The sequence below is a fragment of the Microtus pennsylvanicus genome, chromosome 13 (genome assembly GCF_037038515.1).
Source record: "Microtus pennsylvanicus isolate mMicPen1 chromosome 13, mMicPen1.hap1, whole genome shotgun sequence".
In the NCBI taxonomy this organism is placed as follows: Eukaryota; Metazoa; Chordata; class Mammalia; order Rodentia; family Cricetidae; genus Microtus; species Microtus pennsylvanicus.
Window position 1 is genome coordinate 49,113,709 of NC_134591.1, and position 140,963 is coordinate 49,254,671.

Here is a 140,963-nt window from a genome sequence, read left to right on the forward strand (position 1 = left end):
GGCTAAAGCTAGTCCTGATCTGCCTGCCTCCACCTCCTAAGTGCTGGGATTACAGGCATGCACCAGTATCCCTGGCTTCTTCTCTCCTTTTAGTGTTAGGAATTAAACCTTCACACATGCTAAGCAGTGAGTTATAGCCCCAGCTGTAGCAAATGAGCAGCTGCCCACAGAGCACCTACTGCTGGGTTCGGTGCTGCACATAGGAGGCTGAGGCGGATACGACCCCTGCTCTCGGGCTGTGTATCCGCCACCTGTATCTTGCCTCTGATTCTGAGCCTTATCTAGAACCTGCTTTGCTTTCTTCTCAGAATAGTCATACTTCTCTTCCAACTCATTTAGAAGGTAGAGCTATTCTACACAAGAGTGACCTTTTGTTCAGTCTGGGAGAAGAGGCACAGATGCCAACTCCCCCAGGCACTTGATAAAGCAGTTACACTTACCAAGCACCTCTCACTTAAAGTGAGAATACAGCAGTGGACAGGACAAATAGCACCTCTGCTCTCAGTAGCTTATATTCCCATAACAAAGACAAGTAAACTAGCAAAATTATCTCAACTCTGATGTTGGTTGTTTACTTTTTGGCTCTTTACTTTTTTTGTGGGGCCCTCCACCCAGCTCCCAAAACACACACACAGTCTTATTCTTACTGATGAATACCTGGCCTTAGGTTGGCTTGTTTTTAACCAGCTTTTCTTAACTTAAATCATCCTGTCTACATTTTGCCTCTGGGCTTTTACCTTTCTCTATTTCTTTTCTTTTTCCGTTTCTGTCTGTGTAGCTGGGTGGCTGACCCTTTCTTTCTGTTTTTTGATCCTTTCTTCCCAGATTTTCCCTATTTATTCTCTCTGCCTGTCAGCCCTACCTATCCTTTCTTCTGCCTTGCTATTGACCTTTCAGCTCTTTATTTGACAAATCAGGTATTTTAGACAGGCAGAGTAACACAGTTTCACAGAGTTAAACAAATGCAACATAAAAGAATGCAACACATCTTTGCATCATTAAACAAATGTTCCACAGCATAAACAAATGTAACATATCTTAAAATAATATTCTACAACACGACTCAAATACCAGCAACTATAAAACAAAGTGTAATGTAACTGTTGAGTGAAGGCAATGACTTACTAGCCAGGAGAGCCATCTTTGCAGAGGTCACTGTGGGGTATGTAAGTGGGAGAGACAGTACCAGGTAAAGTGAAGCAGGGAGAGAGATCCACTGCCCACTCTCCTTGTACTCTCCTACCCTCCCCCACCCCCAGCTCAGAAGAGAGCAACCTCCAATCACCTCACACCCCAGCCACAGCTGTAAGCTCAGGTCTCCAGAAGGCAGGGGTAGTAGTAGGGCCAGTCCAAAGAAACTTGTCTGCCAACTCTCCTGGGGATGAAAGAACAATGTGAGCGTTTTGAAGGACACCCTGATCTAACCACAGAGAACCCTTCTGGTGCACTGCTTTATGCTCATGGAGCATTTGGTCCTCTCCATTCTGCTCGTATAACAGGATGGGGGCATTTTTATTCCTGTCTGCTAACAGAGAGACTTCAGGCAAAGGGGAGAGGTGACTTAAGGCACCTGCCTGCATCAGGAGCCATGCCAAGAAAAGAAGTGATTGTCCATGTTCTAGACATATGGCTTCCCTTTGTCACATCCATTCACACAGGGTCACTTCAGGCTGTTTGGGCCCACCTATCCTTGAGTCAAAAAGAAAAAGAAAGAGAGAACCAGGATATCTATAAGAAAGAAGGTTTCCAAACAAACAAGCCTCCTAGGATTCAATGAGCATTAAGGACAAAGTTCCTTTCTTTGGATCATCTCACAGGGACTTTGAGATCTGGTGCCTTCTGACTCTTCATCTCTTGCTGGGCTCCTTAGCTACAGCCATTTTATTGACAGTGCTCCAACTTCCTACCTCTGTTCCGGTGTTTTTGACTATGTTTGTCTGATTGAAATGCCTATACCCATTTCGTGAAGTTATTTCCTATCTTTCAAACTTCCATTAATGCCTCTCAGCCTTCTTTTCCCAAGTCCTGCTGTCCTCACATTACCCCTGCATGGGTTATATGCTCTACTTTCTCAACATTCCATGCTCAGCCTTTACAACGATGACGCCCTTTAGCGACAGAATTCTATTCCTGTGTTCTAGCATGAAATCTTACCGAAAGATAGGAGGTCCTGAGGAGTCTGAATAAATTCCCCAGTGGCCACTAAACTCAAACCCGCAGGAGTCTATAAGCATCCCCGAGATCCAGCCCTGACAAACATGGTGTTTGTGTCCAGTTTCAGTCAATGGCTATTTTGCTTACTCTAGAAGCTACATGTAGAAAACAAAGGCAAGGCGCTGACATGAGAAGCAGCCAAGTCAGCTGGGCAGTGGTGGTGCATGCCTTTAATCCCAGCACTTGGGAAACAGGCAGGCAGATCTAGCCTGGTCTACAAGAACTAGTTCCAGGATAGGCTCCAAAGCTACAGAGAAACCCTGTCTCGGAAAACATACAAACAAAAAGCATGTTGAGAATTTTGGGAGTCTTGACTGGACTCCGAAACCGGAGGCTAGGAAGAAAGAAAAGAAAGCAGGTTAAACTCAGGCCAGATCACGCAGATTGGGGTAATGATTTAGCACTCACTAGTCACAGCCTGCTGAACCCAGTGCCCACACATAGGCAAAGACAGCAAGAGGGTAGGAAGTAAGATGCAGGAAGGCCTACAGCCAGCAAGCTAACATCTGGATCAGGAGCTAGTCAACACCTGGAACTTGGGGCCAAAGTATATAAGCTTGTATCATTATTTATACATGGCTTATCTGAGAATTATTTTTGTTTGCAAAAAAAATATTTATTTTATGTGTAGGTATGTGCACCCCGCCCCTCAAAAGTTATAGCTTTTAGAGTAACCTGTTTGTGTGTCAAGTTGATGGTTGCTTTTTTGTTTTGTTTTGTTTTCTGAGACAGGGTCTCTCACCACGTACCCCAGGCTGGCCTTGTGCTCACAGAGATCCTCCTGCCTTTGCCTTAGTGCTGGGATTAAAGGCGTGTGCCACCACACCTAGCTTTTTGATGGTTGCTTTTAATGTCACCTTGCTACAAATTAGAATCAGCTGAGAAGCTTCACCAGAAGAATTGTCCTAACTGCCTCCATTAATAGGGGAAGACCCCATCAGCTGTATAAACTGCCTTCCGATAGCAGGCCAGATTTTGAAAGGGGGACATGGGCAGAAGGAAGAGGCTCTTGCGTGCTTGGCCTGCCCTCTCACTGTCAAATTGATTAGCTCTTTTGCTGCTGCTGCTGCTGCTGCTGCTGCTGCTGCTGCTGCTGCTGCTTCCTTTCCTGAAATCTTCAAGAATCACCATTCCCAGGCTCATCATTAACTAAGATCCACTGGCTTTCCAGGACCCTCCAGGTTCTCTGTGCTAGACTGTGGCTGCTGAGGCACCCAGCCCCATGAGACTGAGCAATGCTGGGTTGTTGAAAAGCCACTATGGGACCCAACCACTAGGTCCAAGCAACAGCCAGGTTCTCAGCCTCTATGATGGGGCACTATTAGGAGTTATTTGGGCAGCACAAACTGGATTTGATGGGTTAAGAAAGAGAGGACACAATGCGGAGTGAGTAGGAAAGGAGAGGTGGATCTGGGAGGAGTTGAGGGAGAGCTTGAATATGATCAAAATATGCAGTACACATTTTTCAAAGAACTGATGAAAAGGAAATAAAAGATTTGCCAGTCGTTGTCCTTGAGGAACATTTTCCAGAGAGTGAAACACTATTGCCAGGATGTCTTAAGTGAGGACCTCAGTGTAGAGGCCTTTACAAACCCACGGGGCCCAGATATTTTCCTTGTTTGACTTTGAGAGCCGAGGCTCCCCCTGGCTCATGATCCCTGGAGCCAAACACTGGATTAGCTGTAGCTCCTGCTGATTTGGCCCTGACCCCCGTGGCTGTGTGAATTCAGTGCTGCCTGTACAGGCTGCAGCTCTCCATCTGTCCAGCATGCATTTGTTCTGGCCCATGATGAGCAAGCAGAGGGGGATGAGTTATGTGGAGCCAGGCAGGCAGCTATGGAAGAAGTCAGGGGATTGATGGGAACTCAGCTTCAGAGCTCATTGGGAAAACTCACACCCCATTGGAGCTGGGATGGATTGCCTGAAATCTCTCATTTTCGGTTTGACTCAGAGCAGCCGCCTGCTGTGTTCTCTGGAAGCTCCTGCGGAGAGAAAATTGCTCACAAGGTCAGAAAAGATCTAAATTTCTTTGTGGGTCACTTCAGGCCTTCTTTCCAGAAGTAAACAGTCTGTGTCTAGAAAGCGAGTGGCCCTCGGGTGGCCTTCTATAGCCTACTCCATTTTTCTTCTTTCTCTGTATGGCCTCCTTCCTACCTCTCTCTTCTTTTCTCAGCTAAATGGCTTTCTCCTCCGTTTGTGCATTGTGTGGAATATGGTTGGTCCCAGAAGATTTTATGCTGTCAAAAGAATAGGGAATCTCCGTGGGGTCAAGGTTCCTGAGGATGGCTAAGATAATTCATTCTGTTCATTGCTTTAACAAGCACCTAGGCACACATGCCTGTGCTATCTCCTTCCCCAGGAAAACATTTCTGGAGTGCCTCGCCCCCGTTCCAGCCTCCTGGTGTGTCACATGAGATGGCTCTCTAAGCAATGCATTTGCTAAGTGCTTGGGCGGGAAGGAGCCCAAGTGCAGGCCCTGGGACTGGGCCTAAGCTTGAGTCCCAGCCATGCCATTTGGGGCTGCGCTTCTTGGCCAAGTCATTTCCTCTTTTGAAGTCAGTACTCTCTTCTCTAGGTTGTAGACAGATTCAGAAGTAACTGGAGTCTTGAAAGCGCTCCCTAAGACAGAAAGTTCCTTACAACTCTTCATGTTGCTACAGGGTCCCATGAGAAGTAAAATAAATAAGACTCCATTTTAGGGGTTTACAGAACAAACGGGAAGACAACGGAAGCATGTCTGCAAGGCAGCAAGAACTCTGCAGCAACGGCTCCAACAGAAGAGGCCCTTTCTGGGTAGTTGAAACTATTCAGGAAAACTCTTGGAAGAGAACATACACACTTGGACTGTAGTGGTACTTCAATTGTATTTTAATAAATGAAGACTGCCTGAAGAACTGAGAGTAAAATAGCCCCATTGGTCAGCCTTATAGACAGTTCATGGTAACACACACCTTTAATCCCAGTAGCCACAATGACACACACCTTTAATCACAGGAGCCACAATTACATGCACCTTTAATCCCAGTAGCCACACTAATTGCCATAGAAATCTGGCGGTGCTTGACTTTAATCCCAGCCCTAGAGCGGAATATAAAACGGGGCAAGACAGCTCTCAGAGACAGTCTCATTCTAAGATTCTGAGAGGCGGGGTCACCATTTCAGACTAAGGTCAAGGTAAGAGCCAATGACTGTCTGTTTTGCTTTTCAGATCTTCAGATTGAACCCCAATTTCTGACCCTGAGTTTTTATTAATCGTGCTTCATTGGACCACCCCCAGACTGTTTCTCAGTAGAGTCTCACATGCCGCCCCATGACAAGCCAGATAACAACTGCAGGAAGTCACAGGCTATACTTGGCATGAAACCCAGACTTCATGGGGTACAGTTGGGTCTCCACCAAGAAGTGAACCCTCCCACTGTCTGAATTGCTGCCAGTCAGCTGCAACTAACACAGTCTGTCCATCTCCTAGAAGGGAGGGGGCACAGAGGGAACTGCAGAACAGAATTTGGGATCTTATCCATGCGTCCAGGCCCTGCTAGTTGAACCGTATCTTTCTCACTCCCTCCCTCCCTCCCTCTGACGTGAAGACATCTTTAAAGCTCTAAAGACAAACTCCCCAGGTTGCTGAAAGGAAGAAATGAAAAAATGTATCTCAGTCTATAGAAGTTTTACTGAAGGAATTTTTTATGATTCAGCATTGGAACAGTCCGTATTTCCCTGTGCCTCAGTTTTCTCAAGTACTTCAAGGATATGGGACTAAAGTGATATCCAGAGATCATCTGTGAGAGCCACCCACTTCCCAGACAGCATTCACTAATGTTCCACTCCAATGTCGGTCTTTTGAACTAGGCGCTGGGATGAGTAGACCATTTAGAAGTTCCTTAGAAGACGTGAGCCCCACCAGGTAAGGACAAGGTCTGCTTCTAGTCCATTACAATTATAACCCTTACTAGGTCATTGGTAAATTCTTGTTGAATGAATAAATGAATGGGTGACAGGTGAAAAGTGGCTATGCGGTTTGCATCCCATCATATTCTGTTATAACTGTACTAATTTCCTAGCATAACTAAAAGATACTACTCAAGCCCCAAAAGGACCCCCACCATGTCCGTATTGGTGGTTCTAAGGCAGGTATTATTGAACACACTTGGAGAAAGGAAGCTGTGGAAGAAAAAAGAGAGTGGGTGAGGACTGGGGAAGCATAATGAGGCTTCCTATAGAAGGATTTGGACTCAGTGCTTTAGAAAGGTGGCCCTAGGAGTTGAAATTGAAGGAGGGGATAGGACTGGACTTCTAGATGTAGCTTTCATGGTAGGTACCATGGAAAGCTTAACCTGGGACACTGGTGAAAGCTCTTTCCCAACTGTCACCTCCAATCGTAGGGTGCCCCTGGCTGTGAACTAGCCCAAGAGATTGGAAGAGAAAATGTCTACCAGAGCCATGCTGAGGTCCGTGTCCAGGCTGTTGTGGGATATTTGTACACTATGTGAAGACATATTGCTGTGACTGGTGCCAATACTAGGCAGGAGGTATAGGCAAGGAGGTTCTAGGGAGAGAAAGGAAGAAGAGGAGGAATCTAGGTGTGCAGGGGAAACCAGGAGACACATAGAGGAAACAGGAAGTACAAGATGGAAGAGAGGTGATGTCACATGGCAGGACATAGATGAATATAAATGGGTTGATTTAAGTTATAAGAATTAGTTAGAAACAATCCTAAGCTATAGACCAAGCTTTCATAATTAATTAAGAAGTCTCTGTGCCATTATTTAGGAGCTGGCCAGCAGAGACTCATTACATATGGTGCCCAATGTGGCTCCAAGAATGCTTAAAAAAAAGCTTCCAAACATGCAAACACAGAGCCAGACATTGCTTCCTAGCCCTGTAGTCTCTCAAGCGGGCCTTGGCATACAGAGATATGGCTCCTAGCAGCTACCAGCAGGCCTGAGCCAGCCAGCACCATGTGCAGAGCTGCCATGTGCAAAGCCCACAGAGGGTGAGTTTAAGACTTGGCTCACACGGTCAGAGAAGGCTGCAGGTGCACAGTAAAGCAGTCCAAACTGAGAAAACCTGTAGGCAGATACAATACCAAATGGGTATAGATAGTCATAAAAAAATAGTTTAAAAATAATAAAGTCTTTAAAGACAGAGTAAAGTAATATTTTTTAAAAAAAAGGCATGTAGGATGGGAAATACACAGAACATCTGATCCTGGATGGTGCTTTGTTGCCTTTGAATTTTTTTAATTCTGATGAGTGAATGGCATTTGCTGAGAGGATTATGGAAGGGACTGCTGGATTAAACCAGCCTGTATGCTTCAAAATGGAAATCAGACAATGTGTTGCATTGCAGGAGGGGTTGTGTTTTTGTTTCCGCATTTAGATTCCTTCAAAGTTAATCAAGATCAGATTTGACCAGGGAAGACCTCCTGAGGATCTTAACTACAGACATGAGAGGAAAAGGCAGGAAACACTACAGGACAGATGACGTATATGCTGATCCCTGTACATGGGAACAGCTCTGAGACTGGATGAGACTGGAAAATTTTTGTTGACTACAGAGTCCTCATGACTTATTATTACATGCCAACCTTTCATATAACATGGATGGAAATCTGTATTACAGTTTGGTTTACAGTCCAAATGGACTTATAAAGTTGACAAATGCTTTTTATCTGCTCAAAAATAAAACAGAAAATCATCTTTAGCTGACTTGTGCACAATGCACTTTCCATACTTATGTTAATACAGATATGTGTGTTATCTTTAAAAGTTTGTATGTTTTCAGAACTAAAGGACTAGATACCAATAAAGACAAGACAAATAGCCCAGGTAATCCAGCCTCACAGACTACTCCAGCCAGACTTTAGATAAGCCCTACATTTTCCCATCACACCAAGACTAGATAACAGCTAACTCTCCCAGAACTTGACCATTATCCCAATTTTCTCAGGGTCCCCTTAAGACGCCATAACACCAAGACAACGGGAAGCAGTCTAGAAAACATGTTGCCCATATTCCCAAGAGGCAGGGTAGGTGGTTTCTGATCGCTCAGTGGATTATGGATGTTTGACATTTGGGGGGAAGGTGGTTACAAATTATTATTGGTCATAGTCAGGAAGAAAGCTGAACAAAGGAGATTAGATTCAGGAATCTCTTTCTAAAGGGAAAAGGGGGGATATAGTATAGAAATGATGGGATAAAAGGGTCAATTGTTGAGTCTACTTTTGAACAATCACTATTCTCAAATATTTTACATTGGTATGAATTTTTGTATATTGATAGAGTTTTAAGGTTATCTTTGCTATTGTGTATATAAGTTCTACTCTTGTTTAAGGTATTGTACCTATGTGGCTCATTTTAAAATGTTATATAAAGTTGTAGTCCTTGAAAGTTATTATTACAAACTATTTAGGATAACTTAAAAATTCAGGTTAGTAGTTAGTCATCTATAACAATCAAACTTGTAGTCATGGTAGGTATGTTTTCGAGGTTAAACAGATATAGTTTAGATAAGTGGTCTTCAGACACTTCAGAGACCTACAGAATATGGCATTCAAGATGCTTTAATAAAGAAGGCTTTCCATGACCATGAAACACATCTGCTCCTGACAGTGCCAATCTACTTCAAAAAGGGATATTGGGCATCAACCAACCTCCATATGGAGTTTGTTTTCTTATGGCAAAGCTAGCCACTTTATAAGAAATGGCCCTTGCCTTGACTGCTGACAGTATGTGTGGACAAGCAGGACACAAAAGAAGGCAACTGCAGAACTTTGCCAAGACAAGGTAGGACAGTCCTTCAAAATTCCTCCTTCACAGAAAAGTCTGTCAGATATTCTAGGTCTATAGACCAAAGATAGTTTCCCCAATGCTGCAGAGGAACTTTGGGTGACTGTCCAGGCAGACAGCTATTTCTGTCATTTCTATAGTTTTGAAAATTGTCTGTTTTGCACTTCCTGTTTATTCAGGTAATATATTTTCAGGTATTTGTTATGTTGAAGACTAGATAGTTATAGGTACAATATTCCTTGTTACCAAATTCAAAAACAAAACTCACAAAAGAGGTATAAGGTGTATAAGATTAAGAGACATATAAGCTTAAGTTGTTTTTCTAAAAAACTGTTTTGAGATCTAAAAAGATACTTTTGGGTTGGTAATACAAGTTAGAGTAGAAAGCAAATTAGGTATAAAACTTCAGATTTATCAAGATAGGATAGATAATAGAGTATTTTTGCCAAAATTGCCAAATACAAATGGACTGGACATTATAAATGTAGTTCATACCTGATTATTGTTCTCATTGTATATGCTCTTATTTACTATGTTAGAGTTAAAACTGTCCCTTTTTATTTAGACAAAGAGGGGGAAATGTTATGGGGTATTTGTACACTGTGAAAATTTGTATTGTTGTTATTGGTGTAGTAAAAAGCTCACTGACAAACAGATAGGCAGCAGATATAGGTGGGATTTCCAGGGAGAGAAAGAAAAAGGAGAAGAATTTAGGTACACAGGGAAAGCCAGAAGGCATGGAGAGGGAACAGGAGATGCAAGATGGAAGAGAGGTAATGCCACATGGCAGGATGTAGATTAATAGAAATTGGTTGATTTAAGTTATAAGAACTAGAAATAGGTCTAAGCTATAGGCCGAGCTTTCATAACTATAAGAAGTCCCCATGCCATTATTTGGGGGTTGGCTGGCAGAACAGAGTCTTGTTATACCAGGGAACTATGAATTTACCTCATTTATGCAAACTGGATTCCTATTTTTTAAAAAAAAAAAAACTACAGACATCTTCCCAAGACAGAAGACCCCTAAACCTGGAGATGTGACTGTCTCCAGCTCAAGAGGTGAGTGAGAAGTTGGGAGGGAGGAAGACTTTGGACCAAAGGACATGGCAGTCTGAAGTTCTCAGAGAAGCAAGACCCTGAATATGACATCACAAGGAGCCGGTTCACTTCTGCTTGCACATCTCCTTCCCAAAGATGAGTACAACCATGGAGATTCAAGAGTGGCCAGCTCTAATGTGCCAGTGTCTTCTCATATTGTCCCGAGCCTTTGCTTTGGTGGTTACTGTCCCCCGGGGCTCCAGAACAAGCTCAGGTCTTCTACACAAACACTTTGAAGGCAGCACCCCTCCAACATACCGGCCATTGTCTTCTGCTGTTTGCAAGAGCTGTCACGTTTAATCCTGACAGCTCTTCAGAGGAGCAGATGGTGTTTCTATTTTAGAGAAGGGGAAATAGGCTCAGGAAGAATGTGTGCCTTGTTCAAGGTCACACTACATCTTAATGTATATTCTTGTCAATCCTGTCTTCTCTGGTCATATTCCACTGACCTTTCTCCTCTTCGAGCTCAAGGAAACCTCACCTCAATTCCTTTGGTTGCCAGATTTCCACTAACAGGCTGGGATGTGCACTCCTGCCTCCTGGGAAGGGCAGAGGCTGACTGAGGAACCTCAGTGAATGAGGAGAGGGTGGGCCCGTAAAAGGCTCTCTTAGATGCCAGATGCTTGGTAAACTGAAGTGGGTGTGTGGCAGCTCATTTCAGGAAGGAGATGGGGGGTCTCTCCTGGCCTGGGAAGGACAGGGATTCCCCAGGAAGAGGCCACTCTCTACCTGGGTACATGCCGAGAGGGATACAGCAGAGAGCTAGTTCTGATAAGGCACTTGGAGAACACTTGGTGTGGCTACAAGATGCTTTGGTGGTACAAGTGGGTCCCAAAAAGGGGCTAAGGGCTTTCTCAGAACACCAGAGGGTGTGGTTAGGGGATTAAAGAGTCCAGGTCGCCTGAACACCAGAGGGTGTGGTTAAGGGAGTATGGAGTCCAGATCTCCTCAACACACACTTGTACCTGCCATCATGGAAGTAGGTGTCAGGGCTGTGCAATGGAAGAGGGCAATACTCTCCTAGATCCTCACAGACTCCCATCAGCCTGAAGAGATGGGCCCTGTTTGAGCCCTCTGGAGCCAGGTATCACATTTAAGACACAGGAGGAGGGAACAGTGACTTACCTGTAGGGGTGTACCGTGAGTGCTGGATGGTTGTTGTATACCACCAGAGAGGGTGAAAATAACCCAAGGTCACACAGTAAATGCACAGTGAAGCAGAAACTTGTCAGCACGGTCTGGGTCTTCTCAGCCCCATAAGGGTCTCCTGGAAGAATGCAGTCCTTCCAGCCCAGACTGAGAACAGCAGAAAGGGGTACAAGCTTTAAGAAATCTGGACCATTCCTGTGCTACCTCCACCCCAACTTTTCCTACCTTCTGCCCTGAAGACATCCAAGACTACAGATGAACCCGGAACTTCTAAAATTCCTCCATTTCCCACAGAGCAAGAGCCTGTGCTTTTCATCCTTCACTAAACCATGCCTTTCCTATAAACCTAGCTCAGAGGCACAGAAAATGACCATGTGCAAAGCCACAGAGGAAGTCGTATCAAAATTCCAAAGACTCGCATAGACCAAGTTCTCTGACCACAAGGCAATGTAATGAGAGGTGAAAAGAAAAACACAAACCTTCCTAGGCTGAGAAACTAAAAACCCACTCCTAACTCACCCGAGAGTTCGAGAGAGGAAATTGTAAGTGGCATCTGTAAAATATTGAGAGTGGAATGATAAGCACAAGCAGTCCCTAAGTCATTTCCTCTGTGAAGTCATCCCTGGCCCAACACTGTTCCTCCAGATAACTTTCTACCCTCCCAGCTCTGTGTCCCGGGGGCTGACCTCTGGGCTGTGGCAACAGGTTCCCCTATCCTTGGCTTTTCTGGGACTCGGCTATGGGGAACTTGGCCAAAGATAAGAGGAAAACAGAGGGAAATGAGAGCTTATTTGGCCAGTAGATTTCCCTTGATTGCGGTGAGCTGGGTACAGCCTCTGTTTAGGCCACAGAGCTTCTCACAGCTTCCATTCCCACTGCACCTCAGCCTAGGGTTGCTGACGGCTGTCTGCGGTCCTTGCTACCTCATCGGTAATATAGTCTCTACATGGCTCCCCTACAACTAACTACACCCATAGACAGCGCTACTATTAAATGCTCCTGAAAACACTCAGGGTGCTCTGTGTGTTTCCTGTGGATTCCCCCACTCTTGCCAGTGTTTGACCATCAATGCATTATGCTACCCCATGTCCACTTCTGACCCCGTTACCTGTGTATGTCGTGTCCCAACTGTTGGCCTATCAGCACCGGAGATCAGAGACTGATTCATCATCTGGATCTCGGTGTGCTGTCATGCTCAACAAAATGCACTGGTTGTTATATCAAATTACGAGGAGCAAATGTGAAACCCATAAATATGTGTTTATATGAAATTTGGGACAGATTAAGACTTGGGCACAAAGCAGTAGAGAATTTTATGCTGGAACAGAAATAAGCTCTTGGTCAAAGAATGGGTCCTCAGTTCTGACCAAAATTCTCAAGGATCTGTGTGTTGTCATGCAATTGAGAAAGCAGGCCCAGGCTCAGACCCAGGGAATCCCAATAAGGCATCTGTGCCATGGTATAAAATCACCTGTAGCTCTAGCAGGTCCCCTGTCATACCTGCTTACCGTTCACTTCCTCCAGGGTGACTTCAGCAGCCCAGCTTCCTACCTTGACCTTCTGTATTGTTTTTCACGCTGTGACTAAATGCTCAGGAAAAGTGTTTTGTGTCAGCTCACTCTTTGGGAGTGCAGACCACCACGGTGGGGAAAGGATGGCAGGAAGAGGCAGGAAGAGCATGAGGCGGCTGGTCACACTCCCAGAGATGTGTCTCCTTGGCAGTTCTGAAGCCAGTGATGCTGACAATGAAGAGTAACCATAATGCCTAGTCTAGAAAGTCTTCAATTTCCTCACCCCGAACAGAGCCTGTAGTCTGGTTTCTGGGAGCAAGCCATGGTATGTGTTGAGCCCTGTTGTGGGATATCGGCCTGTTCTCTGGGGAGAAATCTAGGTAGAAGAGTGGGCAATGCAGATCAAATATGTAAAGGTTTGAAACCGGGTGGAAAGGGCTGTGGGAGGAGCCACTCTGCAGAACAACAGAGACAAAGGTTTGGAGATAGGAAACGGTGACTTTGGTTGGTGTGAGAATCTGCCCAGCCAGACAAGGTCTCCAGATGACGAATTCTTTGAACCTTCTTTGGTGGGAAGGAGGGTGGAGGAATCACTCCAGTGACCTAGTCCACGGCTCCCACTGCCAATTCATTCACTCATTCGTGTGTGTGTGTGTGTGTGTGTGTGTGTGTGTGTGTGTGTGTGTGTGTGTGTGTGTGTTTTGAGAGGGTCTCGCCAGGCAGCCCTGGCCAGCCTGCAGTTCACAGAGATCTGCCTGCCTCTGCCTCCCTCCATCACCTGCAGCCTCTAGTCGTGGATCTTTGAGTGCTGTGTGTGACAAGGGGTTGAAGCTGAACAGAGGCTGCTAGGAACCCTATTGAGTTCAGAGACAAGTGAAGCGCAGATGACAGTAGGAGGGCTAGGAAACCATTCAAACCACTGTCTTTTTCTTTCTGCTTCAGGGAGGAGCTGGGCTTGTTCCCATTCTACAGCCTAGGAATCTGAGGCTGCGTCCTTAAGGAAGATCCAGACGCCCCTTGGGGCCCGCTGCTCAGCAAGTCCTTGGCCCTCGGGGAGGCTGCGAGCCCCATCGGACTTCCCATTTCCCGGAAAGGCTGGAGAAACGGGTGTGTGTCCTGGGACGGGGGAGTCCCTTTCCCCGCCCCTCCCCGCCCCGTGGCCACGGCGTGGCTGAGCCCGGGGCGGAGCTGGCGTCTCCTCGCGGACGGGCGGCGGGACGGCGGCCGCAGCCCGGGGCAGACAGGCGGACAGGCACGGAGCCCGGCCCGGCGGGATCCCCCGCAGTAGGACGACCCAGCGCGCTGCGGTGCGGCGGCGCCGACTGAGACCGGAGCTGTCCACCTTGGCGGAGCGCGTGAGTGAGCGCCGCGTCTCCGCACCCCTCGCGGCCCAGTCTTGCTTCCACTTTCAGTTCTTCTTGGTCCTCGCCTGGCACCTTTTAAAAGCGACCCCAGCCCGAAAGCAGGCTGGCCACAGCCCTCAGCCCCGGGTCCAAGGCTCAGCGCCCTAAGTCCGGGGTGGGGGTGGCGGTGGCAGTGGCTGGTGAGGGGGCGTGTCTTCAAGGGCGGAAACGTCAGGCTGGCTCCTCTGGGTCCTAGGACCTGTTTGGCCCTAACAGCTGAAGATAAGGGGATGCTCTTAGGGGCTCAAAGGAAGCGGGAGCGGGTCTGGCTGAACAAGTGCTGTGTCTTATGCTCCTACTTTTATATTAGATCTTGTGCTGCAGGGCATACCAGGCTAGATTCTGAGTTCAAGCTGGGGCTGTTTCTGAGCCAGACCCAGGGAGGGGCAGGTGTGTCCCTGGCAGGAGGCTAAATATTAGAAACAGGCTGGGTCAATCAATCTGTGCTCTTCATCCGGGAAGATTAGTGAGCAAACCTCTGGGCACCCACCCAGTAATTAAAGTGGAGGGACCACGGGGGAAGGGAAACAGAAGCTGTGTGAGAAACAATCTCAGCGATGGCATGGGGAGAGAGCAGCAGTAACAGGCATGGGAGGGCACCTGCTCTTACCTTACCTCCTTACTCAGCCTCCACGTTTACTCTTTCTAGAAAAAGTTCTGGGCCTTAAAGTTCTACAGCAAGAAGATGGGGCCTCTCTATTCCCTTCCTCTCCCCTTATCTACACTAGGCCAGTGACCAGACAGAGCAGGAAAAGGGTCCTTTGTACCTTGTCATAGGCTAAGTCCTTCTTTATCCCAATCCTCTACTTCTTACAACTTGCTATGCAAAGCCAGGCTCCTCAGATCCTCTCCCTGGACTTCAGTTTCCCCATCTGTTCATGTAGGTTGAGCCTCTTGATTTCTCAGAGCTATTTAACTTGAAGAATTGTATTCCTCTATGTGTATGCGTGTCTGGTATTGTGGGCAAGTGCAAGTGGCCATGCAGGTATGGAGGCCCAAAGTTGGCAACAGTTTCTAACTCTCTCCAATTCATTTACTGAGGCAAGGTCTATTTAAAAAATAATAATAATTACATTTGCTTCTGTGTATGCATATACATACATATACACACACTCGTACCACAGTGTACATGTGGAAGTTAGAGACAGTTTGTGGGGGTTCTCTCCTTTTTCCATGTGGGTTCCATGAAATCAAACTCCAGCAAGCAAGTTTTCCCACTGAGACATCTCACCAGCCCAAGGCAGGGTCTTTCTGAACCTGGGGCTTCCAGGGATCCCCTGCCTCTTCCTCCTAAGTATTAGGGTTACAAGAAGCCACCAGGCCTTGTCAGGTTTTTCATGGGTTGTGGGGATCAAAACTGCTCCTCAAGCTTGCTGCAGTCTCTTTACCCAGCGAACCATCTCCCCAGCCAACTCTAAGACTCTTGAGTCTAAACTTTCCCTAAAACCAGGCCACCAGCGTTATGCCACTCCTGACTTAGTCTAGAGAGGGCTAGTGACAGAAATGGTCAAAGAGCAGTCAACCACACAAGGTTGAGATCTGGAGGAGGCTGATGAAGGAGGTAGCATTCGGCCTGATGGAATGTGAAATCCGGAATCAGCCAGCCAAAGACACAAGGGCAGGAGAGAAGGGGCATGCTCAGGAGTTAAGGAGAAGCCCAGGGTGACTGCTGGTGGGGAGGTGGGGTGGAGAAGTTAGGGCGTGGAGTTGAAAGGCTGAGTGAGTCTGTAACAGTCAGTAACGGGGTGACCATATCAAGGTGGAGGTTCCTGAAACCGCACTGACTGCATGAGTGATTTTGGAAGCCCTGGCCCAGGTAGAACTTACAAGGAAGGTAGCAACTGGAGTGTACAGAGCTCTTCATTCAGGAAGTTTAGGCCCCGGCCTGGCATTTCTTTGGGAAGAAGCTGTGTGGGGGGGTGGGGTGGGGGGGGGTGTCAGAATAAATGAGAGAACCTTCCTTGTCTTCAAGCTTCTCTCAAGAGGTCAGGAACTCTCTCTGCCCTCCACACTGCTCTCATTTTTCCTGTTTGTTTCATTCTGCCTGCCTGCTGTGATGAGAAGGAATAACTGTCCAACATTTCTGTAAGTTGGATTTGTGGCCAGAAGTAACATCTCTCTATGCTCCATGCCTTTGTTACACTAACCACCTTATTCCCACCCTCTCTTCCCCCATCCTGCCACAGCAGTTAGCAAAGATCTGAGAAAGGAACCTGCTTCAAAGTCAGGCCAGTCTGAGGTGAAGGATAAGCTTTGTCCGCCACTATCTTGAGCCTCATTCAGTGTGGAGCTAGGCTCAGAGCTCAGACTAACCAAGGTTGAGGATGGGTTAGTCAGCATGGAGCCCAAGCTCAGTGCCCAAGCCTAGTGATTAGGGTCTGTCAGGGTCTGCACTCAGCTGTGGTTGTCCCAGTCTCAACGATTGCCTGGATCTGCATTGGTGGGACCGATGAAATGCCTAAGATGCTCTGAAACCTGACTGCGTCAGGGTCTTCAAGGATTTACATGGACTAAATCTGTGGTGATGTTAGCAAGGCAGTTTTGAAGTGGGTTTGGGTCCCAGGACTTTGAGAGCTCTGATTGATGCCCCCTGGAGTCTGCTCTGAGTCTGGGATCCTTCCATTCTAAGAGGCAAAGCAGACATCCAAAAGGACCAGCAGGATGGGTCTGGCTGCTCTCCCTCCAACCCCCAGTGCTGGTACATAGTAGGTGCGCTGGTAATCTATGGAGTGTCGGGTGCAAGGGGAAGGCCAGTGGCTGATTCAGGTTTGGGAAGGAGGTCGGCTTGGAGGAAAGGAGCCAGTTGTAGCATTCGTCAGAGGAAGTAGCGCTCTTCGAGACCTGCCACCGGCCCCTTCCTGCAGCGTCTGCAGCCACACTTAAGGCCACCCAGCTGGCCGTGTGAGGGCCCTTTCCTCTTTCAGTGTAAAGAAAAAGGAAAGGACATTTTTGGTAGAAAAGTCCCTTTTGCTCCCTGGGAATCCCCGGTGGCCGGATGGTCTTCGGGATATCCCAGAGGAAATCAAAGCCCATGGCCTACCCCATCAGCCCCTCCCACTCTCCACCCTGGTCCCCTCTAGCACAATGCAGCTAGGTTCTCTCACACTACACAGCTAGCCTATGGGGCTTCCAGAGAACACCTTATCTGAGTCCCCTGTTTCCTGGTTAGCCTGCAAAAGCCTCTTGTCACTTCTGTAATGGTCAACAGTTAAGTCCTGTAAGTACTTGTCTGGAGCCTAGGCTACACTGCAAGATCCAAAGAAAGCAGGGAGGAAGCTAAACAAAATGAAAGGCATGTGGGGCTGCTGGAGGGTGGAGTGGGGGGCTAAAGTACTCCCCGAAAGATTAGCCATTGGTAGGGGATAAGCGTTTCAATGAGGTAAAGAACTGCCCCAAGGCTGACAGTCAGTAGGAAAATGCTGTATTGGGAAGTCAAAGTCCATTTTCTAAGGCCCTGACCACCTACTTCTCCTGCCCTTGTCCCTGGCAGGGCATCTCCAGCTCCCTGGGTCTGGACATCCAGCTCTACTAGGCCTGGCCATGGCATTGTGCCTGAAGCAGGTATTTGCCAAGGACAAGACTTTCCGGCCCCGGAAGCGCTTTGAACCCGGCACACAACGCTTCGAGCTCTATAAGAAGGCACAAGCCTCACTCAAGTCTGGCCTGGACCTTCGCAGTGTGGTGAGGCTGCCACCTGGTGAAAGCATCGATGACTGGATCGCTGTGCACGTGGTGGACTTCTTCAACCGCATCAACCTCATCTATGGCACCATGGCTGAGCACTGCAGTGAGACCAGCTGCCCAGTCATGGCGGGCGGGCCTCGCTATGAGTACCGCTGGCAGGATGAGCGCCAGTACCGAAGGCCTGCCAAGCTCTCGGCACCCCGTTATATGGCATTGCTCATGGACTGGATCGAGGGTCTCATCAATGATGAGGATGTCTTTCCGACACGTGTTGGTGAGCACTGTCAGGCTGGAGAGTTGGCCTAGCCAGGGAGGGTCGTTCCTCTATTATAGATCCCATATTGTAGAAAAGGAAGCCAGTTGAGGTAGGATCTTGGTTACAATCAAACATTTGCCAAGGACAACCTGACTCCAGTTTGGGGATCCTCGTGTCCTCCTCATGGAGCCAGAACTCAACCCTCTTTGCCCAACAGCACCTCTCAGAGATAAACCATACAGATCCTGCCCAGCCAGGAAAGGCCACGAGAACCATGGGAAAGGCAGTGTGTGCACAGACCCCACTAGGGACTCTCCCAACAAGACCACAAACGCTGCTTCTCCCCTTTCCAGACCAAGTAACACCCTGTCATGCTTGGGCTGATCTGGCTTCCAGCCTCCTGAGAGTCCCCTTTGAATTCTGGCCCCAGAAAGGGAAGGATTGGAAGCTGGATCAGCCCAAAAGGTACCTTTTCCTCAGTACTCCATAGTCAGGTCCAGACCGTGGGGCCTTTCCTTACCTCAGATGGACCTGGGCTGGGAGGAGGGGAGGGAAAGGAGATGAATGATTCACCCTGGCCCAGGCTCCCCACCCAGGAGACACTGTGTTTATCACAGCAGCCTTGCCTGCAACCCAGGTCCCAGCACCCATCTGAGCTACGGGGATTCGAATGGGTGGGGCAGATGGTCAAGCCCAGAGGGAAAAACTCTGAATGCTGAGGAAAGCGGGGCATTGAGTCACAATTCAAGTCTGCGGCTCCTCCCCAGCTGCCGCCGCCATTTCCCATACTACTGTGTACTACAGGATCCTTCCATTTTACACGGAAGCACACTGAACAGAAAAGGGACCAGAACTGGAGCCAGGTGTGGTGGGGCCCAGGTGCCATAGTCTAGAGGGGTGGGATAGGAGTTGCAGGGACGAGGCTGGACTCTCCGAGAAGCAGAGCACAAGCCCCGAGGAGCAGTGAGAAGGAAGTGGGTCTGCGGAGGTAAATGGACTAGGGCTCAGTCTGCTCCTGGCTTTTATTCTCCTCTAGCCTACATCCCTGGGCTGGTGAGCCCCGGGTAAACTTTTAACTGGATAACTGGAAGATTTTGTCATAGCAGACGAGAGGGTGTAAGCCACCAGGATCTCTGTCCTGGATTGGGGTCTGTGCACACACTGCCTTTCCCATGGTTCTCGTGGTCTTTTCTGGCCGGGCAGGATCTGTATGGTTTATCTCTGAGAGGTACTGCTGGGCAAAGAGGGTTTGAATCCTGCCTGCAGTCTGAACTCGTGAATAATTATGTGTCCTCCAGCAAGTGGCCTCCCTTTCACACATCACCTGCATTTTATCATATCTAGAGTGACTATCAGACCCATCAGCACAATCGAAAGAGCAGAGAACAGAGGTACAAAGGGCCCAGCTCAGGGCTGGACCCACAGAGGGAATTTCCTTTATGTTATTGGCTATCTGAAGGAACGAGTGATATCGGAAGTAGTTCTTGAAGTATTAGCGTGAAGGGGAGGGTGTGAGCCAGCTGTGAGACTCGGAAGCAGAGGAACTGGGGTGTGGCTGGATAGCAATCAGGGTTGGCACATTAAAGGCTTTCCTCCATGCCCTACCAGGATATTAAGACTTAACCCTGAAGGCCCGTGTTCTTAAAAACTGGCCCACAACCTCCACAGTGGACTGTCTAGGAGAGGGTGATGTGCATATCTCTGTGGGTGCACAGGTTTCTGGAGACAGGTTAGGCCATAATTTTCACTGAGGCAGACTGGCCGGTGACAAGCTTGAAAAGCCCTGCTTCAGGCAGTGGGAAATGGGGACAGTGATCTGTGTAACAGCACAGGGACAGAAGGCACTTTTTGATCTGTGCTTCATTTAAAAAGGAAAGATGGGGACTACTGGGGTTAGAGCTCAGTGATGTGAATGAATTCCTGAGTTCAATTCCAACAAAGAGGAAAAGTATAGGAGAAAAACCAAGCCCTTGCTCTGCCTTCCTCTATGGGTCCTGCGCTGAGGAGAGGTGAAGAGTGCCTGTGGGAAGGGATTGAGTTTGCCCTTAGGATTTTGACCCCCTCTTCCATCCCTCTCCACCCCCAGGAGTTCCCTTCCCCAAGAACTTCCAGCAGGTCTGCACCAAGATCCTGACCCGACTCTTCCGAGTCTTTGTCCACGTCTACATCCACCACTTCGACAGCATCCTCAGCATGGGGGCAGAGGCACATGTCAACACCTGCTATAAGCACTTTTACTACTTCATCCAGGAGTTCAGCCTGGTGGACCAGAGGGAGCTAGAGCCACTGGTAAGGCCAACTCTCCCTGACCCTTCACTGCGAAGGCTTGTCCTGAAAGTTCAGTTCCAAAGGATCTGTATGAAACTTCCATATCCGGGTAGATAAGTGAGGGAGACAACTCATTTACCAGTGGATTCAGTTCGCTCATAGAGAAGTCTTGGAGATGTCAATTTACAAACCCAGATCTGCTGCCATGGTTTGCAGCTATAGTGGGGGAAGAATGAGGTCCCCCAAACCCCTGATTTGGCAAGGAATTGCCCAGCAGGCTGAGCTCAGACTAACCCTTCTTTACTTTGTGTCTCTACAGAGGGAGATGACAGAACGGATCTGCCACTGAGTCCAGATCTAGATGTTGTTGCCTATCAACTGGACCGTCGGACACAGTGTAGCTGGGAGAGGGGACCCTTAGGAGCCTGTCGGTAGAGCAATCTGAAGACCTGTAGGACCCCTCTACATACCCAACACCTCTGGACTTCTCAGAAGTCTGCCTGGAGAAGGGAGGGCTTCAAGTGGGCAACTGAAGCAAAGGAGTTTAGCCCCTCACATTCAGTCCAAGAGTAGAGTAGGCTTCCAGGTTCCTGCTCTGATATTTCACCCTTTCACCCTCCCATGGTGGGTCCCAAATCTATTTGGGGAATATGGATGTTGCTGAACTGGTGGCAAGAAAATTATGAGAGTGAGTGCCTATATCTGAGCAAGCGGGTAGGTGTGTGTGCGCAAGAGGGGTGGGGGTTTGATTGTGGGATTTGTCTGAGAGATTCAGGTCCTTTCTGGCACATAGTGGGCCCTCATGTTGGATGGATGGGTGGGTGGGTAGATGGATGGATGGATGGATGGATGGATGGATGGATGGGTGGGTGGGTGGGTGGGTGGGTGGGTGGGTGGGTGGGTGGGTGGATGGATGGATGGATGGGTGGGTGGGTGGGTGGGTGGATGGATGGGTGGGTGGGTGGGTGGGTGGGTGGATGGATGGATGGATGGATGGATGGATGGGTGGGTGGATGGATGGGTGGATGGGTGAACAGACAGACAGGATGATCTAAGTCCATGACCCTTTTAGGAGTAATGACAGCTTTGTTCCCCAGCTCAACTCTGACCATATGTACAAGGGTACAGAATGTGCATGTAGATGGAGTAGTACCTCTGGATCTTCCAGAACACCGTTTTCTATCTACATGAGTCCCATGCAGTTGAATGGAGGCTAGAAAGTTCAGCTTTGCCCTGAATTCCTTAAACCCCTGACCTACCACCATGTGGGCTGATTTGCTCAGCCAAGGATGTCCACAAATTGTTATGTCACTCATCTTTCTGCTTCCAGGAGGGTCTGATAACAGTAGGCCTCTAAGCTACTGTGGTGGCACATACCTTTAATTCCAGCATTCATGAGGCAGAGGCATGAGGATCTCTGAGTTCTAGGCCAGCCTGGTCTACATAGTGAGTTACAGGACAACTAGGGCTACACAGAAAAACCCTGTCTCAAAAGACAAAACACAAAACAGCAAAGCAAAACAGTAAGCCTCTTGAGGATTGAGATTGATCCCTCATGTCCACAAAGGCCCCTGGATCTTCAATTGGGACTTGAGATACTTCAGGCTCATACCCAGAACCTACTGACCTGACTGAAGACCAGCACAACATAGCCCTCTAAAACAGAGCCACTGGAACCTGAATTGGGGCATCTGGAGTCTTTTCTACTGTCTCAGGACACGGAGGATCATGTAGCTGGTGGAGACCTTCCCATCCTGAAAACACCTGTCTCCACCCAACCATCCCAAGACATCCCAGCTACTTGGATCTCCAAGGACGGCTATCCAGAGGGGCGGGGATGCTCTTTCAATAGCCATTACTTAGTACCTCCATGCTGAGCCCTGCGCACAGGTAGGGAAACCGTGATCCTTCCAGAGCCTTAATCCTGAGAGGCCAGGATGGAGAACAAGAAGTAACACAAGAATCCTGTCTGTCTCTCAGTGTACAAAGGAGGAAACTGAAACCCGGAAGCTTTTTTAAAGCTGGTATAAAAGCTAAGGCTCTTGATTTCTACTCTAGGGTCTGCTGATGTGACACCGAGATGCTTGTGGAAATCGGGTTTGTCAAATACTCTCTAGGACACAACTGTTCCTGTTTTGAACAAGGATTTCTAGCCTGATGCCAGAGAGCCCCACCTCCCCTGGGTTGGCTCAAGTTGGCTACTGAGACAATCCTCCAAAACTAGGCCTATCGTTATGGTCTAGGAACTGCCTGCCCTCTGAAGAAACAGCAGGGCTCTCCAGATCAGCAGGACCTGGAACTTTCTTTCTCTGCCAGCTCTAGAAAAGTCCCAAAGAAAGCATGCTGTCCTACAGCTTTGGCAGTGGTTTGGAAGTAAGGAAAGTGGGTAATTCCCCATTGTGGGCTACAGGACATATTCTGAAATCTCGGCTGTGAACAGGGATGATGGGGGTGGGGAGGGAAATATATTTTTGTGAAAAAGGGAAGATTTTGCTATTTTTGGTAAAAATAAAAGACAAACTAAATCAACCACTGATGAGAAGCTGTGGTCTGGGTACCATCTGGGTCTTGGCGGATTGTTGGAAAGACCTCCAGAATGGGATTAAAGACATTCTATGCTCAGCTCCTGACTATATGGGCATAGTCATGACTTACCCAGTCTCCAATGTGAGGACACCCAGGTTCTCTCGGGGCTCTACATTCTAGACAAGCTAACTTGGGAGCCTTGAGGAGGGTAAGAGAGGAACTTAAGGAACTCTGACGGGAAGATTTTGTTTAGGCACTTGGCACTAGCTATCCCCATTCATATCTGGGAGGTGTGGAGGAACCAATGGCTAAAAGTGCAGTGGGAAATTCAGCCACAACCCCATTCACAAGAGAGGAAGCCTCTCTCAGGACTCAAGATAGGAGAGGTACGGCAGGTTTCACTCCAGATCTTATTCCCCAGAAGACAGCATTCCCTGCCTCTACACCACAAGGCACTCAGACAGGAGTTAAAGCAGGTTGGTTGTAAACAATCAACAAAGGCCAACCTAGAGCTCCTTCTACACCTGTAAAGGAGCCAGTAGGAACCTGGGAGGTGGATGCCTGTGCTCTAGCCCCAGCCAGCCCCGAAGGTCTCATGGCAAGTACCTTCCCTCTCTAAACCACTTCTTATCTACTTTATGGTCAGAAGTGGTGAGCTAGCAAGATGGCTCAGTGGATGAAGGCATCTCCTGCCCAATAATGCAAGCTTCATGGCCTGAGTTCAGTTCTCAGGACCCACGTAAAGGTGAAAGGAGAGACACCACTCTGGCGTGCATAGCCACACACATGCATCACACACACAGTAGTAACTTGATTTTTATTGTTTTGAGACAGGTCTCATCATGTAGTGCTGGTTAGCCTGAACTCACTCTGTAGACTAGGCTGGCCTTAAACTCCTAGGGATCCACCTTTCTCTGTCTCCTGGGTGTTGTGATTAAAGTGTGCACCACCACACCTGGTATAAATGAACTTTAAAAAAAAAAGTGGGAGTGAAAGTAAATGATCCCTAAGCTCCCTCATTCTCAGACCGTGAACATAGATGATAGTAACTTAGCTAATACTGACTATGTCTGGTACAGCCTCAGGTGCTTGACACATAATCAAGGCTCTCTTTAACCAGCTGTCTGATCTTCCTCCCAGCCCCCAGAATCTCTCCCCTCTTTTTACTACTGTAGAATCTAGAAGGTTCTCCATTTTGATGCTCCTTCTAGTGCCCAAAGCCCAGCTTTCTAAAAAAGTGGTGTTTTCAAACCTATTGGGCAGTCCAACTGTTAGCAAGTTCATGTACATTATGGAAGTAAGAGTTAGATTTATCTCAAAATCAAGATGCCTGGAAATATATTAGGAAGTGTGTGTGTGTGTGTGTGTGTGTGTGTGTGTGTGTGTGTAGACTTGTTTTGAGAGAGTGAGAGGGATGGTTAGTGGAGAAAGAGAGGAAGAGCTTTGACTTCTTTAACAACAGAAAAGAGTCTCTCTCACCCAAGCAGGCAGAACCTAGCAGAAGCAGCTTACCTAGGAGACCAGGTTGGGCTTCGATGTCCATTGCTCAGGATCTACATCAACCTTTGTGGCAGGGAGCAGGGAAGAAGCTTCTCTCTCCACCCTGCGGCAGAACATCCCCCACTGAGTAAACACTACTGCATAACCTGGGCTTTCATGAACACTGCTTCTATGTTCCCTGCTGCCCCTGTGGAGCTGTGGAATGGAGTAGCATGGGCCCAAAGAAGGTCTGGGTTCTGCATTGTTTGCCCTCCTTCCGGGCAGCCCCTCAGAGCTTTTATCCAATGTAAATTAACCATGGTTGTCATGTATGTGGGAGAGTAGTGACTTTGAGAATCTGGATCACAATCTATGCCTGAGCAACTCAGGACTAGTTGGCTATTGAGAATTGGGGAATAGGCTAGAAAGGCCTGTGAAGACATGAAGCTTGGCGGGCCTGGAAGGTTGGAAGAGGTTGGGATATACAGCCTTTGGGTAGGACTCAAATTCTGGGAGGGACAAAATTCAAAAGCTTGGGGGAAAGACTCTCCTTCCCAATCTTCATCTAGATTGGAAATCTAGCAAAGTCTTGAAAACTCCCAGTTCCTTCCATCATAGTGGAACACAGAAGGGAGCCCATGTTTTCAAGGTGACTGATGGGAAAGCCGAGCAGCTCTTTAAGCACCTTGCTCACCAGACGCTCACAACAATACTGAATGGGATAGGGATGTTTACTTCCGCCACACAAAGACTGCTTTAGAACCTGAACTGAAGCCAAACAGCGCTCTTCCTCTCTCAGGCACCTGCAGCCTGTGGAAGTGAGACAGGGAAGCTGGCTGAGGGATTAATCTAGTGTACACACACACACACACACACACACACACACACACACACGCACGCACGCGCACACACCCGCACAGCTGGTTGAGGTGTTAATCTAATTACCATATACACACAGCTGGTTGAGGTATTAATCTAATTAGTATATGCACACATACACACAGCTGGTTGAGGTATTAATCTAATTAGTGTATGCGCGCGCACACACAGCTGGTTGAGGTATTAATCTAATTAGTGTATGCACACACACACAGCTGGTCGAGGTATTAATCTAATTTTAGCACATACACAGTAAAATAAGAGTTTGTTTTAGCTGGTGTAGTTGTGCACGCCTTCAATCTCAGCACTCCGAGAGGCAGAGGCAGAAGCAAGTGGATGTCTGAGTTCGAGGCCAGCGAGGTCTAGGACAGCCAGGGCTACATAGTGAAACCGTCTCGAAAACAAACGTTTTTAATTATTGGAAGTAATGTTTTGGTCATACTCTCATGAAATTCTGTATACACAGACCTTTACAGAAACTTTATAGTCGAGCCCGGTGGTGTGCGAGTCTGTAATCACACAACTCTGGAGACGATGAGTCAAGAGAAAAAACGAGTTTGAAGCCAGCCTGGGGTATACAGCCTTGGCTTTGTCTCAAAATGAAACTTTAAAACGAAGAAATTTTAACAGAGCTGCCCTCAGGTTAAGAAACGCTTTCGTCCTGGCTAGCAGAAATAACTATTTGCACCTGCGGGATCCTCCTCTCTGTTTGAAAAAGAGTAACGCACGTCAACAACCCGCCACCGCTCGGATTCGCCGCGCCTGCGCGGTGTAATCAACTCGCCTCTGTGACCCTCAGGGCGCATGCGTGACTCCGCCCCTCCCGCCCCTTTCTGCCTGGGCCCTCCCCCCCGAGTCTAACTCCGCCTCTTCCGCGTTCCCGACAGAGACCTGCAGGAGGGGGTGCGCGCCGCCGCTCCCGTGGTGGTCAGCTAAGGTAAAAGCGAGACAGCCAAGAGTCCCTCCGGGCGGGTCGGGGCCGGGGTCTGGAGTGCGGCGGTGCGCCCGGGAGCGGCAGTCAGGGCCTTCTGAGCAGTTCGAGGTCACGACCCGATTTCTCTGCGGAGGGACAGCCGAAGGGGACACCCTTTTAGGACTGTCCTCTGAGCTGCTTCCCTGCCGAGACTGCAGTGTGTAAAATCCCGCTGGCCTTCAGCCTGTGCCTGGGGTTGGGCTTGGATTGTGACAGGTTCGGGACCCGGTTGGGTACCCACGGTCGGAGCTCAGCCTGTAAGGGGTTTGAGCCTCAGACCAAAGATCTGCTCAAGGCTGTGGAAGGGCTCAAGGCTCATACAATCCACTGGCATGAGTACGTTATAAAATGTGTGTACTTCGTTGTGGTAAATTAACTATTTCCAGTTATTTTTGCCATACGGTGTTTAAAGGCTCCTGCCACATTTGTCCAGTATAGAGATGTAGGACCGTGGGTAGGATGCAGGCTCTCTTCTGTAGCTGTAGTACTGTGGAATGAGCGTGGGAGTTTGTGACTTTGGGGTCAGGCGTGCTTTCCCATCTCCTAGCTGCATATCCTAGGACAACTCGTTTTCTCTCTCAGAACCTTTTCTCTATTAAAATGGATATAATAATGTCATTGCGAGGGTTACGTATGATTATATGCAAATTGCCTACATAACTGTTGTGATTTCTAGGAAAGAGTATTTTGGTCTGGCATATTCCAGGGAGGCCCTGGGGGAAAAGCTGATGTAATCTGAGCCTTGGAGCCTCTGTGGGTTTACATGCCGGAATTGACCTTGCAGTGTGAGGAGGGAGCTAAAACTTGTTGACCACAGACAGGCCTTGTGCCAAGCACTAGCTGAGTAGTTGACATACAGTGTCTCCCTGGATCCCCAGCCATCAAACCAAAGAGCTTCAGCCCACTGTCCTTAGCTTCAAGCCTTCTAAAGGGCCCGGGCTTGGAGTGATATGAAGAATAGACACAGGGTCTGGATTCTGGATAGATGTGAGCTAGTTGGGACCTTTGGAGCCCCTTCCCCAATCTGCCCCCACCTCCAAGTGTCTTTTTATAATTGATGACGGTTAGTAGCCGGGCTTTGGCTTGTGTAGGAATGTCGTTGCTCTCCTGCTTCAGCAGATTTGGCAGTCAGAGGGCCTGGCAACAGCCAACCAAACCATGGGAGAGAAGTTCTGAGAACAAGCTGGCAAATTGCAGCACCTGCCTAGCCAGGAAGATCAGGGTCTCCTGTTATGTGACCCATAGTAATTCAGTAATATGGCGCCTTTTGTAGCTTCTCATGGTTGCTCACACCACATCTTACGACATCCTCGGTGAAGCTTCTCACCCCCCTTGTTGGAGTAGACACTCCCATTCCAGCCTCCTGTAGCAGAGACTGAACCTTCCAATCGAATTCTCAGCAAAGAACTCTTGGGATACATTACTCATATGTACCCTGACTACAGTTGGTGGCAAGGAGCCATGACTGTGACTTACCTCCTCTTCATGGCACGGGACTGGCGCATAGTAGGTCTCTGTAGTGCTTGTGGTTAAATGAGTCAGTGACTTTTTAAAAATTTACTTGCTTTGGTCCTTGTTTTACAAGCTGTCAGGTTTAGAAGGAGACCTTGTGTTTTCCTTAATGGCTAAGGAGGGCCCTGGTTTAGATGGATGATGCCCTACTTACAGGCATCAGCGGCACAAAGGGGCAGGAATTCTTCATGAGCCAAGATTCTTCATCGCTGTTATTGATTTCAGGCCCTGGTCTTGCTGTTGTTGAGTTTAGTTACGAAAGAAGTTGTGCTGTGTCCAGGGACCTGTATAGTCTGTGATATAGTTCATGTAGGGAAAGCTCACAGGTGGCGGAGTAATCAATTGTTCTGCCCTTGGCCTTGGTAAACAGTAGTCCCTGCCGTGTGGGACCAGCAGCTACAAATTCACATTTTTCCTTGCCAACAGCCCCAGCATATGGAACAGAAGGTTCTTAGTTGCTCGTGTGTGTGTGTTCTTGAAGGCAGAAGGAACATAGCAATAAACCATCTGACTCTACTACCTTCATCTTATGGATTGGGAAAAACTGGATCAAGACTACACTAGGATTCAGTCAAGGATAGAGGGTTCTGGAAGTGAAATGTCCAGACACTTGTTTGTTGTTGTTTTTTTAATTCTACTCTAGTAGATTAATTAACTAATTCAGGACAGCATCTCGCCATGTATCTCTAACTGGCCTGGAACTCAGTATGTACACAAGCTGGCATGACACTCAGAGAGATCCACCTACCTCTGCCTCCCACATGCTGAAATTAAAACCACTCTCACCACCTCTGACCTTATTTGTATTTTTTAATTATGTACATCTGCACATGAGTGCAGGTGCCCAGGAAGACCAGAAGAGAGTGTTGGATTTCCAGCTGACATTACCGATCATTTTGATCATTTCGATCATTCACTCAGTGTGAATGCTGGGAACTCAGCTCAGGTCCCTTTGCAAGAGCAGCACTTGCCCTTAGCTACTGAGCCATCTTTCTGGTGCTCTAATAAATAAAAGAAAAAAACTTAATTAATTTTAATTCTTTGAGATGGACTCTGTGATGCCTAGGCTGGCCTCTGATTACTAAGCACAAGTGATTACCCTGCCTATGAGACCTCCCAAGTAGCTCTCCATAGTTGATAAAGCTAACACTTATCACGTACTTATTATGGACTGGACTATAGTTTTAAGGATCTTAAACTATTTTATAGACTCAGAAACCAAGGCAGATAGGAATCATTCCCACTGTTTTCTAATCCTATATAGTTCTGGGGTTTGGGTATGGTTGTAGTGGCAGTCACCCAATGGAGTGAGCAGTTCTCTGGAGAGCTTGCTCCTGGAGCCCCCTTACTCTGGGAGTGAAAGCCACCCTCCCAGCAGTGTCTCCCTGAACACTGAAGAGATGTCCTGAGAGGAATCCATGGTGTGCCAGAAGGATGGACAAAGGAATGAAGCAAGTCCGCATGAGTATTAGCAGATCTTAGTTTGAGACTATGAATTACTTTAAAAATTGCCTGTCGGACTGATACTGTAGCTCAGTGATAGATCCATGGCCTAGCGTTCACCAGGCTCCAACTTGGATCCCCAGAAACACAAAAATTGTCTGTTTATTGTCAGACAGTAAAATGCATAGTTTTAGGGAAAATTCAGTCCTGGATCTTTCAATAAGATTCCCAATGTGACACAGAAAGATTCAATTCAGCAGCACATACAGAGCTGTTGCTGTGAATGAGCCTCTAGTATTAAGGAATACATGCCCAAGGATAACAACATTTTTTTTTTGCTCTCCTATAAGTAATTGTCTCCTCGAAGCCTTCTCCTTGTGCATAGTTAGGAAGATGGATCAGTACATAAATAACTGAAATCAGACTGACTTGGGTAAATGAAGTCAGGGATGTAAACCAAGAGGGAGTTTGGGAGGAGGAGAAATCAATCCCTACATGACCAGATTCCTGATGGTGAAAAGTTAAGCTGGAACACGGAGGAAGTTCACTCCAGGAGAAAGGGCAGCTGGAGTTGTGTCTGGAGGCAGAAAGGCGTGGAAGGAGACACACACATGAGGCACAGGCATGCTGAGGAAGATAAGGGGTTCTGCTGATGTGGGGGGAGAAGAAGCTAACGTTCATCCAGTACTAGCCTGCTTGTGGCCTGCAATAAGCCACATAGCCACTCTGTAATTTGCCTAATCCGCACAACCTCTGTAATAGAGGGACACTTATCCCCAGTGTAAAGACGAGAAAGCAGACCTCAGAAAGATTAAAGTAGCTTCACTAAGGGTGGACAAAGCCAGTAACTGGCTGCAAGGTTCAGACGACCTAGGAGGGTTGGGTTCGAAGGCTCCTGTTCATTCCATTATGCTGTAGGGATCTGGATGCCATGATGAGGCCTCTGTTGAGTGTGGCTGTGGGACTGAGGCTAATTGGAACAAAGAAACTTCCAGAATAGGGACATGAGTGAGGAGGCTTCAGCTGTAAAATACCTGAGAGGCCTGGTCTAAGTCTGCTGTGCCGGCTATGCGAGCCTATGGCTGCTCTCACGATGCTCTCAGTCAGTGTATCTTAGAATGAGTTTACAGAGGCTGTGGTGCCCTTGGATTTCAGGTGCAAATCCTGAGGTAAAACTGACGTTATCATAATGCTTCATTTTCTCACCTTTGTGAAATTCAACAGGAATCTGTAATGGAAAGAGCTGGAGCCAGGAGTCTGGCCTTTGGTCCAGGTAGTACTCATCCCTCATTGTGTTTCTCAGCCTCCATCCCTGGGATAAAGGGTCTGGGCTTTTGACAGGTCTCTCCTGCTGATGCCATGTGTTGCTTTGCTCTCCCTGAGACTGTGTAAAGATAAAGCAGAGGGGATGAGCCTGGACTCAGAAAGAAGGGTTTAAACTCCATCCTCTGCTCTCTGGGGGGAAGCAGTAGGTCGGGTACAGGCTTTAAATCGGACTGCCTGGGTTTGAGTCCTGCCTCTGTCACTGGATAGCTATGTGACTTGGACAAGTGATTTAACTCTGCCTAGTTTCAGATTTCTTCTTCTGGAAAATGGGGTACAGATGTTCCCAACCTCATGGGACTGCTTTAAGAACTAAAATGACATTAAGCAGGTCAATGACCAGCAGGTAGTAGTATCAGTAACTAATATTAATAATAATAGTAATTAATAGTTAATATTAATAATAGTAGTTTTAGTAACTGTATTAGTAATTGCCTTAATACCCAGTTTTGTATTAATTTCATAGGAAGTGTGTTTATTAGGGTCATTCTCCCCACTATCTTACTCTGACATTGCTGTTTTCTCTTTTCATTGCCCCATCAAGAAACTTAGAAAGGCAGGTGATTCTATCTCAGGGTTCCAAAGCATGACATCACTTAAAATGCTTGGTGGGACACTGTCAGTTAAAAAGCCAGTGTCTCGATAGACTATCTCACCTGACTCATGTACTCCACACCTCTCTCCATAGTAAACAGAACCAGAGCAGGTGTTCGTTTCCTTTTGCACAGCCTTCAGCAAAGCACCAAGCAAGGCCCCTTCACTTGCCAAAAAGAACAGCAGTATGGTGTCTCTGGATAGTGGTGTCTAACTTAGCTCCTCCCAGCTGAAACCCCTCGAGCCTTAGCTTAAGTGAGTTCTTATTGTTCTGTTTTCCATGAATATGGAAAAGTTCCTTCTGATTATAAAGGGGGGGGGGGATGAGATCAAGATTTTCTCATGAAAACCTTTCTATACTTAAAGCCAGAATCCAGTTAGGCCTCATCTTCGCTTCGCCGGGCTACACCGCTTGGCTGCTTTCACCTCATCCGCAAAACCTATTTTCCATCGCTTGGATCACATTGGTTATGCTTCTTTTCTTTCTCTGAGGTTTTTCCTCTTCCTGGTGGTGATCCAAACTGTGCTCAGTCTGCTAATAAGTCCAACTAGAACACTTTGAGGGGGGAATGCTGCAGAAGTCAGCCACAGCCTTGTGCCAGGTAGAAGGACCCAGAGCTGACCCAGGTTAGTCCACTGTCCCTGGCTCAGCCTGCGGGAGACTGTGATAAGATGTACACTCATGGGAAGTTGGCAGTGACTTGGCCCTGTGGCTGGACTGCAGGTAAAGACTCCTAGAAAAGAGCGGAAGCATGGTGTAGGAAACTGATCTGGGCAGTGCCAGGGAGGCCGAGTCACCCAGCAGAGGCCGTGGCACCTATCAGACATCCAGCAAAGACATGGCAAGCTCAGGTCTGGCTTTGGGGAGTAAGAATGTAAATGCCACAAACCTTAGCCTTTTCTGTATCCTCCAGATGCTCTGTCTTGAAAGCCAAGTGATGGATCCCTTGCTGAAGAAGGAATGTGGCCCAAAGGAATAGGAGGGGTGACTAAACAACCAGGCTCCCTGGGCCCTTAGATCCCCTGTGTGTATCTAAAAGTTCCTCTCTGCTTTTGACCTTTGCTGACACCATCTTCTCTCTTGCTGTCCAGATGTGGCTTCCAGAGCTATGATTGACATAGGGAGGCTGTCTCACAAGGTGGAATCGTGGGAGTTATGGAATGCCTCGTAAATGCCACAAGTTGGATCTGTACACTCTGCTTAATTCTCACAGTGTATGTTATTGCCCCTGTTTTGTAGCTGATGGCAGTGAAGAAGGGTAAGGAGTATGTCCAATGCTGCCTTGCTAGTAGATGTCAGGACCAGGAGCTGAATCTAGAATCGAATGTTTGAAAGCCCATGTGCTTTCTACTTCCTCAGCCCTAGAGTGACTCCTAATGGCTGGGTAAGTCTGTAACAGAATTCTGGATCTTGTTTTTTTGTTTCTTTGTGTTTTTTGATGGTTTATTTTTGTTTTTGTTTTTGTTTTTTTTTTACAATAGACTAGTTGCTGGCAAACCTGGTGTGCCACCTGTTTTTGTAAAGACTGCAGGCTAAGATGCTTTCTTGCAGCTTTAAGTGTTTGGAGATGGAGAATCAAGAGGGGGTAAACGTTTTGTGAGACATGAAATATATGTGAAATTCAAACTGTGGTTTCCATAATTAAAGTTTGGTTGATATATGTCATAATCATTCATTTACATACAATCTGTGGCTGCGCTCTTCTTTACAAAGGCTGAACTGAACAGCTGAGGCAGCAACCGTGTGGCTCACAAAGTGTGAACTATTTACTCTCTGGCCCCTTACAGAAAAATACTTGCTAGCGTCAAGTTAAAGCTCATAGATATTCGAGGCTGACCCTGGAAGGGCAGTGGTGGGAACAGGAAAGCATATCAGCCAAGCTTCCTTGGATTCTGGAAATAGTTTCATTGAGCCTGGGAGATCCCTTTGGGAACCAAAGCACAATAGATAAGACTGTCCAATGTGCTGAAGTCTCTAATCAGCAATGATCAGGATACTTTGTGGATGAAGTAGTTCATTCAGATTCACTGGAGCCCTTTTGTGCCAGATGCTGTATTAAATGCTAGAAATATCTAACTGAAAATATCTACATCTTGCCTTTGAGGAGCTTGTAGCTTTGTGGGAGAGTCATGGTTCATATTTTGTGTTGTAATGGAATGCTGTGAGCTAGATGAGATGCTGGAGAGAATAGAAAAGGAAGTCCAGACTGCTTCTAAAGTTGATAGGATCCACTCGGTAATTTGCTATGAGCTTTGAAAGATAATTGGGAACTCCTTTGCAAAGAACTATAGACAAGGGTGAGGGGAAGACCTGGACCATGAGCCTGTGGAACTTAGATAGGTGGGGGAGAAGTGAGTTAGTGGTTCTGTGACTAGATGACTGGCAGGATGCTGTAACCGGATAGAGCAGAAGAGAAATCGGAAAGAAGGAAGCCATGGGAGGGGCTCGGACACGTCCAACTTGGAAAATGTGATTTGAGGCAGCGTTGAAATGCATCCAGCTTCCAGTTAGAAACCTTAGAAATTTTGGCACGGAAGCCCAGAATTGAGACTTAAGCACATTTTCAGTGCTTTTCCCCAGGGAAAAGGGGAAGTGCACGCGTGTTTCACTGAGAAAAAGTTGAGCAACTTTGACACATGATAACTAAAGCCAGGGGGTTAAAAATAGCACTGGGCCTACAGAAAATGCAGTCGTCACATTGAGAATCAGCAGTGATGGTTTTGGGCACAAAACGATCTCCGTTCTCGCCACCTACTGCTCTCAGGGTCTGCTGTATCTGGCACTGTTAGAGACTTGGGCATGGCTGTTAGGAGCCAGAGCGAGCGCATGAGCCTCTCATAGCAAACAACTGCGAAGTGCCAACTCAAACCCTCTATGTGAGAGTAGGAACCAAGAGAGGGGTCCAGCTCTGTCACCCTGGTGAGTCATGGCTTTTAGTGCCTGGAATCCACACAGGAGCAAATCTGGAATTTCTTTATTCAAACTCCCGACAAACCTTCTAGTGCTTAGCGTAAGTAAGTATTTTCAGTTAGCCATGGGTTTTAAAGCCCGGGGACATCTGTGACTCCTGTGTACACATCCGTTTCCTAGTGGAGCTTCCTAGCAGGAACACTTGGGTGGATCAGTGTCTCCTCTGGTCCTCTTGACGAAGCCCCAGTCTCACACCTCTCTCCTTTGGCTCCTTGAAGATTTCCATGCTGGATGCAATGAAGCAGAGGCAGGTGGCAGACTGAAGGACATTGACTGGGCAGAGGCCAGTGGATAGCTCCCTGTGTCTGGAAGACAGCCACCTTGGGATTCCTCCAGGACTTCAGGAGCCTCACTGCTGAGTCGAAGAACTTTGTGGGTAAGATTGGGTGAGCTGTTCACTTCCTCCCTTTTTCCTAAAGCCACATCATATCGCTTTTTTTGTGTTCATTGGGGATGGGCCATGCCGTTGTGTGTGGAGGTCAGTTCTGCCGTGTGAGTCCTCAGGCGTGGAGACGGGTCCCTTTGTTCACTGAGCCATCCTGCCAGCCCCACTTCCCCTTTCACATTACTTTGAATTGAGCTTCTCGTCTCTGTCCAGAGAAAGGAGTGAGTTCTAGATCATCTAAGCAGTTGATGGTTTTCAATATTTGCTTGGGCAACTTGGCTTAGCTGTCGCAGGTCCCAGTAACTTCCTGTGACAGTTACCTAGTGAACAGGATCACATTTCTTCTGGAGCAAAATGGCAGAGGGACAGAAGGAAAATAGAACAGTAAATGAAACATATTTATTTCCTTTTAGCTATAAAAGGAAATCTACTGCATCGTAACAAGATGAACCAAGTACAGCAGGCATATAAAAAGCGAAATTCTTGTGCCCATGGAGTCTTGTTCTTCCTGAGGAACTGTTGAAAATTCTGCTTGTTTTATATCTCACACATGGCACAGATACTGAGGCTGTGACATGTTCCATGTTTTGCTCAAGTCGGAGGCCTCATCATGAGTGGCAGGTTATCAGTCAAACCTCAGTGACTGATTTGGGGCACATGAGGGTTGAGTAAGATTGTTTTAGCCTGGCCTGTGCTTTTTCATAGTACTCAAGTGCTATGTATCACCTGTCTTCAGCTGAAGCTTCCTGGTGGCTCCGCCATCTTACCCTGCTCCCCACTTCCATAACTGCCCCCCAAGTTCTCCGCTTCTCTGATGACATTGTTGTTCTTATGGTTGTTTTCCATTGAAAAACATATTTTTGTACACCTGCATTGAGGCCCTGCTCTGTGACTGGTTCCATGCTAAGCCATGGGGTTAGGGAAGAATCAAACATTCCCCTCCATTTCAAGGATGGTCATAACTGTTAAGGACGCTGACTCTTCCACTGTCTCCAGTCGTCTGCCTCTGTGGCTGCCTCCCTTGCTCTATAACAAGCTCTCCCTTCCTGCCTGCTGCTCTTGCCCCTAGTGTAGGCTTCCCCACCTCTGTCTGGCCTGGTGCAGCACTGTCCGTCTCTCCTGTCTCTAGGCAGCTGCTGGTTACTGTCTGTCACAGCCAGCTTGAAGGCCACAGTGCTCCTGACTCTCATTGCCCACAACAGAGGCTCACAAGTGTGCCACACAGAAACCCTTTCACGGGACCTGCAAGATCAACAGTTTTCACAGTAGTAGTGACTGGGTATTATGTATTGTTGGACAGCGGCAGTGAGGAAGCCGCTGATGGCCATAGTAGAAGTCAAGGTGGTGACACGGAGCTGTGCTCATAGCCACGTTGTTCCTCCGGCCATCTACTTATCAGCCGTTTTCACTTAAGAACATCCTTGCTGAAGCAGCAGAGGATGCTAATTTTACTGAGCCTCACCTGAGGACCACCTCTAATATTCCGTATGGCGTGTGGAAGATGCACTTACAAAGCACTTCTTTCGTGCAGCAAAGCACAATGGTAACATACCGAGGAGTGGTACTCGTGAGCATTGTTTGAATTGTAAGCTGAGCAAAAAGCAACTGTCGTCATTTTTCTGTGGAAGAATGGTTGATAGTTAGTAAGGGTAGAAAGAAGCCAGGGACCAATGCTAAAGGGCCTTGTGAACTGTGTTAATGAGCTTAGGTGGCTAGCTTAGCTTGCTTTTCTCAGCCTTTGTATTGTGCTTCCTACCCAAGCCCTGCCCTTTGCTCCTGCTTTGTTTCGTCTGTAAACACATACTTCCTGTTCCTGCTTCCATGTCCTTCTGATGTCATTCCTTCCACCAGGAATTGCGATGTGGCTATGAAGGCTCCCTGTGATCCCAGGATCCCAGCGGAGGAAGATGGGTCTGGGTGTTTGCCTCTGGGCATCTGAGTATCACAGTCTGCAGAGTATCTCCTTGATGCCATTTTCACTGCAACTGTGTTGAACCACATGGCCTGGCCTTTCTACACATGGAGATTGACTTAATTAAGATTTCTATTGCTGTGAAGAGACACTATGAACATAGAAACTCTTTTTTTAATGTTTATTTATTTATTACATATGCAGTGTTCTGCCTTCATGCCAGAAGAGGACTCCAGATCTCATTATGGATGGTTGGTTGTGAGCCACCATGTGGTTGCTGGGAATTGAACTCAAGACCTCTGGAAGGGCAGCTAGTGCTCTTAACCTCTGAGCCATCTCTCCAACCCCCAACACTTATAAAGGAAAGCATTTAATTGGGGTAGCTTAGTTTCAGAGGTTCAGTCCATTATCATCCTGGCAGGACATGGCAGTGTTCAGGCAGACATGGTGCTGGAGGAGGTGAGAGTTCTTTCTACATCTTGATCCGAAGGCAGCAGAAGTGAATGCTACACTGGGCCTAGCTAGAGCCCACTCCCACCCGTGACACACTTCCTCCATCAAGGCCACACCTCCTAACAGTGCCACTCCATTTGGGGGCCACTTCCTTCAAGCCACCACACAGGTCTTGAAATAAAAACCCTCCAGTTCTCAAGCTCCAATAATGTCCTGCACACCCCTTAATGTGTTGGCAGGGTTTATAATAGAGCTCTTTAACTGATTCATTGAGTTTTTAATTTCTTGTACTTCATTTCTCCCTAGCATTTCTGTCTCTTTATTCATTTTCACTTTCCTATCTATCTATCTATCTATCTATCTATCTATCTATCTATCTATATCATCCCTTATTTCAGTGAACTGCTTTTTTATTTTGGAGAATCACCTAGGAGTTTGTTTGTTTCCTCTTTGTGTTCTTTAAATATAATTATAATTACTCCTTTGAATTCTTTGTTTGGGATTTTATCTATTTTTGTTCTCATCAGAGTCTGTTACTGCGGAATTAATAATTTTTGGAGTAAAAAAAAAACCAAAAAAACAAAACCCTCCAGTTCTGTGGACTCTCACAGACTGTCTGTCCTCCAATGGAGCTACTTTCATACATGACTCCTGACATTTATATTGTCTGTTAAATTTGACCAACTTCTGCTCACATGTGCCTTTTCCTTTGCCCTTATACCTAGTGATTGTTCAGGTGGAAGCTTCACTCCAGCCCCCAAAGAATCTGGAATGTTCAGGTGGAAACTACACCCCCAGCCCACTTCCCTGGAGTTGCCTCAGTCCAGACTCTGCCCCCGACAAAGCCCCATCAGAGGCTCCACTCCCAGAGGGCATTAAAAGCCCCCACCTCATGGGTTCCAATTGTAGTCTCCTCAACTTCTCCTGGGTCTGCCTTTGCTTTGCTCAGAATAAGCCTGGATTTATTAATTAGATTTGATTGGCTTATTACAGCTCTGGTGGCGGATTCCCAATAACCAGGGATTCATCTTAACTGTGATGTCATCAGAAACCACATCCAACTCAGTCAGACAGAAGAAGGTTGCCACCTTGCTTCATTCTGAACTGCCATAAACAAAGTGCTTAGACACTGGTTTGTAGCTCATCTTCTGTAAGATGACAAAACACAAAAACTAAGGTGTCTCAGGGCAAGAAGAGACTTCTGGAGATTAAAGTTAACTAACACAGTAGTGAGGATGTGAATATTAGGGCTTTGTGCTTAGGTAAGCTGGATGAGAGCTGCCCAATCTTTTTGACATCAGAGCACATGCAAGAAACGTGTATAAACAGTGAGCACTTGTCCTAGAGTTTCTGTTGCTGTGATGAAATACAGTGAGCAGAAGCAGTTTGTGGAGGAAAGACTTTGTTTCAGCTCACACTTCCAGGTCACAGTCCATCACTGAAGGAAGTCAGGGCAGGAGCTGATGCAGAGGCCATGGAGGGTGCTGCTTACTTTTTTGCTCTCCATGGTTTGCTCAGTCAGCTTTTTTATAGAACCCGGGACCACCGGCGCAGGGGTAGCTCCACCTACAATGGATTGCACCCTTCCTCCATTAAACACTAATTAAGAAAATGCCCTACAGCCAGACCTTATGGAGGCATTTTCTGAGTTGAGATTGCCTCCTTTCAGATGACTATACTTTGTATCAAGTTGGCATAAAATTAGCCAGCATAGTACATCAGTAAAGAGGCACTTACCAGGATTTATAAACAATAGCATTGGTGCCTGGTTGTCACCAGCTGCCTCCTTTGCCTTCCAGCATTAATGACTGAGAACAGCCTCGTCACAGGTTAGAATTCTTGAGCCAGAGTCCAGGCTTAAGTTCTAGCACAGCCACTTACTCATGAGATGATCATGACATACCACTTTTACCCATTTGTACCAGCTTCTTCATTTGTAAAATGTGGGCAGTAATTATGCTTGCTTCGGAGTTGTGAAGCTTGCATCAGTGGGTCTGTAGAGTATGTAACTGTAAAGGGCTTCAGACATTGCCTGGCACATGAGGACCACATGAGAGTGTGCACTGTAAATATTATGGTAGTGTACACCATAACTTTTGTCTACAGGGACACAGATGACCCCAGTCTCCTGTGTTCCCTCTTCCCTGGTCTCACATGGCTTATTCAACCCCTTCCTAAAGTGTGCGTCAAACTTCCTTCAGTTCCTCCATTTCCTTTTTTGTCTATGGTTTTGTTTTGGTTGCTAATGAGGCTGGGACCCGGGGTCCTGAGTGCGGTAGACAAGCACTCTTACCAAGCTACTCCCAGCCCCTGGGTTTCCTCCCATTGTCCATTCTCCTCAGCTGACCCTGAGGACACAGCTGGGTTTGCCTCTGCTATGCCCTTCAACCTGCTCGCCGCTATTCTCCCTTTCCTAGAAAGCCTTCAAAAAAGGAAGTACTCAGGCAGACTGGGGTCCTTAAAGAGCTCCAGAGTTGCAGCAGGGAGGGAGTAAGAATTGTTTTCAGAGCCGAGTGAACCAGGTGACCCTCTGGTGTCACACATGGATATGGCAGCTGGCGATCTATGTATAGACTCTGTCGAAGAATGGAGTGCTGTCTGGTAACCTGAGGGAAGTGACAGTTACTTTGGAAAGGTTGTCTGCTGGGGAGAACACCGGCTAGTACCTGTTGTTGCTATAGGTTGTGTCCCCCAGGACTCCTTAGCCTCTTTCAAGTGTTCCGTGAGTAAAGGTGCCAGACTGAGTCTTAGATCTGTATCCTTAAAACCTCTACTGCTGTACTTCTAGTGAAATCTATTCATGTGGATGTATATATGTATCTAAGTAAGTGCAGATACACATTTGTGCACAGAGGTGTGGAGGCAGGAGGTTGGCACTGAATGCCTTCTTCAGTTACTCTCCACCATTGTGTAGTCAGGGACTCATTGTGCCACCCGCCTCGACTCGTGATTTGTAGACCAGGCTGACCTTGAACTCACTGCGATCTGCTTCCCTCTGCTTCCTGAGTGCCTTTGCCTCCACACCCAGCTAAACATTGGGTTTTAATACAGAGAAATCTAGACACCATTTGAAAAACTGCAATCAGCTTCTAAGTTACAAAGTGTTTTCAATAAAAGGTTTTTTTTCTTCTTCCCCAATGTTGAAAATAAAAATTAAGGCCTTGAACATCTAAGTAAAAGCTCTGCTACTGAGTTTCCTTGCAGCCCCAACTCTGAGCTCTGTGCACCACCCCCAGCCTACTTATTTTGTTTGAAGTACAATTTGATTCAGACAATGATGGGATAAAATAATAAATTTCAATCATGTATAGTTTGGAAAATCCTGAAAAGAATGAAGAAGAAAATAAAAACAACCCCATCACATAGAGTATGTCTATAAATTAAAAATGGTATGGACATTTTTTAAAAAAGCATATAAACACCGGGCAATGGTAGCACACGTCTTTAATCACAGCATTTGGGAGGCAGAGGCAGGCAGATCTCTGTGAGTTCGAGGCCAGCCTGGTCTACAAGAGCTAGTTCCAGTACAGGTTCCAAAGCTACAGAGAAACCCTGTTTTTTTGGGGGGGGCCGGGGAGGCATATAAACTATTCAGCATGACTGGACAGTTTCACACTTTAAATTGTCATCTTAACAGGTTCCTGCATTTCTGCCTAGACTTCGCATTCTGTCTGTGTTCATATGCATGCATGCATAGCTATACACGTACAATACATTTTTAGAGCACATTTGTATAAACTGTGTCATTGAGATCTTATAACAATCTAGCAGGCAGCTGGAGGAGGTGTGTTTTTAGACCTATTCTCAGGATGAAGGAACTAAGGTTTTTAAGAGGCAGAGTTGCTTGACTTGAGGTTGTCTGGTAATACCAGCACCAGATGTTTCCTTTGTTCTCCTGACCTAGGCCCATGTGCCTTCCCTATCTGCAGTATGCCTCCCCTCATTCCACGTGTGCCTCCACCAGAATACACAGATGGGGTCCCCAAGTACTGCTGATGTGAGCGTGAGGGCTGGAGACCATCAAAGTGCTGGGAGCCTCCAGACTACTGCAGTCTGTCTGGAAACGGAAAACCGCTTGCTCACGTCCTCCTCAAATTACCTAGTCTAAAAGAGGACCAGGCTTCTAGAACTTTGGTATCTGAGACCTTTTTGGAGAGGGGGGTGTGATAGAGTTGATGGAGTTCAGAGCCCAGAGCTCCCTTTCCCTGCATCATCTGCAAGGCACTTGCATACCCACATTTCTTTCAAGAGTGTCACTCGGCACCTAAGGGGCCTTTGTGCCACGCGCTGTATGTGCCATATACTCTTTCCGTTTCAATGCAGTTTGTGATTGACGGTACTCAGCTGAAGCTGTTCTGTGACTTACAGAAGAGACAGCGGTGCTTAGAGGACAACAGGAACCCAGGGAATGATCAAGGCCAGAGAAAATCAGTGTCCTAGTGAAGCTTCTCTTGGAGACAGAGGCAGACATACCAGCCACTAGTTCTACACAGTGCTACCTCATTTGTCTCATGCCTGACTTCCAGAGTGATTGATTGCACACACTGTAAGTCATCTGGAGTTACTGGGGAGCTGCAAGGGGGAAGGACATTTGAGCCGGCTTTGATGGCCAGGAAGAATTCCTACCACCAGGGGAATGGGGAGGTCAAGGTACAGCGTGATTGTGGGGCTTCCCCGAGGATGCATTTGTCCAGTGGCGGGGACATACTCCATGCTAAAACTGGAGTATGCCCGCCTCATTCCTAGCAATCTCTCCCGCCCCGTACCTCTTGCTATGAAAGCAGGGTAAGTTATACACGCTTCTTTTCATTTCACTGTTTTCCTGCATGTTTCCTTCCTAGTTTCAAAAAACAACTCTCCCTCAACAAGTTCTGTTTGCAAGAAAAACCTTAGCCATTTGTCCCTCCTGGAGTACCGTCTTCCACTGAGATCCATGCAGAATAGACCAGGTATTCTGTCTATGTGTGTGAAGCCATAAAATCTAATATTGAATGTGTGGCTCTGCCCAGGGGTACGCTACTTCCGCTGGAGGCTCCACAGTCCTGCTGTGGTAAAGAGCACGTATAAATTGCTGCTAACAGGGTTTTCTATCTAGAGCTGTAAGTATGCCTGAGAGTCCCCTGTGAGTCACAATGCTGCCAGCTCTCCTGCTGTTCTCCACACTGCCTGCCTGTTGGCCGTTTGGTTTGTCCACAGGCCACTAATCGGAATGTGGCCAGGGGAGGGTGAAGGAGCTGAAACCGCAATCTGTTCACTGCACTCTGGGTTTGCAGCACTGGTGAAAATAGTTGGGACGAGCATTGACCCTAAATCGCATACCAGAGGGACATAGTCCAGTCGTGTCCCGTCCTGTCCCATCCTGCCCCGCTCCTCCAGACCTTCAAAGATGAATGACCTTGTGCTTTGTTTCTCACAACCTCCTGTAAATGCATCTGGATGGCATTTTTCCTTGTAATTTACCTTATGCGTGTGGCTACTTCAGTAGCAGTATTTAATCCTTTGAGAGCCATAGGGCGTTGTTGTCCCCAGGTAGAACCTGTGTTTGAAGCTGTCGGCAGGAGTAATATTTTTAGATACTCTGTGGATTCTTTTTATCTCTCTCTCTCTCTCTTTCTCTGTATGTGTGTGTGTGTGTATTTTCTTCCCTATTCTGGAGTGTAATTGAAAACCTGCTGTTATCTCCCTAAAATGGAAGGAGGGATGCCTCTAAGTAGAGCCGTCAGACTCTCCGTTGCTTGGCTGTGCTTTCTGGATTGTGGCACCAAAGTGGCGCTCTGCATGCTTCCTGCTAACAGTGCCTGCCTCTCTGAGCAGCATGCATTTGGGCAGTGGCACTACGCAATCTTCCATCGGATCCTTGGAGGAGGGAGTGGGCCTTGCCCTCAGTGAGCAAAGAGCCAGATTCCATTTTGAATTCCTCAAGAAAAGCCAACCCTCAGAGCCTATGTTTATTGAAGTCTGGTGTGAAAGTCTCACATCCTCTGCCCATCAGCTCTCAGTGCCTCTATTTTAGAGGGATGTAGAGGTTTAATCACCCTGGTGGGGATTTAGACCCAGAGACTTCAGAGAAATCTTATTATTTCTAACTGCAGGCAAAGAGTATTAAGGCTCCACTCTGGATCAGGGCCGCGACATGTTCTATAAGTAATTTATCTTTAGCAGGGGAAGGCCCCTACTAGAGTGGCCCAGAAACAAAACTGCGATTGGCTCTCATTGTTCCTCTTTTTCTCTTTCCCCTCTCAGTCTCCTACTGCTTCATTCTGTCCTGACTCTTCCTGCCCAGTATGTCCCATGTCTGTGTCTGCCAGCATGGGAGCCAGGTGCCTGCCAGGGCGAGATAATGATGTTTTTACAATAAGTGACCTCATCCAGCAGCCTGTCTTAGACTTGTCAGCTGCGGGCCTCTCTGCACTCTTTCAAGGAAGGACCGGGGAAAGAGAGGATGATGTGGCATTCAATCTGTGCTCCTGGGGTGAAAGAATTGGGGGCTAGGCTCAGCCCAGCCCCCACCCCTCTTGTTGTCTTTGAGGATAAAGCGGACTCTGTAGAAGGCCTTTCACAGCCCCCAGTGCATATCCATGGAAATAGCGCTCAGCTTCTGATTTTACCATCGGGTTCTATTCCTCGTCCCTTCCTTAACTAGCTCCTAGCCCCAAGGACCCTCCCTTTCTGATGATCACAGTGGGCTTTGCTTGTAGATTGCTTGTTCTGTTTGGGAACTCTGGTTTAGCTGGTGGCAGATCTTTATCCATGTGATAATGAGCTTGGCAAATGCAGGCTTGTGGTGGCCTCTCCTAATCTAGCTGCCTGTCTGAGTCCCTTCCCACAGTTAATGATCTCCTTTAATGGCTTTGCCTTTAGTTTTGCCTCCTGGGTCAAAACAAATCAATATCCCTCACAGATATTTAAAACCGTCAGTATAAAGCTCCTGGGTCTCTTTCTTTTCTCCTTATGGGTAAACTCACTGCTTGATCAGTACAGTGCAATTTCCTTCATGTTCCTTCTTGTCTCCCAGACATGGGCAGCAGTGAGCCCCTTCCCATCGTGGATAGTGACAAGAGGAGGAAGAAAAAGCGCAAGACCCGGGCCACTGACTCTCTGCCAGGAAAGTTTGAAGGTTGGTCTGGGCCTGAGTCTGGGTTGCAGGAGGGGAGGGGCATCTGTGACATCCTCAGGACCAGATTCCAGGACACCTCACCTCAGAGCCAGGTCATCCTTGTGATTAGTAAGACAGGTGAGTGAGAAGCGATCAAGAGGGAGAAAAGATGGGCAAATCTCTCAGGCGAGGTACTGGCCTCCTCTGAATGGCGTGAGCATCGCCTCAGTGGCAGAAAAGCCAATCTGAGAGCTAAGAGCCTCACATGTGCCAGCCCTCTTTAGATGCGAGCTGCCTTCTGGTGGTTCCTGCAAGGTTGGGGGTAGAAGAACCAGAAAAGAGGAAGCAAGAACACTGAGGCTACAGCCACAGTGACAGCGCAGTCTTCTCTAAGTGGGGAACTAGCCTCCCAGAGGCTGCAGCAACTTGTGGGGCATGTGCTTGGCTCCTTTTGTCATTGCATCTAGGGTACACGACATCACGTCATCAGACATTTTGGATGACCAGGCTTAAGGCACTAAGCTGGGGGCCACCAGGGTTATCTCTGGGCATTCAATGAGAAGATGTGAATCACTGGGTGTTTCTACTAAGTGATGAAGGGTCAGTAGCCTCTTTTAAGAATAGCATATCTCCTTTATGTGGGTTTCACTGTGAGACTTGAAATAACTTCCCCTCATGGACCCTCTTCCTAAACTTGCACACACGTAGGAAATTGATAGTTTTGTAGAATGTTTTGATAGAAAACACTGTATGAATCAGGAATACTTTACTCCTATCACCTAACATCCTGGTGTAAAGGGCGGTACTGAAGGATGCTGTGGGAGAGAAGCATGCCTTTTAAATCACCTGCAGGTAGTAGTCAACAGTGTCAACATGGGCCATCCATTCTTATAGACAACTGCAAGGATAGACTGTAATGGAACCAAGAGAGCACTTACTGTAGAGGTTTATTGTTTTTCTTTTCTTTTCTTTTTTTTTCCCTGAGATAGAGTCTCTCTATGTAGCCCTGGTTGTCCTGGAACTCACTGTGTAGACCAGGCTGGCCTTGAACTCATAGAGATTTATCTGCCTTTGCCTCCCAAATACTTGGATTAAAGGAATGTACCACCACATCTGGCGCACACGTGTGTGTGTGTGTGTGTGTGTGTGTGTGTGTGTGTGTGTGTGTGTGTACGTGTGTGTGTGTACGTGTGTACACACGCACGCGTGTGCTGGGCAGTAGGGGAGAGAAGGAGTCCCTGGGGCTTTAGAAGGCGTCACAGATCAGCAGGTCTTTTGTTTGTTTGTTGAGCACAGAAAGGTTTCCTGTCACACATGCAAGCACAGACAGCAGACATCTCATGACTAAGAGTGATAAAATCTCCTGATGTTGATCAAGTCTTCTGCTCAGGCTGTAGGTTTAAAAACTAGGTCACCTCAAGAGAACGGCTGAGGAAAGAGCAAGGGAGGATGAGGTCAGTTCCAGCAGGGTTGTGGTAGAGTCACAGCTTCCTTTGGAAGAGGCTCAGAGAATTGTGTTTGTGGCCTTGGGCAAGTGTTCTGAACACTCCTCCCACCAGGGTCCGTCACTGCTCTGCCATGACCACTCTGACCTGGAACCTCAAGGCATTCTTTACATCCTGCTCTGTGTCTTCATTTCCTGTGGGTGACTTTCAGAAACCTCTGTGGCTCTTCTGGTGACCACTACGTTGTGTGTATAAAATAGTTGTCCCCATGCCTGGCTCAGAGCTGGGCACATAGTAGGTGTTCAGCAAATAAGTAAATGAATGAGTGAATGCTGTTCATTCGAATGATACCCTTCTTCGAGGATCCCTGGGTTGCCCGGTGGGTTTCCCCATTCACTTCCCCTTCTTGCTCCTCCTCCACTCCTTACTCTTGCTGTGCTCCCCCTGCATGGTACTCACCAGGGCCTGGACTGGTCTGGGCTGCTGTGTATGTTTGTCTTCCCTACTGGACCCAACCCTTAGAGGGGAGGGACTGGATTCTGTTCCTCACTCTGACCCTATTATGTTACCTGACACAGCAGATGCCCAGAAAGCAGGTGCCGAATTGAAATCCCACCTCTGACCTCATCTCTAAAATGAGGAATAGGTGTCTGCTGATTCTTGTTGAGAGTCGGGAGCTGTCTGGGAGAGCTAGGAGGTTCTTGTCACTGAGGCTGCAGGCACCATGGCCTCTCCTGCCTGGATGAGCAGACCAGAGAAGCCAAGTGACAGTCGCTCTTCCCGCCATGGCTTGCAGTGGGGTGATTCACCTGGCTATTTCCTCACCTGTTTCCCTCTAGATGTGTACAAGCTGACCTCTGAGTTGCTGGGAGAGGGAGCCTATGCCAAAGTCCAGGGTGCCGTGAGCCTGCAGACTGGCAAAGAATACGCCGTCAAAGTGAGTATCCCACACAGTCCCTACCTCTACTTTGCAAATTGTGTTTCCTAGCTTGTCCCACGCCAAATAAATTGTGTACTATGCAGCATGGTAGCTCAGAAAGAACAGGACAGAGGGTGACCACACCTGCATTCACCGCACTCAAATCTGGGCCAGTCAACTTAATTGCTTTGTGACCTTCTGTCCTTCAGTTTCCTCTTCTGTAAATGGGTGTAAATTATAGCACTTGCATAGGATTATGGGGATTAAATAAGTTCAGATATGTAATGTACTTACATCCTTCTCTGTCACATAGTAGACTGTTTCTGATTACTGCGATAAGCGACATCAGCTTTGGAAGTAGACGCTCTACCTGAATCTGCTTTTTTTGTTTTTTTTGGGGGGGGGGGAGGGAGGGTTTGTTTTGTTTCGTTTGTTTTTTTGAGATAGGGTTTCTCTGTAGCTTTGGGTCCTGTCCTGGAGTTAGCTCTATAGACCAGGCTGGCCTCAACCTCAGAGATCCACCTTTCTCTGCCTCCCAGGTGCTGGGATTAAAGGTATGTGCCACCACCACCTGGCAACCTGAGTCATATTTAACAAACTTACTTGACTTCGGGCAACTTACTGAACTTGTGAAGCCCTGGTTTCTCTATGTAAATGAGAGTGACAGTTCCTGTCCTCAAAATCTGGTGAAGAGATTATGATAAACCACAAAGTACAAGCAAGGACCAATATCAGGACAGTGAGGACTAAGACCTGAAGTGACTGACCACTTGGCTTTGGGGCAGATGTGGACTTCGCCTCAGTGTTGCCTTTAATTAGCTGCATGATGCTGGCATGTCTCACTTTCAAACCCTTTGGCTACTGAAGGGATAGAGACAGAGCTGAGGTTCTCAAAGTAGGGCCCCTGGGACAGCAGCAACAGTGTCCCCTGGAGTGTGAGAAATACTCATGATCTTGCCCGAATGCGTTAGAAATTAGGCCTGGCCCAGCACTGTGTATGTATGTCACCATCCAGGTGTGATCCTCAGGATGGTTGGAAAACCCTGATGGAGGGCAGATGTCAACTGCAGTGGGCAGCCATCAACCAGTGAGCCTGCAGCACAAAGAGACAGGTTTCTTGGTGTAGGAGAGAGCCTGGAGCTATATCTTTGCAAAAGTGTCCCCATGATTCTGAGGCACACTGAGGACCACTGAGTTTTCCATGGAAAGGCTTACAGAAGCTGGGGAGGCATATCAGTTAGGTTTATTTTAGAACAGCCAGCTGAGCTATCCAGTCTAAGCATTGCCTCCTTTGGGGCAATCCTGCTGAATTGGATCCAAAGAAACATCTCTTCCAACCAGCTCTCCTCAATCCCAGCTGTGGATTATGATTATGAGGAATGTCTCTGCTTAGCCATCTGGCTGGGGTTTTGCTCCACATATAACAAAAGAGCTACTTCCTTTCCTCTTTGTAAACAAATTGCTATAAATTAAAAAGAATTTTTAATATGCTTAAAGATGATTAAAGCATAGGCACACATATGTAAATATTAAGTTGAATGGAGCCCAGTGTTATAGCGTGTAGACAGAAGTTTCTGTCCTGCCCAGTCCTGCAGCCTTTCAGTCCCAAAGAAACACACAGAGGCTTATATGAATTATAAACTTTTGGCCTATTAGCTCAGGCTTATTATTAACTAGCTCTTACAACTTAAATTAACCCATAATTCTTGTCTATGTTTAGCCACATGACTTGGTACCTTTTCTCAGTGTGGCATTCTCATTTTGCTTCCTCTGGGTCTGGCTGGTGACTGACTCTCTACTTTTCCTTTTCCCAGAATTCTCCTAGTATAGTTACCCCACCTATACTTCCTGCCTGGCTACTGGCCAATCATTGTTTTATTAAATCAATATGAGTGACAAATCTTTACAGTGTACAAAAGCATTAACCCACAGCAGTGGTACATACCTTTAATCTCAGTGCTTGGGAGGCCAAGGCAAGCAAAACATCCTGAGTTCCATCCTGATTTACATAGTAAATGCCAGGTCATCCAGAGCTATATAGAGAGATTCTGTCTAAAAAAACAGATGAATGGATGAGTGGGTGGGTAGGTGGTTGGACAGATGGATGAGTGGGTGGGTGGATGGATGAGTGGGTGGGGGGATGAATAGATTGATGGGTGGATGGATGGATGGATGGATGGATGGATGGATGGATGGATGGATGGGCAGATGGATGAATGGACAGATGGATGGACAACAGGTCTGTTTCTTCCAGAGTGAGTCACAGGAGGAAAACATGGTCCTCTGATCCGTGTTTCTCTGGAAAATTTAGGTAATTTAAAACAAGCCAGATCTCGCAGCATGACTCCCAAGACATGGCTTACTACTGTTTTTCCTTTAAGCATCCACACAGTGACTGCAGAACTGGGATGAAATGTCCCAACAATCTGATCCACACTGCCTCTAATTCAAAGTAGTTATTCATGTTCTGCTCCCTGGCTAGTGGTGAGTCCATTCATTGGTTACCTCTTCAGAGAGAAGTCAGCTGTTGCTGGAAAGCCTGCCTGCTGGAGAGTTGTCTCTAATTTTGACCATCCCTTGTAGTGGCGTTTCATTTGTATTTTAATAAATAAAACTTGCCTGAAGATCAGAGAGTAAAACAGCCCCACTGGTCAGCCTTACAGACCAGGCAGTGGTAACACACACCTTTAATCCCAGTAGCCACACTAGTTTGCCATAAAAACCGGACGGTGCATGCCTTTAATTCCAGTGGTGCCTTTAATACCAGCCCTGAAGAGGATTATAAAATAGGAGGAGACAGCTCTCAGACACTGTCTCATTCTGAGATTCCTGGAGGCAGGATCACGATTTTGTACTAAGCTTGAGGTAAGAGCCAATGGCTGGCTGTTTTGCTTTTCAGATCTTCAGGTTGAACTCCAATTTCTCTTAGTTTTTAGTAATCGTGCTTCAATTCCTGATTGATGAATGTAGTTGAATAGCTCAGAGTAACTTGGTTTCTGTTCCCCAGCACTGCACTTTGCTGATAGTTCAAAAGATGGGTCCAGAATGATTTCCTAACAGGTGTGACTAACCCAAGTTACAGTTTGATACACATTATTGTGCTACATCAAAGTAGAATCTTTTGAAGTGTTGAGCCAGGCAGCTAGAAGGAAGGGTCAGGATGTTCCCTTCTGAGCTGTGAAGTGGGACTAGCTCTGCCTGCAGGCTCTGTTTACAATGCTTCAGGGCTCCGCATAGTTCCAGAGGGCTTTTCAGAGTCAGCTAGACCCCACACAAACCTCTACTGAGTGGGTTCATGTGTTCCTCAAGTCAACACTTGCCAAGACGCTCCAAGTGGAGATGCAGCCAGGCAGCAGGAGCTGCCCACACTATGGGAGGAGATGCAAAGCCCTTGGTGCTGAAGATTCTGTCTAGGCTGGGTGCAAGTGGGCTAGAGAGAGGACTGGTAGTGGACAGAAGATAGACACCTTCCTTATCTTTTTAGCATGGTTGTCAGGGTTGACCAACAGAGAATGTCTCAATTACTTACGCAGAGCCTGCCAGAGAGGAAAGTTAGCAGAAGAGGAAGTATTTTCTTCTATCTGTAGGAGTTGCAGTGTGGCATCTGAATAGAGTCTTTGCTTCCTCTCCACCCTGTCCTCCCTCATCCTTGCCCTTTCTCCATCTCAACACAGTCATACCTGCTCTTTGACATTAAGAGTCAGTAGAAAGTGCTGTCTCACTGATCGCTCCAGCCCTCGTGTGCAGCCAGGAGCTAGCAGATTCATATTTTACTGATTTTTATTTGTCTGTATGAGGGCATCAGATGCCCTGGAACTGGAGTTACAGACAGTTGTGAACTGTCATGTCGGAGCTGAGAATTGAACCTGGGTTCTCTAGGAGAGTAGCCAGTGCTCTTAACCACTGAACCATCTCTCCAGCCCCAGAGCAGCAGCTCTGTAAGCTGCCACAGTGGTGTACATGGCCAGAGAGAACTACATGGAAGCCCCTGGGCTGCTGTCCTGCTTCCCCAGTCACTGAAGACTGTTCCAGCTCCTGCTGCAGAGTAGATTTGGACTGTGTCTGACCTTGCCTCCTCCCAGGGGCTCTGGCTGGGGATCTTGAGGTCAGGCAGTGTACTTGACACATTTCATTCTTCCCACAGATCATTGAAAAGCAAGCAGGGCACAGCCGGAGCCGAGTGTTCCGTGAAGTGGAGACGTTGTACCAGTGTCAAGGAAACAAGTGAGTGTGTTATGTAGGTGGCCGATTCTCTGGAGAATGCTTGGCCACAGGAGGGATCCCTTGTCACCACCCCCAGCTCTTCCCACATCGCTGTCACTGCGTCTCCACTAGCTCATGGAACTTCTATCTATCCAGGGCAGAGAAGGGATAGTAGTTCATGGGTAGGAAGATGAGCACCCCCAGTCGGTGTCTATTTGAGGAAGAAATGGGGTTTCATTTTCTTCCAGTGCCTTGGAAGATGGCCCAGCAGAGTAGTGCCTGGTAGCAATCTTTAGGGCTGCTTTAACCAGACACAGTGTTGAAGACTGTTCCCTGCTGTTTCCTCTTCTCAGTGGCTGCCTTACAGTGCTGAAGTCGGACCAGCACTCTGCTTGATAACCAGGCCACAGTAACCTTTAGCCCCGTGTTACACAGCTACAAATGAGTGGTCCTCCCTCTGAGGCTTTAAATCAGGGTCACCTCCAAGATTTGCCCCCCCCTTCCTTGGCAGGGTCAGCAGGGAGCCAGTGGCCTGGTATTGATGGCTTTGTTATTAAGCTCGGACGACGGAGGCCGCTGTTGATTTAACTCCAGGCACTGCCTCTACAATCTTCTTTCAAATTAGGCCATTTGGCCATCTTATTTGGACGCCTTCACACTAGTAAAAGCCTGGTATCTCCCCAAGTGGTCAGCATTTTTTTACGAGGGACAGATTTTTATTTTCAGCCCTGCAGCTTCTTAGTTCAGCATTAGAGACTCGACTAGGTTTATTTCGTTCTTCTAAAGAAAAAAGCCCCCAACACCTCCAATATCCAGGCTGGTGACTTCCCCGCTGAGCTACAAGACGACCTTGTTGGCAGAGCAGTGCAGTACTCGGGTAGACAGAGAGTGCTCACCGGGGAAGGCCACAAGTGCTACGGTGGCCAGGAGCGCGGCGGTTTCATTAAGCAGCGCTTAGCAGTTAGGGTCTAGCGGTGCCCACGTTAGGCCCCAAGTCTATTTGACAGATGTTTCCATTTTCTCCAGGCAATGTAAATACTGCCCCATGATTTATGGGCAAGAGGGAGGGCAAGTAATTATTTGCTGCTTGCCTCCAGGACACACACCTACTATTCAGTGTTATTAGCCGCAATTGCTTCCAGTCGGCTGCAGATTTTATTCAGTTTAATGTGACCAGGACTTTTTATAACTCTACCTAGTGGGTTTTAGGGTTGGGGTTTGACAGCACAGACTTGGCGAAAGCACCAGAGACTAAACATTATGGAAAGATAAGGTGACCTGAATCTGCTCCTCAAACATGAGTCCTTAATAAGCATTCTGATTCGAGTTGATTTCTGCCCACTACAGCCACTGTACTGGATGTTTATTAGTGGACATTAGCATATAATGCTCCCCCCCTTTTCTCTGTTTAAGGAACATTTTGGAGCTGATTGAATTCTTTGAAGATGACACACGGTTTTACTTGGTCTTTGAGAAATTGCAAGGAGGTATATCTCATTGAGTATGTGTTTGGACTTTGGATTAAGACCCAGGGTGGTAATCATCCATCATGAATCCCAGAGACTTCTAAAAATGAGTCAAGCTAATAAAAAGGATGAAGGACTTAAAAGCTGCCCTTGGTTTGGGAGAAGGGAGGCCGCAGGGAAGGGTGATAATTAGCATTTTGCAGAGCTTAGAATGTCACCTGTGCGGGCAGTCTATAAATGCCTTTTCATTATAATAGGAGTCATATATAGATACTGTTAGTGATCAATTTATCAATCCGCTGTTTTGACACATTCACTATTTAACTAAATTAATTATGAGGTGGAAGCTTTGGCTTCTATTGTAAAGTCTAGAAGGCTAAACGGAGAAGAGGGCCCGATTGTGTGGAACAGACTCAGGATGCAAGGAGGACAAGAACACGCCACCCTTGAGGCAGAAGGAAGATAGCTTTCTGCCACCACACTGCTGTCACTGGAATGTACATTTAAGTGGCTCTTCTGACACAGTGAAAGCAACAATGACACATCCCCTCCCCTTTGCTCACATTCACAAGGTGAAGTTACAGGAATGTGCGGAGCTCAGTCGAACGCCTCATGGAGGGGCTTTTAGAAACTATCAAAGCTAAACCTAAGTCACCCTTCTCAGCCACCATGACTTGGAAACACCAGCCTTTTCCAAAGGGCATTCTCATCTGTACAAGCTTTTGTTAGCACCTACCTCATAGCGCTGCTGAAAACTGAATGAGACAGTACTTGGGAAACACTGAGCCCTGTGCTGAGAGGCACAGAGGGGTCCATAAGTGCTGGCTGTTGGTGTTAGTAAGACAACTGACTGTGCTTAGGGACACCTGGGAAGTATGCAGAGTGGTATTCTCTGCCTTGCTGTTTAAATCAATTTAGAAACCAGAGACTTATTCATCAGGGCAAAAGCCATAATGAATAAGCATAGACCATTTTTAGGACCACCTTCAGCCCAGAAATACTGGCATCCAGTAGTGCGTATGGATTACATGTTAAGAATACTGGGCACAGCTAGGTCTTCTTTAGCCATATCACTTAAGGTGTGGCTCTGCTGAAGCCAGACTGTAGGGTTGAAAGGGTTGTGAATGGGCTCAAGACTGCTTACCTCCCCGCAGTGGTTGGACCACCAATGACAGGAAGTGTACACAAACTCTGAGGCTGAATTTACTGGGCAAAAGTCATAGCTCCATCACTTGCTAGTGTGTGAGCTTAGGCAAATTGCTTGACCATTTTTGATATGAAATTGCCCATTCATAAAATGGGAATAGCTGTTCTGTCCATTTTATGCATTCGTGTTGAGATAATGTGTTTAAGGAAGACTGAACAGTTCTTGGCACATAGTAAATACTTAATAAATGTTAATCATTGCCAACAAAATTAACAATGACATGTAAAGGAGAATTTTAGGAGGAAAAGCAGTCCTGTCTTCTCATATCCCCTCTCCCACCCCAGGGTTTTACTTACACAATGAGCATAGGAATTTCCCCTGGAAGGCCTGTGTTCTCATCTGGATCTGAGTTCAGAGGAAGAGGAGGAAATGTCTCTAAGCCCCCGCACCCCTATGTGTGTTCACTTTTAGTTCCTTTTGGTTTCAGAAGCCAGATCAACCCCAGTAGCTTTAGTATTGTTTTCCCTTGTATATAATTCTTTTCTGCATCAGAACTCCTCATAGGGGTGATCCGGTTCAGCAGAATTATGCAGGTCCCACCGTGCCAGCACCACAGCTGGTGCTAGACATTCAGCAATGAATAAGCCCCATGTCCCCACCCCAACCTTGTGCTGTAAGAAGTGATGCTTACCACAGCCTACAAAGCCATTTTTCTTGTCCCTCTGCTCCCCGCCAGGCTCCATCCTGGCGCACATCCAGAAGCGGAAGCACTTCAATGAGCTAGAAGCCAGCAGAGTGGTGCGGGACGTTGCCACTGCCCTTGACTTCCTGCATAGTAAAGGTGACGGAAACCTTTGCCTTGGGTGGGCAGGTTGGGCTGGCAGCCTCTAGGTACCAAGGTAGAGGTCACAGTCCTGGCAGGGGACCTGTCTACAGGTAGCACAGTTGGTTCTTCAAGATTCAAACTTGTGCACTTAGTAAGGGGAAGTGACATGTCTCTAGGGTTTGCTGTGGAAGATGGGAGATGGTAACGTGGCAAGACAGAGGTACAGGAAAAGAAGGGAGAAGACAGATTCCACACCCCCATAGCATGTGTGGGGTGGTGCGCCGTTGTTCTATGTAAGTGATGTTTCTTTTCTTTTTTAAAATTATTTTTTTTAGTTATGCATGTGTGTCTGTGTGGTGGTATATGCAAGTGAGGGTTGGTACACTAGGAGGCCAAAGGCATCAGACCTCCCTGGAGCTGGGCTTACAGGTGGTTACAAGATGCCTGCTGTGGGTGCTGGGATCCACATTTGGGTCCTCTGGAAGAATGATTAACACACTTAACCATGGAGCCATCTCTCCAGCCCCTCCTTTTCCTTGCAAATAATGTAAAACTCATAAACGAATGGCCCATTGCCATGTGAACATTTTAGCATCGTTCCTTTTCTTCTTTTAAAGCATATCACCTGTATCTCTCTTTCAAGTTGACCTGGTAGGGTATAGGTAGTCTTGTGCATATGATAATTTAAGACCTTCTGTAGTGAATTAAATATTTCCACATGTCCATAAGTCCATTAGACCATTAAATACATTTTTAATGCCATAGAAAACTGAGTTACCCTCTGGTAACACTCTTGTGTTCCTTCAGTGGTCACACCCACCTGTGGTGTTATGGTAAGGACTAGGAGAGATGACAGTGTCCTCCATGGTGGTTGACACATTACACTTGTTATGTATTAGATGAATTCATTTATGTATTTGTGTGTATCTTCTTTGTGTCTTGTGGGCATATGTGTGCACACAGATTAGGAACTATACCCGTGTATAGCAATGGGATCATTGTGCACAGTTCTTGTCATGTACGTGCATATATACACAGCACATACAGAAGAATGCACACAGCTATATACACAAATTCATATATAATAAAGGCTCATAGCAGTGTCGTGTACGTGGCCTCTGGCACAGAGTAGTCCTTTGTTGGATGTTACTTCTCCTCCTCTACCCTCTCTCACTGGACATAAAGAGTTTTTATTTCTAAAATTACTTTCCTTGAAGTAAAGCTTTGTGCCTGGTTTGGGCAGGGGAATGGAGGTGGAGCAAATTGTGAGTTAGCACTACTCCCTGCACAGCTGTGCTGTGAGGACTCAGGCCCAGCTGTGGCATGCCATCCATGCCTTCTACTCTGCGTCTGACATAGAGCGCATCCAGGTGTGGCAGGGGAGCAGACGTTCAGGTTCATTGGCTCCTCCTGGTTCCTCGGTGGCTGAAAGTGATCTGCAAACTGCTGGTGCCCATGCTGGAGCCTGGCTTTGTACCTGAGCTGAAAATTCCTAGAAAGGGATGTCTGTACTTTGTGCGGCGTGATGAATGGAAGGGGCTCTGTTTCTGAAAGCTGGGATGCATGCAGGTAACACCTGCCTGACAAAGATTTACAACTGCTCCCCAAGCTGCCTCTGCAGATTGCAAAACTGGGTCACACTTTTCACAGGAGCATACCTTGGGGGAGGGGCAAAGGCAGTTTTATTTTTTATTTATTTATTTACAAAAATGCACTAACGGGAACAGAGGCCAGTGGTGTCTTAGGAGTTCCGAAGTGCCTGTTACCGTCTAGTTGGCACGCTGCCCATGGACTAGAGGTTGGAGGGGATGAAAAACGATTTCCAGCTGAACTTGGCTGTTTTCTAAATAACTTCATGCCGGAAAGATGAATTGGGCAAGAATGGGTCAGCCACGAAACAAGTTCCCTACTTTTAAATACTGGGCATACTGCAGCTTAACCTCTGGGAAATGAACCGGAGCAGCTGGATGGCTGGCGCGTTCACTCAGGCAGGTCCATTATTACAGCCCGGCTCCCTGAGTTCTCGGGCTGGGGCACAGATGGACCACGGGCACCTATTTGGAGAGGAAGGCTCCGTGTGCGGCTTGTGATCTTCTGTGGGAGCACTTGCCATAATAGAAAATATACTTCACTTTTAGTGCAGTGAGCAGTAGCCTGACTCAATTTGTGCAGGCCGGCCTGAGTTGCTCTGGGTTCTCATTCAATTAGGTGACTGATGAAGTTACTTAGCTTGCTGGAGCTCAGCTGTTTCCTCTCTATGAAGTGACTTCTGAAGCCTGGGCCTGGCCTGTTATAGGGAATTGGGAGGTTGCTGGAGAAGCTGATCATCCAGGGAGTTTGAGTATGGCGGTTCACTTTCCCCTCGCTCTCTCTTTAGCTGCTTCCCAGGCCTCAGAAGCTGTCTGACTCTTGTTCAGTCTTCCCGGTCTTGTGTCTCAGTGCTGTGTGTGCTGTGGAGGGAGGGAGGGGAGAATTCTGTTTTCTCTGCCAGAAACATGGCTTCATGTTGACTCTGTTCCTTTCTGTGGCTAGAAGATGGTTTTCCCCAGGTGCCTTCTTATCCATTTCAGCAAAAATTTAACCCCATCATGGGTCAGCCACTGTCTGCAGGCCTCTGCAGGAGGTCTGGCCCAAGCATTGGGGTGTCTGTCTCTGGAGAGCAGCATGCTCTGTCAAAGCTTTGCTGCAGACAGGACAGCCACAGACATGCCATGCCATGCAGGTAAGAAGGAACCATGAGAAGCCTTGGGAGAATTGCAGGCTAACGCTTGGTCCTCTGAGCATCCCAGGAGTCACATTGGAGGAATCTTTTTCTAAAATCAGTTGCACAAGAAGAAATGAGGTAGAGCCGTCCAGGCCCCCAAGATACTCTGAAACAAGGCACTAATTATTTCTGCATCACTGTCCCAAGCCTTGCCATCTGCAGGGCTGTCTGCTGTGCTCCGTGTCCGGTGGCACAGTAAGAACTCGTGGTCGTCTCTGCAGTGGGAAAGTAGGCTGGCTGGGATTCATTTAGCGCTTCTTATCCCTGCCAGACTTCTAAAGCTGCCACTTCAGAAGAACTCGCAGAATCCTGCACTTTCTGTCTGTGTCTCTGGGTACTGCCTCCTCCTGCAGCTCGTTGATTTTTTAATGTACCATAATTGGGAATTAATCTGCGAACAACAGCATTTGGAAAAAATTAATTGTGTGTGGAATGTTTGATAATTATGTGCATGTGTTAACCCCTTCTTTGCTGTTTGTCATTCCAGGCATTGCTCACCGTGATCTGAAGCCAGAAAATATACTGTGTGAATCTCCAGAAAAGGTACTGAGGACCTGGTTTGGGATGTTACTGTCCATGTTGTTCAGAAATGCCTCTCGGCCTCAATGTAGGGTTGAGAATGTTGTACCTAATATGTAATGTTCCCACATTCCAGCAAGATGTAGCAGCTTATACCCGCAATCCCAGCACTCAGAAGGCTGAAACAAGAGAGTCACCATGAGTTCAAAGCCAGCTCAGCTACTAAATGAGACTTTATCTGAAATGACCCCCCCCCCAAAAATTCAAGTAGTCTTTTTGATCTTACCGTCTTTATAATTGGCTTCAGGCTGTGAGCTCATGGAGTATATGAGCCTTGCACAACATTAATATTTCCTCTCTCAGTGCTTCAGAGTAGTTGTGTGAGTCAGGGACAACTGAAAAGCGTCCTTTTATATGGCCGTGTCTATACTCATAAATGCTAATTATGGTGTGGTATTATGCCTGTTGGTGTCCACTATTAGAACTAATAATTAGGAACTCTTCTTGATAAGAGTTTGTTTCTATTTCTGTCTCCAGAGGTGGTCATTAATAGTAAAACATCAATGCTTACAATGAACAGTGCACCCTATATAAACATTACCTTAGCCCATCTACTAGTAAAACATCAATGCTTATGATGAACAGTGCACCCTATATAAACATTACCTTAGCCCATCTACTAGTAAATGAAAGTGTTTGCATTTCTGTAAGAGTATATGAATTTAACAAATTCTGTGTTAGAAGAGGTTGGTAGACCAGTAGTCCACATTCACAGCTTCATGTGTGTGCATGCATGTACTTCTGCAGGAACAATTTGAGTGCTAAAGCTTAGCTCATGGCTAAAAGGTGGCTGGAAGGGAATGTGCAACTCAGTCCATAACACACTTCTTTGCTGGGATGCTAATGTATTAGTGCAAGTAAAATTTTGTGACTTCTGCTGGTTGTGGTAATGCACGCCTTTAATCCCAGCACTCTGGACAGAGGCAAGCAGATCTCCATGAGTTCAAAGCCAGCCTGACCTACATAGTGAGTTCCAGGACAGCCACAGCTGCATAAAATCTGTCTTTAAAAAAAAATTTTTCTTTGACTGTGACTTCCTGTCAGTGGTTCTGGCATATACTGTTGGGGGAAACCGCTCTTTTGTTTCACAACCACCCTGACTCAAAATAATCACATAGAAACTATATTATTTGTAATACTGTTTGGCCAATAACTTAAGCATATTTTTAGCTAGTTCTTGTATCCTAAACTATCCCACCTCCATTAATCTGTGTATCGCCACATGGCTGTGGCTTACCGGATAAAGTTCCATCTGGCATCTGATGTCTGTCTCCAGCGTGGCTACATGACTTCTCTCTGGCTCTGCTTGTCCTCCCTATATATCTCTTTCAGCCTGACTATATTCTGTTAAGCCATTGGCTGAAAGCAGCTTCTTTACTAACCAATGGCAATAAAGCATAGTCAGAGCATACATCACCTCCCACATCAATACACCTTCATAATGTTATCACTATTATGATCATTAATAATAGTTAACATCTCAAATATTCATATTGTGCAAGGCATCTGTGCTTACTTAGTGTTTATAAAACACCTTAAGATGGTCGTCCATGGCAAATGGAGAAGCCTGGACAAACACTAAGGTAACCTGACCCTAGAGCTGCACGGGTACGCAGAACTTCCCATTACTGCCTCTGACTACAAGGTGTTTTCAGCCCCTTTGTTTCATTTGTTCTCTGTGGTACATGTTTATTGCCCCTTTTATGGTTGAAAAAAACTAAATTTTAAGAGAGGCTAAATGTCAGAAGGCATTATCAAGAAATGGAAAGGATAACAAATAATGGGAGAAAATATTTGAAAGTAATTTACTTGATAAAGGTTTAACTCCAAAATATATAAAGGCCTCCTAAAACTCGACAATGGAGTAGCAACTCAATTCTGAAATGTCAAAGGGCTTGAGGAAGTGGACTTTACTCTGAGAAGATTTGCAGGTAACTAGCAAGCACATAGAAAAGTGTTCTGCATCCTTAGTTGTTAGTGAAGTACAGATCAAAGCAACAGACACCACTCTGTGCCTACTAGGACGGCCATATTCTTATAATAGACAATGATTGGTGGTGAGAATATGGGCAAGTTGAAATCTTCATATATTGCTGGTGCTTTGAAATGTGGCGAATGGTTTGGCAGGCCATCCAAAGGCCAAGCCTAGAAACACCGTGTCGGAATGAAGTTCTGATACCTGTTATAATAACATATGTCAATCTTGAAAATGCTTATGCCAGGACTGGAGATACGGCAGTGGGAGAGTACTAACCTAGCTTCTATTCCCGGCACTGCCCAAACAACAACAGTGAAAACATTATGCAAAGGGAAAGGAGTCCAGACACAAATATGTATGTTCTGGTTATGTGAAATATCTAAAACAGGCCAATTCATCAAGGCAGAAGTAGGCTAGAGTTGCCTGAGCAGGGGGTCAAAATGGCCAGGAATTGCTAGAGTTTAGTCCCCACTTGGAAGGATGGAAGAATTTTGGAAACCGATGGTAGTAATGGTGTTTATAATTGATGCCACTAGGCTGTAATTTAGGAATTGCTAGAAGGGAAGTGTGATGCACACCTTTAATTCCAGCACTCAGGAAAAAGAGGTAGGTGGATCTCTGTGAGGTCAGCCAGGCTATGTAGAGAGACCCTGTCATGAGGAAAGGGGAGGTAGGAAAGGAGGACGGGAGGAGGCTAGATGAAAAAAGAGAGAGGAGTAAGAGAATCACAGTGAGCTCACAGCCATCTTAACCCCATTTAGTTGAGCTCCCTCTCCCTTAGGAACTAAGAGTGTAAGGGAAAGGAGCCTCGCTAACCCGAGGACAGCAAATATAGCCTGGCAGAAAGAGCAGGTGCCGTTGACAGCCAAGCCTCTGGTAGCTGTGCTGCTGTCCCCATGACCTCCAGCTTCTTATGACAGCCCCTGGGTTCTGTCTTCCTCTGCAGGTGTCTCCGGTGAAAATTTGTGACTTTGATTTGGGCAGTGGGGTGAAACTGAACAACTCCTGTACACCCATAACTACACCAGAGCTGACCACTCCAGTACGTATACCTAGTCCCCTGTGCCTCTGCTACTGTATGTGTGGAGGAGCAGCCGAGTCTGTGACACTCTGAGTAGGCTAGGGAAGGAAATCGAGGTGGTCTGCTCAGGCTTAAGTGGCCGTTCGGCTCTCAGACCCTCCCACCCAGTTGCTAATGAGACTGCCATTGGAACTTTCACTTGGGGTGGGTCCCCTCTGCCAAAGGAGAGCCATTGTCTCCGCAAATAGACTGCATCCTATCTCTTGCCCCAAGTGAAAACAGACACTGCACAGCTTGCCGTACTGAATAGGGGCTGTGGAGAGCCTGTAAGCCCCTTTTCCCTGCTGAACTCTGTGCACCCCCCTTGCAGTAGAGGGTAGAAACAATCATCCCATCCAGGAAAGTACACAACTCACTCTGTGGGGAAACTGAGGTCCCAGGCCATCTGCACAGAAGATCTCTTGTCCTGTTGTTTCTCCCCCTTCGCGTTTCAAATGGTAGCGTTGGGAGCTGCTTCTCCGGAAGACATCTCTCCCACATCCTTAATATGCTGTAATTAGGATGATTCTTTTGAGATTTGCATGCTTCATCAGTGAGTTTTCCTAATAGCCTTCTTTGGAAAAAAAAAAGACTTGCCTTTAAATATGCTTATATTGTGTCTCATTCCAAGCAGTGTTATTAGGAATGTTTCCATGTTGGCATCCAACATATGGCACTCCCTTGTTCTGGAATTCATTAACTCTAATTGCCAGTAACAGAAAATGTTATCTGTTCCTGAGAGCACTTACCATCTTCTAATCAAATTAGTTAGGAGTGGTGGGGTCGAGGGGTAGGGAGGAGGAGGTGAGCCTGAAGCAATGAGGGGGAAGCAAAATGCATGGTTTAATTCGTCTCGGCAGTCTTCCGCTCAAGGCCTGGGATGATCCTAGCCTGAGACTGCCGCAGCCGTACCTCTGTCTGTCCTTACCTTCCTAAAGGGCAGGGAGAGCGGACATTTCATTAGAGACCTTCAAGATTTGATGGCCTCTGAAGTTTCATTCCTCTAAGCTAGTGAAAAGATGGACAAGAGTCGCTTGGAAAAAAAAACTCCCTGCAGGACAGAGGCAAATCTCACAGATCCCCTCCAGTGCCATTCATATATTTAAGTGTATGCAGGGTATGCTTTATAGAGAGAGGAGGTAGGCAGGGCTCTCCTGGAGCTCCTTACCTGGGGCCACTGGAGAAACACCCAAGAGCACAAGACAGTAACTTGGAGTTGGCCATGTGAGCTGTGGGATGAAGTTTCTATTTGTGTCCTTGGGATACTGGTGAGTCCTGCAGCTTTCCCAAGGACCTGTCTGTGGCTCCATCTCTGTCCTCTTGCTTAAATTATGTTCTGCATTTTGCCATCTGCTCACCCATGAACTTACCCCTCTCTCTTTGCCATCTCCTCTTCCCATGCCCTTACCCTACAGTGTGGCTCTGCAGAATATATGGCACCTGAGGTGGTGGAGGTCTTTAGGGACGAGGCCACTTTCTATGACAAGCGCTGTGACCTGTGGAGCCTGGGTGTGGTCCTCTACATCATGCTGAGTGGCTACCCCCCCTTTGTAGGTCATTGTGGGGCTGACTGTGGCTGGGACCGGGGAGAGGTATGCAGGGTGTGCCAGGTAAGTGCTGCCTGGGCCTCACTGGGAATGGGGGGGTCAGCGTGATGGTGGGGTGCCAGACAGGCTTAGGGTAGGATTGTCCCATCTCAGAGGGGCTTTGGTGCCCTCTTCTGGTAGGGAAGCCAGAGGTAAAATAGAGTGCTAACATTCTGGGGGAGGGTTGTTGAGAATGGCAGACCTGAACAAACTCTAGTATGTCTGGCTTAGGGGAAGACACAAGAACTGTAGGTAGGACAAGCACAGACCAAGACACATGGGTATGAAACTACCGCATATACATAGTGGTGGCTTCCCATGTAGCATAACTATTTTGGCCTTCCAAGGTAGTAGGTGTTACTTGGGGTTCTAGGGGAAATTTAGGAAGGAGTCTCTGTCTGTGGCATTCTAAAACCATAAGCAATACTTTTAGCAGAGTTGGAGCCAGGTGACCAGATCAGCGGCAGCATATTCTGCCCATCCCTGGCCAATGTGACCTCAGAAGGAATTCTCTGTGCCTAGAACAAGCTGTTTGAGAGCATCCAGGAGGGCAAATATGAGTTTCCTGACAAGGACTGGGCTCATATCTCCAGTGAGGCCAAAGACCTCATCTCTAAACTCCTGGTTCGAGATGCGAAGCAAAGACTCAGCGCTGCCCAAGTTCTGCAGCACCCGTGGGTACAAGGGGTGAGTGACCACAGGATGGGTAGCATGAGATCTCTGCTGGCCTATCGGAGGTGTCACAAGGAAGCTGTCACCCCAGACAGTGTGGCTGTCCCAGGCTGGGGGATAGGTGAGACAGAAGCTTCAGTCACTGTATGGTAGAAAGAGCTGAATCCTGGCTTAGCCCCTTAGTGTGCCAAATATTTGTCTCTAACCTTGGCCACTGACCAAACCCTAAAGTCCTCTGAGGATTTGACACATGGATCCCTCTCTTAGCAGAGGGACCCATCCCAGAGGAAGTCTGGAGTTGCCATTCAGGGTCTGTGGTATAAAATTGTGTTAGCTAAGAGCACCCAGAGGGAAGCTTGTGTGGCTGCACCCAGGGATCATGTGATTCTCCTTGCAGTGAGGGTCAGGGTACAGGGGCCTAAAAGACAAGTGGTGGTGGTTTCCATGAGTTCAGGAACCAAGTTCTCAATAAAACACTAAATCCTTCATGGTTAGTCACAATACCTGATCTTTTCCTCTCCAAGAAATCTGTGTCCTTGATCCACAAGACCCTAACCAGCCTCTATCACCCTGCCACTGGAAGGAGGCAAGCATTGCCATCCCAGAGTGACGTCAGGGTGACTCAGTAGCTAATGTCCATCCACAGCTCATCAGAGCCAAGCAGTACAGAGACAGGAAGGCGCAGGCCTGTCTCAGCCTCCAGTGGAGAGAGGAAGACGTAGAATAGTTTGGTGGGTGCTGTAGAAAATGCTAGGGGCACAAAGCAGCAAGGGTGGGAGAATGGCAGGGAAAGTGACCTTTGAACTGAGTCTTAGGGGCCTAGTAAGACTTTTAACAGGAAGGAGGGCTGTCTGCAGAGTCAGCTGCAACTTCAGAGTATACCTTCCTTGCTTTCCCTAACCCTGCGGCCAGCATAGCCAAACCCCTGTGCTGGGCCAAGCACCTAGAGTAACCTGCCCCTCTGCTGGCCTGGGTGGGGGCAACTCTTGGAAGGTGGGAGCAGCATCACCCACAATCTGTCCTTCCCATTCTAGCAAGCTCCAGAAAGGGGACTCCCCACGCCGCAAGTCCTCCAGAGGTAAATACTCATCTTACCCACTGTCCTCCACCTCGGCCTTGACTTTCCCCTCTGATCCCCTCTCCAGAGAGCTCTCTGATCATTCTCCTCCTTCTCTCGACAATCTCCACAGAGATCCCTCTCTCAGATTCATCTCAGTCTCTCCTTGCAAGAAAACTTCTGTTTTCTACCCACTTGAGTGTGGCTGTGAATTACCATTTACACTCCAAAGATGGTCCTTATCTGTGGATCATTCTCTCGGAGGGTTCTTGCTCCTAGCACTGGCAAAAGGAGAGGGAGGTCAGGGCCACTGTGAAGCAGAGGGACAGGTTGTCACATATACTGTTAGGCACACAGGAATGATAATGTCTTAAATGTTTGCCACATGTCCAATGTGGTACTAGCGGTATTTCATACATAGTCATTTGTAGCTCAAAGACCAGGGTCCATCCTGAGAAATGCAGTGAGAGAAATGTAGTTCCTTAAATCTGAGGGTGTAGTCCAGGGGTAGCACATGAGCTTAGAGCATCTACAAGGCCCTGACTTCAGTCCCCAGCACTAAAAGCAGAAAAGAGAAATACAATTTCATCATGTACAAACCTCAGAGATGACCCTGGGTGATAGAGTCATGTGCACGCGTCCGCAACTGTAATGCCATGCAGTGGGAGACAGTGCTATAGCCATAGTCTTCACAACAGATTTAAGTTTTCCAGTCCCCATTGCAGCTGTAGATAAATCCCTACCAAGCTCTGCCCATAGAGCTGGAGCTAAGCTAGACAGGAACCCCGTCAGGGACCCAGCCTCATGCAAACCCACGTTCAGCATCCATGGGGCTCTGGACCACTGCAGCTCCTAGGAACTGCCCAGAAGAGTCTCCCTTAGTTCACCCCAGGCTTCTTCCACCCAGCTGGCATTCCCACCTGACTGATGCTGCTACAGATGCCTCCAAAGTGTCAAACCCCGGGTCCCTCTAAGATGATTATTTAACAGACCCAAAGTGTCCGGCAGATGCTAGTCCTGGGCTGGGTTCTAGGAGCACAGAGATAAATAACACAGGCCCTGTACCAGAGCCCCCATCCTGGGAGAAAGGGAGATCAGTCCAGCATCTTGGCTTGGGAAGAGCTGAGACCACAGTAGAACTTGGAGGTGGGTGCTCTGAAAAGAGGCCATTTGTCCTGGCTGTCCCGCCCATAAGGCTCAAAGGCCATTCTCATCTTAGTCAAGCAAGTTTTCAAGCCCAGGCAAAGATGCTTTGGAGAGAGCAGCTGACCCAGGAAAACATACTGGACTGTAGGGCCCAGCTGTGGGTGGGTACATCCGCGAGCCTGCCTGATCTCAATCCCGCTGCTCTCTTCCCCATGCCTTTCCTGGCCCTACAGAAACAGCAGCACCATGGACCTGACGCTCTTCGCAGCTGAGGCCATTGCCCTTAACCGCCAGCTGTCTCAGCATGAGGAGAACGAACTGGCTGAGGAACCCGAGGCCCTTGCTGAGGGCCTCTGCTCCATGAAGCTGTCCCCTCCTTCCAAATCTCGCCTGGCACGAAGGCGAGCCCTGGCCCAGGCTGGACGAAGTGGAGATGCAAACCCATGTTCAACACCCATGGGGCTCTGAACCATTGCAGGCACATCCTGTAGGCCTGTCCAGACGATGCCCCTGGAAACCTGTGAGGTCAAAGTATGAAGCAGGCAGAGAGGGATCTAAGCTGCAGCTCCGGGCGAACCTTTTCTGTCCACAAAGGCTCCACGGATTCCCACCCATCCCCCATTTCCCTTGGGTCCTCAGAGGAAAAGCCTCTTCCAGAGGGGTTGTCTTCGGAAAGGAAAGCGCTCTCTTGTCACTTTGCATAATCGCCTGCAGCACCAGCGTCTCTTCGCGGGGCTCCAAGTGCTCCCAGTATGCAGATCCCGGATCCAGCTGGCGGTGGGGGCTGCTGGGGCTGCAGCCTTCAGGGAGCCAAGCTTCCAGGAGCTGACAGAGGCTGCCGACACACGTACCTCTTCCGGCACTGTCACCTTCTGGCCGTCCTCCCACCTTCCTCTGTCCTACAGGCGTCCTCTCCCTGGCTGAGCGAAGCCCGTCCCCTCAATTCAGGAAGGGCAGGGAGCCAGATCAGTCTTCCAGTCTGTAGCACAGAGAAGCACATAATCTTTCTTTGCCGTGACCGAAATGTATTCCTCATTTATCATCCTCTTCCACGTTTGGGATTGCTGCTAGAGTCAGTATTATTTCTCTTTTTTAAAAGTATGTTTGCTATTTTAACCATGTTCTTTTAGCAGTCATAGAACTCCAAACATCTACTGCTAGCCCATGGACTTCCCCAAGCAGGATATCCATGCGTTTAGGTTTTAACCCCCTCTTCCCGCAGTCCCAGCAGATTTGAAGCTGTTACTATGGCGAACATTTTAGAGACGGTGTCTTCGTCTGCTGATGCCTTCTCCCAGGTCTTTTGTGGCAATGGGCACAAACCCAGAGCAGTTAGACTGCTGCGTCTGAGATGAAGCGAGGTCACAGCAGCCTTGCTGCCCTCCTCTGAGGAATGCTGTACCCACTTCCTCAGACACAGAGGTGCAGCCATTGTCAGATACGCCGTGGAGTCACATAAAACAGATTTGCATATGTGACACACACATTAGTCAACCACAGTCATCAAAATTTTTATAACTTGTGCTTGTTTTAATAAATAATTTAAAATTCCATCTGTGGCAGCCTTGGTGGTCCTTTTTTCAACTATAGACTTGAAGAGGAGGCAGGCTTCCAGGATCGGGGCCGAGCCTAGTGAGGTTACAGGAAAGACTCCCAAATATAATAGCACATTGGATCCACAAGGTGAGATGGGGACCTTTGCTTCTCTGTTTGTAGATGAGGAAATGAAATCCATCAAACACCGCTTCTACAATAAATGGCTCTGCTTTTTAAGGGCTGTATGTCAAGAGGTTGTGATGGGTCAGTAGCTATCACATAAGCGGACTTCCAAAGGAGCTGTAATAGATGACCCGGTACCCACCCACGAAAAGCCGTATTTCTCCTGTTTAAAGCATTACTATGCCTTTATTGAGGACCTGCTCTATGCCCAGGACTGCACTTGTCCTACCAGAGTTGATGACAAAGAGAAATGGTACCTCCCAGCCACAGACAGACTAGAGAGAGCTAGGTGGGAAGGACCTTTTTAACTCCCCAAGGAGGTGTCAAGAGGAATCTGAATGGGATCAGAGCTCAGGTCATGGGCTACCAATATCCCATAGTATGGACGTCTGTACATTGTGGTGGCCCTCTCCCTTGGACAGCTCTTTAAATAAGACTATTTGAGCTTCGGTTTTGCTAGCTATTGTACATTTATTAAGTAGTAGGTCCATTCCAAACAGTTTATGGACATTACATTTGCACAGCTGTCCTGTGGGTACATACTATTATTTTATCCCACTGGACGTGAAAAACAGGCAAAGTAAAAGTAGATGCCCAGAGCCTTATAGCTAGGGATGGATGGTGGGACTTGAGTTCCTTCCAGAGCGGCTTAGGACCTAAAGCTTTGCTGCTTTGGTCCAGGTCCCAGCTCAGCCACTCATGGCTCTGTTTCCTGGACAAATGACTTAGTCTGTTTCTTAGCTCTAAATGTGGGGCAGTGGTGTTTAGCTCAGCAAGCTATAAGAGCTACGGAGTAATAAAGGGTGACACATTCCAGATGCATCCAGAAGGTCATCTTGGTTATACTTGTCCTGTCTTCTGGGAAGTAATAAAGCTACAACACCAAGGCTGGAGAGAAGCTGTCCTCTTCTTTGCCCAGGGAGCCCTCTGAGAGCCCCCTGTGTGGTTAAAGATTGATCTGACTTTGAGTCAGACCTCTGGCTCCTGAGAGTCTTATTTTGAGAGGCTGCTCTCCCAGCACTCTGCTGGGGTGCCTGGGGGGGGCAGCCATAGTGCCAAGGAAGAACCTACTTTTAGAAGCTGGAGGTCCTGGGTTCTAGTCCTATCTGTACCATCACTCACTGGGGTACCTTGGATGTCCTGGTTCTGCTAGACAGACAGGTATAGTGGATGCTCTGAGGGAGCTCTGGATAGTGGAGCCTGGTCCAGGCATTGCAGCTTGGAGTGGTAATAGCCAGCCTTCCAGCTCTAGAGGTCACACTGGGCTATAGTCTTCAGGAGCCAGCTTCAAGGAGCTGATGGAGGCTGTTGACGTTCATGTCTCGGCACTATCAACTTCCTCTGGCAGATACTCTATCTTGGGAGAAGAGAACTGGTTCCAGTCCTAGATATCTCAGATATCGGGCTTCATTTCTCAAATCCAGCTAGAGGACATTGGTCTAGCCCCAGTTCTAGTTCAATTGGACCCTGGGAGCTCTGGTCATAAGATAATCAAGTCTTTGGGCTTCCATGTGTCCACCTGCTTGAACTCCGGGGTCTCTTCTGCTTCCTAGTCCACTGCCCCTCGCCAGACCCAGCTCCTCTGACAGCTTGCATTGGTTTCATGCCAACTACTTCAGCAGCTTCAGGTCTGGAAGGACCCTAGGAGCAAGGTCCCCACAGAGCTGACATTCTTGTTTCCATGGTAGCAGTTGCCTTGGAAGCTGCTTCCCTGACTTCAGCTTCTGAACCATCCAAGAAAGCTGCCCGTCCCCCAGGGGACTAGTAGATTAATCACACTCTGTACCAGGGTTCTCACCCTTCATGGAAAATAAATAGTACCAAACCAAGCTGGGGCTTGCTCAACCACTCTCCCTCCACACACTCAACCCACACTTAGACTTGGCACTTCTGAAACAGAAAGGGTGTAGACTGACACCTTGCATAGTCAGACACCTCTGTAGGCAGACACCCTCCCAGGCATTGCCTCCCTGGGAGATGCTATCATGGGACCTAGATGTGCCATGGCTTAGTTGTGCTCTGAGTTTGTGGCTCCAGGATAACTCCTATCCCATGAGGAGGACTCTGGTACTTGGAAGGGCTAGGAACTCTCCATCTCCCATGGACAGCTCCATTGAACTCATCTCTAACTCCAAGCAGATCTCTCAGGGATCAGCATGTGTTTTCCTCAGGGACTGTCTAGCATACACTGAAGAAAGATAGGAGAGCCTCCCTCTCCATGTGTGTGTGTATGTGTGTGTGTGTGTGTGTGTGCATCACAGACATGTGCATGTGCACATATGCTTGCATGCATGGAGGAGCCAGAGATCAACTTCAGGTGTTACTACTCAAGGGCCATCCATCTCAGGGTTTTGTTTTGTGTTTTATTTTTTGAAACAAAGGTTCTCGTGGGCACCTGAGACTTACTAATTCAACTAGATTGGCTGCCCAGTGAACTTCAGGGACCTAACTCTCTGTGCCCTGCACAGCCATGGAATTATAAGTGCGTGTCACCAGCCCAGCTTTTAATGCTTATCCTGGAATCAGACTCAAGTTCTCATGCTTGTACGACAAGCGATTTACTGACGGAGCCATCTCCCTGTTACATCCACATTGCCAAACACCAAACAAAACACAGAAATGTAAGATCAGGGTGTTCTTGAATCTGAAATTCACAGGGCAAGGCACCCCTGCCTCAGGCCTGAGGTACCTGTACAGGTGTCTGATGCAAGACAAAGCAAGTGATGAAGCCCAGTCCCGCCCCCAGGAGGTTTATCTTGCTGACAGTGTGGGAGAGCCACCCTCAGCCTTGGACTTTGAGAGGAGCCAGTACTGGCCCGACTAACCCCTAGTGATGCCAACACTTAAGGGTGAGTGGGAGGCAAGGCATTGGGAACACTGTTGAGACTCCTGAGGGAACATGTACGCGTGGCCATTTATCTTGACAACAACTTCTAAAGCTAGCCCTCAGAGATGCTTCACAAATGACAAGAACATGGGATATAAATTGATGCCAAATTAGAGGAAAACTCTGGCCTTATCTTGGGAACAGGGAGAAGGCAGTGGGATGGCTTGGCTTCAGAGGCACCATCTTTATGGGGCCTGAGGGCCCATCTATGCTTGTGGTCCTACAGCTGAGGCTCCCAGCTGATGATCCTGAGACTTAGCTCCTCTCCCTTACATTGTACAGCAAGAGAAGACTTGGTAAGAATGGAGTTTACTTGGTGCCCTCCTTCTTTGATGTCTCAAGGTGGGGGTGCAGGGCCTAGCCCAGAGCTCTGTCTTCTATCTACAGTCTCTGTGATCATGGCATTCTGCAAAGTTCACAGTCCGCAGAAGAAGAGGGGGGAGCCCCTCAGGCGGGGTGGCAGGGCAGCTCAGTCATGTTCAGGAAAGGCTGTCTATGTAGGTGTTGAGGGACGAGGAGAGATTGGTTCCCTGGGCAGAAAGAGCCAGGCGTATGCTCAGCAGGGTGACAAAAAAGAAGAGAGGGGACTTGAGGTGGGAGAAGCAGTGGAGGCAGGGGATTCTGAAGCTGGTGGAGACTGCAGGTGGTAAGAGACTGGCAATGAAAAGGCAGCCTGGGAATTTTGTGCAGGGTGATGTGACCTTGAGAAGTGTCTCCAGGTTAGAGCAGGGAATACCTGGTCCGCATAGGTCCAGGAATGCAATTAATGATGAGAGTTAGAGCTAGGCTCTAGGAAGGGACAGGGATCAGGATGAGGCCTGATTGGGTCACCACTGCTCAGGCTGCCAGGTGGATCCTCCAAACAGATTGACCAGGTCAACCAGGCTGGGCAGAGGTACTCAGCACTAAGAGTTCCCCACCATGTCTCAGCTTCATGACACTTCTCGCCCAGTTCCTCAGTCCAACCCTACCCAAACTCACTACTTACTGCCTCTGCTTTCCCAGCCGGGAATCCCCAGGGCTGAGCCTTCCATCCTATTGGCAGCTAAAATGGGGTAGTACCCATGCCTACCTAAGATAAACGGGACTTTTTAAGATCACGGCTTGGACTGAGACCTCCTAGGACCAGCAGCTGACAAGATGGTAAAAGAAGCATGAGAGGGACAGGGAAGAGAGTAGATTTGAAGGGGTACCCCCACTCCCATGGCTCCAGACAGGGCTCTAAAGGCATCACTAGGCCAAGGGGCAGAGGCCAGCAGCCAGCCTTGGGTGTGCAACTCGGGAGTCCCCTCACATCCCTACCCCCTGAGCACCATATGAAACCACAAGCCCAGTCTTCCTGCTCAGGAACCAACAGTGGAACCTGGGCTGCCTGCCCCTTGGACCTTGGGGACTCAAAGGGAAGCTCACATTACAGGCTCATGAATAACACATCACCTTGCTGCCTGCCCCTCTGAGAAAGCTTATGTTCCCTAGGCCTCCCCACAACCCCACCTTGCATTTCTTTAAACTTTAATAGGCCCATGCTCCAAGGCAACTGAGCAGGGCCCACAGAGCTGGGACAAACAAAAGTCTTGAGCAGGAGAATGTAGGCCCAGCACCCTCTGGTCCCAGATGGTAGCTTATAAGAGATGGACCCCGTGGAGTAGACGCACCTCCCTAGAACCCTGAACAAAGTAGCAATGTGGCCAGGCAACCCCAAGAGTGGCTGCCAGCATCACAGCCGTCACCGAAGGTGGAGTAAGCTGGGGTGCTGAGGTCAAGCTAAGGCTGAGGGCCCCCAGGAGAGCTGTGGGGTAAGGTTACAGATAAATCCCAGAGTTAGCAGCCCGGAGACTTACAGCACAGAAGTTTCCACCCTGGATGTAGCACTCCAAAAGGAGGCATCCATCCAAGAAGACCAAGACTTCCAGGAGGCCTGGAAGCAGAGCCCTGGGAAGACCTGTATGGACATCCCCATCAGCACCAGAGACTTCCACTGCTTGCAGCTGGCCTGTGTGGCTCTTGGCCTGGTGGCCGGCAGCATCATCATCGGTGTCTCCGTGTCCAAGGCTGCTGCTGCTGTGGGTGGTATCTTTCTGGGCGCCGCTGGGCTTGGTGAGCAGGCACTGGCCTGAGAGGTAGGGGGAGGTGGTTTCCTGGGGAAGCAGGGGTCTGGTGAGGTAAATGAGAGATGGGGGTGGGGGCAGGATTGGCTAGTGGGAATTGGTTGGGGAGAAAGTTGTTAAGTACTGCAGTCTCAGCGTGCAGGAAGGAAAGCCGGCCTGGAGCTCCTTTGGGCATGCCGAGACTAGGGGGGCATAAACTGGGTGTTCACACCTTCCTGGCTACCTGGTGGGATCCCGTGTTTATGGGAGAATTCATAAGCCTGGTTGGAGTGGGGTGATAGAGGCCTACAAGACAGGACAGCTCAGACAAAAGACGTTCTTCTCCTCCACTGTGTCAGTGGCAGTTCTGTCTGTCTGTCTGGCCAGGCCCAGTGATGGAGAATGCCATCTCTCACCCCACCCCACTGTCCCAGTAAAACCTGGAGCTCCAGGCTGGGCCCTCTAGGCATAGCTTCAGACACTGAGTGCCAGAAACGCTTGGTCTGGGAGGACCCCAGTCTGTGGCTTCCTAAACATCAGGTCTGAGTGGGAAGGAGCAGCCATGGAGCCTAGAAGGCCACCATAGAGGTCTTGAGAGAGGAGAGAGCTAGAGAGGAAAGGGGAGCAGTGATATTGGTGTCAGCTGGCCCAAAAGGAAAGTAACCAACCTGCTCTTCACCTAAGCAGAGTGGAACCAAGAGCCTGCAAACCAGTGGCCTGCATAATCTGCAGACCCTGCCTCAGAGAAGTGCTGAATCCCCAGCAAGGGCTGAGTCTGAGTCCTGGGGAACTACATGCGCATGCACACACACACACACACACATTTACACACCCACAGTCCTCATCCTTTGTACCTCTGCCCACCTACATCACCACCCACGCCCAGCATCCTGCACTTCACACTAACCACAGCACTCTCTGTATCCCTCCCCAGGGCTCCTCATCTTCGCCTACCCCTTCCTGAAAGCTCGGTTCAACCTGGACCACATCCTACCTGCGCTAGGTGAGCATTTTCCTCCCCCATAGACACTCTGACAAGTACAGTGCAATACCTTTTGTCTGCAAACCTGTGAGGGATTGTCACTGAACATGCCTATGTGTGAGAGCACTCCTCGCTGCATATCAGTGTGTGTGTGTGTATGTGTGTATGTGTGTGTCTGCCAGTCACCATGGTTACAGAGTAGCAGAATCCAGCCAGCTGCCTGAGCAGACACAGCTAAAACATCAGGAAGTCTTTTCACTACCCAAAGTCTCCAAGATCTCCAGATGACAATCTCATCTCCAAACCCCAAGAAGAGCCTCTACCTCCTCTTGAGTCCCATAACCTCCTAATAGTTCCCATCTTCCACAACCTACATCCAGACTCCCAACACCCTCAGACCTTTGTAGCTCCACATAGCCCTAGTTTCCTCCTGTCACCCCTGGCTGGACGTGCTGGCACAGCACGCCTTTAATCCCAGCACTAGGGAGGCAGAGGCAGGCAGATCTCTGAGTTTGAGGTCAGTCTGATCTATGTCGTGTTCCAGGACAGCCAGGACTACACAGAGAAACCCTATCTCAGTAAACTAATTAGTTTATTATTAATTAATTAATGAAAGCCACTGCCACCCCCTTCAAGAACTCATTTCTTCTGCCCCTTCCCAAACCAGCCAGATAACATGGAAGACCTGGAGGATTCCAGTAGAGCAGAGACAGCCCCCCTGATGGAGATTAGACAGCAAGAAGAACTTCCTTTCTCAAACTGGGCTGAATTGGGGGATGGCCCAGTAAGTGGGAATTTGGGGTGCTCTCATCCTGCAGGAAACCTGAGGATCCATCCTAACTCAGGACCAGATCATGGGGAGGGGAGGTCTAGCCACAGCGGCAATAAGGAAGGTAAGTACCTGACATTGTGGGGTCCAGCTGTTGTCTCTATGACTGGCAGCTGCATAGGTCCCAGGAGGAGCCTTGAGGGTCATAGGCAGGAAAGGGACCCAGCCCGGGGAAGCAGTGATGTTGGGTCACCTTCCTTCCATGTGTGCAAGCCCTCTCATTTGTCTTTAGGGTTTTCCGATCCTGCCCAGCATAGACACTGAGACACAGGGCCCCCTGCTTTCCCTTCCCCTACCTTATACCCTGGTTACTGTCCACTCTGCTCCCAGTACTGGAGTCTGGCTCTTGACAATGATAACCAGGCATCTTCTCCCTTCCTGACTCTGTTCTGTTCCATACTGGGAAACCCCAGGGAGGAGTGTCTCCAAGTCAGCCCAGCCCCATCTGTTGATGTGTCCTGCCCCCAGTGCTTACTCAGCAGAATGACCCATTCCACTTTACAAATATAACAGCTGGGTTCTCACAACCACACACAGAGAGGTGCTACAGTAAACTTTGTTGTTTGTTTGTTTGTTTTTATGGGGCAACTGAGACACAGAGAGGTTACATGACACATCCAAGATCACAGCTAGGAGGCAGTAGAACCAGCGCTGAAGCCAAACATCAGCTCCTGAGTCCTGGTCCCTAGGATTCCCCACCTCCCCATCCATCTCAGCTCTGCCCTAGGTCCTGGAGCATTCTGACCCCCACCCTCTTTGGGCTCTCTGACCTGCAACTCAATATGGGTCTGAACTCAGGTGTCTGCATTCTGCTGTCTCCTCCAGGAGCCCGCAGCGGCTTGTCCACTGTGACCAGAACCCTGGAGAAGCTGAAGCCTGGAGGCCGGGGAACTGAGGAGAGCTAAGGCCCTGCCTCCTGTCCCACCGTCCCCTCCCCCAGTACTCCTATCTCAGGGTCCTCCTTCAAACTAGAAGATCCAGAAATGATCCTCGGGGATACTGGACCTTCCTTCTCTTCCAATGAGGTCCTTCATAGTAGGTCCCCTCACTCCTGGCATTGTTGCAAGACCCCAGTGGCTTCAGTCTCTCCCCACGGCTCATCGCTCTGGACAACAGCTCAGTTTTGTTCCCTTTTTCATCTCTTGTTGGAATTTGGTCCAGGGTCCTGACTACAGCCAAAAATGGTTTTTTATCCTGGCCATAGAGCTGATCACAGGAACCTCAGATGGGGCTCCTAGCTGAGACTGTCATGTCAATATCAGGAGCACAGGTGACCACTGACAAGGTGACTTTCCAGCTAAGCCGAGGGCTGGCACTGTTGCTCTTGTCCTTCTCCACTCGGGGCTTTGACGCACCTGGCTCCAGGCGGCCCCCAGCATCTCCTGTTCTCGCCACTTCTCCCTCTAAAAGGCCATAGAGCTTAGAATCCCATAGTTACATGCCCCCTTACCCTATTCTAGAAGCCTGTGTCTCCCTCTCTTTTGGTACCTCCAGGAAGGCTTGGATTCTTTTTCACAAAAGCAATTGTGTTTGTTTGTTTGAAGACAGAATCTCATGGTTTAGGCTGATCTTATGTGCTCAATCATGCCTAGCTAAAATTAGCAATTCTATTTTTTTTATTCTAAGTACTGGACCCAGGGTTTTGAACACACTAGGCAAATACTCTACCAATCATCAATATCCCTAGGCCTCAAAAAAACAATTCTCAAGCATACCTAAATATGAGGAATGATGTTGTTTTTTCCCCCTAGTCCCTAGCACCGGACAGGGCACACTGTAGGTCCTTAGCAAATGCTAGTGGTTTAAATTAAGTGAAGAAAAAACCCTACCCACTAGGCTCTCCTGGAGAGCTACATTATGGCACATGCACAGTAAGGTCTGAGATAGGGAGGCCCAGGTGCACACACACAGACAGAAATCTGCTCCACCCTCCACAGCTGCCTCTCCAGGAACAGCAATATTGCTTGATTGCCACAGACACCTGCTCATTGTCCTGCTTTGAGGAGAAGACAAGCTGGGAACACTCTTATTCTTGCAGGACCCATACAAATGACTCCTCTCAGAAGCCTGCTCTGACATCGCCCCAATAGTTCCAAGGACACCTGATCACTTGAATGGCATTGGCCTGTGTCTTCATGTTGAGCATGATAGCAAGGGGTTGGGTACTCAGAAGACTCACAGGGGATGTTGGAAAACAGGCCACGTGAGAGAGCCCATCTTGGACAGCTGAGAAACATCTCAGGAGAAAGGACTCATTGAGTGCTCCGGAAAAGCTACAGAGTCAAACTTTGCAGCCAGATCTCCTCTCCTTGGCATTAGCCATAGAGCTCAGCTCCCAGCCAACAGTGGCCCAACATCCACAAGGGGTGAATTTCACAAATGCTGATCAGGGTAGAGACTGACTCCTCTAGCTGAGGAGAGGTGAGCTCTCTCTCTCTCCACCACCCTTTTGTCTGCTCCTTGTCGTTTTCTCCTCCTCCTTTCCCTCAGCATCACCACCACTCACGCTTCCCTGATGAACGAGAAACCCCTTCCTCCTGTCCACCTTCAGTCTTATCTCTGTGCTCCAGAGAGACACCCAAAGGGGGAGAGTGGGAATGGGAGCTATAAATCCTAAACTGAGGAGAAGGTGGCTCCCCTCCATTTGGTCCTCCCAGGCGGGATCTCCCTACAATCGGATATGGTAAGCCTAACGCCTGAGGAGTCAGGCCCAGAGAAGAGCTTGTGACCCTTGTGGAATAAATTCGAAAAGTAATCACGTGCAAAAGCAAGAGCTACATCCCTTAGAGAAGCTGACAGAGTCCTGAGGTGAGTGGGCGCTCTGGGAGCCTGGCCCTTCCATTCCCCTTCTCCTTGCTGTGGGCCTTCTGAAACCTCCATTCTCCAGCACAGATGGCTTGTCTAGATGCGACCTCTCTGGGAGTACCCACTCTCCCAGTCCCCCTGTCCCCCCTGTGCCGTCCCCCCCCCCCCCAGTGAAGCACACCTTCTCTCCTGGCCTGCTGGGAGAAGAGGTGGCGCCAAGCAGTAGTGTGGTAGGTAGTTCTTAGGGAGGACTTCTGAGCAGCAACAGAACCTTCCAGTGGGTCAGCATGGGTCTGGGAGTGGCCAGACACCCAGCTCTTCCAAGGGTCTACTTTGAAAGGAAAATGCTTCTTTCTAGACGCTCCCAACATCTGGGGCCTGAGCCTTGGCTGAGCCAGTTCAGTGTTAGACCGGGTGCTGAGAACACGTACCCAAGCAAAGCTGGGCAATACTTGATCTAGGCAGCCCCTTGAAGTTGCGTCCTTACTGGGCCTATCTGGAAGGAAACCGCTCCAGGTAAGGGTGTAAAAATGAGAGCTCCATCTTGGTTCAGGCCTCCAGGGGGCAGAGGAAGAAGCTGGGAAACTTGGACCTGGTTCGCTTGCAAATGGAGGATGACGCTGACAGGTCCTCATTGGTCCAGTCTCAGAAGGAAGGATGCCTGGGATGTGGACAGATTGAGTGGATTTGTGAATGAATTCATAGGTGATCCTCCGTCCACACTCTTCTGTGTCTATCCAGGCTTCTCTGCAACAACCTCAAACTGGACCTTCATCCCATGCCTATAGGGGCATGCAGCCACACCCCTTTCTAGTGCAGATTCTAATTAGGGAAGGGGTGCTGAAAAAAGCCCCGCCCCTGGGAAAACTCTCCCTGCCCCCTCCCCAGCCCCAGGCTCTCCAGGGCTGCACAAATGCTAAAGACTGCAGGCAGGGGCTTCCTGAAAGGAACTGCACTGTTTCCACGCAGGGTGAGAAAAACTGCAGCCTAGACAGTGTGGGCGGCGGGAATTAGCTGCTGGGGTGCTCGCAAACCACGCACCCAAAGGAGCGAAGGCGAGAAGGACGCTCCAGGCTTGTAGGCTGGAGGCAGCGGGTGGGAGCCAGGCGAGCTTGGCCGCCCACGCTGGAAAGGGGCTCCGGCCAGCGAGAGGCTGCTGTGATACATAGCCAGTTCTGCTGTCCCAACCGGCGTCGCTGCCTCCAGCCCATCGCCTGTGCTGCGACCCAGCAGAGAGGAACTGACCACAGATCTCGCCTGGTGTGCCAACCCTCCCGGAGCCCCTGCCTGCACCGTTGGCTGGCCAACCCCTGGAACCCTGGAACTCTCTTCGCTCACTCGCTCGCTAGCTCGGGAAGCCTGGTCACAACAGGGGCGTGTCCACGCGCCCTTTCAGGCAAGTGCAGCTGTAGAAATTTGGGGGTTGCTGGAGTGGGCGTGGACTCTGGAGGGACTGCTGAAGAAAAGGGGAAGATGCTTATCCTGCGAGGGTACCAGACAAGGGATCAGGGATCTCTGGTCTTGAGAAAACAAAAGTGAAAAAGAGAAAGGGGAGAACAGGAGACACACCACAGACTGGCTGACTTGACTCCCTGTCCTACCCTGGTCCCCGATGCTCTTAACAGATGAATCTACCCTAGAACTTCCCTCTACCCTCTACACCTTCTCCAATGCCCAAAGTGAGGAGAAAGCTGAGAGAAACTGGGAGAAAGCAACTCCCAGTCAGAGAGACAAGTGTAGCCCAGGAGACAGACTTCCGCAGCTTCTGCAACTAATGCTCCCTTCCCATGTGTTTCTCTAATATCCCCTGAGCACTGAGAAGAGAGAGGAACCCCAATCCTGGACACAAGAAGCCCCTGTGACTATGGGAGCCTGAATTGAATTGCACACCCTCTGCACAGGAAGGTAGAGCTGGGGGAGTGAGCTGGGGACAAAACTGACTTGGAGACCAGCTCTCTGAACCTGAGGAGCTTAGCTCCCACAAGAGCAGAACCCAGAGGGCTACCTGAAGGAATCTGGGCTGATAAGACAAGCAGCCGAGGGAGGGGTCCAGCAGGGTTTTAACAGTGAGGAGGAATGGGGAATGACCAAGATCAAGTGTGGAACAAGAGAAGAAAGAACAGACCGGAAGGATCTTTGGCAGGAGGATCTAAAGGGCCCCAAGATGAGTTTCAAGTGTGTGAAGGAGAGCCTGAGGGTGATGGAGGGCCACCTTCATGGAAAAAGGCAATATTGAAGAAACCTATACACGGAGGCCGTATTCCCAGGAAGCAGGGGTTCAGAAGGCTCAATAGCAGAGACCAAGAGCCGAATGATGTTCATTAAGCTTATTGGGGGTCACTGATGGCATTGTGAATAGAGAGGCCGGAACAGACTGGAGTGGATGCCCTTGGGAAGGAAGGGAATTGTGGAGAATAGACCGTGTATTCACAAAGCGGGGAGACTGCTAGCTCAAGACCATGATTGGGTTGGATTGAAGATGGGACAGGCAACAGTTCCCAGGAGGAGGTGTGACCCACCGAGGGGGCTGGAGAGCTCAGGTCAGGAAGGGAGTTGTAGGTATACTGGTTGGTGTGGCCCAGTGGGGTTTCTTCTCAGAGGACTTGAGAAGGCAGGAAGCTGGACTGAGACAGGGTTGAGCTTTGCTGGTCAACACTGGCGGAACAAAGAGATGAGACAAAATCACAAGAGTCACTGAAGTAAAGTCAGTGTGGGCCACAGGTGGACACAGAAAATATCAGAGACATGAGGACCATGGCAAAGAGCTAGGACTCTGGGGATTGCATGGCTTTAAAGAATGTTGGACCAGGCTCTGCCATGTATTACCACAAGATTTGTGTCTTTAAATAATTAACTTAACGTGAATCTGTATTTCCTAATTGTCAAAAAGGGATTGTAATATGTTTACTTCTTAGGACTGTCATGGGATTAAATGAATTAATACATATAAAGGGCTTAAGTCATTGTTCATTTTCCACTGCTATAACAGAATAGCTATGACTTAGTATCTTACAGGATGATAGAGTCCTGGAGGGTACAGTGGGGGGCAGAGTAGCTGAAATGAGGTGAAGGAACTGGGCAATGGGGATAAGAAGTCAAGGAACTAACAGAGAAGGGGCCAAAAGGGCTGCAGGCCCTGGGCAAGATAGGGCAGGGAGGAGGGGAAAGTGGAGCTGGTCTCAAGGCCTTAGAAGAGATGAAGGGAGGATAGCTCCAGCCCAGCAGTGTGAAGTCCCTGCCAACTGTCCCTCCTGTTGCTCCAGGTAGCTCAGTTGCTGTTGTGGAGACAGAGGCCTAGACCATCTGCCCATACCTGTCCCCTGGCTAGGGACTAGGAATGCATAAGAACCAAAAGGAAACAAAAGACCCAGGGCAGCAGAGCCACTGTTGCCCGGTTGGGTACAAAAGTTGGTCTAATGGACACAGGGCTGTGGCTGATGCAGAATCCTGTCTCTTGGGCTATCTACTATGCTAGAATGAACGCCTACGAAACCTGTGGGGACCTTCCACGTGGGACTCCTACCTCACAGGTAGGCGAGTGGCAGTGGAATAGCCCATGAGGAGCTCTGGGGCTGCTTGCTGGCTAGAGGCGTGTAAACAGGAGGGCGTCGTAGGAGCACACGGAGCAGAGCTTCCTCCTCCGTTAGCTCTCCTGAGGCCACTGCTCTCAGGCACCTCACCCATCCCCCCCCACCACCGTGGCACCGGGTGCATCTAGAGATACACCTGCTAAGCAGAAGCTCTTCTCCACCAGACAGAGATGTGTCAGCTCACGTCTGCATTCTGTGAGCAATGCAGCTCGCTCTGGGTTTGTTTGGCTCCTGTGTGTGCTTGTAGTGAGTGAGGGGGTGGTGGTGGTAGGTGTCACACACTGGAAGACCAGATAAGAGAGTCCAGATGTCACACACAGACTAGAAAGCCAAGTTTTCCAAAATTCTTCCTCAAACATCATGCCTAGGCTTGTGTGTGTGTGTGTGTGTGTGTGTGTGTGTGTGTGTGTGTGTGTGTCGGAGGGTGAGTGGGAAAGAATCTGGCCATTAACTGGAGAGGGATGATGGTGTCTCTCTGGGCCCTGGGGAGGCAGAATCCATTTGGCACGAGCTGAGAACTTGCAGTATAATGAATAAGCCCCAGCAGGCAATGAGTAACAGTGATATAGGAGGCTCTCTGAGGATGTGATAGAGTTGAGGATAGAGCGGGCATTAGTCTGGGGCCCAGAGGAGGGGAGGGGCCTTGCCCAAACTTCAGGGACTAAAGAGGAAAGGAAGAGTTCCCAGGCAAGGGCAACAAAAGACTTTGAGCAAAATGTCTGGAACACACATGGAGGACGAGACTACTATCTTTACCAAAGTCCCTGGGCTCTTACCCAGAGGCTCTTGGAGAAGGAGCCAGGACTGGGAGGACTGCTGCCAGCCAGACAGTTGCTTTTGTTCAACACAGAAGTCATAGGTCTGGGACAGGCTGACACAGGGGCTTCAGGCAGAAACTTCCCCCACAAGGAGCTCATAGCTCTACCTACTGACGACCACCCTGCTTGCTGATGGTTACCTGGGTAATTATAATCAATGGCTACGGTCTCTTTAAAAAGTGTGTGTGTCTGTCTGTCTGTCCGTATAGCATCTGAAGAATTTGAGATTTCCTCTGACCTAAACATACACACAGAGGGGGAAGGGCAGAAGACAGAGAGAAAGGGAGGGGGGAGAGAGAGAAAGAGAGAGAGAGAGAGAGAGAGAGAGAGAGAGTCAGAACCCAGGTGTAGTGGTGACTTTTTTGGGGTAATAGTTTATTTCAGCCCAAAGCAAAGAATTTGGAGAAATGAACAAATTCAAGTCATGTTACTGATCAGTGTGCTCCTTCTATGGTACCTTGTGATATTTTGATAGGGACTTCTAAACAGGCCCCTATTTCTTCTTTCACAAAGGGGCATCAGGTTGACAAGAGACCTCAGTTCGGAGATAACCATTCACATTGTATCCCTCCCTTCCTTGTTCAGACGGCTAAGGTGCCAAGGAGAAGTCCCAGCTATTTCAAGTTGCCTATCAGCTAAAATCTGTATCTCTGAGGCCCACCCCAAGTTCCTGCCCCTGTCTCTGCCCCAAACTGCTTCTACACTAGGCTCCCAAATAAAGATTACAAAGCCTTCCTGGCCAGAAGCAGGACAGCAGGGAGAAGAAACAGCTTAGCCAGGATGGTGGGCAGCAGACATCAGTGGTCAGAGCCCTGTCCATCTGTGTTCTGGCTTGGCACAGTCTTCCTCCAAAATCTCTCTCATTCTGAGCCTCAGTTTCTCCCATCTATTGAGGACTTGGTTGTGGAATGTGATGGTGCATGCCTGTAATTTCACCTCCTCAGGGCAGAAGGATCACAAGTTCAAGGCCATCCTGGGCAGCTTAACAATTTAGCAAGATCCTGTTTCAAAAAAAAAAAAAAGAGGTCTAAGGATGGGGCTGGAGAGATGGCTCAGTGGTTAAGAGCACTGCCTGCTCTTCCAAAGGTCCTGAGTTCAATTCCCAGCAACTACGTGGTGGTTCACAACCACCTGTAATGAGATCTGATGCCCTCTTCTGGCCTGCGGGCCAGACAGACCACTGTATACTTAATAAATAAATCTTTAAAAAAAAAAAGTCTAAGGATGTAGCTCAGTGGTAAAGCACTTGACTTCCATGTATGAGGCTCTGGGTTTACTTCCCAGATCAGGGCATGGTCTAAGTGATCTCCACCGACTCACTAAAGCGAAGTTCTTTTAATCTGCCAACTCAATATTCAGAGCAATGGTCTTTCCTGCTCTCAAGTGCTGGGCTTGAGGGCTTTAATTGGAATGAAACACAAAGGCGCCGGAGAATTTACAGAAGCAACAGAATAAAGTCAAGAGGGTCTCGCTTCCGAATTCAGTAGCTCAGCTTAGGAATGACTGATCACAGTTCCCTGCCCAGGAGAAAAAGCTGAGCTGGGCCTGGTAGGACAGGCCTGTGATCCAAACTACTAAGGAAGATGCCAAGTTCAAGGCCAGCCTGAGCAACTCAGTAAGCCTGGGTCTCAATAAGTGAAAGGGGTGGGGTGATAAACAGCTCAGTCGTAGGGCTGATCTAGGCAATGAGGCCTAAGCCTAAATTTGATCTCCACTGCTACCAAAAGCAAAACAAACGGAAACAAATCAGTATGATCTTAAATATCTAGTGAGCCGCATCCCACAGCTTTGCTAACAAAACAGAACCAGGGGCGTCTGAGATCCTCAGATTCTATATCGTCAAAGAAATGAGATCTCAGGCCTTCCAGCCATCCAAGGCTCCCTTGTCCAAAGTCAGCTTTTAAAGCTGGGGTGAGTGAGGGGCCAGAATCCATCAGTTCTGCCTGCGACACCATCACTCAGTCTCCAACTGAACCTTCATTGCAAGAAATAAGACTGTGCCTTTGCCAGAGAATGTCAGATACTGATAACTGAGCGGAACAGGCAGGGATGTGAAAGAGGAAGAACTGGAAGTCCCACCGAAGTCCTGAGGTTAAAACTCGGAAATGTAGCAAGGCCATGTATGGACACCCTCACAAATTCATCTGCTGCATGCCTTTAGCGGCCGCCTGGAAAGCTAGTTGGCCACACAGTGGGAAGCTTCCTTGAGGCAGCTTAGATACCCTCAACAACCTTTGTTATCAGGAGTTTGGACATAGAAACTGTTCTGTTTCTAAACGGCATGAGCCGCCTCTCAGAGCTGAGATTTCATATCTATTGTCTTCATGTTTCGTGTTTGCTGCATTTTTTAGGCATTTTGCTTAGCGTAAAGCATTCAACTATCATTATATCCTACGAGGTGTCGATTAGCCCCAATGGGACCTCATGATACCTGGTTGGGGCTATCAGCCCCACACAGGTGAGCACAGTCAGGCTACCTTTTCCTTGCCCTCCCTACTCCTCACCTGCATCCCATCTAGGGAGTCAATTACTCCTCTCTCTACCTAGGACCTTTTCCTAACATTGCTCCACAATTTCAACACAGCTCACAAACTATGCATTCCCAGTCCTTGATGCCTGTGACCTCACATTGTAAATCAGAATTCCCAAACAGAAGTCATACATGCTGGAGTTTGGGTTGGGGGTTTGGAGTTTTGTTCATTTGAGACAGTCTCACTATGTAACCCTGGCTAGCCTGGAACTCACAAAGATCCACCTGCCTCTACCTCTCAGTGCTGGGATTAATATCATGTCACAATCTTGTTTTCTTTTGTTTGAGAAGTCACACATTCTGAGACTGTGACTATATTGCTCTTGCTTCTGCTTTGATTTTCGGAATTTTGCCAATCCAGGGATAGTTCCCAGAACCAGACACATCTAGAAATCCCAAGAAGGGGATATGACATCCATAGATTGGATTTTTATTCTTAACTTGTCTTGTGTGTATGTGTGTAACTGTGGGTGCGTGCATACTGCAGCATGTATGTGGAAGTCAGTTGGTTCTTTCTTCCCCTTGCTTTAAGTTCTAGTCTCTCCTATTTCTGCTCCTGTGCTGTGTACACCAGACTAGCTGTGCAGTGAGCTTCCAGCCCATTCTTCTGCTCCGCCTCCCATCTTGCAATCGGGGTGTGGGATTACAGATGCTGCCCACCACATCTGGCTTTTTACTTGTGTTCCAGGAATCAGACTCAGTTTCCCAGGCAAGCACTTTTACCTTCTGAGCCATCACCCAATAGATGAGGCTTTTCAAGCTAAATCCACCTGGTGGTGGAATGGAGGTAGTCCTGGAATTTACTAGAATGCACTGTCTAGAAAGGGTTCCGGGGTCCAGATCATGGGGGAACTGCCCCCTCAGTGGGCAGCTGAACATCAAAAACAGCATCACTCTCACGGAGCCTTGTCTGATGTTCATAGAAATTAATGTCCTTGTTATGCCTACCAGAGCCTAAAGTGGAGCAGACAGCAGCTCCAGTAGGTCCTGGGTCTGGGCTTTGGGTAAACTGCTAGGTTCTCCATGCTTCATTTTCTAAAAACTAGACCAGATTATCCCAAGAAACTAAACCAGGTTATCCCAAGAAACTAGACCAGATTATACCAAGGAACTAGACCAGGTTATCCCCAGGTCTCCACCACTTGGAGGTGGGGGTGGAGAACTGTTTAAAACCCCAAAGCTGCACTCTGGCTAGGACTGTGGAATAGGGGGAGCAAATAAGGATCATTTAACCAGCTGCCTGCCGCGCATTTCACTGCCTTTTAGTTAGAGCCTGAAGGCTTCCTGGAGGAGAGATGAGGGTAAGATTTGCAGTGGCGTCTCCAGGGGACTAACTGGGCAGGAAAACAATCTGCAGATTCTTCATGTCAGATGGGTTGTTTTCAGGACTGTCCAAGATGACCTGGGCAACTGCAGACAGTGCAGATAGCCACAGAACTGAGCCCACATTGAAAGTGGATAACACCCCCTTCCCCTCTAACTCGCCCTCTTGCTGTGTGCCCGCAGGACCACCACGAGCTTGCCCTGACATGTGTGCTATTCTGAGCAGGCAGACAGACAGAGCTTGAGGCGTGCAGGGCGTGAGCGGGCAGATGCCGCAAGCAAAGAAGAAAAGTACAGCGCCCCTGACCCCAGCGCCCCCTGGCCGTGCCCAAGGCCGACTACACCGCCTGCCGTCGCCCGCGCTGTGCTGTGCCTGTGGCTTGTGCTTGCTGCTGGCGGGCCTGAACGTGACCCTGGTGGGAGCTTTCGCCGTCTCCCTGCCCGGGCACAACGCACCACTGGTGGTGGGACCGGCGCTGCTTGTGCTGGCTCTCGGCTTCTTCGCTGCTTGCTGCATGTGCAGCCGCCGGGGGCCCGTGTCCCGCGCTCGCTCCTCAGCCACCGCGAGCCAGGGCGGCGGGCGCGCAGGGACCGTGGCACTGGAGATGGAGAGCAGCGAGCGCACAGCCCAAGACACGACCGCAGTGCAGTTCAGTCCTGCCGCCTCGGCAGCATCCTCTGGCCACTCCAGCCCCGGGCCCGGTCTCTTTGCCCTGGACCCTCCTGCGCCGGCAACCTCGGCAGGCTACTTACCGCGCACCGAAGGGACCCAGCTCAACTTCCCTAGGGACCTGGCTGCCTCCTAGTGGGCCAGGAAAAGGGAGGAGAGGTAACGCCAAGGACTGAGCACAAGTGGCCTCATCTGTCCCATCTCTAGAACTTCCAAACGGAGAGTGTAGTGATGGCATTGGCTCTCACACCTCTAAGAAGACAGCAGACCTTTGATCTCTTGGGTGGGGTCTCTAAGCTGTACTTCATCCTCTCTTCTCCTCTCCACAATGATGAAACTGGACCCTGAATCTGTAAACCTGTTCCATCCCAAGGTGTTTGAGCACTATGGAGGAAGCCTCATCCAACGGAAGGGATCCAGTCAGGCCCTCGGGGTAGCTATACCAGACCCTTTCTGTGTGACAAAGGTCAGGAGAGCTGAGCTGGGGTCCTCAGTGGTGATGAGGCTTTCCAATTCTGAAGGTCCCGGCGTGCATTTTCACTGCCAGCAACACCCGTCCCCATGACTGTGCCATACTGTGTGTTCCAGCTGTGCCTCACTCCTCAATAAAGCACCTTCTGAGTCAGTACTCCGTGCGTGCGCGACGGGGGGGAGGGGTGGGTCTGGCAGGGGGCCTCTGAGGAGCACCTGGGTCTGGGGGTGCTGGCAGCCTACAGCTAAGCACTCCAGCATCCTGGCACCAGCCCTCCTTGGAGATCTAAAAGGATCCCAGGGGAGAGGAGTATGTGACTGAATGAGATGGTCTCTGAGACTCTGTGTGCCTGGAAACGTCCATGGAGAAACTGTGCAGATGTGAGGCTGGGAGAGGGTCGGAGTGACTGTGAGTGCATTTGCTTGGGTCCTATAAGAGACGAGTACAGTGTTTAGATGACTATCGACATCCCATGTGGGTAGCAGTTGAGAACGTGGCCACCAGTACAGACAGGGAAGAGAGAAGAGCTCCAAGGACCAAGAAAAGCCCAGACCTTCAGAGCTAACTGGACTTGTAGTCTGGGCCTAGCCTATGTTCTGACCTGGTAGATGAGGACTTCTGCTGTAGATATGAGGCAGGCCTTGCAAGAGGGCCCTGGGAACAGAAGACTGGGGGATGACTCCATGACTCTAAGTCAGCCCCTCTTCTTGATAAAGGGACCCCATGCTACCCCACCATCCTTTGACAGTGGTAACTCCTTGACCACCCACTTTGGGCTTCATAAGCCTTCTTCTCTGTCCGTGGTGGACTCTGATGCTCCTCTACCATGGACCAGGTACCTCCCAACAGCTCTGAGCCCTTTCTTCCTTCATTCGCCTGCTGCCTTGCCCTACCCTCCTCTCCTCCTTTCTCCCCACTGCAGGGTCATAAGGGAAAGCAAATTCACCAGCAGGTGTTGACTAAGTCATCCCCATTAGTTCACATGAGTCAGTAGCCCCTCACCTTTGACACACTCAGCACCTGAAACACATGGCCTCTTCTTACAGCATCTGATGGCACGCATGTGTGTATGGACGTGGGTGAGTGAATGGTCATTTCCAGCCTCATACTCTTGTGGATCGGTGCTCTGCAATCCCAAACACCACCTGCTTCCACTTCCTTGAAAGTAGCCAGAGAGAGAGAGGCCCCCACTGATGCTACCTTAGGTGTGATCTGGGCCTCCCTTCTCCCAGCACCATATGAGGAGACACCCCACATGCACTCGGCAATGCTAGGCCACTGGGAAACTGTTTCTGCCAAGGTGAGGATGGGGGGGTGGAATCTGTTAGCAAGCTTCCTGACTGTGAGGAGTCCTTGAAGGCCTGGGAACACCTGCAAGGAGCACTGCGAGGACCAAGCCCTCTAGCCTGACCGCTTGCTCCCCCAGAGGTTCAGGGCTACAGCCAGGACACCGAGATAATCCTTCCTAAAGGATAGGTCTCCTCAGGACTCACCATGGAGGAACTTTGGGGTGGTCTAGGGAGCCCTGCCTCTCAGAGGAAGCTACTGCTGGCCTGGACTAGGAAACCCAGAGGGGTCAGAAACTGGGGTTTCTTTCTTCTGGTCCCATTAGAAGAAATGAAGGTGGTTACTGAGAGCTAGTTTTACCAATGAATCCAACAGATAATTTCTGAACCTTGCCATGTGCCCAGTGCTGGTAGGAAACCCAGAGGGGTCAGAAACTGGGGTTTCTTTCTTCTAGTCCCATTAGAAGAAATGAAGGTGGTTACTGAGAGCTAGTTTTACCAATGAATCCAACAGATACTTTCTGAACCTTGCCATGTGCCCAGTGCTGGGAGCATACTTTCTACTTGGGGAAGCAGGGCAATAAACAGAACTGGCGGCGAGATGGCTCCATAGGTAACAGGGTTTGCTGCAGAAGCCTGAGGGTCTAAGTCCATACATGCTTATGAGCCTGTAACACAGTGTACTGCTAAGGGGCGTGGAGAATTCCTCAGGCTGACTGGCCACCCACCGAGCCAGGTTCAGCTTGAGATGGGCAGGACATCTGATGTGCTCTTCTGGCCACTGCACTTGTGCACACATGTACATCTGTCACACTAATACACACACAAGAGCAGGAGACACCGGAAAACAGCCGTATGCTGGAAATCACCATCGGAAGGTGTGCCTCAGGGACCTGGGTAGTTAGGGAGGACTTCGCTGAGAGAAGCTGAATTCTGAATGGAACGACAAGAGTCAGCCACGCTAAGGTCTAAAGAAAAAGTATTTCAAGTTCAGAAAAAAATGGCCAATGAAAAAGCCCAGAAGCAAATATGAACTTGGCCTCTGTGTGCCAAAACGGAGGGATGGGCTACAGAGATTGGAGGGAGTGAGCTAGAGCAGTGTGGAGGGGGCTAATGCTCAGCCCATGGCCTGGGGTGAGAAGTCGGGATTTTATTCCTGGTGAGATGGAGCCAATGGAGGGTTTTAAGCGGGGAAGCGGCAGGAACTGATTTGTGACTGTAAAGATTGCCCTGCCTGCTGTGGAGGAAGCAGCGTTGAGGGGAGAGACAGTAAACAAGAGGCAGGTTAGGAGCTGGCTGTGAGCAGCTGTACCTGGGTCTGAGGTAAACGGGGCAGTTACCTGCTGGATTTTCTGGGGAAGGGAAAGAAAGGACTATAGGAGGAAGTTTGAGGTATAGGTTGGAGGGCCATATTCTGTGAGAAACTTAGGCGCTGCCAGTCCAGAAGAGCAGCCATGAAGGAGCTGGTCCACAGGCCTGGCTTCTGGAGAAAGGGGCCCTGGGATGTAGACCTGGGCGCCTCTGGCCTGTGAATGGAGGTGTGTGAGGAGAGGCAGAGGCAGAGACCTCAAACGTAGCTTAGCCTAATCTGTGCATTTGATGGAGAAGGGCTCTTAGGATGTTCTGAACCTCTGTCAACCTTCTGTCAAGTTTCCCTGAAGATGGTGGCAGGAGTTGGGGATTAAGAAGAGGAACGAGAACCAGGGAGTAGAGATCTTCATCGTGTTCTCTCCTATACATGACATGGGCAGGTGGACAAGAATACCTGTCAAACCAGTGAATACAAGATGTGATATCACACAGCTGAGAAGTAGGTCCCTGATAACAGCAAGTGTAAATGCCAACTGGACAGGAAGGTGGCTCATGGGAGTGCCCACTGTCCACTGGAAGATTCTTCTATGCCTACTCCGCTGTTGGGATGCTGTGCAGGGATGCCAGAGCCTGGAGATGACCAGATAGGCTTCCATGGTGATAGTGGGGGGATGGGGGGGGGCAGGCTTCCCGAAAGCCAAAGAGGGCTAAGCCAGAGAAAAAGCAACACTGTTAGAGACTGCCACCAGAGGGCACCCTGAGTACATGACAGAGAATCCCAGCCTCCTAAGCAATTTTAGCCTTTTCTCTCCTGAAGGCCACAGACCCTGAGGAACTGGAAAACTGCGGGAGCTGGGGGTGAGGGCTAGTCACCTAAATGCACTAAGTAAATCATCCACTTCTACAACTGAGGAAGCCTTGACCTGGGGAAAGGATTCATCAAGGTCACAAATAAGTCATGAGTCTATCATAGACGGAATCCTAGTGTTGATCTTGAACCCTCACCCTGGTCCGTACTGAGTCCTGGTCCTTGATTGTAGAGTGGACTTGGCCCTGGTCACACTCCGAGCCCTGGTCCTGCTTTGTCAGCATACTGAACCCACTCTTCATTGCCAGTTTCTCTGATCCTCTTCCATAGGCCTTTATCACATACCCTGGTCCCCCTGACCCTTATCGCATGTGGAGCTAGACCTAGACCAAACTGACTTTTTTTTTCTTTTTTAAATTTATTTATATATTAAAGATTTCTGTCTCTTCCCCGCCACCGCCTCCCATTACCCTCCCCCTCCCCCAATTAAGTCCCCCCCAGCCCGAAAAGCAATCAGGGTTCCCTGTCCTGTGGGAAGTCCAAGGAACCCCCACCTCCATCCAGGTCTAGTAAGGTGAGCATCCAAACTGCTTAGGTTCCCACAAAGCCAGTACGTGCAGTAGGATCAGAAACCCATTGCCATTGTTCTTGAGTTGTCAGTAGTCCTCATTGTCCGCTATGTTCAGAGAGTCCGGTTTTATCCCAGGCTTTTCCAGACCCAGGCCAGCTGGTCTTGGTGAGTTCCCAGTAGAACATCCCCATTGTTTCAGTGTGTGGGTGCACCCCTAGCGGTCCTGAGTTCCTTGCTCGTGCTCTCTCTCCTTCTGCTCCTGATTTGGACCTTGAGATTTCAGTCCTGTGCTCCAATGTGGGTCTCTGTCTTTGTCTCCTTTCATCGCTTGCTGAAGGTTAATATTCAGGAGGATGCCTATATGTTTTTCTTTGGGTTCTCACCAAACTGACTTTTGATCATGGATATACATCAGCTTCTGTTTTGATTACAGACTAAGCTCTGGCCCTGCTAACAAACAGCACTGACCCTGGTCCATGTACTGAGCCCTGACTGACAAAAGCCCCATCTTGACTCTGGCCATAGACCTTGACACGTGACAAAGATGGACCTTAAATCCTGATCACACTCCATCTCAATCTCTATGCTTTGCCCTCCTGACACTCCCCCGACATGAAGATACATGAAGACTCCTATCAGGTCTTCCTCCCCCAGAGGAAGTAATGCCCAGAACACTTCTGCAGGGACAAAAGGAATCCTAGGTCTCTGGTTTGCCCAGAATCTTCAGGTCCTTGGGTCTCTAGTAGGGCAAGCAGAGAAAGGCTGGTTCTAGAACATCTGAGCTACAAGGGAAGAAGGGCAGCTAGGGTTCTCAAAGTATCCCAGGTGCTCCAGGGTGGGTGTCGCAGGGAAGCTGCTCCTGTGGCTGCCTTAGATCCTCAGACAAGTCCCTGCTGCTTCCTGAGCTCCACCCTCTGCTACCTGTCACAGAAAATGTGAGGTGACATTCCATGTCAAAAAGAAACCCAGGCCATAATGCAGATCCCAGAACTGTAAGCCCTGTTGCAGAAAGAGAAATCCCCTCATTCTGGAAACTCCCTTTGGCTGGTCACTCCATGCAGGCAAGAAAGAAGTGAGGTTTGCACAGGTTAGCCTCAGGATGACAGGGGCTACAGCACAGGAGCAAGGTCCCCCAAGGTCTCTGTTTCTGGGGTTTGATGTGTGCTAGGGATGGGAGACCCACAAAGGGACAGGGACAGATTTCATTTCTGCCCTTCCCGGGGACTGGCATGGGTGCTCTTCCCTTGCAGGGTCTCGCTAGACTCTGCCAGGCACACAGGACTTCGGGTTCACCTAGAGAGGTACTAAGGGTGAGGGTGGCGGCTGAGCCAGACAAGAGCTGGGGCGGTGGAGGGGGGGCAGCTTGAGTCAAAAAACGCTGACGCTGAAGACAATGAGCTCTCCAAGGCTGAGGCAACTCATTTGGTCCCGGCCACGCTTTATTAAATTCTCATAAACCTGTCAGGGGGGACAGGGCTCGCTTCAGTTTACCTCATTAGCCCGACACAATGACGGTGGGGGGGTGGGGAGGGGCGGCAAGGGGAGGCCAGTGCTCAGTGCTGAGAACCGAGCCAGCCGGGAAGATAATTGAATTAAGTGGCTTTTGTTAATGGTTTTTAAGACTCCGAAGTGTAAATAACATTTAGGGGCTTTCTTTTAATGGGGCTGGGGTTTTAGAGACCCAGGGAGCTTAGAGGACTGCCAAGTCTGGCCCCTGCCCTTCTCCCCTAAGCCAAGGGAGAGTCCCTTGGATATGTTGAAGTTAGCCTGCAAGGCCGAGCAGAGCCAAAGGTGAGCGCACTTCCTGGTGCATCTTTGAACAGAGACACAAAGAGGAGGTCATCCTCAAAAGGGGCATAAATGCAGGGGCTAACTGTGATGGTCTGCTTAGTCCCCGAATGCCACTCTTGGGAAATTTGGCCGGGGGTATCTCTGGTATGTTACTGACACCTGGCCAGTGAGTGTTCAGAGGGCTTGACCTCAAGGGTCTACAGGACTGGATGCATTGGAAGTAGAAGATTCTGGCTTTATTGCCTGGGAGGTGGTGAGTTCTTCAGTGCAAGGTGTGTGGGAAGGCTATGGGCTTGGGTTTCCAGCCTTTGCATAAGGAGGAAACCCAGACTTCGTAAGAGATGGCTCAGTGGGTAAAAGCATTTGCCATGAAGCTTGATAACCTGAGTTTGATCCCCAAAGTCCACATGCTGGAAGGACAAACTGTCCTTGGGCCTCCACATGTGCACTGTGGCATACATGATACATGTACAACCTACACACCCACACACATGCACACTAAATAAGCTGAAATGTAATAAAAGGAGGACCCTGCAGATGGAGTGATCAGCTTGCTGGCCTAAAGTAACAGCAGACAGGAAACTGGGTGCCAGAGAACAGGGACATGGACAGAAACTGTTTTTGAAACCACCCCCTGGACTTACTCAGTCCCTGCTTCCTCAAGAAGCTTCATCCTTCCTACACTCACATACAATAGGCTGGAAGCAAAGACGGTTCTCCGGGCAAGGTCCCCAGGAAGCAAGGTGAAACAGAACTGGCCATGAGCCAGCCTACGAAGGGTTAAGGCGCTAATCGCCCTGTATGCGACAAAGGGAAGTAGGTTTTCTGATCCAGAAAGGATCAGTCCATGGGATGCCCCATCAGGCCCTTCAGCGTGAAATTACACCCCAGCAGGGGGTTCTCCCCTCCCCCTACACACACTGCCCTCGTGGGCCTGGCACAGGATTAGGGCCTGGAGTCATGAGTTTAATAGACCCTGCCTCCCTTCTCCATTTTTTCTGCCCCTGAAGGCTCCATCCTGCTGCAGGCCTGGACCAGCCTCTTTCCCCACTGTCTGTTTACCTGGCTGTTGGTCTGTCTGTTCATCTCTAATTATTGGTCTAATCATTCTGCCTGTCTCGTGGGCTACGGCCTAACCTTACACTCTGTTTCAATACATTTATACTCTTGAGTTTTCACTTTGAGACAAGTCTCACTGTGTAGTCCAGGTTGATTTCAAACTTAATCTTCATGCCCGCATCTCCCAAATCCTTCTAACCTTCAATCAGCACCCTAATGTATATATTTCTTATTTTTGTTTTTGTTTTTTGTTCCAAGACAGGGTTTCTCTATAGCTTTGGAGCCTGTCCTGGAACTAGCTCTTGTAGACCAGGCTGGCCTCGAACTCACAGAGATCCGCCTGCCTCTGCCTCCCAAGTACTGGGATTAAAGGCGTGCACCACCACCACCCGGTATTATATATTTCATTGCTCATCTATTTGCTGTCTGGATCCTCATTAATACAAAGGCATATTAGTATCAGGGACTCCACCCCGTTCACTGCTGACTTCCTAGCGCATGGAAGGCATCTGGGCAGTGAATGAATGATGCACCCTAACTATTAGTTCACTTAGTCACTCCCATTTACCTTGCAAGCTGACATGTGGTCCCTAAACAGTAACATTGATGATTAAGACTGAAAGGAGAAAGCGAAAGCCTTTGCTAGGAGCAGGCCATGTCCTCAGAAAGAGATGGGGACTGTGATGTAACCTCTGCCTTAGGCCCAGCCTCATCACCTAAGGATGCTCTTACTGAGACAGGCCAGAAAAGGGACAGACAGATGCACTTGTCCTCAGTGCCATCCTTTGAGACTCCTTTGATCTGCTTTATCAAGCCCCTACTGGGCCTTTGCCATGTATGTACCCCTAAGCCCCATTTATGTACACACTTGGGAGTATCCAGCATGGGCAGGATCCCAGATAGAACAGTAAAGAAGATTGGAGGTGATTATTGTACAGAAGGAAAAAAGATCCAGCCAGATACTGGGAAACTAAGTCTGTCTGAGGCAGGTGGAGATCACTCTGCCCAAGCTAAAACCAGGGGCCCAGAAAAAGTCAGGACCTATCCGAGGCCATATTGCCAAGTCCGGACAGGGACTAGGCTCACCAGGGGCCTGGCAGGATTGGCTGTCACATGATTATTCCAGTTTAGTTCAACACGTTTGGTATTGGCTGGACACCAGTTCTGAACCAGGACCTGTACCGGGCCAAGCCTTGCTCATGGCGTTTCAGCTGGGAAACAGACAAGAATTGCACACAAGTAGTCAAGAAGGGCGGGAGGAGGGAACACCATCCCACCCGTGGGCAGTGTTTCCTGGGAGATCTGAAGGGTCAATACATTTTCCCCAGGAGGAGAAATCAGCAGATTCAAAGACACATGGGAAAGATGCAGTGTGTGAGATGCCGCCTGGTAGGGTCTGGTGCACAGAGGCAGGCTCCTCACGGTCCTTGGACTGGACCAGGTCAGGCCCAGTGAGGAGCCTGCTGGGTGGGTAGATTTCAGCTCATTGTAAAGAAGTTTCCTGAAGCATGCTGTCCAGGAAGGTGGGAGGTGATCCCCAACCCTCTGGGTTTGTGGTTATGGTATTGGTGACTCTTGCCCTGGATTAGGGCTGAAGAGAGCCCTGAGGATGTCTGTTCTGAGAATCTGAACTCAGCAGTCCCCAGACTATCAACAGACCTGACCCTAGAGCAGGCAACCCCGACACCACCTGTCTGTCTTCAGGTGACTGAGGTGAGGGACAAAAGAAGAGAGGACAGCCAAGCCACTGTCCTGGCATTTCCAGCCCTGCCTGAATCCAGTTTCCAGCCAGCTCAATCCAGGGGACTTAAGAGTTCAAGTCCAAGCCAGACCTACAATAGACGTGCAGCCCAAGGAAGGCTTTTCCCAATAGCCCGCAGTCCTGGAGCCAGGCTAGACTCTCAGCTGCGCAGTCTTTCTTATCAAGGGTTAGCTGAAGGTAAAGCCAAATGAGGAGAGCCATTCATTCATTCAGTCCTGGTTAGGCCCTGCCTTCAGATGCTGGTGTGTGCTGGGAAGAGGCCCAGGATTGAGACCCGCCCTGTCCCTTCTAAAAGAATGAAATCCCTTTTTCATCTCTCCCTATTGTCATTCATCCACTTCAGCCAACCTGGATTCTTTCTGAAGCTGCTGTGTGGCTCCAGTTTCCAGTTCTCCCCTTCTGGAGAATCCTAGGTAAGAAAGCATGGCTGCTCTTCCTCCCTGCTGCCCGGCACACACTGTGGGGAATCCCTGAAATGCCGGGCTGACCTGAGAAGGACCCAAATGCGCAGGTCTATCAACCCATTCAGGTTGGGACAGCAACAATGAGTAGCTTTGTGCACACACGCTCAGGCTCACACGCACCCACACACACGCCCCACACGAGCTCTTTCCATGAACGGCTCTTCAGCTTTCTTGCCAAGATAAAGGAGCCACTGGGCGGTCAGCCCTCAGGAGGAAATGCGGATCCTGTGGGCTTTGTTGTTCCAGACTTGTCTTGGAAAGGATCCCAGGCTGAGGTGGCAGTTTCCCCGCTGCTGGAGGCCGGGTAGAGGGCAGCACAACTTCCCTGAAAGGGGGAGGAAAGCCAGAGAGAGGCTTAGAGTCCTTAGTGACAGCAGGCAGCTTAATCCTTCATTTCCACAATCTGCGTTCTCACAAACTAGGGTTCAGTAGAGAACTCCCCATTTTACAGGCAATGAAACAGATTCACAGAAACCTAACAACTTCTTTTTAATCCGTCTTTATTTTCTGGGTAGGTGTTTTTGCCTGCGTATGTTTGTCCACCACATGCGCGCCTGGTGCCTGCAGAAACCGGAAGTGGGTTCGCATTCCCTGGAGATAGCTTGACAGTTGTGAGCCTTTGTGCTGGTGTTGGGAGTCAAACCCAGAGCCTCTTAACCGCCGAGGGCTCCCCCTGAAGCTTCTTAAAGAGTCCACAAACATCTACTAGAAGGGAAATAACCTTGGCAAAACCCCTGCTGTTGGCTTTATTATTAACCCCAAGTGACTCTGGATACAGTAGGTCCTTAGTGGGTCCCGTGTCATCACACTCAGCCGTATGGTGAGGTGTAGGTGTGGAGAGGGAAGCCCCAGCTAGAAGGGAGAATGGGGAAAGTTGGGTAACAGAAGTCAAGGGCTCCTCCAAGCCTACTGAGTCAGTAGAGGGAGACCCGCAAGGAGGGAGCAACTACCTAATCCATTATAAATGGGGCTGTTATAAAAAGGAGATGCGGAGATGCTGTCTCAGGCCTTTCCTCCCAGCACTTGGGAAGCAGAGGCAGAAGGGGCTCCATAAACTCAAGGATGGATGATCTGCAAAGGTGGTTTCCAGGCCAGCCAAGACTACATGATAAGAGCGTGTCTAAAACAGGCAGGGGAGGCAGGAGATGCTTCTTCAGGAGGCAAATCGTGCAAACTTGATGGCCTGAGCTCAATCCCTGGACATGGTGGCTCGTGTTGGCAATCCCAGCACTCCTCTGGCAAGACGGAAGTCAGAGACAAGGAGATCAGCCAGAAGCTCACAGCTCACATATCTAGCCCAGCAGTGGAAACAAGAGACCCTGCTAAAATGGGAGAAGACAAGCAACTCCTGGAGGGTTGTGGTCAGACTTCCACATGTATGCTAGCGCATGTGTGCACCCTCTTTCACACACAATAAACAACAACAAATCTTTAAAAGTAAATAAATAAGAAATTCAAAGACAGCCACACCTGAATATTATAAGGCCTTCTAGCCCAGGATCCTTTGTGACTCACTGGCACCATGAAGATAGCCCAAGAGGCCGAGAGGGGAGGCTGCTATGTGCAACGGGGTGGGTTCTGGGAAGACCCTGGGATAGGTGTGTGGGAGTGGCTGTGGGTGTACAAACAGGACTGGCTGGGCTCCAAGACACCATCTTCACAAGTACAGGACAACAATCACCGAGGAATTGTTGGGTCCAAGCTGGCCTCTCTCTCAAGAGGCCTGTCTAGAGAGGGGCCTTATAACTACCTCTGAGCCTTCAGTGGGCTGTCTAGATGTGGGAAAGCCAAGAAGAATGCATTTCTGGGGGTGGAGCAGGTGTGCCGGCTGGGAGTGTCTAGATGACAGACTGCATTGCAGGTTGTGCCTGGTGTTTGTAGAGTAGTGCACTTCAGTGTGAGACACAAGAGAGGTGGCTCAAATTGGAAGTCAGCATACGGGGGCTGGGGGTAGCATGTGTGCAATTGGAAGTGGGTGCGGGAATGCGAGAATGCATGCATTCCCTGATGGCTTGCCTAAAATGCGAGAATGCATGCATTCCCTGATGGCTTGCCTAGGTACCAGCTGCCCCCTGCTCGTCTTCCTGGTGATGAGGGGTTCTCAGGTGAGGAGCTCCACCCCCACCGCAGCCCCAAGGCCTTTGTGGGGCCACAGCCCCTTGGAGGTACATTCTTGCTCACCACAGGGTGGGCAGAGCCATGGTGCAACCTGCTAGGCCGCTGGGGTGATCCCAGGCCAGTGGTGTCAGGTTCCCTGTGCCCCAGCCCTCCCCCTTCAGCCCTCTAAGAGCCTTTGTTGGAAGTTCAGACAAACTTGTCAGGGGGGCGGGCAGGAGGCCGCCTCCTAATCGGCTTTCCCAGAAGCCAAAGGAGAATGAAAGATTAGGGGTGGGGGGCTCTAGCCCCGGGCAGCTCTGTGGGAAAGAGTTGGGGAAGGGTTCCCCAGCCCTGAAGGGGTCCCTCCCAGGCCCTGTCAGCAGGTGTTCCTTCCACCTGAGCCAAGGAACCAGACTCCTAATCTAAAAGAACGTGGGCCAAGCCTTTGAAAGGGAGTTTCCAGATTACACTTCGAGGAAAACTCCTCTCACCCCTCACTCCCCATTAATACTATGGTGGGGCACATCCTTGCCCAGCTTCTCTCTCCTCGAATGCCTTCCTAAGCTTTACCGCATCTGAGTCTCCTGGGAAGCAGGCCAGACATAGTTAAGGGCTCCCATTCAGCAGAGGGCCCATAGTACACAACAAGCTGTAATGAGTTTGCGCTGATTCTGTCCTGGAGGTCCTGACCTCTGACTTCTCTATCATTTCATTTGATCACCCGGCTCTATGTTGGCAACCGTCCAAGTTAAGAGTGTGAATTTCAAGGTTAGCTGGGTCCTGACCTCAGGTGGGCATTGCTGCCTAGTGGTCCTGGATGAGCTGTGGAATCGCATTGTACCTCGGTTTCCCCATATGTCAAATGGGGGTGATAATAAGATCTACCTCGCAGAGTTGTGCCAGGATCAATGGCTGCACAAAGAACATGCTGAATCAAGTCCGTACCAACAACCCAACTACCATCTTGCCCTAAGTATGTGGCAGGCTCCTCCTACATGCCAACAAGAGCCAGGAGTCATCCCCTCTCCTAGAGTAGGGCACCTACCCTGTAGTTGGGCCAAAGGCCTAGGAGCACCTTTGGGCCTTCCCATCCTGCTGTCACCATGGTGATTTTATCTCTTAGACCTCTCACTAGTCAGCCCTTGTCTGTCAATGTCGTTGTCCCTTGTCCTGCCAACCCCCCCCCCCGGCTCCATAGACCAGACTGATACTACTGTCCCTTATCAGGGCATAGCAGTGGCCTCCTTTCTGGTCTTGCTCCATCTAGCTCCTTGCTATGATCCATCAGGCACAGAAGACAGGAACGTGAAGTTGTAAAGACAAATCCAATCACTCCACCTACACAGTTCCCCAAGGCCCAGGCTCTCGCCTGGGCTAGGCTCTAAATTCAGCTTCCTTTGTTGTTTGTCTTCTAGATTTTTTTTTGAGACAGGGTCTCACTGTAGCCCAGGCTGGCCTGGAGTCTACTATGTGGCAAAGGCTGGTCTCCAACTTAGTATCCTCTTCGACCTCATCCTCCCATGTGCTGAGATTACAGGAGTGCAACCCCACACCCAGCTCTTCCACTTCCCTTTCTAGGGAGCCCTGCTATCCTCCAGTCCCATCCTGGCTTTTCCTGAACTCAGGACCCAGTCCTGCATCTTGGATGGACTGTGCCTCTCCCGGGACCCTTCCTTCCTTCATGAACCCCTGAGAAACACCTGACATATGGGCTCAGGCTGTGCCTCTCTCCTAAAGCCCCTTTCTGACCTCTCTTTTCTGTTTCCACAGTTCCTTGTTTTTTGAACTCTGAGTCACCTCAGGCTGTGATTGTCAAGGCACGTTTTGGGTTGTTTTGTTTTCATACCTGTTTCTCAGGACCCAGCACCCAGCATGGGACTAGGCATACAGCAGGTGCTCAATCAATGCTGAAGAAAGAATGAGGGATTTGAACTGCCCTGTGACAAGAAACCGCTGTGCCAGGGAAGGTGTGTCTCTCCATGCTGAGGTATGTAGGGAACACTGGGTGGCTCAAGGCCCAGGTAGGAGCTATGGGAGATTTGGGGAGACATTTGATCTCTCATGGAGGTGAAGGGGGATGCTCCCTGCCCTAATCCTTAGCCCCACTCAGGAAAGGAATGCAGCTCTTGGGGTCACAGTGACCTGGAAAGTAGGGAAAGCAGGGCCCTGGAAAATTCAGTAGATAGCCCACCTGCATACTCTTGAGGCCTGCTGGGGTTCTCCTACCGAGAACAGACAGAGAGAGCTCCCAACCCCCAAGCCTCAACTCCATGCAGCACAATTCCTCCTGATAAAGGGTCTGTGCAGACACTCTGGAACTCAGAGAAGGAAGGTAGGGCCAGCAGGGTGAGGACCATAGGGCGAATATCTCTAATTCTCTTTCGTTGTTTGTGAGACAGGGTGTCTCTGTGGTCCTGGCTGTCCTGGAGTTCACTCTGTAGACCAGGCTGGCCTCAAACTCATAGTGATTCATCTGCCTCTGGCTCCAGAGTGCTGGGATTGCAGGCGTGTGCCACCATAACCTGCCTTTCCTTTTCTTGAAATAAAGTAGGAGAAATCAAAATTTCGCAACACAAACTTCTGAACTGTTCGCTTTTTCTGCAATTATTACCTGTATACCCTGTCCCCTGACTCTATCACTGTTTCCTTCTCATTCAGAAGCACACAAATGCCGCAGACCCTTGGGCTCGTGGCACACAGGTCCTCATTCCTATACATAGACTTCCAACACACACACACACATATATATATGTGTAATATATATATATACATACATATATATGACCTTACCACTGCTGCAACTCCCTCTCCACCTCTTGCGTGTCTTGCACGCCTCTTGCTTGCCTCTGATGATAAAGAACTCACTCCACTCCAAGGCCCCTGTTCCACCAGAAAGCAGCTCTGACTTTTTATTTTAAATTTTATTAACTTTATTATTAAAAACAAAAACTCTTACAAATAAATTAAAACATCACACACCAAAATTAACCAAGACCCAAAGTCGATTCTTTTAGACCAGGTCTCAAGTGGCCTGTATGGCTGGCCTTGCACTCAGAACCCTCCTGCCTCTGTCTGTCAAGTGCTGAGATTCAGATGCGTGCCACCATGCCTAGAAATTCAAATGTGCTTCCCTAGGATTCAGCTTTGCCTTTAGCTCTCTGGAGGCTTCACATATCATCCTGGCCTCACAACCCTGCAGAACCATCCCCCAGGCTTCTCCAGATATCGGCAGGTGTCCCCTGCCCCAGACTGCCCTGTCACCTGTCCTTGGGTGAACCCCAAAAAAGGCCAGAGAAGACAGAGATGTACCTATACTCCCTGCTCCCAATGACTTCTTCAAAGTGACACACAAGCTACAAAGAAGAATCGTGGAGATTGTTGCGAGGCCAGCAGAGAAGCTACCTGTCACAAGGAGGACTTGCACTGTGTCCCTCCAGTCGCTGTGCGACTCCGAAACACCACCTACTCAGCCCCTGTAAGCATCTCTGGGAATGAATATGGGTCAAGGGCTGTGCTGCCAGGTTCTCTTTTATTAGCCAATTAGGACAAAGAACAGGTCACAACATCACAGGAGGTAAGGCCAAAGGACTGACAGACAGATACACAGGACAGAGCATCATGCTGTGCTACTCAGGGGGCAGGGGAAGGGGAAGAGAGTGGTTGGAGTGTTGTTTCTTCAACTAACAGAATAAATAAATACAATACACTGTGTTCTTGCCACAGGCTGGTACAACCTCTAAACACAAAGGATCACAAAACAGCTGGTTTGGAAAGCAGTCTATATTGCTCGGCAGCCTGGGCATAGAGGTGGGGACCCAGGCCCCTGGACCATGCTCTAGGAGAGTGAGGAAGCAGGACAAAGGAGACCCCAAAAAGGAAGGAGCAGAGAGATACAAGACTTTCACAGAAGGGCTTGTAAGGTTCCATCCTCAGTCTCTCTGTTCTGAGTGATTGACAAGCAGGCTAGCGGGCCTGGGAGAGAGTCCATTAGTTTGTGCCTTTTAACTCCTCCAAAAAATCATACTCTCTAATCCTCCCAAGGCAGCATGGTCAGCTCTCTACCTACCCTTCTCTTTCAGCTGCTTGAAGCATCTGACTCTGGTACCTTAAATTACCTTGAGATCCTCGAGGGTAAAGCCCGCACGCACGTGTCTCCCCTTCCTTCTCTGGCTATGAGTTTGCATCAACAGAAAATGGCTGACAAAAATCTAAGAACGCTTCCTAAAAGCCTAGGTAGCCCTGGTTTCTGCCATGACAGAATTCAACTCCGGGAGGCCTTGCTTCATCTGGGAGAACCGGTAATGCCTTGAAATGCTGAGGGCCAAGTCCCAGCGACAATCATTTGTACCCAGGAATAGACAAACTGTTTCAGTCCTGTGCCTGGGCCCAGAAGAGATGTTTCAAAATCACATCTTCCTGAAGCTAACCACAATCCATTAGCCGTGGGCCACTGAACCCTCCTCAGCCCAGAACCCCTTCTGTCTCCCTGGCCAGGTCTCTCCTTCTCTGATATCCCCACAGCTTTGGTCTCACCTTCAGATCCGAGGGAGCTACCCCTCACTCAGAAACCCTCAACTGCCTGTCTTTGGTGCTTACTGCATGGAACTGGGATATTAGACTAGATTCCAGGCCTTTCTGCTCCACCTCTCATTGAGGTCATCCCTCCTGTTCAGAGGTCCACTCACGCTCACCTCTCCTATTAGATTCCATGCTTTTCCCAGCTCAGGTTATTGATCTCCCTGCTTTTTCCTGGCTGAAGCCTTCTCTTCCTACCCCAGTCCAGACTGACCTTACTAAGGTGGGCTCTGCTGACTCTGTAGGCCAGTCAGGCCAGGCTACCCTCTAAGTGTGGGGTTGAGGGTTCAGTGGTGAGCCAAAAGAATCGAATTCATCTTGCCTACGCCCACAATGGGCATGGAAATGGAGTGAGCCTCCCCTCAGGCTAGCACTGGAATCTAAGAAAAGCAGGCTCGAGTGCAGACTATCTCACCTAGAAAGGAGCCGCCACACTTACAGGGAAACTGAGTCAGTCTCCAGAGAGAGTTTCATGTATGTGGGACACATTGTTTCTCAGTAAAACAGCCATTAATGTTCGAAACCACACATCAGGCCTCCATGGCTGTGGGCACAGAATGCCAGGTGGCTGGAAATGGACAGAATCTGATAAGTCTTCTTATCCCGACAAGACCATCCCAGAAAGCACTGGACTTTCCCAAGGTTCCATGACCCTGAAAGGGAAAGCTACAGAGCAAGGTTGCCTAGACCTGAAAGAACACCCCTTACCATGCCAGTGACTACCTGGGGGACAGGAAGCCATAGGATTTCTCTCACTGCTAAGGAACTCCAGAGCCTTGCCATGATGTCAGCCATTCTACTGCCTCTCTACAATCTGGGGAGTTTGTACTTCCAAGATCATTAGTAAGAGAAGAAAGGGTGACAAGCCCTTCCTGATATCCCGGAGACACTGTGGGGCTAGGGCTTCCTTCTGACTGTTGTTCCATGGCCTCCGGGTAGGGCTTTGTGGAATCTTAGGACATAGATTGGAAGAGCTGCCTCCAGAGGGTCCGGGCTAAGGGGGTAGATAGGCAGGCAGGGCAGGAGGGATACTGGAAGGAACAATATTACTAAAACCAAAGCCACAACCCCAAACAAAACACTATTTGAGAATACAGGACACTAACACAGCCAGCACCAAAGAAAGAAACCAGAGACGGAGGGAAAGCATAGCAGTTAGATCCAGGTAGGCAGGGAGACAGCCTCAAGACAGAGGCAGTGGGGGGGGGGAGCAAGGGAAGAAAGAGAAAGGGAGATAGGGACAGAGGGAGCGAGGGAGCGAGGGAGGAAGGGGGAGGAAGGGAGTTTCAGAGGCAAAGGTAGCAGTGGCCATATGATGGGAACAGGGGAAGGGGCCTGGGGCAGGCAATGCCTGAAAATATAATTTTATATATTTATATTTATATCTCACATTCCACACATCAACTTACTAGTGGGGAGGGCCAGGAGGGAGGAGACAATACTGAGGAGGGGATCTAGCCAGTTGCTCACCTCCTCCCCGTTTGACCTCCATGGGGTCCAAGCAGGGACATGCAGAGGGTATGTGGGTTTCACCTGGGCCTGGGACTCTGCTGAAGGGACACGGGGTGAGAGGAGTCCAGGCCCCAGCATCCCTGAGCTCTCAAGATTAGTTCTGTGAGAGCTTTCTGGGAATAACCATGAGACTGAGACAGGGGCACACACAAGACCACGGTTGGGTTGGAAGCCAGACAGTCAATTGGGAAGTGTATCCAGTCCCAGGGAGGCTGCGTGCTGCTTGGCCCGGAGGCGAAGGTTTTCAATGCTCGTGGTTTTACTGTTCAGGGCAGCTGAGGCAGGTGCCAGGCCTGTAGGGGGCGCCGGCAGCAATGGGGACCCCCAAACACCCTGGTGGGCAGCAGCAGCAGCTGACAGGGATTGGTAGTAGGACTGGCAGTGCAGTGAGCTCAGTGGGGCCATGTTGACACCTAGGTAGGGCACCGCAGCAGCCGCAGCTGCAGCCGCAGCAGGTGCCGAGCCTCCCACTTCAAAAGACGAGTAGTGCACCAGGTTGTTGGTGGCTGCCATGTGCTGGCGAAACTGCTCCTGGAGACGGAAGAGGCTGAGCGGGGAGGAGGAGTAGGAATGGGAAGGGCCCAGGAGGCCTCCCCCTGGTGCTGCAGGAGTCATGGGCAGGCTGCCTGGGGAATCTGCAAGCAGAGAACAAGAGGATTGGCCTTGGAGGAGGTGGTCCCTCAGCTTCCTATTGGTCCTGCAGTGAAGATAGTCTTTGGCTGACATCATCATCGCCCCATATCAAGGGAGATGTGTGTGTGTGTGTGTGTGTGTATCAAGACATCCTCTGAAGTGACCCTCAGAATTTGGTTGGGAGGGACTTGTCAAGCTCCAGGGTTCCTGCCTGGGCACCCATGCCTGAGTTCCTGGGAGCCCCTCAATCTTTTCAAGGAATATCCAGGAAACTCATCTCCTCATCTCCTCCCTCCTTGCCTAGCTTTGTGTTTGAATACACCTCATGCCAGAGCTCTATTCTTCTTAACGATGGCTAGGGGTGGAGGCTCCAGCCCAGAGCAACTTTGTAGAAAAGAGATGGATATGCCTAGCCCTAAAAAAGAACCATCCCCAGCTAAGAGTGGTGGTGCATACCCTTAATCACAGCTCTCAGGAGGCAGAGGCAGGTGGACCTTGGTGAGTTCAAGGCCAGCTTGGTCTACTCAGGAAGTTCCAGGTCAGCTGGAGCTACATAGTAAAAAAAAAAAAAAAAAAAAAAAAAGAGCATTCTCTAGACCAGAGGATCTCAACCACCCTAACAACCATAAAATTATTTTTGTTGCTACATTGTAACTGTAAGTTTGCTACTGTTAGGAATCAGAATGTAAATATTTGTGTTTTCCCTGATGGCCTTAGGCGACCCCTGAGAAAGGGTCCTCCAACACCCCCAGTAGGTCATGACCCACACTCAGCAGACACCCCTTCCACAAGAGCTCCCAGATGAAAAAGCATGGGCCAAGTCCTAAGAGAAGTTTGAATCAGGGTGAAATCTGCTGTATGGCAATCTCAGCAACAGTATGGTATTGTGAGGAAGAGGCCCGGTCAGTCGTCCTCATCAACCTAGACCGTGAACCCAGTATGGACAAGTTCAACAGAACCGCCATATACAGGCTGCCCATGCATGCTTCTGCATTGCCAGGGGGGGAAAAGGTGTGGTATTGACCCAGCACACACCAGTACATCTATACAGACTGTTAAAATAATTGCTAAATGGTGAATGGGCTCTAGCCGGCCCCTCACCTGCGCCCTCCTCAGCCTCCCTGTGCCCAGCCCTTTTCCTGGACCTTTCAAGGACTCAGCCACACTAGAGGGTGGACATGGGTCACAGGTCATGCTCCTGAATGCCTGTGATTGACCCTCCTGCTCTGACCTACATCACACACTCGGGCCCATCATGCCGGCTTTGGCTGGTCTCCCTGACCTGTGGGTCACCTCCCACCCAAGCCTCACCTGCCTTCGGGCTGCCCCTCTTGCAGCCCTGCACCTTGCTCTCAGATCCAGGGCTCTTCTCGGCTTTGGCCTCCTCGACCCCAGCACGAGAGTCCTCTTCACGGTCTGGCTGATCTTCAGGGGCTGACTCACTGGCCGATTGCTCTGACAGACTCAGCTGAAGCTCAGCAGGTGGATCACCACTGGGCAGACTGGGAGGCTGTTCTGCCTCTAGCTGGGTGTCTGAGGCTGGGGCCTCCATCTTGCCTTCTCCATGGGAGCCCTCGGCCTCCTTCTGTTTCTGGAGTTGTTCTTTCTGCAGGCTGCGCTGCTTCTTCCGGAACTTGGCCCTGCGGTTCTTGAACCAGACCTGGGGGTGGGGGACACAAAGAAGAGAAGTCAAGGGAGGAAAGACTGTACCCTGGGCACGCCAGGAGAAATGTAGGTGATAATCCTCCACCCAACCCCACCTATTCTTTCCAAATGGGAATGAGGGAAGTAGGCATGTATCTCTGCACTGCCCTAGCAAACGGTAGGTCCTGGATAACTGGGCACCAGTTTGATGGCTAGCACCCATCTGTAACGTACAGTTGGGAGAGTTGGACCCTACCTGCACGCGGGCCTCGGGCAGATTGGTACAAATGGCCAGCCTCTCGCGGACCCTACCTGCACGCGGGCCTCGGGCAGATTGGTACACATGGCCAGCCTCTCGCGGACCCTACCTGCACGCGGGCCTCGGGCAGATTGGTACACATGGCCAGCCTCTCGCGCATGACCACATCTGGGTAATGCGTCTTCTGGAAGGTCTTCTCCAGGGCCTCAAGCTGCTGGGCTGTGAATGCCGTGCGACTACGACGTTGTTTGCGGTGCTGGGAGCCATAGCGGGCCTCCAAGATGATGTCTTGAAATGTACAGCCGTTGGAAGGCAAGCAGAGGGGGCCCATTTAATTATGGGAAATAAGTTTTGAATCTGATCCTGCTCTGACCCACTTTGGATGCCCAAACAGACATCAGAGCTGACCCCTGACCCTTGGAAGTCACCCATCCTCTTTCCACTGGCTGGCATTGAAAACCTTTCCCTCCTGTCAACCTCTGTTCTCAGAACTACCAAGGACTAATTCAGCTCCGCATGGCTATCAGGCACATGAGTGTTGGAGGGTATCCTCCTGATCCAACTGGTATTAAGGGTGTGTAGATAGGTAAGACCTCAAGATCCTTAAAGTCTCAATATACTAGACCAAGAATGAAAACACATACTTGCAATCCTAGCACTCAGGAGACCGAGACAAGGAGGCTTATGGGTTCAAGTCTAGCCTGAGATATACAGTGGAACCATATCTCAGAAAGAAAAAAGTCTCGAGATGCTGTAATATTTTGAGATGACATGCTGCTACTGACCTAAAAACCCCTATCTCGATGATTCTGATCTCCTGTGGGCCTTGGACTCTGGCTATTAAGATTCCCTAGCATCAGAATATGGACCCTTAGCCTTGGGAAGCCAGTTTGTCAGCTGGAGCTGATTGAGGATTGCTTAGGGGAATTCTCACCTGGCATACCATCCTCTCTTTTACATCGGCTCTCATTTTCTTCCTTGGTCTCTATGTCTCTGATGGAGAAACATTAGATTCCTGGTTGTATTTCCTAAGCAGAAAGCTAAGCTCTGGCAGGGCCCTAGGCACATGGGACAGGCTTATTACACCCAATCTGGATCCCCACACTGCAAGCTCAGAGGGGAGGGGCACAGGCTGTGGAGCGTTGATTCAACAGGCTTGCCTTTGTGTTTGGTAACATGAAAACCAGCCAGAATGGTATCTCTCAGGCCAGTGTCCAGTCCTTTTCCCTTCTGCTGACTGGCACCTGGGTTATATGTTCCAATCACACGAAAATGGACCTTGTTGATGCTGGAGGGAACTCAAGTTGGTTTTGCCTATGAACAGTACCACAGACTCCTCTTGTGCCTCTGGAGTTGGGAAGCTTTCGACAAAACCCAAAATGGGAAATGGACAGCAAACCCTAGACTTTGGAACTTCTTCAATTAAAGGAGAGACCCTTTATAACGTGTCCCAACCCTAGCCCAGGCAGGCCTGAGGTCATGGGTGCTACCCTTGGGCAGGAAAGGGAGCAGGGACCACTTAGTCACATCCATTCTGGTGGAGAGACAGCAGCTCAGCATCTTATTGCTAACTCTAAGGACTATAAGGGGTGGAGTACTCAAGGGGAAAACAGCTCCCTAGTGCAGCACCTGCCATGGAAGGTAAGATTTCCATAAAAATATCCTAGTGAAGCTCAGTGCCTCCTTCGTTTGGGCATTTTTAAAAAAGATTATGTATGTATGTAGTATTCTGACTGCGTGTATGTCTGCAGGCCAGAGGAGGGCACCAGACCTCATTACAGATGGTTGTGAGCCACCATGTGGTTGCTGAGAATTGAACTCCGGACCTTTGGAAAAACAGCCAGTGCTCTTAACCGCTGAGCCATCTCCCCAGCCCAATTTTGGCATTTTGAAAGTGGGCTATACACCTCAGTTCCTCTGTTCATATCAGTGGGCATGAGCTTCTGTCCTGAATCATCTCTGTGTTATAGTCTTTGCGGTAGATCTCACTATCGTAGATACCATTATCACATTAGACAAAGGGAATTCACTCCTAACTAGGGAAGCAGCCATACTGGGGCAAGTCTGCACTGGCCACTGCCACACTGGACACTAGTGTCTACACTGAGCTAAGAAAGGTGACCAGGACTCAGTTGCCCAGAGGCCTGGCAAGGTCTAAAGGAGTAGGACTGGCTGCCAAACCCTCCCTGCCAGACTGGTGTCTCAGTGCAGGCACGGTCCTCAGACCCTCTCCCATCCCTGAGCCTGGTCTCCTGCCAGACTGGTGTCTCAGTGCAGGCATGGTCCTCAGACCCTCTCCCATCCCTGAGCCTGGTCTCCTGCCAATCCCTCAGTGCAGGCACGGTCCTCAGACCCTCTCCCATCCCTGAGCCTGGTCTCCTGCCAATCCCTCAGTGCAGGCATGGTCCTCAGACCCTCTCCCATCCCTGAGCCTGGTCTCCTGCCAATCCTTCCCCCTTTGCCGCACCTTCAAAAGGCATTTGCCTCCTAGCCTGCTGGCTTTCCTTTCTTCACCAGCCCAGCATGCTGCCCTGAGCTGTCCACCATTGGCTCTGACCACCATGCCCTCTCGTGATCTGTGGGCACTCAGTTCCAAGGGATTCTGTGAAGTCCTTCACCACCACCTGGCATGGAAACCAGTCCCCACGCAACAGGATGGGTTTGGACTGGAACATCATGAACTAGGTGGCCTCATTTTCCATCGATGTCATTAACTCTTTCTCATACCCATTGTTATTATTTGGATGTAAACTGGCCTGAAGGATCACATATTAAAGACTTTGTCCCCAGATGGTGGCACTAGTAAAAGGTGATTTGGTCATGAAAATGCTAACCTTATCAATGGATTAACCCATTGATGAATTCACGGCCGAATGGACTGCCAATAGACAGGCTAAGGAGGAGGAAGTGGGTGGACCTCTGGGGGGCATGTCTTGAGGGGTTTATCTTATCCTTGACCCATCATCCTCTCTGCTTCCAGCCTTCTGTGAGGTAAACAGCTTGACTATGCCGTGCACTTTCTGACATGATGCTTTGATACAATCTCACAGCAAATGGAGCTAGGTGACCATGACCCCAAACAAGTCTCCCCCTTTTAACTTGTTTCAGCACAGCCATAGAAGCACTGGCACTGAAACTAGCATAGAAGCAATCAGGAAGACAACCAGAAGTCAGAGGTCTGGGCTATAGCTCTCTCACAGACGCTTGGGACTTGCTTGGGGCATTGAGTACTAGTGACCGTAAGCATAGCCCGGCTTTTCTGACCACTTCACACGGCCTCCTGCCAGCAGTCCTAGCACTACCCCCGTCCTAGACGAAACTTGGGTTCAGAGAAGAAAGGTGAATGGGTAGACAATTAACTACAAGTCTGACCCCAGTTTTAGCCGTACTGTCGTGTGCGGACCCCCGCCCTCTCCACTACTTCTTCTCTCTGAGCTTCAGCTCCTTTGTCTATAAAACAAAGTAATAACCTTCTTCATGGGGCTTGAAGATGGGGAGAGAGAAAAAGAGAAAGAGAGGGGAGAGATCCACAGAGCAGCCTGGCATTTAGCCAATACTCATGGGGAGATACTTTGTATCTCCAGTCTCCTTCTTTGTGGGTTTGCTATGGGGACCTGAAGGCTGAGGCAGCTCCAGGACCAGCACAGGGCAAACAAGCAAGAGGTATCCCACAGGCACCTGCACAGATGTTATATAAATGTGTTGCCAAAGCCAGCAGAGCACAGATTTTGGCTTGTCATCTATGTTACTAAGTGACCTAAGGCTTTCTAAGATACCTAGAATAAGCTGCTTGCACACCCCTCCCCTTTTTGTCTTCTCTAGCCTCCTTTTTCATTCCCCCAGCATCTTGTCCCCATGGCCAGGCAGGTCCCCAGGGCCCTTACCAGCTAGGCGCTCAGCCAGTGTAAGCGCGTGCACCGATGGCCGGTAGTCAGGGGCATGCTGGGCCTGCTGGGCTGCCTGCTGGTGCAGGTTGTACATGGCACTGAGTGAGTTCATCGCATGTAGGGAGTAGCCATTCACCCCGTAGTGCTGCATGGCGGCATCCGCCTGCCGGTGGAAAGAGAGAGAAGGATCATGAGGTGAGGCTGTTGCAATCTAGCCTGGGAGAAACATGGATCGCAGCCCAGAACTTCAATGCCCACTTTAACCCAAGGACTTCTACACCAGATCAGAAGGTGCCCTTGCCTTGCCCACAGAGTGCCCCGGGACTCCTCTTTCATTCACCCACTCATCCAGTCATTCACTCTGCAGGACTCGGGATGCCCAGTTAGATGGCTGGGGCTGGAATCACAGCTTTGGTCCTTTGGAGCTTTGTGACTTTGGACAATTCACTTAACTTCTCTGACCCTTAGTTTCTGTATCCAGAAAAGGGCACTCACCATAGGGCTAACCTGTGATTACTGAGGACTAATATTTATGACATGGCCTGGAGTTGCTTTGTGTGTCTCTGACTGTCCTGGACCTCACTCTGTAGACCTCGAACTCACAGAGATCCACCTGCCTCTGCCTCCCTGAGTGCTGAGATTAAAGGCAAAGCACCACCACCGCCCAGCAGGGGCCCACTATTTTAATCACACCACTGGGGGCGTGGAGACAGGGAGACCAGGAGTTCAAGGTTATCCTCAGCTACAGAGCTATTCAAGGCCAGCCCGAACTACAATGAGATCCTGCTTCAAAATAAAACAAACAAGTTAGTCCTTGTGACTGCCCAATCCACTTGCTGTGTTATATAACCCTCTCTTCACTCCCGTCCCCAGGCAGACTCATGTGTACTTCATCGTCTCACACAGGCATCTATTCAGCCCACACCGCTGCGTTTCCCTGGAGCCAAGTCCAGAGCTGGATTCCCTACTGAGGCATTTGCTCTGATGAGAGGGTAATTTAAAACCCTAACATGCTTCACAGACATAAAACTATTGCTCTTACTGTTACACGTTCACAGGCATTACCTCTTTTATTCTCACAAATCTCCAAAAGGCAAGCAAGCCAAGAGCCACAAACCCCATTTGCAGGCTTAGGAAAAGAAGAGAGTCACGTTAAGGCAGACAGCCAATCCAAGGCCTGCCCCACTCCATGTCACTAAGGTTGCGTTCTTTTGCAGTCAATTGCTCCTAGAAGGAGGTACCAAGGAACACATCCTTCCTAGTGAGATGTCTTATATAAGCAAGAAGCTGTCCAGGCCCCATCAGTCCCAGGTCACCTGGACCTTGCAGTCTTTTTATGAGAGCACCCCACCCTGCATCAGCTTGAAACATCAGTTTTGGAAAGTGCCTCCATGTTTGCAGCCACTGGAAGACACAAAAGTGTACTTACTGCCTGGATAGAGGAGGTAGAAAGGGAAGGCTGAGATAATGCAGGTTCTTTTCCTAAGGGAATATGTCCAGCCGTCTCAGCTCCCTGTTCTTACTGAACCAGACATATGTATATACAACCATACAAACATATACAACCACAGACAGCCCACACAGACATACATACAAAGATATTGTCGGGAAAGCATTCACAGAAACCATTTACCTACCCAGAATTCAATGTCATCGTTCCAAGTTTCACATACATTCTCATAGGTGTTAATTCATGCAACAGTCATCTATATACACAGACGTTATACCATACACATTGTACATTTATGTATTAACTATGTGTTAAATACCCACCTACCAAGTACCAAAGCCCCCTAATGCCGTGGAACTTACATTTCATGGACATAAAGAAAAATTTAAAAAATCTATAAATGTACTAGGTCTGATTACATAGGCATGTTATACCTCAGCTGTCTAGACACCCAGGCCTGAGATCATGAGGTCAAGGTCAGCCTGGGCAACTTAGTGAAACCTTGTCTTGAAACAAAAAATATAAAAAGGGCTGGGCATATAGTTCATTGGTAGGGCACTCGCTCAGCAGGAGTATCCATAATACCTTCAATTCAATCCCCAGAGTGGTGGTGAGTCTGTGTGTGTGTGTGTGTGTGTATGAAATTAAAAATATATGTATATATCAGGTAGAAACAAATACTCTGAAGTAAAATAAGGCAGGAAGAGAGGATGACAAGAAACAGAGGAATGATTATTTCAGAGATGTGAAGCAGGCATGTGAAGCCAGGGAAAGGTCTTCCTCTCTGGAAAATCAGTAAGGACAAAGGCCCTGAAGTGTAAACAAGACTGAGCCTAGGAAGCAACAGCACCAGGGTGAGGACTGGGGAGGAGGCTCAGTAGTCGAGAGCACTTGTTCTCAGAGGACCAGGTTCTCTTTCCAACATCCATTTGGTGGTTGCAATCATCCATAACCCCAATTCCCAGTGCCGTCTTCTGGCCTCTGGAGCCACCAGGCACAACAGGTGGTGACATACGTGTAAGCAAAACATTCATGCCTATAAAATAAAATAATTAAATCTTAAACAAAAGAAAAAAGGAACACCACAATGGTGGGGGACACAGCAACTGGAGGCTGGAGATAGGACGGCTATGGGGGGTGGCTGCTGGGAGGTTTCTTGGTCCATCATAAAGAGTTTGGGATTTTATCCTGAGTGTTGGAAAGTCCCTAGAGGATCTTTTATAGAGAAGTAATATGGTATTATTTGAGTTAGGGGTGTGTGTGTGTGTGTGTGTGTGTGTGTGTGTGTGTATGTGTGTGTGTGCACACATATCTGTGCATGTGATTTGGGTTAGGGGTGTGTGTGTACACACGTGTGTGCATGTACATGTAGAAGATAGAGATCAATCTCAGGTGTTGTTCCTCAAGAAACAGCCACCTTTTTTTGAGACAGGGTCTCTCCTTGGCCTGTATGCTGACAATTCTGCTAAGCTGAGTGGCCAGCAAGCCCCAGGGATCCATGTTACACAGCAAGTACTTTACGTAGGCATTACTCCAATCTCCATGATTTCTTTTTGGGGGGGACAGGGTTCAAGACAGGGTTTTTCTGTGTAATAGTCCCGGCTGTCCTGGAACTCGCTTTGGAGACCAAGCTGACCTCGAACTCACAGAGATCCACCTACCTCTGCCTCCCAAGTGCTGGGATTAAAAATACGCACAACAACCACCATCTGGCTCATTAGTTTCCTGATAAAGTTTATTACCTATCTATCTATTAATTTATTTTGTGTGCATGTGAAGGTGTATGTGTGTGGACATCAGAGGACAATCTGTGGGTCATTTTGTCCTTCCACCATTTGGGATCTGAGACCAAACTCAGACTGCCAGACTTGGTGGCAAGTACCTTTTCCCACTGAGCCATTACACCAGCTCCAGGTGGAATGGAGGTGTGTGTGTGTGTGTGTGTGTGTGTGTGTGTGTGTGTTTTACATTTATTTATTTACTGTGTATAAAATGTGTATACAGTGTTCTGCTTGCATGTATGCCTTCATTTCAGAAGAGGGCACCAGATCTCATTACAGATGGTTGTGAGCCACCATGTGGTTGCTGGGAATTGAACTCAGGTTTTCTGATAGAGCAGCCAGTGCTCTTAACCTCTGAACCATCTCTCCAGCCCTCTTTTTTTGTTTGTTTGTTATTGTTGTTTTTGTTTTTGTTTGTTTGCTTGCTTAATTTATTTGGATGTCGGGTGGAGAAGTCTGGGGCTGGTGGCTGACCTCATCCAATAGTTACAGAGGCCCACTCTATGCACCACAAAGGTGAGCAGAAGTCTAAGAGAGGAGGAGGAGAGGTGTGGTGATAAAATGTGTTTAAACATTATTATTTCCCGTGGCGGTGGTCGTCCTGGTGGTGGCGCACGCCCTAGTACTGGGGAGACAGAGGCAGGTGGATCTCCAGGCTTGAGCCCAGCCTGGTATATAAGAGCTAGTTCCAGGACAGCCAAGGCTACACAGAGAAACCCTGTCTCAAAAAACAAACAAAAAAAAAAAAAACTAAGTAGGAGAAGCCACAAAGCTATCGTTCTGTTTTGTTTGAGACAAGCTAGCCTCAGACTCACTCAGCGACCCTCAAGTGCTGGTCCTCTTACCTCCCCCTGCTCAGTGCAGTTGAACTTGAACCCAGAGCCTTGGGCATGCTAGGCAAGCGCTCTACTAACTGAGTTGTATCTCCAGCTCTAATGTATGCAGTTTTAGTACTGAAGTAGGATACTTAAGAAAAGGCAAGTTAAGGAAATGAAGAAATAACTCATTAAGGAACCAAATGACACATGACAAAACCCTTAGCTATAACCACAGAAAGAAAAAGAACAATAGTTTATTTTTCACTGATTAGATTATCAAACACAGAGAACAATTATTATCCAGGGTCACTACACAGGGGGGAGGTAAATGGTCCTTCTCCTACCTCAGTGATGAAAAAGCTCTTTATTCTCCGCATCCAAAGCCTTCAGAGAGCATATCATCTTTCATTTAACAATCCCATTTCTAGAAATTTATCCCTCAAGTATGCAGAGATATGTGTACAGGAATATTTATCACATCACTGCTTATGATGGCAAACAATTGGGAAACTAACTGTCCATTGAGAAAGGATTAGTTCAGCAAATGAGGGTACGGTCACGGCCCACAACAAAATACAGCACATAGCTTAAAACAATGATATGTGTCTATATGTGCTGATGCTCGCAATATATGGCTGGGTGGAAGAAATAGGTAACAAACAGGATGCCTGATGTGATCTCATTTTTGCAATGTATGAATAAATACGCATAGGAAAGAGTCTAGAAGGTTATGCCCTGAAATGTTGACAGAGGTTATCTCTAAGAGATAGTAGATGGGATTATAGGAAATTTCCACATTTATATATTTATTACATTTATAATCTCCTTGTTGTTGGGGTGTGAGTGGGTGGAGGGTTATTATCTGTTCCAATGGATGTAGAGATGGAGCTAGGCTTCCAAGAGTGTCACAAGCTCCAGATGGGGCAAGGGAAACAAAATCTGAAAAAAAAAAATCTTATCCACCCTCTGGCCCAGTCCCGTGACTGCAAGGCCACTCCCCCACCAAACTCGGGGCTTTACTGCTTTAGAGCACACTAGTGTAGGCAGCGGCATCTGGCTCACTTAGTGATCACAGGTCTCACATCTCTTGATACACAAGAGTCGGGGTTGTCATTTTTGTTTTGAGCTGGGGTCTTTCTGTACAATCCTGGCTGGACTGGAACTCACCATGTAGTCCAAACTGGCCTCAAACTCAGAAATCCACCTGCCTCTGCTTCCCAAGTGCTGAGATCAAAGGTGTACCCTCCCATCCCAGCACAAAGCCTCTTCAGTAAGTTAGCCAAGAGATACATGACCCAAGTCTGGCTTCCCCTCCACCTCTCCGTCCAGCTGGATGCTCTGCCTCTTCCTCAGCACCCAGGAATGTCTCGCTACCTGCCACTCCTTGTTGCTTTTTTCTATAGGCCTCTACCGGAAACGCAGACTTCTCAAGAAGTGCTAGCCCAAGGACTCGACATCCCTGCAGTCTGGGAGTAGGCTCCAGACAAGTACACCTGAGGAAGAAAACTGATGATAATCGACAATTACGCCTCCCATTTACACAACACACTTTCTCTATCAAACACAACGCTATGCACCTCACGTGGATTTTCTCTCTCTGCTGGGGTTGTAATCTTAGACCTTGTTCGTGCTAGGCAGTGAGTGCTCTACCACTAAGCCACACTCCCAGTATTACACAGCTTTTCTGAATTCTGTCACCTACATCAGAATATGATAAAGACACTTTTAGCTCCCCCACTAGACGGCTCCTTTGTAGCAGAGACTATATCTCATGCGTTTCTGGACACCACAACTCCAGTCCAGATTACCAGGTCTCACACAAAACCAGCACTCGGGAGATTAAGATTTGATGAATGAATTAATGACAACTATTTATTAAGTAGCTCTGAAACACAGACATCACCATCAATCCTCCCAATGCCGTACGAGGTAGAAACTGCTATTATCCCTATCTTATATATATGGAAATGGGAGATAAGAATGATCGGATAATTTGCTGAAGTCCAGTCACCCAGAAAGTGATGGCATATTTCCACAGGTGAAGTTTCTGTCGATCCCCAGGCATGTAGGATCGCACCTCAGCATATGCCACTCTTCAATGCCTATCGTCTCTGATTGGATCCAAGGCAATAAGAAGACAGAAAAGAAAATACTCATTTCCCGCCACCACATATGGCCATGTGTGTGTATTTGAGCATGTGCACAAATATGCATGCACATGTGTGTAAGTATGTACACGTGCACTTTGAGATGAGACTGTGTGTAAGCCAGGTCGTCCCAACTGAGCTCTTGTCTCTCCAGTCTCATTTTTGTAGATTTATTTATTTCATGTATATATGTGCATCTGTAGGTATATATGTGTACCATGTTCATGCAATGCCTGTGGAGGTGAGAAGAGGGTGTTGGATCCCCTGGAACTGGAGCTGTGGATGGTTGTGAACCACTACATAAGCTGCTGGGAACTAAGCCTGGGTCCTCTGCAAGAGCAGTAAATGCTCTTAACCACTCTGCCATCTCTCCAGCCCCTCGTCTCTTTTCCTCAGTCCAGCTGGATATCAGGGCTTCAGCCTCCTCTCAGTCCTCAGAGGGATCCTTTTCTAGGGATGCTAATTCCCACCTCAACTGCATACAGCTTATGTCCGTATCTATGTGTGTGCACTCACAGGGATCCAGCACTGAGTGAACGTGCATCTGTCTACACTTATGGATCTGTTGCTCTTTTACACGTCTCTGCAGTTAAGTATATCTGTGAGCCTCTGTACACAAATCGTGTGTGTGTGTGTGTGTGTGTGTGTGTGTGTGTGTGTGTGTGACCAGTGGAATGTACCCTAAATGTCATTCTAGGAAGTCACATGGGCCCCATCTCCTGCTGCTGAGCCAATGTATTCCCGCTCTTCCTGTCTTGAACAGGGTATGAAAGACATCAGGAGAGGAAGAAGAATGACAGGAAAAGAAAAAGAAATCTAGGAGACAGAAGGCTCAGCATAGAGAAAATACACAGGATTATTTTACCCTTTTTCTTCCTTTTTCTTTTTTTCTTTTCTGCAATACCTAATACAGAGCCTGGTAGGCATCTTGTGCTTAGCAAACAACACACATTAAATGGATGAGCGTTTTAGATCAAGATATGATGAGGGACGCAAAACCACCATGGTGCACTACGGTCACAGAAAGGGAACGATGATTTCTCTGTCTCCATGAACATGACTGATGGATAAAGGTTCATGCTAAGTGGGTTCTTCCCTGCAACACAGACAGCCTGGACCTGCCTGGACTCTTAGCCACACCCAGCAGCCAGAATCCCTTCCACACTCAGTGCTGAGGGCCACCTAAGTGGCAGCTCTGCAGGGCCTGGTGGAGGCTCCAAACCCGGCCTGCACTCTCAGCCCCAGGCTGGGCCTTGCATGGGCTCAGCCCACTGCACACTCCAAACAGAATCAATTATATATTTAAAAGGTGCCGCCCTGCAATTCCTGGCGAGCCAGGAGAGCCATCCATCATGGTGCGGCCGCGTTTCACAAGCTGTCGAATTGTGCTTACATTGGTTAAAAGAATCTTTATATTTCATTAAGCAAGCAGATCGGCGGATCTCCCGCCACAGGCGCCATATAGATGGCTTTAATTTTCCAAATCTGCAAATGCATCCGTTATGTCCCCGCGTCGCTGCTGGCTGCGGCCTAATGCCCAGCCAATCGAAGAATCAAGCAGAATTTTATTAGGGGGCATTTTTTATAAATTAACAGCCGCACTCCCAGGAAACCACATGCGAAGCGTCTTTGATTAAAAGGAAAGTGGACCTTTCCTTTGGCCACACCCTGCTCGGTCACCCCACAGGCGGGCGCCATCACTCTTCACCTCTTTCTCCCTCAGTGTCTTCTCATTCCCTCACATGGTGGAGAACAGGGCAGTGCAACTTCGTTTCAAGGAAAGAAATCAAGATGTGTGAAAACCAACCTTTTAAGTACCCCGTCTCCTCCACTGGTCCAAGCATCCTGAGGCACGCCACCTCACTAACAGTGATGGCTACCTTTCACTGGGCTTCGCTGTGAGCCAAGTCCTGTTCTAGCACCGTGGATCTCTCACTGAAGAAACGTCAATACAAGCCCTATTTCATAGGTACTACCATGCTTATTACATCAGTGAGAAAATGAGACTCAGGGAGATTAACATCCACTGCCCAGGATCTCACAGCTAGCAAGTGTAATGGCAGGATGGAAACCCGAGTCTCTGAGGAGCTATCTAGCACTAATTTCTAGCATGGGACCGAGAATCAGGTGGGCCCCAGGGAGAACTAGACCTGGGCATCAATGACGGAGGAACTGAGTGGAGCCTATTCTTTCTCTGAGAAATGCTGCTGTCCTGTTAGCCCTGGATGTTCTAGGAGAACCCTTCATGGAATACGCCTCCACAGCTACCTTTCCTACCTAGCAGTTTGAACTCCTGAAGGCCTTTTGCACCAGGAGGTAGAAAAACATAAATACACAAATACAGAACATGAGGCCAGAGCTACACACACACACACACACACAACACATGGCCTCCTATGTGACCTTGGTTCCTGTTACTTGTTCTGACATAACATTGACTCATTGAGCTACCCCAGCAGAGAGAGACCTTTGTCATGAAAAGTGTGATGGAGCCAGGCACGGTGGCCCATGCCTGTAATGCCAGCACTTGGGAGACTGAAGAGGTAAGACTGAGATGAAGGTGTTTAAACTCAATCTGGCCAGACATCTATGAGGGATGCTAAAGAAGAGAGATTCTTTTCCATGCAAGTGACTAAATACATGTGCACTGTGGAGTAACTTCACAAGATAACCTAAACCAGGCAGTGGTGGCGCACGCCTTTAATCCCAGCACTCAGGTGGCAGAGGCACGCAGATCTCTGTGAGTTCGAGGCCAGCCTGATCTACAAGAACTAGTTCCAATATAGGCCCCCAAAGCTACAGCGAAACCCTGTCTCGAAAAAACAGGAGGGGGAAAAAAAAAGATAACCAGACATCTTCCATCTCGAAGTCACTTGACCCAAGCTTTTCAGAGTTTTGTGCCTGGCACCTACCAGATACTTGGCTTCAGGATCTTCATTAATTTCTTTCCCTGTTCAACTAGGAGGGTGCTTTTATTACTGCCACTCTGCAGATGAAGGACTGCGGCTAAAGAAAAACTCACAGTTAAAAGCTGGAAACGCTGAGCCTGACCCCGGTAAGCACCCCTGTTCCAACATCTGTCCCTAGTTCTCAGTTGTGAGGAAGCAGCAATGAGCATATGATATGTGGGATGTAGAGCCCCCTGCCTGCCCAACCCAAAGACCCTCAGGCACAACATCTGGGCATAGGCTTGGCAAGGAGACATTCCAGTCACTCCTTGTCAGATATTGTTTGCTTTGTAGGAGTTCAGTGATCCCTAGATCTGCCATTGCAAATCTTTCCAGGTCTCCGAAGTTTTCATCTAAATCAGGTACTCAGAGGTGGTGCAAACCCTGGGGCAACCCCATCCTCTCCTTGCCAGTCACCTGATTCGCCCCCATCATGTTTCCCACTGGGCACAGGAAGTGGCCAAGGAGACATTCTAAAGAGAGAAGATAAGAGCTAATGGCTAGAAACATGGCATCCTTCGTTTCTGATGTCTTAGAACTGAGAAGTCTGGGGAACAGTCACTTCCCTCGGACCCTCTCCCTGTGTTAGCAGCTTTTGCTCCATTAAATCTTCAGTGGACATTCAATCCCATTCTTTTGCCCATCTTTCCATCATCTCTAGCACCATCAAAGCCAAATTTTCTTTTAAAGACAGAATCGAAATCTCCTTTGCTCTCTTGCACCTTGCTAGCCCACTACTCCTTCACCCTACCACCAGCCAAGGAGACATTGTTTTCTAAAGCCACTATGTCACTGCCTCCTCCTCTGGGGATATTGTCCCCCAATCAGCATCACTGGGAGAACTCTTGATTCTTCATACTAGCCTTAGCCACCCCCTTCTCCAGGAAGCCTCCCCCAAGCCTCTAGGTAGAATCAGGTGCCCTTCTTTAAATTCTAGCCACAACTTTTCATCACCAAATTGTATATTGACCCACTTGCCTGTCCTCTACCAAAGATAAGACAACAATTTTTACCAACCATGCTAGATACCTGACAAGCAGGGAGAGTTGTGGGTTAGACTGTCTTAGGACAATCCAGCCTGCCACCCCCTAGAGGAGCTGAGAAGCTCAAAGTTCACCTACGCCCCCTTCAAATTCTCACTACAACATTGTAATTCCCACTTAGCTGATAAATGCCAAGATATGGAGAGGTAAAATCACCTGCCCAAAGCCACACAATTAAGCCGCTTAAGCAGTGTGGAATCCAGGAAATTTGACTCCCAAGTATGAACTCTATATCTACCAGAGTTCTAAATCCTGGCCAGTCTGAGGTTCCCTCTACAGCCAAGTCTGAATCCTCAGCTGGTACTCAGCACCCAGAAAGCAGCACACGGAGGATCTGGCATTGATTCCACAAGTAAACACGGAGCCACTGTTTGGCCCACAGTGCTCTGGGGTGGAATGAGTTCCAGTGTGAGGGTTCAGATGATACAGGAATTATAGAGGGACAGATGCTCCGGGTGAAAGAAAAACAGCTGAGATGTGAGAAGAGCCTGAAGCCCAGAACCGCGAACGGGTGGCCTGACTCCTTCCCCACTCTACTTCCCCTGTCCCGTGTCAGCAGGAAAACTCCACTGTCCCCACCAGACACCTTTTGACCATTGCTGTTGAGGTAGCGGAATCCCAGTCACCCTCACTGCAGGCCAACCTCCCTGATGGTCCTGGAGTTGGAGCCAAAAAAAGCAGACAGGTGGGCATGAGGTGTGGCTTTACCAGGGAAGGGCAGCAGAGGTGCAGGACTCCTCGACAGGCACCCAGCACCGGCAAACTGCTCACACAAGACTCCTCGCTCTTCGCTCATGCTCACGGGTGGAAGCAGGAGAAGAAGGGGCGGGGTCTCAAGATGACCTAGCCTGCTGCCCCCATGAGAAGATCAGACGCTTAAAGTTCCCTACACACACTGTTATCCATTAACATCCAATTACTCCTCGGTCCGAGCCATTAATTATAAATCAGCCGCTAATTGGGGTAATTAGCCCCCCACAGGCTAATGGGCCAAGACTGAGGAAAGCCCTTTCGCCTACAGTCCTCGATTTTCCGAGGTCCTTAATGTTGGGGGTGCTAAGTATTCAGGCGGCTGAAACTAAGATAAAATAAAACAAAACAAAACAGCGAAATGCGACCGCAAGAGATAAAAGGGGAAAGAGTCTGTTGTTTCGTATTTTCTCAATTCTGGTCAAGTGTCCGCTCTTAAGAGTGGACGAACTTGGCCGCAGTCTCTTAGTAACTGCTTGATTCTCTGCTTCCTGTGTCCTCTCCCAAAGAGGCAGAGAGTGCTGGAGACTCAGAGCAGCTGTGATGGAAGTGAAGATCCGGTCAGACATTCCGGTTTCCTGGGCAGAGAAGGCAGGTTGGGTTCGGTGGGTTTGCCCTGACCCGGAGTCCAGCAGGCACGAGCAGGGCCGCTCTATGGTTGGACAGATTCCAGCTGCAGACCCGGAGCAGTCACCGTGGAGTTCCCCTGTGGAGAAGGTTCTCCGGACTGTAGAGTCCCTGTGGAGATGTCTCCAAAAAGCTAGTGAGGGTACGAGGCAAGGGCCGTGGTACTGGGATCCAGCGCGCAATTCGCTCACTGTATGCACATTGATATTCGGATGGACTGGTTGGTCGCCAACATCTTGACAGCTGGAGTGGTGGCGCTTAGATGGGGCTAGAAAAGCCGAGTGGGTTCCCATGACCTAGGGGCACACGGTTGTCGCGCACACAGAGGTGTTAAACGGAAATGGGAGTGATAGAGACTGGCAAAAGCCAAGCGTGCCTGTCGGGGATCCAGCAGCACTTCATTTGCTTACAGAAACTCAACTAAAGCTAGAATCGGGGTTCTGCGGGCTGGGATACTGACCACCAGGCAGGACCCGCGCCTAACCAAATGAGGTGTCGGAAAAACAGACTGATAACCAAACCGAAAGAAAATGGTAGGACCGCGGGAGGAGTAGATCAGCTACGGAGAGCCAAGCACAGTGCCCTTTTAGAAGGGGAAACTGAGACTCGCTCAAGGTCAGATATGATAGGTATTCTCCTGAACGCGTAGGCCAGAACTCGGCTCTGCCCAAGGCTCACTATCACCCCAGTACCCCTCCCACTTCGCCAGCCTGCCCGCTCGTAATGGGCTTTGGCTGGCTGCGGCGTCGCCCGCGGCCTTGATTAGATATTTATTGCTGTCATTTACATGGGCACCGCGGGGCGGCCGAGCGGGACCTGGGGAAGGGGCTGAACCAGAGAGGAGGGGTGTGGAATGGGAAAGCGGGGAGGCAGAGAGTGCCTCTTGTAGGACTACGGCTGGATAGAGGAGTAGGGAGTGCTTCCGCTAGGCTCCAGAGAGAGAAAGAAATGGGCGGGCAATGCAGTTTAGACCAAAGGGTTGTCCTTGCGTTGTCAGGGCTAGGTCACTGGTCCAGGCTGTCTCGCAGTGCCCGGTTGCCACAAGGGTCACCTGCGAGTGAGTGTCGGTGAGAATTTGACCTGGGAGTATGTAACTGTGTCTATCAGGGGATTCTGAGAATTTGTGTTCAAAAGCTCTTTCTTCTTGCGTGACTCGAGTGTGTCAATGTGTTAACCATAGCCCAGATGATGGTAAGCCAGAAGTCGCACTGTGTGGCAGTCGGGCCAATGCCTTTCAAATGCGGGGGGAAGCCGAGGCAAGCTCTAGGTTATTATCGTGGGAGGGGTGTGCTACAGTAACTGGATATAGTGCTCTTGCTCTCAAGGCCCACAGGCTACTCTAGGAGGGAGCTCCAATAATCCTGCAGGGGGTCCTGCTCCCCAGCACCCCAGCCACCAGAACATCCCCCAGCAAAAGTCAGGGTCCATTCCCCATTGCAGACCTAGCGATCATCCTAGCCAGAGGTTCAGTAGAAACACCCTCCCAGCTCAGTCTCTGTGTGTTCAGACCACATGCCTAACTCTTATGTTGTTTATTTTAACCAGAAAAAGGCCTCCGAATTTCGCCATCACGTGGAATCATCTTAATTTGAAAATGTCAGAGAGGATGCTGTGGGTGGGGGTCCCACAAGCACTCACCCGAAGCCCAGGAAACTGACCCTTGAACCAACAGAGTCCACCCTAAAACCCAGACCAGCAAGCTCACTTTTCTGTGGCCTTCGCCCGGGGCGGGTTTCCAATTCTTCACAACTGTGCCCTTCAGTTCCACTTTCGACTGCGCAACCAAGTTCCCGCGCCCTTGCAGGAGTCAGTGCCCCTGGGGTCTGAAGGGATGAGGTAAGGTCCTCTCGTCCTGAGTTGCGATGCTTTTGCTTCTTATCCAAAGACCCAGACGCAGAGGAGAGAAATTGGAGCCAATTATCTGGATAATTTGCTCTCACTAGGCAGTAAATTCCACTTTTTTTTCCCTGACCGCCTACACACATGCATAAGCACAGCTGGTCAACAGGCAATAGGAACTTATCTTTAGGCATGAGTGTCTTTCTCCTTCTAAGACCTTAGGACCTGAAGATGCAGGGAAATGAAGCAGGGATCCCCGCAAAACTGAGAACAACGCTCACTGCAACCCACCTAAAACTGATATGCCACAAAATTTCCTTAGAGCACGCTCTGCAGAGTCAACCCGCCTGCAACGCACGGGATCCCCAGTGCAAGAGAAGGAAAAGACATTTCTACTTCCACCTTCGTGATCCGGACCGGGAGCCCCTACAATTTCCTCAGCTAGGCCTACAACCTCAGTTTGTTTGCCCCAAGGCCTATCCGAAAAGTAAATCTCTCTGCGACGTCCCTAAACCGGTGTTGCTATCAGAAACCCAGTACTAGCCCAGCGGACCCTTGACCTCCGTCGGCTTTTCTAAAACGAAAAAGTCCTTCTGCGGCCCCAGGCAGAGCCCGCGCTGAGGCTACGCTGGAGGCCCCGCTGGTTCCCAGCTTTGGAATGCTTCCAACTCGGAAAGGGAGAAAGGCCCCGGCCCGCTGGATACAATCCTCCCGGTGTCTAGCATTCCTTTCTCCGAAGTTGCCACACCGGCAGCGCTCAGTCCCTACCTGGATTTTGGTCCCCGGATAGAAATTTGAGAGAGAAGATGCTCGTTTTTTCAAATGTTCTAAATGCAAATGCATCATCCAGGCCCTAGCGGCCCCTGAGCAACGTCTGGGAACTTAAGAAAGTTCAGCCAAGATCCAGTACGGTCCATTAGAACCCTAGCTTGTTGCCGCCCAAGATTGGGTTATGGCCATCGAAATGAGAGGCTCAGAGAGAAGAGACCCTGGCAGAGCCCCTCATTTTTTTTGATCCCCCGCCCCCTCCCAGGCGCCTCCCCAGTCCGCATTCCCTACTGGAGCTCTCCGACTCACGCCAGAATAGGCCGTGGGAGGCCAAACGAATTCCAGAGAACTAAGGCCATCGCGGACCAAAAACCCACCTGAAAGATCTTAACCTGAGGTCGCGACTAGAAGGACAGAGGCTAGCTGAGCTCCGAACCGCCCCCGGCTGAAGAATTCGTGTGAAGTAGCAATCCCAGGAGAAAAAGAGCCCTCGGTAGTCACCGAGAATGAGATATGAACTAGATCCCAGTACTGCAAGGTACGCGGGAACAGGGAAACTGGGAGCTGTAGGTGGCCCGGGCGACCGGGGGTGGAGGGCACGGGATCTAGACGGATGACTGCGCCCCCTCCCCAGCCGGGGCCGCGGGCTGCGCGACGCCTCGGGGCGCATCTGCTCTGCATTACCCCGGCCATCTCCCCCGCCGCCGCCCCCTTCCAAACTGAAAAGGATTTGTCTCCGCTTAATATCCAAACCTTTTTTGTATTTATATTTTTTTTTCAGGGGCGAAGTAATATCTTCCAAATGAGGCAAAACCGTGACGGATCCGAAGCGTTCTCTGCGGGTGCCTGCGTCTCGACCGCCGAGGCTTCCGTCTCCGCCTCAGCGCTTTTCTACCCACGACTCGCTCTTCTCACAGTCTCGGAATTTTTAGTTCTTTCCTTCTGTCTCCTGAGGTTGCTAGCTCTAGCTTCGTGTTCGGCCTTGGGGGTCGCCCCCTGTCGCTCCCTCTGCCTCCCTCGAATCTCGACTCCCTACCGCTTGAGAGTCTTTCGCCCTCCAAGTCCCTCGCCCTCTGCAAACTTTGCGATCCTCCCACCGGTCCCAAACTGAAGGACGGCAAAAGGGGAGGAGGTCCCCGGACTGACCGCCCCAGCCCTCCCCGCCCCGCTGGGCCCTGGGCCCCGAGCCCCTCCCGACTGCATCCCGCCAGCCCCGCCCGCTCGCACCTGGTCTCCCTGGCCCGCGCCGCTGCCGCTGCTGCCATCTACGCGCGTCGCGGCATGAGCTGGAGTTTTAAACAGCGTTTCCCGGGCGCGAGGCGCGGGGCCGCGCGCTCCCTACTGGCCCCCGTGGCTGCCAATCATACGCCACTCTCTCCCAGTCCCGCCCAGCCCCTCTGGAGCTACTGCGCAGCTTTGGGCCTAGACAGCCAGGGTCAAACCTTTAGAGGATCTGGGGGCGAGGGCGGGGATAGCCCGCGTTCATCATTTCCCCAGAACATCGGTCTGCCATTGCTGGATCCCAGCCTCTGGATCTTAGGTGGTGGACTTGAGCGACCCTGAGAATCCTTCACCTAGGTCTACTTGGTCTCCCTGGAGGTTGACCCCTGGGGTGCTGTGCAATGCCTCAAGGGACACTGTTTCCCAACCCCGCTGTCACACCAAGGTTGAGCGGGACAAGCGCACCTGTGTGCGCACATGAACACACACACCTCTAGCACCACCACACCTGCACACAACCTGCACTCAGTACTCACACCGCACGATGCACCTTGAGAGAGCGTCTGGGAGGCCCTGGTGCGCGAGACCCATTTCTCCGTGCACAGACAATACGTGCACCGGTCTCGGATAGGAGGACACACGCACACCAATGATTGACAGGGGAGAAATCCCTGCATAGGTTTGGGCTTCTTGTCAGCATCCTTCTCTTCCAGGTGCAAGTGATTCATAGGAAGAGGACGTTCTGGAGCAGGCTATGGAACCAGGCAAGGCCGTGTGTCTGAAGTGTGCGCCAAGGGGTCAGATTAGCGTCCACACTAGTAGTGGGCACCTTGAACGCGAGATTGGCAATTGTGGCTATTGACTCTATGGAAGCTCTGGGAGACTGTGTGTATGTGCTTGTCTGGAGGTGGTAGCTGGGGGAGATCCTTGGCCGAGTCAGTGGAAGGATGTGTGTCCTCAGTGGCTGTGACTAGAGTGTGTCTTTGTGGTTGGTGCTCATGTGACCCCATGTATAACTATGGGGTTTCTTGTGTGCTGGTAAAGAAGCCTTGTGTAATTTTCAGGTCAAGTGCGCTGTCATTCAGGCGGCTCGACAGACTAGGCACCGAGTCCGGCTCTTGGAATAGGCTGCTGAATCCCGGTCCTGGGATTGCTCTCTGTTCTAGCCCTGAGGAGCTGGATTTTTTTTTCTTGGGAGCTAAGGCGTGGGGGGGGGGGGTGCAAATGGCCTTACTAACAGATTTTTCAGAATCTTAGGCTGAGTTGAGAGGGTCAGAAATTTTGGCCTTGGAACAGAAGGAGTGGCAGATTTAAGGGGTTGGATCGATCTTCAGCCCAGAGTTAGAGGCAGGGCGCCTGAGGGGAGAAGGGAGGGGAGGCTCCAAAGAAAGGGAAGGGGAGGGGGTATAAGAGGATTAGGCTGCTTAGGCCCTTCTCTCCCACCAGGACCCCCCACCCCCACCCCAATGCTCCAGAAAAGGTTTCTTCTGCCAAAGCAAAACCGTTTAGGCTCGATTTAAAGGGACAAAAACAGCGGAGGCGGGGCTTTAAGTAACCTTTTACTTTCTCTTCAGGGATCTCAGTCTGGTGCAGAGGGGGAGAGGAGAGAAGAGGGAGGGATGTGAAGGCTGCCTCTGGCTTAGATAATCAGGGCTGCCACTGAAGCCCACAATGTACCTCCACCCAACTGTCCTTCATAGGCCAGCATACACACAGATCATCCCGGGAAGAAAACCGTAGACCTAACACACACACACACACACACACACACACACACACACACACACACACACTCATAGGTATTCTGTCATATAACTGGGCACCAGGGCATATGTAGAGAGACGTGCAAGCCCCTTCCAAGGTAATACAGATATGGAGTCTTCCTTTCTAGCAGCCAACCTTACTTGATAGTGCCAGGAATGGGGCTTCCCCTCCCCAACCGGTGAGAAATCTTGTCCCAGTGAAGCAAGTATTCTCTTGCTTTACTCCATGACCCACCTTGGACAGGACAGGAGACCACTGGGCAAGCAGAAGGGCAATGGCTTCTGGGCTGAAGAGGCCAGAGCAGTTGAGGATACCACAGATTCTGGGCTGGGGCTGCAGATGATGAGCACCGGGCACAACCAGGCACCTGCTTTTAGAAGGGTCTGTCTGCCACATGCTCTGAATCCCCCTTCCATTCATTCCTCTTATCCCAGGCTGCCAAGACCCCATCCGTTCAGTCATCCCAGGCGTGGAGATGGTGGCTAAGCGACCAGTGTGCTCCATTCTCACTAAACAAGCAGAGCCTCAGACAGCTCAAATTTCCAACAACCTGGAGAAGCCCACCCTGCCAGGTTAGACTCACCTCCAAAGGGCTTTCATATAAGGAGATATCAGGGACTGAGGGAGCTGCCGTCACTCCGCCACATTCCCACCCTCCAGCCAGGTTTCCACAGGCATTGAGCCCAGGTACTGGCTCTTAAGTTTACTATGGATCGGAGAGGGGAGGCACAAGATTCCTGATGAGTTCAGTTATTGCTTGGGTAGGGCAGGGAAAGGGGACTGTGCCTTTTGGGGAGACCTGCAGTGGCAGGAAACTTGCCATGTCACCGTGTGTGTGGGGGGGGTCCTACTGCTTTAACAAAACCACTTTGAAAATGCCACTGTCTAGACAGAAGCTAAGAAATAACAATGTTTCAGGACCCTCCTCCCAAGACTGCTCCTACAGCCTCCTCACCTACCTGCCCCAGGCTGTGGCTGATACCTTCAAAGAGCTTAAGAGAAAGGCGTCCCCAGAAGAACTAGGATCTACCCCTAATAAACTGCCCTGCCTTCAGGGGTGGGGGTGAGGTGGAGACAGGTGGGAGTTGCGTTTCTGAATGTGTCTGTTTGCTCAATTAATTAACCTGTTCTGCGTTATGAATATATACACATTTATACATGATGTGTGTTTGAATATGTACATATGTAAACGTGTAGAGTCTGCTTAGGTATGCATGTATGTATAATGGGAGATATTTCTAAAATGAACCCAAGAAGGAGTGGTCAAGAGATGAGCCCATTTAGGAACGTAGGAGAAGAGAGTACCCACGGGTTTCCAAGGGCTGTAGGGGTCCCAGGAATCTTTGCTGACATATCTGGAAAGTGAGGAAACAGTCCCCCTAAACTCCTCCATCTATGGTCCCTAGGCTGCTGGGTGTGGAGTAGCAACGCTAAACTCAAAATGCCCCCCAGGACATCCCAAACACACACACACACACACACACACACACACACACACACACACACACACACACACTGAAAGAGAATTCCAGCTCACACCTCCCTCATCGGCTCACAATGTTGGGATTTGGGACAAACAAAGTAGTGCATGGGACTGGGACAGAGCTGGTTAGCAAAGGATACCCTAAGAAAGCCAAGCACAGGACTGCAATGGAGGCAGACTTGCTGGGCCGACTGGAGGTCCTGTCAGTCTCAGGGCGCTCAGGGGAATCCCCTGGCATCCAGAGGAGCCGGAATTCTGTAGGCCAGGATCCAGGTTCAGGGTGTGCATCGTGGGCTCGCTCCCGCCCCTGCGGCCAGCGCTCCCCAGGGCAGTGGCTGGGTGGTGGGCGGCTTAGAGCTAATTCGGGAGTTAATGGCGGTGGCCCGGCCCCCTGCGGCCCCCACCACAGCCCACCCTTAGCCCCGGGCTCGGCCGCGGGCCGCCCACATCTGCGCCATCCACAGCGATTCATCATCTTGATCCATGGCGCGCGCTGACGGCGGCCCTGGCCGCGCTGACAAGACTAACAAAGCAATTTGCCACGAGCCATCTCTTGGACAGGTTATTAGCGCGGCCGCCGCTTAAACAGCCCTCCCCACCCCTTCACACACACCCCTCACCTCCCAATCTCTGCACGGGGCAGCTACCTGCCCTGTTCCCTCCTTCGGACCACCGGCTACTGGCCCTGGTGCTAAAGATTTTCTTATGTCCTACCGGCTTTTCCACCCAATAGTGCCCCCTCAAAATAACCAGTTAGTTGCCAGTGCCCTCCTTTCTAGTTAAAACTACTACCAACTCCACCACTCCCACTCCCAGAGCTCTCCAAATCCCCCTGGAGTTCCTGTTCACTCCTGCCTCCCAATCTGACCTCCACTTCTACCTAACATCTCCTCCCCTCCTCTGGAACCCCTTAAACCCAGCAGACTCCCTAATTCTGTCTTTACCCCTCCAGTCTCCCTCAGAATGGGTTAGAAACTCCTATACATTCCCATGTTGGGGTACCCTGTAGTGCTTTTGAGTACCAAGTTTCTTCTGCATACTACTTTACCCCACATAACCTTACTGTGAGGATGGGGGGCTCTAACCCCATCCATCTAATGCCAAGTGGAGGCTATGGAGCAGATACTTCTGAGTGTTCCAGGTAAAAGACATATAAGACAGACATATAAGAAATCACAGGGGTGAAAAGGTAGGGAGATTCCTGACTTCTCTAAGGCTTCCCTCATCCAGAAGATGACAAAAGTGGACGAGCCTCATCTAGGGGAGACTTCTATGCCAGACTTTATGAGAACAGAGGCTCCCAGAAATGATGAGACCTGACACATCAGGTTAGGGCAAAAGAAAGAGTGATGCCAAGTGTGTAGCCTCCCAGTATAGGCTTCATCTCTGACTGCATCCCCTCTGGGAAGCAGAGAAGACAAAGAAGCCAGGTTGCCCCACTGAGCAAGTTCCCTTCACCAGTAAGGAGGGCTGGGAGAGATGGACCAATGACAAGTATGTTTGGCTGCTCTTCATGTCTACTTAGAGGTGGAAGAGTGTGGAGCACATTCCAGACCCCAAACTAAAGCAACTATGTGATCCTTTCAGACAAAAGTCTATTTCTCCAAGGAACCCTAGGTGAGCATGGAGGTAGCCTGGTTCCTTAGATGAGTGGCAGATCTATATGAAGGGACTGAACGAGTCCAATGTGTCTGGATGGATTGCATAAAGCCAAGTGTGGTCCCCGTGCCACCTACATGTCCAGTGGAAAGTGGCAAGTGTGTCTCTCTGAATGTATACAGGGGTTATCCGATACAAGTCTGTACAGGGGTCCAAGTATATCCCTTTATGCAAATACGGAGGCGTGGAAAAGATCAAACCATGACACACGTGTGAACAACATGACAGAGCAAAGCTAGGATAATATTCCTACACACACACACACACACACACACACTCCATTTATTCTCAGAAATACAGCCTCCACATCCCCAGACCATCGCTTCTGAAGCTGAGTGGTGCAGAGAAACACCTCCTTGTTTGGAGAAAATGGGGGAGCTCTTTTTGTGGCATCTAGATGTGAGAGAAGCGACCTGTTTGCTATAAGCCTCCATCATGGCCCAAGCTGGTACTGAAGGCCCAGGGTAGAGGCAGAGGGGCTGGATTGCTAAGAATCCAGCTTTTTTTTTTCTTTTCTTCCAGCCAACCAGGCCACATCTTCACCGGAGGGGAGGCCCAGCTCTGTTGCCGCCTGCGCCACCACTGCGTCCCTGACGTGAAATATGGGGGGCGCGGGCCGCACTGGGGAGATTTGTCATCTGTGCTCAGCGGGTGACTCTATCTGCAGACTATTAGAGTATAAAATATATTTTACAAGAGTTTTAGCTACAGGTGACTTGCTCTTTATTACTAGATGTGGGCAAAATCAATACTTCTGTAACTAAAAGATCATTTATTTTGCTTTTTGAAACATTTTTCAACAGGGGCACCGGCTAAGCTCGCAAAGCTATGATTAAGAGTTATGGCAGCGCCTTTTCCCTTAACCCTTGGAGGACCACAGCGCAGACTCTCCACATGCTTGCCCATGAAAATCCAGACATACATACCAGAATTAGCAAATGCAGACACATAGATAAAGTACACAGGTTCCCACCCTGGGCTCTCTGCTACAGCTGTCCTGCAGATAGCCACATTTTCTTCCAAATAATAAATAAATGCAGCTGAACACATTGAAAACCCACAAATCAAACCCATTTCTAAGTGAAGGTCACTATCACACACTCTCTCTCTCTCTCTCTCTCTCTCTCACACACACACACACACACACACACACACACACACAGACACAGTCGTGTGTGAACTTTTGGGTGGGGACTCGAAAGGGAGGCTGAACAGTGCTGAGAGATCCCACAGTGCAGCTGTGGACATTACAGAGCAGGGAAAGGAGGCACCCTAGGAAAGATGGGGCTCACAACAGGATCCATGGAGCCTGGACCCTACTCACACCTCTCAAAGAACACAACACTCGAAAAGGCCTTACCCCAGGACAGTTATGACTAACCACGGTGACACAAGCTTGTAATTCAGCAGTTAGGGGGTGCTGAGGCAGGAGGCTCTCGTTGAGCTCCAGTCTAAACTATATAATAACTAACCTCAAGATAGCAAAAACAAGATTGCATAGAGACTTACAACAAGCATTTATTAAATCAGTTTTTAGGAGTCAGGAATCCAGGAGAAGCTTAGTTGTGTGGTTCTGACTCAGTGCCTTGTGAGGCTTAGTCGGGCTGTTAGCCTGGGTTATGCTACTCCAAGTCTCCATTGGGGCAGGGCAATCCTCTTCCAGGAAGGCTCATGGCTAGTGGCTGGTGCTGTCAGCGGAGATGACTCAGTCTGTCTTCCAAGGAGTCTGTATGTATATATGCACGAGAGAGAGAGAGAGAAAGAGAGAGAGAGAGAGAGAGAGAGAGAGAGAGAGAGAGAGAGAGAGAGAGAGAGAATATGTGAATTTAATAAACTATTTTTTAAACCGGGCCATAGTGGTGCATGCCTTTAATCCCAGGACTCAGGAGACAGAAACAGGTGGATCTCTGTGAGTTTGAGGCTAGAGGGTCTACAGAGCAAGTTCCAGGACAGTCTCCAAAGCTACACAGAGAAACCCTGTCTTGAAAAACCTAAACAAACAAACAAATAAGCAAATAAATAAACTGTTTTTAAATGTGATATTTTGATCCAGTGAGCTAGCTTAGTGGTAAAGGCACGTGTAGCTAAGCCTGATCACTTGAGTTTGGTCCCTGAGACCCATATGGTAGAAGGAGATAACTAATTCCTATAAGCTATTCTCTGGCCTCCACACACACCATGGTGCACGCACGTGTGCACAGACACACACACACACTATAATGTAATTTTAAAAAAATTAAGGTGGCATCCTATTTCTTTTGCCCAATTATGTTCGTTATAAGCAAGTAATTAAGTCTAGTCTGTACATGGAGGAAAGAAAATTAAGCTCCACCTCTCGAAGGAAGTTACATTACAGGTTTATGGACATGGGACACACCACTGGGACTGCGGGAAAGTCCACGAGCCCCCACACCTGCATGAAGAACTCCAGGTACAGGCTGCTAAGGGAAAGAGACTCGGTTTTTTCCAGGCACAAATCCCCTGAAAAGTTATCCAATCCCAAGTGGTCTACCCTAATAAACATACGTCCACACAGCAGCACAGAAGAGACTCGGTGTGCATGCGTGTGTGTGTGTGTGTGTGTGTGTGTGTGTGTGTGTGTGTGTGTGCAAGCATGTGTGTGTGTGTGTTAAGAACAGAAGAGGTGGGAGAGAGACGGGTGGGAATTAGGCAAATACAGTGTGATCACATATAAAATTCTCAAAAGAAAATTTCAGTTAGCAGATTTTTAAAAAGGAATTATGGACATGATTTTTGTTATTTTGTTTTGTTTTGTTTTGTTTGAGACAGGGTTCCTTTGTGTAGCTCTGGCTGTCCCGAAACTCACTTTCTAGACTAGGATGTCCTCAAACTCACAGAGATCCGCCTGCCTCTGCCTCCCAAGTGCTGGGATAAAAGGTATGTGCCACCAACACCCAGAAGACATGATTTTTTTTAAAGTTCCACTTTGAAGCAAGTATACACTTCCATTCTGCCCAGTGCCTACAAGATGGCAAGTACCTCTTGATGGTTCTGGACCCAAAAAAAAACACAGTGAAGCTGTCCTGCAGTGGAAGGACATGGCCAGGGGACAGTGGCAACTCTAAAGGAACATTTGCTTAGGCTCTTTATAAGGCACGTTTGATAAACAGCTTGTGGGCACCAGAGCGAGCCCACCTGGGTGCAAATCTAGAGTCTGTTACTTAATAGCCATATGACCTCGGACAAGTCACTTCACCTCTGTGCTTATTTTTTTTCTTACTTATAAATGGGAGAAATAATCAAATAATCATGCTTACTCCTCAGGGTTATCATAAGGATTAACCAGGTTAAAATTCAGCACAATGCCTGGTATTTGATAAACGCTACACAAGAATCAACTAATTCTACCAGTTTTTACCTCTCATAGGGTCACTTTCTTACAAGGGACATACTGGGCACCCTTGATGGTCCTCCCAATGATCCCATATATCCACCACCATCTCAACTGCCCTGAGCCCTTCCTTGTCACTAGCCCCTCCTTGTCACTAGCCCCATGGGTGACCCAGCTGTGGAGTGATTAGACAGACCCGACTCTGTGTGTTCCATTTGACCCTGCCAGCCCAGCATTGCCTTTTGTGGCCTCTCTGGGAATGTTGTGCAATATGCTGACCACAAACATTTTATGTGCAAGAAGACAGGAAGAAATTTCCCTCTATCGACCGCAGTCAGACCTGCTCCCTCCCGCTCCTCTTAAGTCTCCTTGGCGATGGGAGAGCCAAAGCTAAGGGTACCATCTGAGCAGAGCCCCAACCAGCAGCAGCTTTTCCCGGGTTCCCAGGGCTATACCTCAAGAAGCTGCCCCTATCCACTTCCTGCTGCAGAGAGGGCTGGGTAGATTTTTAGTCTAGGAGACATGAGTGCGCAGACCTAGGAGCACAGACCCTTGAAGCAGGTACCAACTTCAAAGTCACCAGCTCTAAGAATCCCAAGACACTTCACCCAAATACCAGTAAACTATAAGAAAGGTCTTGGTAGAAAAATTTTTCACAAAAGTATATTAATTGAAGCTCTCTGTCCTGGAATTCTATCTTTCCTATTTTTTGTGCCAAAATATCCTTTCCTTTATGAAATGGTACCGAAAGCAGTTGGTAGTTTTCCCTTTGTGCCTTTATATGACAAAAATAATAACTGGTACCTTTACACTGGAGGCCATATTTAAACACTTTCAAATGGCCTAAAGAATGCAGAAGCTGCTCTTCTGTACAGTCGCTTGTTTTTGTTTTATTTTGTTTTTTTTGTTCAGGGGTTTTGGTGGCCTTGGGCTTAGACACCTGGTAAAGAGTGAAACCCTTCACATTCTTCCCTCAGTTCTGCTGCACCCAGGACAAGCCCCGCTTTCCAGGCCAGTCACCCTGACTGCTCCTCCAACAGGCCAGGCCAATGTCCCTTCTCCATCCATGATCTGAATCTGCTCCAGCCTCTGCTTCTCTCCCAGCACTCTCGCCCTGCACTACCTCCCACCTGCTCCTGGAGATGACAATACAGGGATGCTGAATGTTGTGGGAGGCAGACTGTCCTTGGGATGTTCCTTCTAAAGCTTCTGTTGGAGCCAGTCTTGGTGTAGGGAGATGGGAGGTCTTCTTCCTCTGGCTTGAGGACCACTTTGGATGTTCCAGAAAGGGAGAGGATTTGTCTCCAGGGATTGGCCTACACTGAGGTCTCGGGACCCCCTCCTCTTCCTTCCCCCAAGGCTTGGCTGGAGCACAAGGGGCCCTTTTGTGGGGGCCTAATCTCAAAGCACTTCGGCTTTAGAGACCTTGGGGGATGAAAGCACCAGGAGCTGGCAGGGCTGGGAGGTGGTGTGGGGGCAGCCCTGCTAATCCCTGAGCTTTTGCCAAACAAAGCTGCCAGGAGGGGCTGGCCCCCAGGAGATGATCCAGAGAACCAATTCCCCCAAGCCTAACCCGCTCTGACAGCCCAACAAGGAGAGACCGCTGCCTGCCCCCAATGGCCCCAGCACAGATACAAGGGCTGAGGGAGGCCTGGCCTGGGACTGCCCTGAACTCTCATGCTCCCTGGACAACCCTCTGCCCAGAAGAATCTGTGTCTTTACGACTTTTCTCCATGTTCAGTTTCCCTACCCATTCCTAGTACCCCAAACACCTCAGCCTTTTCTCATTAATATTTGATAATCAACCCCCTGACACCCCAGTTCTTTACATCCAGCTCTTAAATTTCCTGATACCCTAAACCCTACAGCTCCCAATATTATTCATTCCTCAATACTTTAGACCCAACCCCTCTAGCCTCCAATTCTTCAGGCTTTCTTTTCTCACCCCAGCCCCAGATTCCCAAGCCCTCAGGTACCCCATCTCTAACGCTTCTAATGCCCAACCCAATTCTACCTCAAGGCTTCCAGTTTTCATTACCCAGTTGCCCAAATCCAGATTCAAAGAACAGCAGCACCTATGCTCCTGGCCCTTCCCCCCGAGGATGGCCCGATGACCCCGTCTTTTCACTGAATATGTCTGGTTCACCCCATTTCATCTACACAGGCCTCCCTGGGTCTCTGTCCTGAACTCAGCTTAACCTTGAAGAAGGCCAAAGAGGAAAGAGATTGGCTCATCCCTGAGGAAATGGACATTTCCCACGATGCATGACCATCCTGGAATCTCACAGGTGACAGTGGCCTGAAGAAGGGGAGGGGTTCACAGAAGAGGAACGAGCGTTGCCCAGACTGGGCTCCCATCTCTTCCCTAGGTTGGGAATATATATAGAAATCTCCTCCAGGCCCAGGGAAAGTGAGGAGGCAGGGAGTTACCCAGGCCTGTAGAGGGTGCTAAGGAGCCAGTGTAGCTTTTAGGCCACAGGGGAAGGGGTAGGCAAGTCAAAAGGGTTGGATTCCCAGGCCCAGTGAAAGTATTTTCCCACCACTGCCTCTCTGCCTTCTCTAGTCACTAATCTGATTACAATATTTACCAACTTCTCGTGGCCTGCTTAGGGTGAAGGGTGAGGGCTGCCATCCCAGTTCCCAGCATCCTGGGAGGCCTAGAAAGGTGTCGTTATGCCCTAAAATGACTGTTGCAGGCCATCGTTCTTGCCTGCCCCAGGTCACAGAGCTATCTGAAGCCCCTTCCCCATCAATCTAGCTTCTTCAGGAGTCTCCCCTGCCACCCTCTGTCTCCAGATGCCTGGGTCCTTCCCAGGCCCTTGAGGGGCCTGCCTGCTGGCCCATCACAGAGTAGTAATAATAATGGCATACTTCAAAACTTAGAAGGGTCTGCCTTCTTTCCTGAGGACTGTGATTGTGACCCTTCGAACCTTTCGGACCAAGACAGTGGCAGTGTAGGCCTGGGGGCTGCTTCCCCTTCTTGGAATCCACATCAAGCCTTCACTTTGACCTCATCCCAAGTTCAGGTGCTTTCTCTCTCTCTCTCTCTCTCTCTCTCTCTCTCTCTCTCTCTCTCTCCCTCCCTCCCTCCCTCCCTCCCTCCCTCCCTCTCCCTCTCCCTCTCCCTCCCTCTCTCTCTCTCCCCCAAGCCACACAATGCACATACGATTTATGAATACACACACTGTCCAGCTGTCACAGAGAGAAGTCCCTCCCCTTCCAGGCTTGTCTTTCTTCTCTGTGCACCTGACAAGAAGTCTGTAGGGACATTTCGGATATGATTTGCCTTAGATTTGCTTCCTTCTTAAGCCAATGTGGGTAAGAGAGGTCTGAGGGTCCAGGACACTACCTATACACAACATAAAGGATTCTTAGGAGTCTGGGTGGAGATTTTTACTGCCTATCTCTCCTCAAATGGCTAGCCTCCCTTAAAGTGACAATGACACTTTGGTCTCCCCTGGGGGAGTCCAAAGCCCCCAGCTTACATTTTGCAAGATCCCAAATAAATACATTTTATGAACTGGCATAGTAGAACATGTCTGTAATCCAGCACTCAGGAAAGGGAGGCGGGAAGGTCAGAAATTCAAGACCAGCCTGGGCTACATGAACCCATCTCCAGGGGGGAAAAATCAATCTTAGGGAGCATGTAAAATTTCTTTAAAATCCTAACAACCTGAGGCCAGCTTCAGAGTAGGACAAACTCACCCCTGCTGAGGACCCTCTAAGTTCCCACCTACAACATACTCAACATTTATTTCTTAGGGTAAATTCTGCCTGTAGCTTGTGAGCCTAGAGACCAGCCAGAAGTACCAAGGATTCAGCGCCCCCTGCTGTCAGACTTTCAGAAACGCATTCTCCCGAAAGTGCCCAGTGAGGCTTTCTCTGTATCCTCCATGGTGCAGGCTTCTACCTCTGGCCTCTGAAAGTCCTAGGTTGGATCAACGAAAAACTTATCATATCTTGGGGTCGTACCTTCTACAGTTAACTGGAAGAGGAGGTGGTAAGATTGGATAAGAGGCCTCATAGTAATCTAGAAGTAAGCCTGGAGGGCAAGGCGTGGTGGTGCATGACTTTAAGCCCAGTGCTTGGAAGGCAGAGGCAGGGGGATCTTTGTGAATTCAAGGAAAGTCTGGTCTGTATATCAAGCACCAGTACAGTCAGGACTATGAAGAGAGACAATGTCTCAAAAAGAAAGAAAGGAAGAAAGAAAAGAAATCCTAACCCTGGGTCAATGTGACCCACAGACTATGGAGTAGGGAGCAAAGGGGAGGGGTCTAATGAAAGAAGAAAGAAGGAACAGGCCGGAGGGTCACAGGAAGAGGAGCTCACCGAACAAGACAGTGAGGCTGACAGGAGACAGGCGGTGGGGGGAAGAGAGACAGACACAAGTAAACTGAGGAAGAACAAAGGGGGTTGGAGGAGCTGCAAAGGGAACAGAGGCCACCAAGGGGGCCCATGAGCAGGAGCCAGTGCCCCCTGCTGCCTGCCATCCACAGTCTACATCCATCCCTGCCCACAAGGCTCTATGTCCAGCCCCAAAGACTGCCAGCCCTATGACTGATGGCCAGGCCCCTGCTGGGGGCATGGAGGGCAGCCACTCAGCAGACACAAACTGCTTGAACGTCCGTGGCCTCTGGACTATGGGCCATGGTGGAGGCAGTGGGCAGAACAGATTGAGTTCAGTATGATGGTCAGAAGCCCAGCCTTGGGGGAGGGGTGAGCTGGCTGTGGCTCTTTCCTCCCCTTCCTGGATCAGCTAGCCCCAACCTCTGCTTCCTGTAGCAAAGCCCAGCAAGAAGCTTGTCCTTGCTGGCATAAGTGCTCTGGCTTCCGACTTGTTAGGAGCCCTTCAGGATAGGACAGAGCCCTGACTTCTAATCTCACCCTTTTGCCTGTCACACACAGCAAAGCCCAACATCACATTTTACATTTTGCCTCATTTTCTTCCATCTCCTTGGTTTTATGTTTTCATGGGGGGGGGGGCGTGTTAACTCGACCACACTATAGGCTACTGAACCCCAAATGCATGTCTTCCCAGAGCACTCAACTATTGAACCGCTCAGTCTCCTGAGAGGTTTCATCATTTCTTCAAATTTTGGGTCTAGTTGTTTGCTTGACAAGGTCTCATGTAGCCCAGGCTGGCCCTGAACTCCCAGTGTGGCTGATAATGACCTTGAACTCCTGGTGGTGCTGTCTCTTCAACACTGGGAATATGAGTGTGAGCCTCCACTCCTAGCTGACATCATTCTGACAAGGACACTGGGGAGAGGGCAGTTAGGGTGGCAATGTGTAGCTCTCCTAGGGTCACAAAGCAATTGGACTGGGTTAGAATCCCAGTATTCTGTATTCATTCCTGCAGGATTCTGCTATCTCCCCTGCCTCTTCTGTACCATACACACATTACACACAGGCTAAAAGATCTGTGGTCATGAGGAACCCTGACACACACACACACACCCCGCCCAACAGAGCAGGCTTGAGACCTATCTTCCTCTCCAAACCCAGGGAATCTGTCTTGTGGGTAAGTGACCTCTAGGAGTCTCAGGAGGCTGGTACTAAGAAAAGCCAATCAGAACTTTAAAAGAGGAAGCACTTAGCTATGAAGAAAGTGTCCCAGGGAGGAACTGAACTGATTGTGTTCAAGAAGCAGGAAACTGGGTGGGAGGGTGGCTCCTTGAGGAGCAGCTACTTCCAGACCAGACTGTGTTGGAAACGGGGAAAATCTGCACACCGCCTCCCAGGAAGGACCCTGCTTGCTCGTCCTCCCAGACTAGCGGTCAGAAGGCTGTATGTTAAATAGCCTCCTTTCTTGACCTTCCTCTCTGGTCCACGACCCCCAAGGGAGCCTGGTAACTGGACTTAAAGATAGCCTACCCCAACCCCAGCCCCATAAGCTAGCCCCCTACCCCCACCAAGGCCTCCTTGGTGCCTGGCTGAGTGAGGACGGGGATGACAAGGGGCCAGGAAGGGGGCTCATCAACGTTCTCAGCGATGCTAATAGACTATCCTCCGCCACATCCTATTACTGCACATCCCCTCCCCAGCCCCCCAGCCTGGCTGGCATGCGCCTCTCCACGGCCCCGGGGACCAGGCATCAGATTGGAGTCAAGATTCCGAGAGTGTCATTTGCTGCCGTTGATGGTGCTGATAATAGGGATGGGCTGGCGGGTGGGGAGCTGCAGCGCGGAGGCGGATTCTCTATTAAGACTTCTGCTCAGTGCAGCAGCCGACAAGAGGCAGGCAGATCTGCATAGAGCAGGCAAGGCCAGCAGAGTTCCATAATGGGACGGGTGGCTTACCTATTGCATTGTCTGCACTGTTAGAGGGAACCACTGATGGGAGCAGATGGGCTGGGTAGTTAGTGGGTCACACAGTGTCAAATGCCCTGAGAAACAGGAAGAAAATAGCAAGCCCCAGCCTATACCCCTGCAACACTGTGTCTCCCTCTTTTTCACTACCTGGGATCCCAAGTTCCTAGTTGATGAACAGAATATGATATTTCACTCACTTCTTGATTTTAGAGTCTTACTAAAGGCCAGAAGTCCTCTCTGATGCCCTAAACATTCTGGAAGCCTTATTCCTTCAGCCATAAAGCTGAGCTTAGCCACAGAATGCTTTTCCGGTTGTTGTTATTGTTGTTTGCTTGTTTTGTTTTTTGGTTCCCCCCCCCCCCAGAGTCTCATTAGGTAATCCAACCTAGCCTCAAACTCAAAATACTCCTGGCTCGGGCTTCCAGGTGCCGGAATTATGGGTGACAATGAATCTTGCTCCTCTACCCTTACCTTCACCTCCTTCTTTACTGCCACCAACCACCACCCAAGCCACCCTCATGGCATTTCTGCCACCTGCAACTCAACTCCCTCTTCACTTACACACAGCGCTTACCACTACTGTACCCAGTTCCCTCATCACCACCATCTGACACGTGATAAAGAACACAGCCCCAAGAGTTCCCCCAGTTCCTGTCTGTCATCTTCTGAGCTGTGTCCTCCAGTTCCTGTCTGTCATCTTCTGAGCTGTGTCCTCCAGTTCCTGTCTGTCATCTTCTGAGCTGTGTCCTCCAGTTCCTGTCTGTCATCTTCTGAGCTGTGTCCTCCAGTTCCTGTCTGTCATCTTCTGAGCTGTGTCCTCCAGTTCCTGTCTGTCATCTTCTGAGCTGTGTCCTCCGCAGCTCCTCCAGTTCCTGTCTGTCATCTTCTGAGCTGTGTCCTCCGCAGCTCCTCCAGTTCCTGTCTGTCATCTTCTGGGCCTACATTGCATCACCTTTAACGTGCAGGTGGTGTTAGCTACTTTAAGAGACTTAGTAACTAAAAAGTCACCACCTGTGAAATGCTTCAAGCAGTGAAGGCATAGGATACTCCAGCTTTCCCTTCTGTTCTGCCCACCCCCCTACAGTGACTGGGATTGACCTCGGATCTTGCAAACACTTTAATCCCAGCACTCGGGAGCAGAGGCAGGCAGATCTCTGTGAGTTCAAGGTCAGCCTGATCTACAGAGCGAGTTCCAGGACAGGCTCCAAAGGTACAGAGAAACCTTGTCTCGAAAAACCAAAAAGAAAAAAAACCCAAGAAGAATTAAAAATTATATACGTGTGTGTGCATGTGTGTATGTATATGTGCGTGTGTGTATGTGTGTGTTGTATGCTTCTATGCACATCTGTAGGAATATGCTCATATGGAGGCCAGAGGTAGAGAGACATCTACTGTCTTCTTTGGTCACTCTCCCCCTTCCCCCCCCCCCGTTTTGAGAGTCTCTCACTGAACTTAAAGCTGACCTATTGACTAGACCAGCTAACCAGCCAAACCACCAGCAGACTCTGTCTGCCTTCTAGCACTGGGATTATAAAACCAGCTACCGAGACTGACTTTTTTTTTATATTTTTTTAAAAGATTTATTTATTATGTATACAGTGTTCTATCTGTCTGTATGCTTGCTAGCGATGAGGGCACTAGATCTCATTACACATGGCTGTGAGCCACCATGTGGTCGCTGGGAATTGAACTCAGGACCTCTGGAAGAGCTCTTAACTGCCGAGCCATCTCTCCAGCGCTAAGACTGACTTTTTTACCTAACATGAATCCTGGGCGTCTGGACTCAAGTCCTCAGTTTAGGCTGCAAGCAACTTGTCTACTGAGCCATCCTACTCAGCCGCCTCGCACACACACCCCATTTTATTT

The 140,963-nt window shown here is 49.2% G+C and overlaps 5 protein-coding genes across 16 annotated transcripts; 4 read left to right on the plus strand and 1 right to left on the minus strand.

Annotated features, from left to right (window-relative positions):
- The first annotated feature begins 13,732 nt into the window (after window positions 1–13,732).
- On the plus strand, window positions 13,733–21,221 carry Mob3c (MOB kinase activator 3C). Its single transcript, XM_075946158.1, has 4 exons — window positions 13,733–14,115; window positions 17,654–18,121; window positions 20,190–20,392; window positions 20,691–21,221. Exons 2-4 carry the CDS (start codon window positions 17,704–17,706, stop codon window positions 20,718–20,720), a joined length of 651 nt encoding a protein of 216 aa, XP_075802273.1. The 5' UTR covers window positions 13,733–14,115; window positions 17,654–17,703; the 3' UTR covers window positions 20,721–21,221.
- Window positions 21,222–26,116: 4,895 nt separating this feature from the next.
- Mknk1 (MAPK interacting serine/threonine kinase 1) lies at window positions 26,117–66,318 on the plus strand. Of its 11 annotated transcripts, none has more exons than XM_075945815.1 (16): window positions 26,117–26,192; window positions 32,341–32,485; window positions 34,290–34,447; window positions 41,145–41,367; window positions 41,663–41,770; window positions 43,837–43,938; window positions 46,202–46,299; window positions 50,426–50,505; window positions 51,898–51,971; window positions 53,834–53,938; window positions 57,175–57,230; window positions 60,191–60,286; window positions 61,720–61,914; window positions 62,413–62,577; window positions 63,597–63,640; window positions 64,999–66,318. In XM_075945815.1, the coding sequence occupies exons 5-16, from the start codon at window positions 41,755–41,757 to the stop codon at window positions 65,231–65,233; spliced, it is 1,266 nt and encodes a 421-aa protein (XP_075801930.1). In that variant the 5' UTR covers window positions 26,117–26,192; window positions 32,341–32,485; window positions 34,290–34,447; window positions 41,145–41,367; window positions 41,663–41,754; the 3' UTR covers window positions 65,234–66,318. The 11 variants fall into 11 exon arrangements, with proteins under 11 accessions (XP_075801930.1, XP_075801928.1, XP_075801932.1 ...); XM_075945813.1 differs by having other exon boundaries at window positions 41,190–41,367; XM_075945817.1 differs by lacking the exon at window positions 41,145–41,367.
- Window positions 66,319–71,317: 4,999 nt separating this feature from the next.
- Kncn (kinocilin) lies at window positions 71,318–74,174 on the plus strand. Its single transcript, XM_075944597.1, has 4 exons — window positions 71,318–71,468; window positions 72,393–72,461; window positions 73,259–73,333; window positions 74,095–74,174. Exons 1-4 carry the CDS (start codon window positions 71,318–71,320, stop codon window positions 74,172–74,174), a joined length of 375 nt encoding a protein of 124 aa, XP_075800712.1.
- Window positions 74,175–84,604: 10,430 nt separating this feature from the next.
- Window positions 84,605–85,522, plus strand: Tmem275 (transmembrane protein 275). The gene has a single exon (XM_075946785.1). The coding sequence runs from the start codon at window positions 84,605–84,607 to the stop codon at window positions 85,139–85,141; it is 537 nt and encodes a 178-aa protein (XP_075802900.1). The 3' UTR covers window positions 85,142–85,522.
- A 17,371-nt stretch (window positions 85,523–102,893) lies between these two features.
- Dmbx1 (diencephalon/mesencephalon homeobox 1) lies at window positions 102,894–109,287 on the minus strand. 2 transcript variants are annotated; one of them, XM_075946103.1, is made up of 4 exons: window positions 109,136–109,287; window positions 105,359–105,554; window positions 104,658–105,006; window positions 102,894–103,348 (listed from the first exon to the last, which is right to left on the minus strand). In XM_075946103.1, the coding sequence occupies exons 1-4, from the start codon at window positions 109,285–109,287 to the stop codon at window positions 102,894–102,896; spliced, it is 1,152 nt and encodes a 383-aa protein (XP_075802218.1). The 2 variants fall into 2 exon arrangements, with proteins under 2 accessions (XP_075802218.1, XP_075802219.1); XM_075946104.1 differs by having other exon boundaries at window positions 105,359–105,537; window positions 109,134–109,287.
- Between the last annotated feature and the right edge of the window lie 31,676 nt (window positions 109,288–140,963).

What these genes read in the sequence shown, in the direction of transcription:
- Mob3c (XM_075946158.1), top strand. Translation starts at nt 17,704, where the DNA reads ATGGCATTGTGCCTGAAGCAGGTATTTGCCAAGGACAAGACTTTCCGG. An exon ending in TGTCTTTCCGACACGTGTTG is followed by an intron (nt 18,122 to 20,189) that starts GTGAGCACTGTC and finishes CTCCACCCCCAG; the next exon opens with GAGTTCCCTTCCCCAAGAAC. An exon ending in AGAGGGAGCTAGAGCCACTG is followed by an intron (nt 20,393 to 20,690) that starts GTAAGGCCAACT and finishes GTGTCTCTACAG; the next exon opens with AGGGAGATGACAGAACGGAT.
- Mknk1 (XM_075945815.1), top strand. An exon ending in TGACTTCCTGCATAGTAAAG is followed by an intron (nt 53,939 to 57,174) that starts GTGACGGAAACC and finishes TTGTCATTCCAG; the next exon opens with GCATTGCTCACCGTGATCTG. An exon ending in CACCAGAGCTGACCACTCCA is followed by an intron (nt 60,287 to 61,719) that starts GTACGTATACCT and finishes CTTACCCTACAG; the next exon opens with TGTGGCTCTGCAGAATATAT.
- Kncn (XM_075944597.1), top strand. Translation starts at nt 71,318, where the DNA reads ATGGACATCCCCATCAGCACCAGAGACTTCCACTGCTTGCAGCTGGCC. An exon ending in TCTGGGCGCCGCTGGGCTTG is followed by an intron (nt 71,469 to 72,392) that starts GTGAGCAGGCAC and finishes ATCCCTCCCCAG; the next exon opens with GGCTCCTCATCTTCGCCTAC. An exon ending in CCACATCCTACCTGCGCTAG is followed by an intron (nt 72,462 to 73,258) that starts GTGAGCATTTTC and finishes CTCATCCTGCAG; the next exon opens with GAAACCTGAGGATCCATCCT.
- Tmem275 (XM_075946785.1), top strand. Translation starts at nt 84,605, where the DNA reads ATGCCGCAAGCAAAGAAGAAAAGTACAGCGCCCCTGACCCCAGCGCCC.
- Dmbx1 (XM_075946103.1), bottom strand. Translation starts at nt 109,287, where the DNA reads ATGCAGCACTACGGGGTGAATGGCTACTCCCTACATGCGATGAACTCA. An exon ending in ACACTGGCTGAGCGCCTAGC is followed by an intron (nt 105,555 to 109,135) that starts TGGTAAGGGCCC and finishes CTTGCCTTCCAA; the next exon opens with CGGCTGTACATTTCAAGACA. An exon ending in GAGGGGCAGCCCGAAGGCAG is followed by an intron (nt 103,349 to 104,657) that starts GTGAGGCTTGGG and finishes CTCTGCTTGCAG; the next exon opens with ATTCCCCAGGCAGCCTGCCC.